The following is a 127,694-nucleotide window of genomic DNA, read 5'->3' on the forward strand; positions in this document are numbered from 1 at the left end:
GCATGAGGCTGCCTATGGCATCCACAGCAAGACTTGTATGTCTTGGCTCGATATTTTGGAATCCAGCACCAGAGAGGCTTAGTCATATGACAGGGTTATTTGCATCATTATGCCGCTGGATTCCCAGAGAAGTTTTCACAATGCGTCGTAAGAGGAAGGGTTTAAACAAGTAGAACTGAAGCAGAAACAAAGGACTGTACTGCCTCTTCATGTCCCTTGTCACCGCGTGCACGTGGTGCGCAGAGTGGGAGGAGGGTGGCAGGCAATACTGTACAGAACTTTAAATAAATAAAGCGTACTCACAAAAACTGCAACATCAGTACAAAATGGGCTATTTTGCAACACAAAAACAAGCCAAGACAGCTGAAATCCTGCATCACAGCTTAGTTAGAGGCCTGATGTTCCAGGCTGGTGATGTGCAAGGCAAGGCCAGCGCCGTATCGCCCCCGAGGATTTTACAGAACCCCTGGTTCGCGCTGGGCTAGGGAACAGCCACCTCGCCCTAGCCAGGCAGTGATTGACTGCCTGTGAATTCCTGCCTGCAGGCACTGTAAAACTGGGTGTTGGCACTCCACAAGTGACCGCTAGCGAGAAGAGCAGCTGTTCAGAAAGCAGTTCCAAACCAATCGAGGGAACAATACTGTGGTCGCAGAGCTTTTAAAGAAGATGACCTACTACCGCTCAAAATAAAGTCAGAGTATGGCCCAATGCCCCATTTCCAAAAGTCTATATAGAAAAATAAAGGCCTGACTTTTTGAATATATTCTAAGAGAAATTATTGAAGGCTCATATGGCCCAGGTGTTGCTCCCAACCAGACAAGGAGTATAACAAGGGAGGCAAGTTACAGAAAAAAATTCAAGAAAGCTTTTGGTATTTCTATGAAATCAAAGCTATTTTCACAGTAAAAATAGCCAAGGAATCTTAAATTCTATTTTGACAACCGTCCAAGGTTCAGGACTTGCCAGGTGCATGCTCCAGTGGGAATTTGTAATCTCTTTAAACCAAGAACACCAAATTCCACTGGAAGCGTACTGTCCCAGAGCAGAGTCCCCACATCTGGAAATAGGAAGTAAAAACACAGCAAGTGGATTTTCAAGCAAGGAGGCAAGGAGGTGATCACCAAATTACAGCTCTGGAAGGGATACTGAGAGGTCATGTAACTCCAGCCCTGTGAAAGCACCTCTGTCCCATCTGTTTTACCTCTTAAAGACCTCCCCAGTGCAGACATCACAGACTATCCAGGAAAGATGCTCTTTTCTCATGATTCACTCTTTTTGCCTTTAGAAAGTTTCCCCTAATAGTTAACCTTTTTACTAATGGATCTCTTTCTATGATAATTTACATGTACTTCTCATAGAGACAAAAAAAACCCCATTTGCTCCCCTCACTCCTGCAACAGCGTTTTAGATGCATGAAGATTTGTCAAGTCACTTACCACATTCCCCAGACCTAAAACTCCACTTCTTCTTGCCTGTCCTCCCAGTTTAGATTGAGTGAGGCTCTGTTGATTAATCCACGTCTTTCCTGAATTCCTCTGTGCAGGAACAGCATACAGCGTGTTCCCAGCTGAAGCTTTACCAGTGCAATGCAGAATGGAAGGAGCACTTGGTGCATTCTGCAATCATCCCTCCTGTTTACACATTTTAGTGTGACATTTGCTATGACAGAGGATTTTGTTGTTGTTGTTTTTTGCTTCAATTTGTAAAAGTCAAGGCCACAATATGAAACCAAACTGCCACTGAAGCCCCTGAGATGCTCTCCATTAACAGGAACTCTCTTCTCCTGTGTACAAGTGTTTCTGTTAAAAGTCACTGTATTTGAATTGCCATCTGCTGTAAGCAACTGAATTGGGATACTGATGAGTTATAGTCTTGTTTTCTCATGCTCACACTAACTTGGACAGCTAAACCCATTTTTTCAAATGTAAAAGTAATCTGTATGCAAATGAACAGCTAAGAGCTTCCAAAGAACAGTTTTCAGAAGAAACTGAAGGACTAGTCTAGTCCACAGAGGTTTTAAAATTTGCTGTTTTCTGTCCATTTGTTCTGAAGCACTGACTTCCTAAGCAAGAACATAAATGTACAATCTGTGGTTCAAATGCAAGGCAGAAGTCACCAAGCACCAATCAGGCATTCTCCTGATGCAAGTGATTATTCACTGCATAGGCATTTGAATAGCTGTAATATTTATGAAATGATGTATTCAACCCCCTGCACCACCTCTGAACACACATGCACACCCTAATCCAGACTGATTTAGTGTGCTGAGCTGGGACTTGAGTTTTAAATTAATTGCTGGTGGTGTTTGGTTGCAAAAAAGTCTAATTCACTTGAAAAAAAAAAACCTCTTTCAGCTCATTAAGTAGAAACTTCTGTAGATAAAAACTTCTGCAGTTAAAAAGTAAAATAAAAAGCCAGCCCATCGGAGCCAGAGAGTTTTGATCATGTAGACAAATGTTTCTAACCCTTCATGCTGAAAAAAATCAGTGTTCTGATAGGAACTAATAAAGAAGGTTTCTCTGGGGCCACATGCAAATCTGCTGAGTGTTCAGTATAGACTTTAGCATTTGGAACTATTTTAAGAATAAGAGAGGCTCTGGGTCTGTGCATGCACACTGCAAGCAATTTCACTGCTCACAGGTCTTGCCATGGAGTAAAATATAAAGTTGCAGCTGGGTTTGCTCTATGACTCAGGACCATGGGCATACAAGATGCTGTTGAGAAACACACAACTTTCCCTTCACTGTACTGTAAAATTTTAAGTAGAATTAACCCAAACCAATAGCTATACAAGTGCAGAAAACTTCTTCCCAAAATGATACATTATGTTAAGGGCTAGGAAGAGTAGCACAGCTGAGTTTCATTTCATACTTTAGGAAGAGCAGTTCGAGTGTGTAAAGAGGTAGGAGATCATCCAAAGCAGTAGACAAGTGCTTGTCAAGGAAGAAAACATAGATATGCAAGAACACCATACCCAGATGAAGTACTATTAAACTGCTGGCCTACAATTAATATATTAATCAAAAAAATCACAACTACAGCATTTCCTTGTACACAGACAGTCCCCGAGAAGGACCAAAAGGAATGGATTCAAATGTACCTTGGTGAAATGTAATGGCAATTCCTGCAATGTCATCATTGAGACACTTCATTGGTTCTTCATCTAATTTGGGCTATGCAAGTTCCCCACAAGAGCTGCCTGTAAAACTGAGATTGGTTTATTTCACGTAGCATGCATCAAAGTCTAAAAGGTATGTTTACTATTTGGAGTTTGGATTAAGGGAGAGCCTGAGCTATGTTTTCTATGCTTGCTCTTAAAGCAACAGCTTTTTACTCCTTTAAGGATGTGTACAGAGCAGGTCTCTTGTGATGTAGTCTAGGATAACTGACAGCTCCAACTTCCAGATTTGGAAGCTTCCTTCAAACTCTTAACCATGGTTAGGTTCTCTTTAGCAAAAGGCTGTGTTGTTCTATTATTATTGCTTTATTAGAACTACTGGAGATGTTCTTTGACAAGCAATACAAAAGACTATACCTATGTTCAATCAAAATTCATCACTGTTTAGAGAAGCATTAATAAAAAGGGAAAAGTAAATCAATGACTTCACTTAATTGATCTTGAGAACGTGGAACTACTATTAATAAAACATTTTGATGTTGTTTTATGGATAGGTCAAATTCCTGGTAAGGGTGTGTTTGTCATTCTAATTTTTGTGCAGTTTCATCAACAAAGTATTTGCTATTGCAGTGTTGTAGTTATTCATCTCCTGTTTTCCTCCCCCACAGCCAGAACATCTGCTAAACGTTTCTGAATCTGAGCTTGTTGGGATAGGGCCCGTTGCTTTTACATATTTATGAACTGTGTGGTACACTGGCACTCATTCAGCAGCCTGCTTCCCAAGGCTCATGCGCGAATGACATCAGCTGCTGTGGGTTTGTGTGCAGGAGATCCACATGTGCAGGGGTCACACAGGGGTCTGCAAACCCACTGGCCTCCAGAAGCACTCAAACCCCACTGCTGCCAAGGAACAGAACTATCGATGAATATTTGAGTGATACAGGGGTGAGGAAGAGGAACTAGAGATATTTATGGTGTCCCCTGAAATTGAAATTAAGAGTAATGGGCTAAAATTGTATTAAAAGTGTTGTGTCTGACTCCAGAAATACCAGAAATATCACCAAAATATGTTTTAGTTCAGTCAAAGAGGCCAACTAAACAAATGCTTGTGTATTTATGCAGGACAAAGCAGAACACAGGAGTGGCTCTGGGGATAGAGAAAGGAGCACATAATTAATTTCTGACTTCTGTTTTTGCTCTGTGGTAACCCAGCCTGTCATGCCAACACTTGCACAGGCACAGCTTTATGCTATTTACACACCAAGAGGAGTGTGCTGTGCCATTATTGTGCCCACACGTGACTCCCATCATACCAGCAGAAGCCGTGCTCACAAACTGCCCTTGTGTGGCTGGGCTGAGTGGACCTGTCTGTCCCTGTTTGCCTTCCCAGCTGCTTTGCAAACAGTGCCTTTCCAACACTGAGGATGTAGGATTTTCAAACAATGGACCCCCATCTCCTCTCAGCTCTGAGAGCTCTGAGGATCATTCATCTGCCCAAATGCATGCCAGAAACAGACCATAAGCACAGTCACAGTCTAATAGTCTTAATGAGATTAGAACTAGAGATGCCCCAGTGCTGCCGTCTGATTAAGGAACGGAAGAAGCACCAAATTCATCTGGAGAAAAAGAAATCTCCTTGGCTTTCATGTGAGCAGGACGCAGGTTGATCAGGATTTCAGATCTATGGTGTACAACCTTTGATTTATTTTCCCTCAGAATTCCTTGTAATTGTGGGGTGGTTTTTTTGTGGTTTTTTTTCTTTTTTTTTTGTTGTTGTGTTTTGTTTTTTGGGTTTTGTTGTTATTGTTGTTTTGGATTTTTGGGTTTTTTTTGCAGGGCATTACTTTCTTTACAAAGTGTATCCTTTTCACAGATGTCCAAGTTACATGAATATTTTTTCAGGACATGATTTAAACCTGATGATCACAGTGCTCAGTAACATGACTACATTTATAGATGCCTATTGTTAGACATGCTAGATTGATCTCACCCATGGTTACTGACTGTATGCTTGACTATGACACCCATGTGCTACAGGGAAACGTGGTGGATCTTTGCCAGTATAATAATTCCTTTTATCAGCAGTTTATCTGGAGCATCTGTTTGTCTCATCAGAATGCAACTGCTTGTAACTCTATCCTATATAAAGCAAATTCTCATTCTGCACCTGTTCAGGCACTTGATTTACTTACTGCTTAAATTCTTAATCTCGACCAAAACAAATAAGTCAGCTTGTACAACCATGGCTGGAATCATGAATTAAATGGAAAAGCTGATATAGGACCATATCAGCTGGCTAGAGCACAAAACCTGGTATTAAGGTAGGGATTGTGCAGTGCTCACTGCAAACTCCAGATCTCGTCGAGCTTCCTGCAAGAAACCTGCTGCTAATGGCAAGGAAGCTCCTTGCAGGAATTCCTGCAGGAATCCTTGCAGGATTCAGCTCCTGCAGGAATCCATGCCTAGAACAAAAAGCCAGTAGTAGTGCATTCACGGATTTTGCTTGAAGCCTAGAGCTAGCACAAAAGAAAATTCCTCCCCTTAGACACAAGAAGCCCCAGGATTTACTAGTCAATGACAAGCAATAAATAACATTTACGGCAGAAGGTAGAGAGGCTGGCTGGGTCAGTACTCACAGAGCGAGGCTGCGGGAATGACCTTCTTCTCACAGGGAGTTAATTCCTCCCTGACAGGTGCGCACAGCTCCAGGGGCAGACACCTCAGCTAGAGCCCCTCGCCACTCCCCGTGCCCTGCCTCCACGCGGCTTTCTCTTGGGAGGGCTCCTACCAGCGATTTTCTCTTTCTCTAAGCTTGCGAGGTAAATCCAAAAATTAAAAGAAATGGGATCTCAAATGCAAATCTCCTTGTGTAAGCCTTTGCCAGAGCATCTCGCAGAGTCTCGAGGAGGCTGTGTGATGATGGGTCTGGCTGCCAAGTCATCACTGTTGCCACAGTAACGGAGCAGTGGTCTCTTGTGGCTTGCTAGGGGAGCGGCAATGGGAGCACCGAATGGATGCATTGCCTCCTCCTTCGAGGATTCCTCTGACCCGATCCACCCATTTCTTTAAAAAGGCTGTTTTGTACAGAAGGTATTTCCCTCACACCCCACATACACCTCCCCTCTCACTTCAGTTACTCCACTCACGGAGCTCTACAGCACCTTAAATCTTGTTTTCGTGGCATATAAATGCTGACATAACCCTGAGAGAGCTGCTGGCTTCCCTGGAGAATACCATGGCTTGTGAAAAGAGGAGAAAAGAAGCCTTGTTTTGGTGAATATCTGAACATGAGCACACGCTCACCAGTGTTTCAAGAAGTGCTGGGGTGGTGCGATACAATCTTGTCTCTATGAGCAGGTGAATGAGCAGTTGAGACAGCAAGAGGGGATTTCTCTGCCAAATATTTCTCTGCCAACACGACTGAGCACAAGTGTATCTGTGAGGCCCTATTACAGCTACAGGGAAGCTCAGGGCTGGCAGAATTCCTTTGTTCCTGTCCCCTCAACTGAAAAGTCTTGGTGTTACCATTTATGAGCCTTAACATCGCTGTTTTCTACTTATTTTTATTATAACATTGATATAAACATTAGCAGTAATGTTAGGCAGGACAGCCCACCACAGTAGAGACCTACAGGCTCTGGGCTGTAGTCAGAAAAGCAGCCAAGGCTGCAGAATCAGGCGTTATTTGCTGGACAATGAACAATTCAGCCTTGTTTTGGAATGCAACTCCTTGGATAGTTAAATAATACCACTTGTTTATGAGACAGACTATCTCATCGTCTTTATAAAATGTTGCTAACAGTTCTTTGTTGCTTTCCTTATTATTGTCTCTTAAAGCCAAGTGTTTCTTTTAAGGTAATGGGTTTCCTCTCTCAGGATGCCAGTAACAAACACAGCTCTGTGTGCTTGTAGGTGATGTGGACAAAAACCCACATAAGTAAAACCCACACATTTGCTTTCTTAATTAACTTTCCTGTCCTCACTTTCAACCCAGGTTGCTTGGGCAACCTGTGGCAGTGGCTCATCCCAACTTACTAGGTAGGGATAGGCCTCCAGTTGCCAAAAATCCAGATGTTAAAGATCCCATCATGACAAGGAGTTAAATATCTTTTTGCTCCACTATAATCTGTAGCAGCAGAGATGGGACCAGTTAAGAACAGTATCAGCCAGAAGGGCTAGAAAGAATTGGACTAAGATTATAAAAGGTGTGAGCAGGCAAAAAAAAATTCTGATGTGTTAAAAGAAGTAAAAATTATAATCTTTTTATTTATCTTTGCCGCTGTCTTCAGACTGAGTTTTCCAGCTTTCCTCCAGCATACTGTAATGATTAGAATTTAAATTGACTTATAAAAAGACTTTGATTTCTCCCATGTTTACAGGGTTCTTAAATGTGCGACTTGGAGACCATCACCAAACACAGTGATGGCCATGACAACGCCACTAGGCTTGGCAGTGCTGAATATCTCTGCAAAGTAGGAAAGTCCATCTAGACCCAGCCTAAGGGAGTCTGGAGCCTTCTGATTACAGGTGCTGGATTTAACAGCATCACACCCCCACACATACATACACACAGACACCCTCCCTGCATGGTGCCTTAATGCACTGTTCAAAATCAGTTATTGGTACACCCAGACTTAGGAGCATCCAGTTCCACACAGGTGTGAGGTTACTAAACATATGAAGGCATCTTATAGAAATTCGAATTATCACGGGCATTTTATGCCTGTTTCTTCAGTAACTCTAAATGAGAGAGCTCTGATGAAAGATCAGAAACTGAGCTACACACTTGGTCTCACATAGGAAAATGCTGGTCGGTACATATAATTAAATAAATCTGTTTTGCTGACACTCCCTCCCCCACCGCTACCCTCAGCTATTTTTATGCTTGGCTTAGTGGAAAAGACTTGGTGCCTCTGGGTGTGAAGCATGAAGCCATTCAAAATGAAGTTGTCCCCTGAAGAAGACAATCCCAAGAAGGAATAATGCTGGGCTCTCAGGGAGCATGAAAGCAGCGGAGGAATGTAGGGGAGAGGAGGTGGCTGGGCTTAGCCTGCAGCACTGAGTCTTTTCCATTTGCAGCTTTCTCCTCCTTGCAGTCAGAGCTATTTAATGGGATCACGAGGTCTGCTGTGCCATTACTTAGGGAAGAGGGTATAAAAATGACAGCAGCTAATAAGCACCCATTTCTCAACAGTGCCTCATAAGGCTAATTGCACAAACAGAACATTTCGGAGGCTAACGGGCTGGAAATTACATTCTGTCTGCTGGATGCAGACCAGTACACAGAGACTGCATCCTTGTGCCTGGACACTTCAGGCCCAGCCACAAACAAAAAGAGGGCTATCCCTAAATGTTTGTGCACAGGAGGACACGGACTTTAGAAACTGAGCTGGAATGCTCAAGACACAGCACAGTCATTCTTCCTGATGATTAAGAGGCAACAGGAACAGAAACATTGAATGTTCCTTTGTCCATAAATGTCCAGACCACATTCCTGGTTCTGAAGTTCTCTCACAGAAAGGCTTTGTCTGAAGCTTACAACTGAGGACAGCAAGAAAGACTTTAAAAAAAAATTTTAAAAAATCAATCCAAGCTTGGTGGACCAGGATAGAAACACACCTTTAACTGAAGTCTCGGTTCAGAGGAGGCATTCATGCTTCCCAGAGAAGAGGCTAGCTGATGGGAAGGGCAGAAACTGGACAGAGCTGTGTGTGGTCTCAGAGCAGGATAAAGGCAGGGAGTGTGTGTTTATGTGTGTAGGAAGGGAGTTGTTGGTAGTGGGAGTGCAGTCCCTGCACGTGAATTATAGATGTCAAAGCTGAAAAAGTGCTTGTCAGCCTGTTCACCTTCCCTTCTTTTGGCTGCTGGAGATTTCAAAAGTTGAATCTTGCCCTCATTGCACCAAAGGATCTAATGCAGTGTCTGTGCTGTTTTTCCATTTTTAAAATATGGGCCCACATTTGATCAGTTTTTGCCTGAGATTCTCTAGTGCACTGCCGGTAAAATTAACTCACAACCAATTTTCAAGGCAATTGGAAAGTTATCACCACATTAGAATATATTCTGTGCTAAATGATTTGGGTATGCTAGGCTTTTTTCATGTTTCCACACCTGATTTGCATGGAAAACTATGCTCCTGTTTATTTATACTCCTATTAACTGCTGCTATGGTCATGCATGTTATTGATGGGCTTCTGAAAAGCTCAGCAACTCAGCAATTTTATAACTGCATTATAAATAATTCTACCAACTCTTCAGTCCCACATCTACTCTCATTTATTAATGCACTTTCTTTCTGGGCAGTATTTTCTTATCTCTCATCACCATCCCATGTATATATATATGTATATGTATATATATACATATACATACACACACCCCTGGGGGAGGAATGTAATTAGTTTTGTAGTCCTTGTGCCGAAACTTCCACTGACTTCAGTTAGAGATTTGCCTGAAGAATGCCTGATTATAGCCTGTAGGAGTTGGTTCTATTTCTGTGCACCAGGACCAGGCTGAAGTGAGTGTACACAGGTGGGCAGTGCAGTCCCATGGGCATTTGAACCCAGAGGCATTAGAAGAGAAGCATGAAAGCATGGGTTTGTTTATGTGTACAAGAAAAAGAAGGTAAAGCACATGGAGGGGAACCAGGCAAAATGGTTGAGGATTCTGTTATACAAGAGCAGGGAAAACTGAAGATTTTATATTATTAATTCATACTAAATTTTGTTTGTTTGTTTGTTTGTTTGTGGGTTTGTTTTGTTTTGTTTTAACTTTTCAAATAACAGAAGAGTGGGTTTTCTCTTTCCCCCCTTTTCTGTCATCAGGCAGCTGTGCAAATATTTTAGCATGTGATTGTGGAAGCACAACACTGCAAACTTTTGCATTGTGCCAAGAGAAAAGTACAGGAAAACAAAAGACAAAAGCCTGGGGTAGATCTAGCTGCCAGGATCATCTGTCCCCAGGGGAACCAGAGAGAGGAAAAGGCAGAGAAAAAAGGAGAACTGTGATAGCTTTCACTGCTGACAGCGACAGTATCCCAGGTCAGAAGGAAACAGACTGGAAGGAGGGTGGCAAAGGTATCAGAGCAATTAGCAGTCATAGAACCACGTCTTTCTTTTTTTGTTGTTGGCTTTATCTGCATCACCAACTGCTTGTATTGTACCTGCCCTAAGAGCCTGAGTTCTCGAGTTGCAGGTAAATTGAAAACCCAACTTACACAGTGCAGTAAATCAGTCTTTTAATTTAGGGAGTCAGACCTACATGCCTGATTTGTGGTTATACTGGCCTGTCATAAATCAGGACTTTTCCAGCAGCTTAAGGGGTTCTTCAGCAAAGCAGAGATTCAGGCCAGATGACTGAAAACCCATCTCTTCACAAGTTCCCTCAGGAGTTTATGCTACACAAGTGTGGGCAGTGGGTGATAACACAAACCTAAATATGCCACAGCCAGGAATCAAGCTGACTGATTCTCTGCCAAAGAATCCTATTTTGTTACTGTAGGGGAATGAATTAATCCATTAAAACGTCCATTAAAAAAGCTATCACTTGCAACATTCTCAGTGTTTTTTGCCACGCTCACTTCAGTGACTTCTCTACATCACATGATAGCACATCTTCATCTTTCACTGCTTAAGTGAAAACAATAGGTCACTGTGTAATGGTACTCCATATCCCAGTCCATCCTGCTCATGAGAAGTCAAAGGATCAAGACTCATTCCTGTAGATGGTCATCATTCTATGCCCTGAAACACAGAGCTGGGGATACTTCTTCTTTTTTTTTTTTTTTTTTTAGGCCCATGAAACAGCCAAAGTTACTCAAACAAACAAGAAACTCTTGGCTGTACTGCATGTAATCTCCCATCCCAGGGAATTAAACAGGTGGTTATTAAAACTGTAATAACACCCACACTGGGAGAACATTTAAACCCTAGAGGAAGAAACTCTTCCTGCATCAAAGAGACCAAAATCATTTAATGGTTTCAGGAAGCCTTCATACTCCAGCTTCCTCTAACCATTTGCATTCCACTTCCATTTAATTACCTGAATGATTAATTAACATATATCCACTAATGATTTGCACAGCACATCAAATAAGAAAAGCACCATAAAAATCCTTGGTAAGCATTGTTAATTAGGCTACTATTTATGTCACTGTTGTTGCCTTCTGGGCTCTTCCCATTCCTTTCCATATTCACTTTCATAGGCAGTGGTCAGTGCTACCTACCATGGCTGTTATTCCCAGCCCAAGTTATGGAGTCAGTACCACCATCCTCCCGGAGCAGTTTCAAGAATATGTAGTTTTTCTGGCATTGTCATGAATACTTTTATGGGACCTGAGTTCCCAGCACAGACCTTGCTCCCTGTTACCCACTTTAATAGCGTTTTTACCTCACAGGCCCAGACTTCAACCTCACAGCACCTCTCCTCTGCCCACAGAAGCACAGTGGTGAGGATGGAGGCTCCCTTCACTCAGCATGACAGCAGAAAACAAGGGTGGGTACAGCTCCTCCCTTCACGACACCAGTTTTCCAAACAAGCTCTGGAAATATCTGCAGTTCCATCCTTCCTTTAGGAAGCCTGAGCAGGGCTCTCCTGATGCCATAGGGGCTGAGCATGGATTCCAGCAGAATCATGGTCAATGTGGCCTCTGAGGGCAGAGCAGAGTCTGGATTTCTGGATTTCTATCTGTAACATAAATCCCACCCACCTCCACACGACTCTCCTGTGACTCTGGGTGAGCCATTTACAATTAGGTGTACAAGTGGTGAATTTGGGTGTCTCGAGTTGCAGTTGTCTTGAGAGACCAGAGACATGACTTTAAAAACCAGGACATATCCCTGTAGTTGGAACCAGTTGCCTCTGTAGTTATTGTCTCTGCAGATCCTCTGAAATAAGTACATAAAATATTGTATTCATTTTGTCTTCCTTTAACTGTCAGCCATACAAATTCTGCTTTATAATTGAGCATCAAGTCAAGTTCTTTCCTTCTTACTCATAAGTAACATTCAACAAGCCAAAGCAGGCCACAGGAATGCCAAAAATATAACCCTTTGGAACTCGGTAAACAATTTTGTTGATACTGCTGAAAATGGAGTAGAATCATTTTCTCTGCGTGCACTGGCTCTTCAGAGGTAATGAGAGCCCATTTCTTTGAGTCACTGAACTCAACCCTGAGTGCCAATGGGACAGGCTGAGCTGGTGAATCTCATGATCCTTCCCTTATGTCCCAGTTTATTTTAACTCCTTCTGGAGTCTCCAAAGGAAAAGACTCTTGTGCTCAAAGACACTGAAGCAGCAAAGGAAAAGTCCAGAAATAAAGTCCCTGTAAATGTTCTTTTCCTCCTTGCCTAGATCAGTGCTAGACAAGCATAGGACTTTCTAAGCAGAAAGGTCCATGGAGAGAAGGGAAAGAACCTCATAATCCCCTTTCCTTCTGTATCCTCACACTATATGCAGCTGTGGGTTTGCGGGGACTATGAAATCCTGCTTTCTTCTAATCTTTATTTTCTCCTAATAACTCTGGAAGTAGATTGCTAACAGCACAGATTTTCCATGTAAATCCCACAGTGATGTCCAAGGGTTTGCCCAGCACAAGTGCCAGTCATAATTTCTCCAGTGCTGAGAAATTACGGAATTTGCAGTAAATCAGCACTGGAGGAGAAAAGAGAGAACAAAATGGAGAAAGAAAAAATGGAAGGCAACAAATGGAGAGTGCAGAAAAAAGAAAGATACAGAAGACAAATCAGAACCACTTAACATGGGTTAATTCCTTCATAGCTGGCATCTTTAAATCCCAGAAGAGATAGTTCAAACACCAGAAAGGCAGCAAGCTTGCTCTGAGACCTGCATGCACATACAGATATGGAGACATTATACAGACAGTATGGAGAGTTCAGATGAAGGGGGTGAATCTTTCTGCTACAGTGTGCATGTGAATATTCCATGGTATGCAGCACCAACAGCTCTGGGAGTAGAAAATCACAAACCAGGCCTTACATTATAACACAATAGGCTGTGAGACCTCAAGATTTTGAGCTATAGATAAATAAATAAATAAATAAATAAATAGTTTAAAAACACAACAACAAAACAAAACCAAAAAAAAAAAAAAAAAACAAACAACAAAACCACAAACCCCACAAACAAACCAACAAAAAAACTCCAAACAAACAAAAAAACCCAAACCAGGGTAGTGTACACTCTTTCGCTGAAATCCAAAAGTAGCAGAAGAGGGTGAGGATGAACAGAAGTGTTTGTTGAAGTTTCTCTGCCACCCCTTGGTACCCATGCTGGAGAATGCACACAAACCTGCTGGAGTGTCCTGCACACTTTGGCAGCTTTGTGACCAAACTGTCCTGACAGAAGGCTTTCTCTGAGGGGTGTACACAAAGGACAAATCTGGAACAAACTGCAGCATAAGGCTGATTAATTACTCTCTGACTGACCCATAAAGAATGTAAGGAGCAGCCTTACGGAGAAGACTGGACCGGAGGAAGAGAGGGTGCAATAAGGGGGTTGATTTTTTTCCCACCGAATCAAGAGGGAAACAGTGTACGGGTCTTGCTTCTCTTTGGCTACAGTGACTCTGGGGAGAGCAGGGGGATTGGTTTCAGTGCTCATTACCCCAGGCTCCTGCTGTTTCTTGGAGATCAATGTATCATCTAATAGGGAGACGCTTTTCAGCTCTCTGAGATTTTATCGGCTGATGGCTTCCATGATATTTATAGACATATCTATCAGCATAAAAGCAGGAAGCAATTCTCTAGGGGTCAAATTGGGTGTATTTCCCCTATTTAGAGTGCATTATGGATGCAGCTTTCTGTATAGGATTAACCACTTAACTCACTGAATCCCGAACATTATCAGCTATTGTTCACAAAAACTGATGATCTCCACGGCTTAGTTGTGGGATGGTTGACTTGTTTTCAGCCTCAATTATCTTTTCAAATAATAAGGTCCTTTGTTAACCTCTGACTTTCTGAGCACTGTGTAGGCAGCCTATTAAGTACTTCACAGTCCTCTTTTAACCCTATGATTTGGGCAGCTCTAGAGATTTAGTCCCATGATTGTCCTATTTCTGAATAGGTCTGAATCTTAGATTGTTACATGAATAGCAACACCAGAGAACTTGCTTTGATCACAGCAAGCTTAGGAAAATAAACCACGGTGGCTTGGAAGATCAAGGCTTATTATACAAAGTGTTTTAATGCTTTCAGCCTAACTTTTGGTAATGATTTACAGAGCATGGTTCCCTGCTAAGACTATTTAGAGAGTCATCTCCTTTGGGGATTTAGGATGCAGTGATTCTATCTCATAAAATTTTTCGACTATCTTTCTAGTATTGAATTTCTCCTTGTGAGCACACGTTTTGGAATGAGACTGACTTGCAAGAGGAGCTCAGAATATTGTTCCAGCAGCTCAGAGTGCATTGGAAATGTGAACTCCTGTGAACTGTTGCTTGGTTTGACACAGAAAGATGGATGTGGAGTCCTGACATGGACAAGTGTTCTTGAATACAAATTTGAGTTATTTAAGGTTTTGTTTCCAGCCACCAGAGCTATCACCATTCATGTTTGCCGTCTGCCGATCCACTCTCCCTTTCAAATTCACCATGACCTCCTCATGGCCTTATTTCACTTAACCTTGCTGTGTTTACAGTGACCTCCATCCTCATGACTTGGTTGTACCCTGAGGGCCAGGCTGACACACCAGCATGCAGCTCTCTCACTCACAAAGACACCCCATGAGAAATGTAAGGGCAGCTTACATTTCTATCTATCTGTCTATCCCTGAGAGCAAAAATTAAGTTCCCAGTCCCTGGCAGAATCCACCCCATTTTCCATCCTTGAAGGTCTGGTCAGAGCTTATACATGAATCCCATTTCCATTACTTTGCTCTTGAGTGATTTTATTTTGCTGGTGTACACAGCTGCGGTGTACTCTTGATCCTTTGCTTTACCCTCATCCATTTATTTTCATTCAGATATATGAACACTCCATAAATACAACTGAAATTACAAATCAAATAAGCCTTCTGTCAGGTAGGAAAGACAATGATATTATGCTCTCTGTTCCCCTGGCTACATCTGCTGAAGGATAGTGGCAGTGGGAGACAGGAGAGCTACAGCCTAAAGTTTACTTTGATAAGCAAAAAATATTATAAATACAACTTGTCCCAGCTATGGTGTAGTTCCAAAATATATTAATTACAGCTTAGTAGCTTTTCTGCCATGATTCAAGCAAGTTCCTTCAGGCTGTCTACACTGAGTCATTTTTTGGAAATAAACTTTTTGGATCTAACATTAAATGAGAAATTATTTCAGATTTGGTAATACAGACTGGGTTTTCAACTTCCTCCTTGAACAGGCATCTGGAACAAAAACGTGTCTAGAAAATTTTGGCCTGCCTTTTGAGTCTGCCTTAGCTCAGGCTGCTCCCAAAGCTGAAAACTTCACTGAGAGTCAAGGGCTGGATTCCTCACAGGCTGCCCTTCCCCCAGTGCCAAGAAGTGACCACGTTTGTCTAAGGCTACATAAGCTAATTAGACATCTAATCCTACCCTTGTCTGCACCTGGTATTGCCAAGAAAGGTGAGAAGTAGCAGCAAGTACAGCAGGTACAGAGGGAAAGCAAACATCAGCTCGTGGAGGGCCAATACACTGCTTTAGACATTAATCCTACACACAGTGTAAGCACACCTCTCACACCAGTTAGACCCTGAAACATCACACAGATCTTCCAGAGGAGGGGAGAAATCCTCCCAAAAGAAAGATGCTGCACATTCATTGACAACATTAAAACAAAAACAAACAAACAAAAAACCCCCAAACAAACAAAAAATAAAACAAACAAAAAAAAAAAAAAAAAAAAAAAAAAAAAAAAAACCCAACTCACGTGCTGGTTGATAAAGAAGCAATTACCACTTCATTACTGTATCAAGTTCATGACCACAAACAGCAAGCAGGGGAGTTCAGCCCACTCACAGCCAGAGGGTCCCACGGGGGATGCTCTCCATGAAACACAAGACACAAAGGTTGCACCAGCACACAGCCCCCTTCCCAGGGGATTTCTCCCGAGGCTCAGGCACTTCTACCACACAGTTCTGCAGCATTGCTGGCTTTCCTAAAGAAACTTCACATCACAGCTTTGATGAGCACCACAAAACCTGGCCAGATAAGAGCCAGGACCAGCAGACAGAGATGCAAAAGAGTTTGTTAATTTCTGTAGTATATTCTGAAATTTCTAATTCAAGAGGCAGAAGATGTATTGCCTGTCTGTAGAGATAATTAACACAGATCACAGTAAATGTGCATTCAGAATGAGGGACAGATGACTGACAGACATTGTGAAAAGAAATACTGAGATGTCAGGAAGTTAGGTAAAAAATGGAAAAAACCATTTTCTCCAATCACCTTGTTTGCCTTGTGGTACAAATAGTTCTAGGATTCATACTGCCAAGCCTTTCTCCCAGTCACGAGAGCATGAGGCTCATTTTTGAAAAAAAGAGGAAAGGTGGAGACTAGTGGATGAGAGTTGATTTTGGCAAGTTGGGCCTTGAGAAGAGGAATTAACTGTTAGAGGGGTTGTGACTCTAAAGTGATGAGCAGAGACTCAGTGCTAGGCAAACAGGGTGTAATTGACCACAATGATGACAGGCTTCGGTATTTTCTCACAGATAATAACTAGCTGAAGAAAAGAAGGTGCCCTAGGCCTCTAACCAATTTGGTCACCTTACAGCTATGTAATGCCCCACCCAGCACTAATTATGACTATTGTAACAGTAACAATTAAATCAAAGTAAGTGCTGCTGTTCTTTGACAGCTGCCTTGCCATGGCGAGTATTTTGTTTGATTATGAAGCATAGAAAATCAACCTAAAATTGCCCTTTGTTTTGGAAAGATTTTGTTATTATCTGAGTAAAACTCAAGTTTTGACAAGTTGTAGACACAACCCTGTGTTTCCAGTTTCCCAATTTCCAGTGTTTACACCCCATGCAGTGTTCATGCATCTGTGATGAAGATTGAAACAGAGATTTGCTCTTGTAGTTTATGATACCCCCCAGATGGACTATGGCTGTGACTGCCCCTGCAGTTGTCTTTTCTGCCTTGCACCACCGTCACCTGTTGTTTACATAGGTTTGGATACAGCCAAAATCAGACACTAGTGTATTTAAATACACTGACTAGGAACATCAGCAGGTGGGCTAAAAATCAGGAGAGTCTCCTCTAACCAGTTCTATTTTTGACACAAAAAGCCAGGTTTGATGCTGTGCCACAATGCTCAGTGAGATAAGGAAGCAACACCACGGGCCATCTGTTCAAAGCACAGCCCGAGAGCGTTCACCTTCACCCAGCCCCAGGCTCTGCAGACCACCTGCCAGCAGCTAGGGAAGCCCTGAATCTGAGCTAATTGGAGGGATCTGCAGCTAGCCAGCTTCATATTTAATAGGGATTTACTGCTGATGGAAGTTACAAGTGAATTACGGATTGCAGCATGTCATGGTCTCGCCAGAGTCAAACAAAAGCGTGTAGTGGTAAGAAGAGAGCGCTGCACGCTGGGGCCTGAGGTCTCCATGGACCTCATTGCTTTATTAAAGTATTGTTGGTAAGCTGTGAGGTGCTACAGAGCTCCATATCCTTCCTAGAGACCATGCTTTCCTCAGTTGTGTTTATAATGCTGTTACAATTTCCAGCTCTTCTGTTTGTTTTTATACAACTTCAGGAGGGTTTCTTTCTCTTCAAATCAAATCATAGGGCCTCACCATTTCTAGCTCAAAGTCTCCCTAATGCTGCTAATCTGCTATTAACAGCCTACTGACACAGAAGAGACAACAGAAAAAGACTGATTGCCAGTCCTCTGGCCCTGTGACCGTGGGCTGGTCAGATGTGGATTAACACTTGAGGCGATTTACCTCAGGAGGCCTTGTCACAGGTGCCTGTAACTCTAAACTCTCCTGGAACTGCCTGGCAGGAGAGGGAGGAGGGGAGCCAGTAAATCCACAGGTGATGCACACACAAACAAGGCCCTGATGAAACTCATTTCTCTTCTCCTATACAAAATCAGGATGACTGCGAGGAAAAAAAAAAACTCCTTGACTTCATATAAAAGGCAACGAGCTGGGTGTGGACATCCCACCCAGGAGACAAAACCCTCTCCCTCATACTACCTGTCACTGACAGCAAGTTTGTTTAACTTCAGTTTTCTGGTTACTAGAAATCATTATTCAGGCAAACACACTGCTTTCCTCCAGCGCTTGTGTAGTAGAATAAATTGCCCTGCTAGTTCAAGTACAAGAGGGACCCTTCCTGCTTTAAGACAATTTAAGCTGCTCCCATTCAAGGAAAGATGGAAAAACAGCATCATTCTTATTTGGCAACAAGTATCCATGTGACAGTTGGGTTCAGCGGCCGAACAGTCTCAGGCTCCCCTCCCGGTCTGGACCGCACCTCCTACATTTGCAGTGCTGGGTGCGCTGCTCCATGACCCTACATAGCAGGAGGAGGGTGCTGGGATGACCAGCTGCACTTGACGTCAGCCAGCAGCAGAGTGAGCATCCACACACAGCATCTGAGCTGCACCAGGAGTCTGCCTGACTGCCAGGGAGAGAAACAGAGGCAGGAGCTGGTGCTGCCTCTGACCAGGTCAGCTGCCAAGGATTCACGTGTGCCAGACAATGGAACTCAAGCATCTCTCATCTCCACGAAGATGATTATATTTCAGAATTATTTCATTTTGCTTGTTAACAAATTGCTGGTAAAATAGGTAATTGTTCCTGGCCTAAAAGTTAAACAATCCTATCACTGAGTGTTATTTGCAGGTCAGTGAGCTGCAAGAGGGTTGGCCTTCAAGGCACTACACTGTCCCCTCTAGGAAGAGAAGCGAACTACAAAAATATTCTACCATGCCTAACGGAGAAATTAATTTAACCTGTAATTGTTGTCACTACAAGTAGCCAAGGCTACTTGTCCACCTTGGCTTCTTACACAACCACACATACAGAGCTGCTGTTCAGAGCAAATTCTACCTCTCCCTGACCCTCGAACATAACTGCATCAATGTTGCAGCTCACCGCCTTTCCATAGGTCTTTATTCACCGGGCGCATCTGCAGGGAAACAGTTCTGACCCACTCCGCAGCACAGCAGCTCCTACTGCTCACTCCCCCACCTAAAACGACAGCCCCGCTCCAAAAGCTGCCTCCGTGACCACGACACCTACTGCAAGCATCACCAGAGCAGCGCTGGGTTTCCCCTCTAAGGGACAGCACATTACTGGTGCTTCCCATGAAAGAAATCCTCAAACGGCATCTTTGCAGAACGCAAACTCACCTTGGTTTTGTGCTGTCTCGGTCCTTTTCTGAGTCTCAGTGAGGAGCATCCAGCCAGTGTGAGTCTTTTTCTAACTTGATTCCTTATCCATATTTGGGAATTTGTGCTGGGCACTGGCTGGTACGAGGCACGTTCTTCCCACAGTGCACTTTGGGACTTGTAGTTCCCAAAAAGGAATGTTGTTTTCTAAATTGCAAGCACCGAGCAACAGAAACAGAAGTCTGAAATGCCTTCACCTCTGCCTTTGCTTGCTGCTGGGCCCTTCCTTTCACATGTTTCTGTGCAGTGGTTTCACCTTAGCCAGCCTGAATCCTTCAGGAACCTCTTCCACAGTTAAGGGAGGTGTGCCTTCCAAGAGGTGTGCCAGCCTCTTGGATACACCACTGCGTAAAAGCTGCTACTGCAGAGTGCTTCTGCTGCTCCAAGAGGGGCAGGTGCATGGTCCTGCCTCCTGGAATCAACTACCTAGAAAAAGAGAGCTCTGATCAAGTTTTTAATCATATTCGCCACTTTGAAATGGCATAGGAAATCCCCTTGAAAAGATGTTTTCGCTCTTCAGCATGCTTTGTGTTAGCCTATTTGATTTCTAATTAAATAATTATAGTAGGGGGACAGATAACTGGGTCAGTTGTTTGAAAAGGTTACAAGATGAATCAATCCCGTCTCTCCTGTGGAGACCCATTTCTGAGAAGCGTTTGCAATGACTGCCGTAATTACCTTGTAACCAAGACACCCTGTTGTTTTTAAATAACAAGCGCAGGAGAACGCGAATCGTTGCCTGCCGAGTTACTGCTGGGGACGTTGTCATTACGCCTGAACTCCATTTACAGCGTGCTTAAAACTGCGGGCACGGGGTGCCTGAGGAGAGGTGCCCGGAGGAAGGATGGGAGCGGAGAGCATCTCTCACCCGGCCGGGCGGCGCTGCGGAGCGGCGGGGAGCGCTCCCCCGTTAGCACCGAACTGCCGGCTCCGGGCCGGAGTCAGGAGGGCTGGGGCATTCTAGGGGCTCGGCTGGGACATCTCGGGGCTCGGCTGGAACATTCTCGGCGCTGGGCTGACTCCCGGCGGCCGCAGGGAGAACAGACGAGGTGGGCAGCGCCGGCTCTGCCCCTTTCCCTCGGCAGCCCCACGAGAAGGAAAATGAAGGAAGAGCTTTTTGGTAGGGACAGGCACCGATCTCGGTCCCGCAGCCGCTCGGAGCGTCCCTCGAGACCCCGCTTTCCACCGCTGATCCCCGCAGAGTCACAGCAGGGGATGGACCACAGCAGTGGTCATCTGGTCCCACCTCCCTGCTCTAGCAGGGTCATTGCAGAGCACACAGCACAGGATTGCATCCAGGCGATTCTGGAACATCTCCATAAAGGGAGATTCCGCACCTTCTCTGGGAAATCTGTTTCAGTGCATGGTCACCGCACAGGTAAGTCCTTCCCCCTGTCCAGGTGGAACTTCTTGCGCATCAGCTTCTGCCCATTGCCTCTTGTCCTATTGCCTGGTACCACAGAGCCTGCCTTTATCTTCTTAGCACCTCTCTTCAGGTATCGATACACGTTAAAGATATTCCCTCTCTGTCGTTTCTTCCCACGGCTGAACTGACCCAGCTTCCTCAGCCTTTCCCCGTAAGAGACGCTGCAGCCCCCGAGCATGCCCTCGTCCCGCCCTGGCCGCCGTCGATGCCCTCCCGCAGCAGCGACTACACGTCCCGGCGGCCCGCGGGCCCGAGGGATGCTGGCCGGGGCGGCCCTTCCGCTGCCGGCCGGCTCCATCGCGGCTTTCCGGTGCCTGCCCGAGCGGAGCGGAGCGGAGCCGGGCCCCGGCGGGGGCGGTGGCGGCGCTGGAGCCGGAGCCGGAGGCCGAGGCGGAGCCCTGCGGGGCCGGGCAGAGCCCTCCCGGCGGTGCCATGCGGGGCGAGCCGCCCGCCTGGGCCCCGGGGCCGGCTCAGGCGGCCGCGCTGCTGGAGGAGGCGGCGGATCTGCTGGTGCTGCACCGCGACTTCGCCGCCGCCCTGGAGCGCTGCGAGGCGGGCTGCGACAGCCTGGGCCCCGGCCACGGCCACGGCCACGAGAGGTGCGGGCGGTGCCGGCGAGCGCAGGGGACGGGGTGCCGCTGGGAAGCTGCTCGGTGTCGCATCAGCGCCGGGCTGGCTTCGAATTTCAGGCCGTGCCTGCCCTGCTCTGGGGTGGAAAAACAGCAACAGTCTTACTGGGCAACAAGTATCCATGAGACACTTCGGTTCGGCAGCGCGAACAGTCGCAGGCCGGACCGCTGGACCGCTGGACCGCACCTCTTATATTTGCAGCGTCCTTCAGTGCCGGCTGTGCCGCTCCCTGGCCTTCGTAGCTGTAGGGTCTTATCCTTTCTTTTATCCTGTCGATATTAACATGTTTCATCTCTGCGTGTTTGAGGGAAATGGGGTGTGCCAGTAGCTTTCCCTTCGTTCCCAGTGGTACAGTCACAGTGCATATCCTCAGAGGTCGAATTAGCCTTTTTGTAGGGGACAAGTAGAGGGCAAGGAGGGAAAGCAGCTGCCAGAGACCTGTGGAGTACCTGGGCTGCACTGAAGCTCACTGGAAGGGATGCAAGAGGAAATGTTATTGTAAGAAGCACTTATTTAAGTGTCTGTTCCTTACCAGTTTTGCAGAAGTGAAATGCTCCCTTTGTGTTGTGGGGATTCAGGCTCTGGCTGAGATGAACCGGTGGAGAGAAGTTCTATCTTGGGTTCTACACTATTACAATGTCCCTGAACATCTCCCTCCAAAAGTTCTGGAGTTGTGGTGAGTTTCTCTCTGTTGCTGTCAGATATACACACAGGGCTTGCATTAGGTGTAACAGCACCCCAGGCTTGGGTATTACATGATATTTTTATTTTGCCTGGTGTGAGACAGGCATGTTCTTGACCTATGTGTGGTGGAGCATGCCTGCAAGATTGCTTCTTGGTGATCAAGTCCAAAAGGGGTGATGCTGAGAGAGTAACAGCAATAGCTGCACCTGTTGTCTGCCTCAGAATTCTCTCTGTGTTTTGATGTAGACCCTGATTCATACCTTGACCTAGCTGTCAGGGATGTCAGCTTCGACAAAGACTCGGGGTTTTCTCATATTTCTCTTTTACATTTCAGTATCCTGTTGTACAGCAAAGTGAGGGAGCCGCAGGTGATGCTGGAGGTGGGCAGCAGCTGGCTGAGAGCCCACGGCAACCAGAGCCTCCCTGAGTTCGGGTCTCTGCTGGAGCTGTACCTGGCACAGGTGCTGCTGCCGCTGGGGCGCTTCGAGGGCGCGGAGGAGCTGGTGCGGGGCTGTGCCGTGTTTGACAGCGAGCAGCAGCTGGAATTCCTCAGCACTATCCTGGAGAGTCGCTGTCGGTGGGCTCAGCAGGAACAGGCACGCTCAGCTGCTGAGGAACAGCAAGACCCAGCCACAGAAACTGTTCTGGGTGGGCTTTCCATCTGTTGTTTGTGCTCTTTTTTTTACAGTTTCATTTCAAGCTGGTCCCTTACTGGCAAAGGGTAGCAAGTATTAACTAAATATTAAGAATATTGCCATGATAAAGAGGCCATGAGAAAGTCCCGCTCTGTATCACAGCAGGAAATGAAAGACTTGATGGTACCTGTGCTGAGAATTGCAAAGCATATTTAATCTCTGCCAACATCAAGAGATGACAATTAATGTCCAGGATCAAAAGCACTGTGAGGGTTTAGGAGGGCTTTTTAAAGGTAAAAAAGGAAAACTAAGACTACTGGGCAATCTTTAAAGGGTACATTTTGTTGGGTCTGTGTGCAGTTTTCTTAATTTCCATTTACAGTTGAGTGCAAGGTAGAATAATGCCTGTGTAGCATTTAAAGTACTGCTTCTTCTCCAGAACTGTAAATCGTTTGATGTTTTCTCCCAGGACAGAAGCTGGCACTACTGTGGTGTAAGATCATATTGTAGTAAAGTAGATGCCTAAAAAAGAAGTATAATTAATTGTATTACAAAATCATACTGTTTCTGTGTTCCGTGTTATATAAAAAACCCAAACCCAACCCAACTCTCATGCAATCAGACTTCCAATATTTTAGTTCCTTTTTGTCTATATCTGTGTGATTACTTTTTAAACTTTACTTTGCCCTAACAGCCTTTCTGTTCTTGTTTTCCAGGAGTGCTGTCCCAAAAGCTCCTGACCATGCTGACATTGCTACGTAGAGCACTGAGGTCCATGTCAAACCACTTCTGTTTACTTCCTTACAAGAAGATGCTCTTGGCTACTTTTTTGCTGTACCTGGTGGTGGTGAGATTAGATCCAGGTATAGGATTAAGATTTACAATTTCTCAAATTCCGTTATGGTGAAGAAATGGGTTGCTCGTAATAAATTTGGTCTGTGTAAATGTCTCAGGGAGACACAAAATCTGGGTGACTAGGAACTTAGTGTGTCTGGTGTTTCCAGTTGCAGTCCATGTAGAAAGATGAAGCTCCACATATGCCAGTTTTTGTAAATTCATTCCAGCAGACAAGGAACAGGCTCTGAGAGGCAGGCAGAGCTAGACTAGACTCAGCCTTATCCTCATCAAAGGAAGGAAGAGAACTAGGTTTTTATTAACTCTGCCTGGGGCTAGTTCTTTCTTAATATGTTTAGTGCATGTTTGTTTCACCTTGCTGGTTTTACCTAGTAAGTTTTACCTTTTTGTTTTACTTTGCAGCTTCTCCCACGTCACTGCCATTCATTTACAAACTGGTCCAGCTCTTCCGACAAGCTTGGGCAGCTGTGCTTTCTCCAATCCACAGGCCTCCAATTCGAAACTAAGTGTCTTCCTCCACTGAAAGTGTCACCTTGTCTTGGGGATCTTACCAGGCTCTTCAGGGACTGTTGAAATCTGAGTTGACCACCTGTGGACTCCTGGAATTTCTTGAGAATGGTGGTGTATGAATTTTGAAGCCACAGCAAGTATTCCTGACATTTTGCTTGGTCTTGTCCAACACTAGGGTAAAGCCACTCCTTCCATATCTGAAAATGAGTAAGAATCCTCCTTTTCAAACACTTTGCTTTGGATGTGTCTCTTGAGTTAGGGTTGTGTAGCCAGTTATGAACTATGGAAGAAGTTTTCATCCTTGAAAATGCTGAGCAGTTCTCTGAACAAGTGCAATAGTGTTCTTGGAGCCATGACTGTAAAAGGCAACAGAGTACCAGTGATTAGGGGAATATTCTGGTTTGCCTGAAGATATCTGAAAAGTCCAGTTCCTGCAGCATGGAATTTAGGACAAGCACATGGAAGAGAAGCACTGGAGAAAGTAAAGCCTATTGCATTTTGAAAGCCATGGTTTCTCTTGTGACTGATGCCTCTTTGGACAGGCACACTGGATTTTAGTAATATTTAAGCCAGAAGGATGAGGTGGGTGGACCACAAAGATTGTTCTGCTGTATCTACTCTTCTTAAATGCAGATTTCAGCACTTAGTGCTTGCCTAGTCATTCTTAGAACCACTTGGTGGTGGTGGTAAGGAAATAGATTTCTTTTTTAAAATCACATTCTATGTTATTGTCCTCAGTTATTGTCCTCCAGCAACAGCTGGAGTTGTTGCTTTTTTTGCTCTTTCCCTACCTCTTGCTTTGTTTGTGTAGATGTCAAAAAGTCTCTCTCTGTATCTAGAATTGCTCCCCAAGTCCCCTTGTATCCAAAGTCCTGGGTTAGATGAGAGTCATTTAGCAATGCTCTGCCATTCAGAACAAAAGTTTATTTTTTATAGAAAGAGATAAACTTCTCTGATATCACAAGACCTTCCCCAGATCAGTGCCAAGAAAATTGTACATGTGCAGACCAGCTCCATTTCTGACCACTTGGGGCAGAAATTGGAGGTTTGGGGTAGAACAGTAATTTCTCCTCCATCCGTTCATCCATCTGTCATCAATTGACAAAGGGTAAATTCCAAGGAGGGAGCACTGACCTGACAAAACACTGCTTTCAAACTGTTGTGTGCTGGAGGGGACAAGTTAAAGACGAGAGGCTGCAGACAAACTGGCCTCTGTCATCCCATCACCTGTGTCAAAAGGCTGTAAACACACTGGTGTCAGCCCAAACAGCAAAGTGTTGTGTGGGACCACACCAAAAGAGAGAAGTAGCCAGTGCAGATCCCAATGTGGTGTCTCACAGCAGTAGTGCCCTTTGTCTCTAGCAATAACCATACTCCTGGGTGATAGCTGTTCTTGTTTTCTTCACACATATGGGTGTGTTGGTACCCTCAGACTGTGTGTGAGCTGATGCTTTGCTGCCTATTGGGACACTTTGCAAACAGTCAAATCTTCACAACTAAAAATAGTTGTCTGTTTCATCTTAAATTATCCCAGAAAGAGCAACACTCCAGCATTATTGTCAGACAAACTCAGGCAGGTTATTCATGAATACAGTAATGACCTTGCCTAGTTGTCTCAAGAGATTTTAAAGCTCAAACCAATCCCATATCCCTCCCCAAAATTTTTGTCTCTGCTAGGACTCTACACCAGGTTAAGTAGCACATAGTGCTTCTCCATATAAAAGAGTAATTTCTTATATACTCTGCACACACAGGGAAGAGCAGCCTTCCTAGGGCAACTACGAAATGGTTCCTGTAATCCAACTATAAGTGGAGTTACAATACTGAAACCAACACTTGATGTGAAATCAAGTGGAATGAAACACAGAAGCTCTGTCTGGAGTTGAGCTCTTCCAAGAAATGACCAGGATGAGTCTTCTGCCCCCCTGCTTTGCAAGGCCTCAGGTTAAGTCTTTTGTAAGCCAGTTAATGAAATGGCAAACTTCACTCTGAAGTCAGACCAAATTCTTATCAAAGGGACTGTTGGGTAATGAAAACTTTTTGCTGTAGTCTTCTGGCATAATTTTTAGTTGGATGGCAGAGATGATGTTTTGGAGGATGGTTTGGACCAGTGGTTTCAACAGGCCATGCATAGTTTTTAGAATGCTGTTAAGTGTCATTTACCAGGACTTTTAACATTCAACTTTATTTTAAGTGTAGGTTGGGAACCTTGACTTTATTGGAGTACAGCTGATTTAGAATTTATATTGTTTTTAATTCATCATGAGAAAACAAGAAGGCAGAAATAAGCTATCAGGTATTTTTTGCAATTAATACTAAAATTGCAGTATCTAATTTTTATAATAAAGTGACTACTGATTTACCTCTTTGTAGTGCTGCTTGTTTGTGCTGTGATTGAGTACATTAAAAAAAAAATGGTGTTAATTGATTCACTCACTACAAAGTATATGAAAGTTTTCCAGAATTGTTTCACACTGTTTCATAGTTTCAGCATATTTAAGTAGAGAATGTCACCTCAATGAATCTGACAAGATCTAATCCACTGGTGATGTTGGTAGGGTGTAAGTCTGCATTTTGGGATGGCCAAGACCAATACTACCAAGAATAAAGTACCTGGTATTCATCATTATTAGATAAATGTATCTTTAAATTAGAACTAACTATAGTTTTGACCTTACTGTATTAGGGGAGAAAACTCTACAAATAAAAAGTAAAAATATGTAACACAGTTCTTTGTTTCAGGGATATTGCCTGAAAACCAGTATTTTATCAAATGTAGCAGTGTTACACAAGTACTTAATTAGTAGACTCAGGAAGTTCAGAAATCCTGAAATGAGATTCAGATGGTTCTCCCAGCAGGTGGCAATAGATTAACAGGAAACAGTTATACAGGGAGCACAAGGAAAATGTTTAAATCCTCACTCACTTTCTGGGGAAGGTATTATGATGTATGGGAAATGAAAAGACTTACACATCCCAAATTAAAAAGTAAAGAGGATTTTGTGTGATCACCTCAGAACTTACTAAGAGTGCACTGCTTTGTAAAATGGCACAATAATGTTCTAAAATAACCCATGATTCTGATACTGTTGATGATTCATTTAACTAACCAATCTGTTAACTTACCTCCCATCAGAGAGGGAGTGATGGACTTCCAGTAGAGGAGAAAAAACATTTAACTGTCCTTCACTTGCATCTTGATGTATTTCAATATCCAGCATATTGCCCAGCATATGTGTGTGTGTATATATATGAATTGGGGGAAAAAGGAGAAAGGGGAAGACATTCAGAGTGATGGCGTTTGTCTTCCTGAGCCAATGATGGAGCCCTGCTGTCCTGGTTGTGGCTGAAAACTATGGGAAGTGTGAATCCACTCCTTGGTTTCCTTTGCTTGTGTGCACAACTTCTGCTTTGTGTGTTAAACTGTACCTCAACCCACAGGTTCTCTCTTACTCTTCTGATCAGTGCTCAGTTGCCAGCTGTGGTTAAAGCAGTGCAACAGTACTTCTGAGTTCTGGATTATTCAAAAATGCTATTTTCAGAGATGTGTCTAGCTCTTAATTAGAGAAAAAGGCTTTAAGTTTCGTATAGCATCTGACTGTCTGCCTACAGAGGTTGAATGCCAGCACTCACCAAGATGACTTACTTTCCAAGACTTCAGATCCATATCTGCCTCATGTCTCTATGGACTTCCACTGGCAGAGAAAATGCCACAAAGGATGAAGTTGCAAATAATTCAGTAATTCACAAACCTCTTTTAGAGCTCCTCACTGCTAGAGCTGATATGTTGTCTCAGAGTGTGCCTGAGAGGTTTCAGGTGGTGAACTGCTCAGAGTATTTGCTGTGAGACTTTTTCCTGATTCTCTGAAGCTGTGAGCATTAATATTTCAGATTATCCAGAGCACCAGAGCTTGTCTGGAATGTTACCACTTCCATTGGAAGAAAAACACTAGAGCAACCCATTCCTTAGTCTCAAAGCAATAATCTGAAGAACTCTGAGATTCATCTTAAACAAAGCAGCAGATGGAAATCATAATGGAAATTCTTTGTTAAAAAACAATTATGGCTCCAGAAATTATGGCTGTGTAGCTTTTCCCAGCCAAAAGAGTAATGATTTGCAGGTTTATGTAAAGAACAGCAAAATGAAGACTATACCAAAGTGAGTTTATAAAAAACAGTATTAACTATTTCTCACTGTTAAAATGTAGGTGTTAAAGAAGATGCTTCTATTCTGGTTGCCAAACAGTTGCAGAAAAATATATTAATATCATAATGTCAGAGTAGACTAACTTACATTTTAGGAATTGTCTATTTAATATCTGCTAATTAAACATCATCATAAACAGTACATTTTTAAACTCTGGGGATACATAATGCAGATTTAAGCAATTAAATGTGCCTTCCTCTTTGTTACCTAGGGGTTGCAAACATGAGGATTTCTCTACTGAGAGAAGCTGCTGCTTTCCAGTGGTGAATGAGCACAGAAGGAGTGAAGTGGTGGTGGTGGTGGCTGCACTTAATGGTGTGTGTGTTGCAGGTGATGAAAAATCCCAAGGTGTGAGAAGGCGCAGTGTTACATGGCCACACTCCAAATTAACAAGTGTGCCTAGCTGCACTGAGTTTGAAGCCTGGGGTGTCTCTGAGTGGGTGGATTTGCACAGGAGGGTGTTGGAGCAGCAGGGTGACCTCTTTCCCCTGCGCTGTGACACTGAAGTGCAGTGGCAGGTGCCGGGCCCTGGGTGCCTCCTGCCCTGCAGCCCAGAGCCAGGCTCCAGCACAGACCAGTGATCCCAAAGGAGGGAAACACCTCTGGAGACACCATGGTAAGGGGGATGTGGGAGCACCATGGTAAGGGGGACTGGGAGGGCTGTGGGTGAAGGGAGGCAGCGGGGTCTGCTCTTGTTATCAGTAGATTTTGCCACGGAGTCCTAATCTCACACACCACTTGCCACATAAGAAGATGGGAAAGCAGTGCATAAAATCTCACTGAAGCATTACGGCATTAAGTTTTCTTCAGAGAGTCCCTAATGAGTGGAATTATAAGATAAATTAGATGTGGAGTCTTAGCTGTTTGGTACTTTGTGTTGTGACCACATTTTCTCAACAGCAGTTAATTTTCATACGATATAATTTTTTTTTAGAAATAAACCGAAAAAAGTTATTTACCTTTGTGTCTGTTTTAAATTAACTTAGCCCCAATGGCTATACTGTCCATAGCTATACTGGGTATGCACGTGTGTTTCTGGAGTCCATGAATCCTTTTATATATACTTCTGCATTTAAGTGACAGAATGCCCTTTGTTTGTAAGCATTGGGGGATTGTTATAAATTTGTAGAAATCTCTCAAAACCTCTTAGAATGTGAAAAAATCTATTTCACCTTGTACCCCAGTATATCTCTAGCACTGAGTCTAATTTTGGTGCGGAGGAAGAACTTTCTGCCAGCTCATCTTGCAGGCAAAACACAGGCTTCCCAGACCCAGGGAAGTGAGCGTGTTTGTGGAACAGCTGGAAGACTAAAGTCTGCCTTTTCCAGTTAATCCTGGAGCCCAGTAATTATTTGGTTTTTTAAGAGTCAAAGCTGTCCCAGATTTAGTTTCACAAAGGATCTGGTCCTTTCTGCTGTTTCTTTGTTATACCAGTCCTGGTAGATTAAGGGTGGGATGTGAAACATGAGTTTGGAGGAGAGTCCAAGTTAAAATATCACATAAAGATCAGTTTACACTGACTGTGGCGCTGAAGAAGGCCCACTGTCTTCCCTGCTAAAGGTCTGGCATCTATTTTAATGCTGTTTATGCAAAATCAGAAACCCTATTTTCACTGTCTTTTCTCTTTGGCAGAATATTTCCAAATTACTGCTGGGGTAGGACAAGATGAAATGGCTCATAAAGCAGGGTTGAAGTATGGTTTCAAACTAGAGCAGCTGAAAACTCAGTCTGGAAAGTCTTCAACTACAGTCCTATATGAAGTTTTACAGTATTAACTTCTAAAGGCAGCATTGACTTGTTCTACCTGTGAAAAAAACAGACCAATTCCTCTACAGACCTGAAGAAGTGAGCAAAGCAACTCTTTAGGTTTAAAATATTGCTTGACTTGTAACTGTAGTTTTGCTTTAAAAGATACTCTTTTTAAAAGCCAGCTTGCCTCATTGCTGTGTTTGAAAAGAAAAGAAACCCTTATTTTTCTTGCTGCCTCACAGATTCACCCTGGGATTTGAAAGAAAAGGCAGGAGCCTGCCCTGTGGAAAGTCAGCATTAACTGAATTCTCTAAGCCCAAATATGCCTTTGGTGTCTCCTGAGTAATCCTCCAGATTGCAACACACTGATTTATGAAGCCCCATTGTCACTTAAATAACTCAGACACTTTTTGCAAAACTCAGTTGAGAAAAACTGGGTTGTGCAAGTACACTTAAGAGCACATGCATTTGCAGAGTCAGCAGCTTAGATATGAGTACTGAACAGAATTAATTTATTATTATTGAATGAGAGATTTAAATTGAGCTTTCATGTTCATTTGAACTTCTGGAGATAACTAGCTGGGGCAGTGATGCCTTTTGAAATTCTCATTGCTTCTGAAAAAATGTATTCGGTTACGTTTCTTAAACACAAATATGTGTCAATTTGTGAAGGAAACACTGCTCCAGAGATGATGCTGGTCACACAGTGTGACTGAAAATTTCGTTTTGGGGAGAATACATTTCATTCTCAGGACACAGAATTATTTTGCTGGGTAAGCAGTTACAGAATTTAATTTAAAAAAATTAACTGGTCAAATCTGATAGCGCCATTGGTTATCTCTAAATGCAATATTACAAAACAAGAATGAGTGAAAAGCATCCTCTGCCCTTAAAGCCAGGCCTCCTTCATAGCAGGGCATCTCAATTCTCCTCCCCTTTCCAAACCCTGGCAGTGGTCAGTGACTTGCTTGCTGGAAACCATTCTTGAAAACTGATTGTTTTCTCCATTGTGTCCGAGCATTGTCTGGAAAAATATGAACTGGCCTAAGCCACAACTGTGCCAGTTTTTTGAATTATCAATCAGCACAGGAGATCACAGTCAAGTGTTCAGTACTATAACCTGACTTTTTTTTTTTTTACTCCCTAGTAAAGACAGGTCTTTGGGTATCAGAAAATCAGAACTCAGGCAGCTTTAATTGCTCCAAAGAGGAAACCAAATCTGAAAAAATCCACATGCTTGAGACCACTCACTCATCAAAAAAATGCCTTTCACTACACCCAGTGTTGCAATTGTTGGGACTAACCCAAAGTATTTACTTTATAATTCTGTTTGTGATCTTATGAAATCCAGCACTAGGGCCTTCATGATCCTGTACTTCTAAGTGTACAGGATTTGAGAGCAACTGACAGCTGCCTACTTTAGTCTGGTGTTACAGAGTTTTCTCCTCCTGCTGCCACAGAAACAATGCTGAAAATCATGCAAATACACGATACTGCAATGGCACTGCCTGACAAGCAATGGACCTGTGATGTAAAATTAATGTCTGCTCAGGAGCTGGAAGGAACCTTTGTTTAGACCAAGAAAATCTGAAATAATTTCCTTAGATGAAAGCAGCTCTTCCAAGTTCCTACGTGTGCTGGTTTTGTATTAATTGGTACTTAGAAGAGGGCATTTATGGAAGTAAATATAGGAGAGGAAAGGAGGGGTGGTCTAAAAGATTTATTCTAAATTTATTATTCCTTTATGTTGTTAATAAAAGTTTTCTTTACACCCTTCAAGTTTAAAACCTACCTTACTTTTACTCCTAATCCTATCTCACAACAAAAAATAAGTATATTAAAATTAACTAATCTAAACCACTACACCACACTAGCCTGCTATCAGAGGGCAGAAGGATTAAAAGACATCACCAGCCTTGGGTTACATAAAGGTAAAGGATGCCACGTGGCTGTGTCAGGTTCCATCCAGGAGTAAAAATAAACTCAACTGGGATGTGCTCCTCAGCAGGGCCAATCCAGGAAGAAAGGTGGGGTTTGTGCAATTGAAATTTCTTCCTGACAGTTTTAATATACTTCTATAGTACAGCACACAGATCTAATTTTTTTAAAGAACTGTCTCAGTAATTTGGTATGTGCATGTGCGGTCTCATTATGAACAGCTGACAGTGACAACTCGCCAGTTTTTTGGCAAAGCAATACACTGGGAAAATGTAACCACCAGGAATAAAGAGAGCTAAGGTACACTGTTTTTTCTGACCCTTCCTCTCCACTCTCCCCTCAGCGTGAGTGCATCTCTGTTCATGTTGGCCAGGCTGGAGTGCAGATAGGAAATGCGTGCTGGGAGCTCTTCTGCCTGGAGCACGGCATTCAGCCCGATGGCACCTTCAAGGACCTGCCAGATAAACTCAGCTCTGATGACTCTTTCACCACATTTTTCAATGAAACAGCCACTGGGAAGCACGTGCCACGGGCTGTAATGGTGGACTTGGAGCCAACTGTGGTAGGTCAGTATAGAAATAAACCTGCAAAATGGAGATGAGATTGCTTTTCCTCATATCACCATCGAGTGCCACCAGTCTTCACTGGCACAAAACAGCCCTTTGTACCTTGGGCTACCACTAGGTAGCATAAAATTGATTTTCTTGTGACACAGGATGCCAGATTCTGTCACAGGTATTACAAACATAGGAACAGAAGGATCCCTAGCAGTTTAATAGCTGGTACATGTGGTGCATAACTTCTGTTTGGATAAATTTTTAACTTTTGGGTTTCTTTATCATGATATTTTTGCCATTCGAATTCTGCTTTTCTTCAGTTTGGATTCAAATTGGGAGCTTGACCGCTTCCCTCTAATAATATAAGAACACCTAAAAATTGGGACACCTGAATTTGTTTGCACTTTTTTTCCTGGGGACTTGTGGATGCAGGCTGTACTTGTCACTGACAAGCTCATGAGAAGATAACTGGCTGGACTGAAGATTCAGCACAAATCAATCAAATGCAACGACGACAAAATGCTCTGGAGACATTTCCCTTCTCCATCAGCATCTGTCTTTTGGCATCATGACCTCCCGTGACTGAGGGCATGCATTGATGCCAACAGCAACAACCAGAATTTGTTGGCACTGGAGCATATTCGTACAATTTCTCTTTCTTCTTCAGATGAAGTACGGGCTGGCACCTTCCGAGAACTTTTTCATCCAGAACAGCTGATCACTGGAAAAGAAGATGCAGCCAATAACTACGCCCGTGGGCACTACACCATTGGCAAGGAAAGCATTGATATGGTGCTGGATCGTGTCCGTAAGCTGGTAAGTCCCAGTAGTTTTGAAAAACAGCAGTTTGGACTCTGCAGAAGAAAGAAGGGCAGAACTAACAGCTTGTTAATTGCAAAAGCTACCAAGAAAAGAGATTGGAAGTCATACAGAGGATGTCTTGCATATGGTACAGAAGAGAGAAGCCCAGTAGTTCACTTCTCAGCTGCACGCCTCCAGGCACTTTTATAAAGTGGTTCTGAGTATGTAATTTTTAATTATCAGCACAGCCCTACAGCACCAGTACTGATACTGAAGGGTGGATTATGCAGTTGTACATTCAGCTAGAATAACAGAGCAGTGTGAAGTTCAGAGAGAGAGAGGCCTGGACAGGTCCCTATGTCATAAGCTGAGACAGTGAGGGAAGCAAAGGTTGGAATTATCACCAGCTCTTTCCCAGGAAAACTTGACATGAAATCTATGCTGCATACTCCCTATGACTGCTTACTCCTTCAGCTCAGGATAAGTTCACATAACAGTCTTTTCCACCTTTTTCAGCTGCTGATGTTTCACTTTCTCTTTTGCTTTCTAGACTGATGCCTGCTCTGGACTGCAAGGATTCCTGATCTTCCACAGCTTTGGTGGCGGTACTGGCTCTGGATTTACATCCTTGCTGATGGAACGCCTCTCTGTGGATTATGGAAAGAAGTCCAAACTGGAGTTTGCCATCTACCCAGCCCCTCAGGTCTCCACGGCCGTGGTGGAACCCTACAATTCCATCCTGACCACGCACACCACACTGGAGCACTCGGACTGTGCCTTCATGGTGGACAACGAGGCCATCTACGACATCTGCCGCCGGAACCTGGCCATCGAGCGCCCCACCTACACCAACCTGAACCGCCTCATCAGCCAGATCGTGTCCTCCATCACCGCCTCGCTGCGCTTCGACGGCGCCCTCAATGTGGACCTGACCGAGTTCCAGACCAACCTGGTGCCCTACCCACGCATCCACTTCCCCCTGGTGACCTACGCCCCCATCATCTCCTCCGACAGAGCCCACCACGAGCAGCTCTCCGTGGCTGAGATCACCAATGCCTGCTTTGAGCCCAACAACCAGATGGTGAAGTGTGACCCGAGGCACGGCAAGTACATGGCCTGCTGCATGCTCTACCGCGGTGATGTTGTCCCCAAGGACGTCAACGTGGCCATTGCTGCCATCAAGACCAAAAGAACTGTCCAGTTTGTCGACTGGTGTCCAACAGGCTTCAAGGTGAGTAGGGCTGGGCTGCCATGAGCTTCTCTTTAGTGTTTTAAGGGCAGGTTCACTCTAGTAGAAAGCTTGTCTGTTTCTCCTATTTTCCCCTGAACATGGGGGAATATAGATATTTCCCAGTGAACATAAGAAGGATGCATTTATATAAATGGTGTTTTTTCTCCTTTGGACATCCCAATGACATAGGCTCTTACATATTTATATAAGTGGAAATTCAAAGTGTGTATGGGTTTAAATTTAAAAAAGTTTTAATTTCAGACCTGACCTCTGGAACAGACAATAAGCTTTGCCTCTGAGGCAAAATCTAAAATTCAGGAAATACCAAAACTGATAAAATTAATTAAAGAAATGCTGATATTAGGGAATCTCTTAGTTAACCTGTAAATATTATACAGCCTTTCTCCACTGGCTACACAGCAGGGTTGGGAAACATATTTTCAACAATAAGATATTAACAGTGGAAAAATATTTGTCATACAAACAGCTCCTTCAACAATGAAAACTTTCAAGTGGGAACCAACTTTTTATATTAGTTTCTACCAAGTATCTTGATGAAACTCTATATAGAGTACTGAGTAGCTGTTAAGAAAGCTGCAAACCCATCATTAAATAGTAGAACAGTATAGATATTAAAGTGAGTGTGTATCACGCTCTTTGACACTTGTAATGGCATTTGCCATCTGGCACCACTTTTCCCCAGTGACCGTGAACTTCACTCACATTTCTTCAGCTCTTTGCCTCCTGCTCCTGCTCTTTTACAGCCTTCTCTCACATTCCCGTCTCCAGGTTGGGATCAACTACCAGCCTCCTACGGTTGTTCCTGGAGGAGACTTAGCCCAGGTCCAGCGAGCAGTCTGCATGCTGAGCAACACCACGGCCATCGCCGAGGCTTGGGCGAGGCTCGACCACAAGTTCGACCTGATGTACGCCAAGAGAGCTTTTGTGCACTGGTATGTGGGTGAAGGCATGGAGGAGGGAGAGTTTGCAGAGGCCCGAGAGGACCTGGCTGCCCTGGAAAAGGACTATGAAGAAGTGGGAACTGACTCATTTGAAGAAGAGAATGATGGGGAGTAATTTTAAAATACATTTTGCTTCTGGCAAACACAGAATTGTCTCTGTATCACTGCATTGCATGTGTCAACAATTAGGTCAGGTTTTCTGTGCAGTGTAAACATAAATTTAGGAGATGTCATACAGTGATATTTTTTATTCTATAAATGACAGGCAAATTATCCTGTAAAATATCATCAGCTGTAGTAATGTCCCACCACTCCCAGTAATGTAAAAAATACTTGCTCCCCTTGCACACTTAATGTGAGCCTTTTAAAGCTCTGTACATGATAAAATCACTACATTCCACATGGGTCATCCCAAAAAGCTGCAGAATCCTGCTTCCTGCTCCTATCAACAGGGACACCACAGACACCTGCTGTGATTCTACAGAATCCCTAATCAGCTAGGACACTCTCTAGGATATTTGAAAAGTCATGGCAATCAGCTGAAGTCCCAGGGGACTGGAATAAGGGAAACATTGTCCCCATAGTTAAAGAGGGTAGAAAGGAGGGTCCTGGTGACTGCCAACCTGTTTGCCTCACCTCTGTGTCAGGGAATATCATGGAAGTCCTGTCAGAAGCTATGCTAAGGCATATGGAGGGCAGATTTAATTGGATGCTCATGGATAAATTAACTGGGCACTTATGCATGAAGTACCTAGGTGCTCATGCAGATATTAATTGGGAATTTATTAACACCTTGGTGCAGCAAATGAGATGTCTTTCTTTTTGATTAGGTTCTCCTACATGCATTTGCGATCCTCCTTGGTCATTTCAGAATCTGGATTTTTTATGATGTTAATACAGAATTCCTTTCAAGAAGGACCTGCCTATAAAAAGTAAAGGCAATTCTTAGAAATACCCAAGTTGCCTTTCTTTCAAAACAGAATTTTCAGACCTGAAAACCTTCCTGGGACTGATTCTGCCAGATTTTCTCTCAAAAAGTAAGACAATATTTCTCCTTTTTTGCACGGGTATGTTCATAAATTCCCAGTTAATTAATGCACAAGTCTTAATTACCTCACATAACCCTCCCTTTCCCCCTGATATTTCTCATCCATTTTTCACCTCATGTTTCCTGCCATTTTTCTCTCATTTTCTGCCCTTTGACCCTATGTTTAAATAACTTGAGTGTTGGAAAAAGGAGAATTTTTCCTCAATTAAACCTTAAATAATGGAAAAGGGAAGTTTTCCTTTAATTGATACCCTTAAAGTTGCAGGTGAAGGGGCTCCCCTCCAATTTAAACACAGACAATAATGGAAAATGAAATGTCCCCTCAACTTAAACTGCTTTTCCCTCCAACTCCTCTCTTTTCTGGGGTCACTGGCAGGGTCTGGAGGCACTGGGGAGGGACTGGGAAGATGAAATAGAAAAGAGAAAGAAAAAGGATCTTCCCTGCACAAGCACGTGCTCTCCCACCTGCTCAGGTGCGCTGCTCCCCTCTCCTGTGCTGCCCTGTGGCACAGGGCCTGTCCCTTTGCACATCCTGAGCGATGCTCTGGGAGCATCCAGGTGTTTCCCCTGCAGATGCTGTCACTGCTGTCCTGTGAGAGATCCCTGGAGATTGGTACAGAAACAGAACAGGTACAGAAACCCCCTGAAGGCAGCCCCTAGCAGGACCCACCCCTCCTCATCCTCACTGACCACACTTGGGACTGCCTTCATCCTCATCATCCTCACTGACCACACCTGGAACAGCCTTCATCCTCCTCATCCTCACTGACCACACCTGGAACTGCCTTCATCCTCATCATCCTCACTGACCACACCTGGAACAGCCTTCATCCTCCTCATCCTCACTGACCACACCTGGAACTGCCTTCATCCTCCTCATCCTCACTGACCACACCTGGGACAGCCTTCATCCTCCTCATCCTCACTGACCACACCTGGGACTGCCCTGCACATTGATTTATGTAGGAATTTCCCTAAATTCTACTCTGAGTCTCACTCAACAAGCCGAGCAAGCCTTGCTGCTTTTCACATGGCTAAGATGAAGAGAAATAGAATCAATCAGGATTGCAGCAGGCAGTGCAGTGAAGTTACTGGGGTTGGGTGTGGCGTGGCATCAGGGAAACCCAGACGGGATATTTCCAGAATACATGGGAATGGGGGAAGCTGATGGGGTTTGATCCCAGTCTTTCCTACAGAGGTGTACAGGAGAAACTATGGTCCTAAACGAAGAAACCATGTTCCTAAACCAAGAAAACCAAACTGCTCCAGCAGTGTACGCTGCTCAAATGCTGGACCATCGCTGGAACCACGCAGGTGCTGCAAGAGCCTGCACTGCTGGTGCTTGTGGCTTGAACAACCCCTGGGTGCTCATCCAGTGATGCACGGAGGGGCCTCCCAGATGCAGAAGGATGTGCACAGCTGAGGCTTCAGACTGGGCTTCCCAGATAAAGGAAGAGGCTGATATGAGGCAAATCCTGGGAGGTGGGATAAATCCCTGTCATGCCTCCCTTACTAAACTGTGAAATTTTCTCTGCGAAGTACTGAGACATTCACCTCGGCTGATGGACCATGACACCGGATGTGGGTTCCTTAACTTTCTGAATGCTTTTTAGATCTCATCCTGACCATCAACGTTATGATTTATTTTGTTTACAAGGACACTGAGTAACCAGGAGCCCTGCTCTTGAAGCAGTCAATGCATTTTTGGAGCTGTTTGGACATCAGAAGTGCCGTGGCAATTATCAGGAGCTAGCAGCTCTTGTCCAAGGGACACTACACCATGACACTCCTCAGGCAGTGTGTTTGGACACCCAGATCCTGCACATTTCACTTTGAGCCACCCCTTCATCTGAGCCCATTTTCTGGGCTGACTTCTGCCTGCTACCTGCTGTGGAAGTGATGTGGCATGTCTGAGTTCTGCAGGGAAAGCTTAAACTATTCTTAAGACGTAACACTCCTCCTGAGTGCCCAGGCTCACCAAGGAGTCATTACCAAAAGCTGTTTCAGCTGCACGCCTGCTTCACCTGGCATATCTAGTTCCTGTTTAACCTCTGGTGTCCTTTTGCACTTTGCTCAGGCGGTTTCATTCTCTCCAGGCATTTTATGGCTTAGATGTTCTTCTCTCTTTCTTCTATTGGCAGTTGTCACACAAGCCAGTAATAGGAAGGGAATGTCAGGAAAGTTAATCCACAAGCACCAGAGGTTTATGTCCAAAAACCAGACAGAGGAGTCCTTTTTGCTTTATTCGAATAAAGGGAGAGGCAATGGGGCATTCTCCAATTTTTGAAGGATGCAGACTCCTCCCTTTTTATCCTAATTTCCCGGCCGCATTTCCCTCTCTCTTTCCACGTGGGCTGAGGTACTTGAGAGGTACGGAATTCCCGGAACGCCTAATACCTAAGATTCCCCTCTAATGTATAACCCTCCCTTTTAATTTTTAATTCTTATAGAATTCATAGTTTTTCCCCATTGCTTCTTTCATCTTTCAATACCCAATTTCAGCAAAACTACAGCTTGTTTGTAAAGGCAAATATATTTTTTTTCATTCCCCAATCAGTGGAATCCATCCCATTGTTTATTTTATCTCTCAGTGCTAGTCTTATCTACCAGCAGCCCCACAGCTTATTTGTAAAGACAAATCCGTCATTCCTCTCGGGAACATTTAAACTACTTTAATTTAATTTAAATTATTTAAATTTAAACTATTGCTGAGAGCCTCTGCCACAGCCAAGACGCTGAGTCATTCGTGCCCTTTTCTAAGAAGTCCCTACAGATATGCACACCCCCACCGTGACAGTGTTCCCTGTCCCTGCTACCTCGACTGAAGACCTGGGACCGCTAAAAACTGAGGAGACGTGCTGGCTCCGACAGAGCCAGGCAGTGCGAGCAGGTTCCCCATTACCTGTCCACAGGGCTCGCAACTGGGATCTCTCCACAAGAAGAGCTGCCAGTTGCAAACTGGGATCTCTTTCAGAGGGCTTTTCTGGAGCTCTGATGGGCTCCAGACAGCCCCTCCGAAAGCCTCCCGTGTGCTGTGTCCTTCCCAGGGCTCAGCACAGCCGGGCGGGCGCTGCACAGAGGTACCTGGCACAGGGCTGGCAGCGCCTGCTGTCCTCACCTGTGCTGGCACACGAGCTGAGCGTGGTCACTTCAGCCTCATCACGCTTCCCCCAGAAGGCACACGAGAAGCGATGGGACAAAGAACCGGCAGTAAAACTCTCCCGGCTCTTTCTCCCAGTCCCCTCCCTGCCGGGATGTGGCGGCGCGAAGGCGGCTCCTGGTTTCACTTTCTGTGCCTGCTGCCCGCCGAGCGAGAAATGAAACCTGCGGGGCCGCTCCGCCCCGCTCTTCCCCGCTCCGCCCGCTGCTCTCCCGGCTCCCGCTGTTCTCCTGCTGCCCTGGATGAGCGGCTCTCGCTGCTCTCCCGGCTCCCCTGTCCTGGAGGAGCGGCTCTCCTCTCCGGGCACACACGCTGTGCCAGCCCCCGCTGCCCCTTGGCAGCGTGACATCCAGCTCCAAGCGCTGCTGGTCCTGTTGGAAATGGTAAGAAGCCGTTTTGCTGGTTTGTGAGATTATCAGATCTCTCATAGAGGGGCAGGGTGTCAGGAAGGAAGGAAATAGAGAAATAATAACGGGGAGTAGTTTGGCAGCTAAATGGGACGTGTCCTTTTAGTCGCATTCCAGAGAAATGTGGAGCTGATGCGCTCTTGGGTGCTTCCTTCCCTTGTGCTGGAGCCCTTCGTGGAGCACCTCAGGGGAACCATAAAAACATAGAATAGCCAGGGTTGGAAGGGAGCTTGAAGACCATCTAGTTCCACCCCCCGTGCTGAGGACAGGGACACCTTCCACTGGAATAGATTGCTCAGAGCCCCATCCAACCTGGCCTCCCCACCTGCAGCCCGTGACCTGCCTCAGCATCATCTGCACCCCAAGATTCCCATGAAGGAAAAGGAGCAGGAACCCTCCTTGAGCACAGGGGTACGGAGAGTGAAGGGACAATTCAGGGTTTGTCACTAGAAGTCGGTGTCTTGGGAGGGCAGGTGGAGACTGCTGCAGGCCAGGGAGAAAGGGAGGATGCTGGGCTGGCTGAGGGAGAGGAGTGTGAGGGTAGATTATTATGGGATGGAGGGTATGAGGAGGACATCACTGGTCCCTGTCCTCTGCCCAGTGCTGGTGCAGTTGCTTGGCTTGACCAAGCCACACGTGCTGAGGTACCAAGTCCTACCCCTGACCTGCAAAGAAAACCGAGAAGCAACGCTGCTCCTCCAGTGAGAGAGGAGAAATGGGGAGCAGGAGGAGAGCCTGTTGCTCATTTCTTTGACTCACTCACCGGTTGTTTTATATCCTTGTGCAGGTAAAAGGAGGTCAAGTGCAAGTCTTAGGAAGGCTGTATTTCTGATAGCCAAAATGAGGTGGTTCCAAGGGCTGGGAAGTTCTACTCGTGTCCTTGCTCCCACAACAGGGTTCCTGATAGTGGTGACTGGGAGAGAGTTCCATGGAACCAGAGACACAAATCCTCTTGTATCCCCCTGCACCTTCCTGTCCTGAGATCTTTCTACTGTTTCCTCAAGTCACCCAAAGCCATTCAGTCCTGTGCTTGCTCTTTAATCCCGCTCTTAGTCCTCTCTTTCCCAGCAAAACCTGTGTCTTGCAGGTTTGTTTTATCCCCAGTACATCTCTAACTGTTGTTAACTACCTTTGTGCTGCCTGCCCCTCTCCTTTCTGTCTCTTTCGATATCCCCACTGCCTGGGAGCATCCCTTACCTTCTGGCTGATTCTACAGCAGCTAAACCCACCAGCCTGAGACAGGCTGTCACTCCAGCTTTCAGAAACCTGAATGTGTTGTTAAATCATCTCCAGGAGAACAGGCAGTCTGTGTTCAGGCTTTATTTTGGCAAGGGAGAAATTGGATGAAATTTATCTTTTCCTGTGTAGCTGTTCTAAACACTAGGTTTGTGTATAAAAAGTAATGTTCTTGCATCTGTCTTTCAGAGTTTTCTTTTTCCACCCCAAAAAACTTCTCAACAAATTTGACAATATTTGGTGAATCTTAGTGTGTGACACTTAGAGATCAAAAGTAATCTTCAAAAGTAAACAATCAAAAGTACAGTTGAAAATAAGGATACTTAAGCTTAAAGGTAATAATCAGGAAAAAAATCCATTTAATTTCTAGCTTCTCTGCCTGAATCTTCAGTAACTGTGATATTTGACACTATTAGGCATAGTTAACCCAAACCCACACTTTTAAAGCAAAGATTTTTATTTTTTTTAATGAAAAGCAGAACCAGGATTTTGCTTATTACCCTTTCTTAGTAGCTTTTCTTAATTCTTTAAGTGCTCGGCCTTAGGTAAATTTTACACGCTGTTTAATATTTGTAGATTAATAATTTCTGAGCTTTTTGGGAGGTCTCCACACCCCCTTTGCTGTGACTATCTGCTTTTTTTCTAATTCTATCTCCATGTTGGCAGTGGGCATTTAGAAAGTTTCCTTTTAGCTAGTTGCATTTGAACTTTTATCAGATTGTTTTGTTTGTGTACTTTTATTTTGTTTTAGTAGCTGAGTCACAGAAGACTGCCAGGGTAATGGTCTGTTGAATACTCCCTTAAAAATCTCAGCATTATAATGGTTCTCTTGCATGAACAGTTACTTTGCTTGTGATCACTTGAAGGAACAGAAAAATAAACTGTTGGTGCTTTAGTGTCTTTCATAATGAGAGTCCAAAGTATCACAGAAGTGCTGTGACTCAAGTGCTTAAAACCAGTGCAGGGAGTCCAGTACTGAAACCAACTGTGCTTATCTGGTCAGAAGAGAAGGTGAAACTTGACCTTTTCAATTCCTGGGCTTTTTTTTAATAAAAGATTGCTTTTTCTAAACAGTGGAGTTTTGCAACACCTGCTTTTGTGCAATTTTAATCATCTTATTTACCATATCTTTCCATACAGGGTTTTGTGGAGTTCCTTGGCTAGATGGAGCTATTTCTGTGGAACTGAAGGGTCATTTTTTTATTTGTTTAGCCACAAGAGGAAGACAGGATGAGAACTGTCATCAGACACCATTTCTGTTCCCTCAGCAGCAGCCTGCACACCTCAACACTCACGTTAATTCAAATATCCCACATGCTGTTGCAGTAATCTTACTGATTTTATTGATATTCCAGGCTGGACTTGATGGGGCCCTGAGAAACCTGACCTAGTGGGTTCCTAGACATCCCTGCCTGTGGCAGCGGTTTGAACCTAGATGATCTTTAAGGTTCCTTTCCAACCCAAATCATTCAATATATATATTTTTTTTTAATTTCACCTTTTTCATAATGAAAACGTCTCTGCAGTCCTTCTGTCCTTGAACAATATTCTTGATGGGACAAAGAAGTGGACGTCAAGAAGGAAGCAAGGAACCAGAGGTGGCACTAAGCGAGACCATGGAGGCAGAAATGGAAGTACAAAATAATGAAGAGGAAATTGAAGAGGTGAAGGCCAAAAACCAGAAGTTGACATCAGTCTTTGGTGTGGCAGACTTAAAAAATGGTAATAGCATTTTGCCTATTCTTCACTATCATATTTTCTGTTTCTCATGCCCGCTGTTCCGTTCTCTGTCCATAGGCTTAATTTTCTCCTATTCCTTACCTCTTCACTGAGGAATATACAGATTATTCTCATTTTTCCTTGCTAAATAACCATTTTGTGGGTTTTTTTAGAATGGAATTCATTAAGATCTCAGAGCTTTTTCCCTATTTGTGTCCTCAAATTGGCCACTGCAGCCAAAAAGGCCTAGTTGGTGGCTCTGTCTCTTTCCAAACACAGACAGCATTGCTGGATTTGCTAAACCATGGACTAGACCCTGGTTATTCCTCTCATACTGGTAGTCTTTTCCTCCTCTTGTTCTATTTTATGTTCAGGTGTGTTATGAGAGGACTGAAAACAGAGCAACCGGGAGAAATCTGAGCATCATTACCCAGGTCTACTTGGAGTTTTTCAGTCAGTTTCCAAACAAAACCAAATGTTATCTGCTTGAGCAACAGAAGAATAGACTGAACACTTTTTCAGGTCTGACCAAGATGCTGGGCTAATCAGTGAATGACTGAATACGTGCGAGAAGAGTTTGCCACTTTCAGATAATTTTTACTTTCTTTTCCTGTACCTATCCCCAGCCCTCACTTCCTCTTTTTCTCCCCTACAGAAGCTGTTGGACTGTACAACCTTGGACAGACCTGCTGTCTGAACTCTCTGCTCCAAGTGTTCCTCATGAATATACGTTTCACAAGGATACTCCGAAGGTACCTGCTTGAACTACCTGAGATATTTCCAGTGTTGCCCTGTTGTCTCCACTCCTTTTTTTGATATGGGATATGTATTTGAAGGCTTGGATCACCGAGGTGCTATTGGGATGCTTTTTTGGTCCCTCAGCAAGGTCTCTGCCTTGTCATGTCTGTTATACACTGGCAGGCCCTGCAAAGACAGAAGTTGCAGTGTTCAGACTTGTTAATCATCTCAGATTCATTTCCTGAACTGAGTTTTGCATCTCTCTTTTCCCTAACAGGATATAATTTTATTCCAGGTTTACTCACAGGCTGTTATAATAAAGGATGTGTCACGTGTAGGCATACCAACTATTAGTTTTGTCACTTGAAGCATGTAAATAGAAATATACCCTAATCTCTGACTGCCCTGGCTAGCCCCTGATAGAGAAGAGTGTGGTTGCAGATCATAAATACTTAGCATTATTTTGTTTGGCTTGACTGTTATCCCTGTGTGCTTTGAGGAGGATTTGGGCTTCTGTCTCCCTACCGACCACACTGATAACTGGCTTGATTTATTTATTTATTTTTAGTTTATTCACTTCACTGCAGATTTAATCATGTGGATTGTTGCACTCAGGTAGATAAATTATAAAAGAAAGGCCTCATAAAATCAGGCTTTGCTCTCTGCTAAATTAATAGCTAGCTTGTCACTTCTTCTGTGTGCAGCTAAATAACTTGCAAGTTCCCATGTGGAAACAATCTTAAGCATGAAAACACTAGACACAACAAGCTATTCCGGTGAGAGAACCATTTGCACCTGCAATGAACAAGAAATCTGTCTCATGAGAATCAGTGAACAAAATATGTAAACTAACCAAGAATAGAGAAATTTGATAGACAAGTAAAATACTTTTTACTAACCAATGGAGTAATTGGCAAGAAAACTACTAACCAATTAGAGTTGCACATGAGGTCTGTAAAAACTATATAAAATAAGTTGTGTGAATAAAGAATTGGCTTTTCCCACATGAAGAAAATGGAGTCTCAGCTAATTTATTACAAGAGTGGATCATTCCTATTCAGTCCTTTCTTACATGCTCACTATTGAGCAGAGGAAAAGACATATTACAGACATGCCGAAATTATAAGTGTCATAAATGGGAAAAGCTAAATAATGTAGCCTGCATGTTATCATGCTTATTTGAAGAAAGAAAAACCTGTGGGCTGCAGTAAATTTAGGGAGAATTAAGAGTTTTTGTTGGCATACAGTTGAAATACAAGTGTTATGATTCATGTACCCATGAAATTTTGAGGGCATGTTGAGAATGGGGAGGCAAAGTGTGGGAGACAATAAAGGTCTGAAATTGTCTGTAACTAAAGGTTTTTCTAGAGGCCAGAAAGCACTTAAGGTCCTTCTTGGCTTGTCTCTTATTCAGGGACAAGCCAGCTTAAAATTTTGGCCTTTTACTTGAGAACTGTCAGGCTGCATTGTGGGATGAGCTAGTGCAAGTGACTGCTTTCCCTTATTCCTTCTTTTGCTGAAAATGTAACTATTCTGGTTCCTCTTGAGCTGCTGTCTCTGCTACTGACCTGTTCTCCTTCAGGTGTGATGTCTGCATATTTCTCCATTGTGCCTCTTAATTACCATTGGTATTGCTTCTTGCCCTTTAAGGATCACAGTGCCATCATCTCCTACACAGAGGAGGAATAATGTCCCATACCAAATGCTCCTGCTGTTGGAGAAGATGCAGTGTGACAAGCGCAAAGCTGTTCATCCCACAGACCTGGCTTACTGTCTTTCAGAGCACAGAATGAAATGTAAGCAGCTCAGCCTCGTGCCCACCTCTGTCTGCATTTAACCCAGCACTTTCAAGCAGCACAGGCTCCAACATCTCCTTCAGGAATTCAGGAATGCCAGGAGTTAGGTGCAGAATGACACAGTGCTCTTTGTAGCTGAGTGCAATGCTGTGTCTGACTTGTGAAGAGAGGAGAAAAATACACTGGTGGATATATTTGCTGATATCCAAAGGGAGGGAAGAGAAACTATCAGACTGCTAGAAGATTCAGCTATGGATACTGGCAGGGCAGAGAGGACAGTTCATTGTTTGATTTGTCTTGCTGTACTGGCATCATGACAGTGAAATAGCTGCTGTTACTTATTAGAAGAAAGGGATAGCGTGGAAAGGAGAATGAGTTCACACAGATCCCCCTCCTGCCTCATCTTACAAGGGCACAGAGAATAATTTGCAGGCTGAATCTTCCAATTGGTAAAAGTTCTAAAAGAGAGGTTTTTAATGCATGACTGACCAGTGACAATGGGATGCTGAGAGTCTATCTATATGTACAAATACACAGGGTATAACCAAATGCCCTTATCTTTGTCATATGAAAGCCCAAACAGGAGATCACTGAAAGGGGAGGTGCCCTGACCTTTGTGAAAGAGGAACACAAGATAAACTCGGTATCCGTGTTTGCATAATTTTTCTCCTGACTCTGAGTGGCTTTGCAGTCAACCATCTCTCTTGCAGTTGAAGAGAGATAGGGATCAAGGGGTTTATACTGTCTGTTGTGTGAGACATATGGATGGGCCTTCCTGTCATTTTAATCTCAGCTCTCAGGAGTAGTTTCACCTTCATGGGGCATGAGGGGATGGGGGAAACAGGTTTGTGGAGTAATAAAGGTGAAAAAGAGAATAGAATCTTCCCTGCATTGTCTTTAAGGAGGAATCAAAGGGGACTGCTTACAAGGGAATGGTAGGACATGTGACATAGAAGTGATAGGAGAAGGGGTTAAGGCTTGAAACAGAGAGTTGGTTTAGATTAAACATTGGGAAGAAATTTTTTACTGTGGGAGTGGGGAGACACTGATGCCCAGAGAAGTTGTGGATGCTGCATCCCTGCAAGTGTTCAAGGCCAGATTGGAAGGTGTTGGAAGGTGGAGACTGGTTCTGAGGAGGGACAATAAATCTCCCTTTGCCATTTGTGGGAAATCTGTGCTCCATGCTGTTCATGATACTGATTGAGGTTGTGTTTTCTGTTTGTGTAGTGTTTGTGCAGTATGATGCTGCTCAGCTCTTTCTGACTCTCTGGAATTTGTTAAAGAAGCAGATGAAAAAGCCAGAGCTGGTAAGGATGGTGACTGAAATGAACCTTTGCCCCTTATGATATGCAGCTTCCTCTGCTCCTTGAATGACCCCATTCACTGGCAATTGTTCTAAGATAAATTTTAAAAATTATCTCCTCTTTCATTGCATCCTTCAAATGAGACAGAGAATCTTTGTTTCATAAGCTTTGACACTTTGAATCACAGTTAAGTTTTGCTCACCCTGCTTTCAGGGTATGCCAGTCGCCATTCTAATGGGAGAGCTGATTAATAACTAAACGATTGATCTTTTTTGCAGCATTGTATTTAGTTATATTTAATTTATATTTTCCCCCAAATTTCTGCAGGCATTTATTGGTGTATCTTGACACAGCTTTTCCAATCATAGAAGTCATCCACGTGCATTTCATTATAATCAGCCACTGCTAGTACATGACATATGTAACAGCTCCTCCCATGGGACTGGGAAGAGAAAAGTGACTCTTCCTTGACTGACTGTCACAGTTTTATTAATACAGAAGACAGGTTCCTGTTGTAGTTTCAAGCAAAACAGAAGAATTCTGTGTCAAAGCAGATATTTAACTCTGTGATCTTATAGGCTGTGTTTTTCCCCTCTGTCAGGGAATGAGGGGAAGGAGTTGTTCTCCTTTAAATTGTGAGAAGTACCCTGTCCACATAAGTTATTGTCACATCTTGGTTCCAATCTTAAAGCAATAACCTTGCTTGAAATGTGTGGCCACACAGGCTTTTCCACCCACAGAGAAACAGCTCAGCTGCCTTCTTCATAAACCTTGTTTTGGCCTCTTTTTTTCACCCCTCCAGGTTGAAGAACTGAGTGATTTGTACATGATTTGCATACAGGAGCATCTGGCCTGTCAGAAATGCTCTTTTCAAAAAAAGATCAACAGCACCATGTTAACCCTTCCACTCCCAGTGTTGGATGCCAATTCTCACAGGCTGAAGACTCTGGTAAGTGTAGCAGCAGCACTATTTCCTCAGGAGATGATTCCCCTCTGTTCATAGTGGATTTTTCAAATGCCAGTGGACCACTGAACCTTGTTGAATCTCTGACCACTTTATACTGTTTCAGCATAAAGGAACTGCTTTGAAAACCTCTGTGGCTTTGAAGTAGGTATAAAGGACATTTCTACATCAATACCTCCTCTGTGGAATATGTGTGCTCTTTTTTTCCCCCAACTATTGCAATCACAGCAGCAGCTAGGAGAAATAAGGTACCTTTTGTTTCAGGCTGCTAGGCAGTCTTTTGTCTCTTGAATAAAACATGCCTTCTGTAACTTTGCTGTTTGCTTGGACCCTCTGAAATAATGTAGAAATAAAAATGCGGCCTGAAAAAATTTAGTTGAAAGAAGTCTCTGTTTTCTTAGGAGGAGTGTCTGCAATACTTCTTCCTTCCAGAGGAGCTGACTGGCCAAAACATGTGTTTCTGTCAGCAGTGTGGAAGGAAAACACCTTTTCTGCAGGTAATTGGAGAATTCTTTTCCCATGTCTCATACCCAGAACTCCCTTGAGGACTGGAGAGGGTGGGGAAAGGACTCAACCATATCAGTTTAAAAGAGCAACAACTCAGATTTGTCAGCACAGCACCATCAGTGAGATACAAACCACAGGCATCTTTCCTTCTGTTGGGAAGGAGGTCCCTTGTCACAAGGAAGTTGATTTGCCTCTCCTCACCTTCCTAGTGCAACCAGCCTAGGGCTGGGAAAGCTCATGAGGAGTGAAGCAGCTCTTGAGACACCCAAAGCTGGGTGCTGATGACACTGAAGCTGAGAAACTTGGCTATCACAGCTCAGTTATGTGGATGTGCCTTGTGTGCAGATGGGGTACAAAGGTTTGGCATTTGCTGTCCTGTGGAACTGGCAAATATTCACTGGAGCACTGGCTGTTCACTGGGTGGCAGTGGTTGTTTCCACCCCACCTCCCCAGGGTTTGTTCCCCAGTTTTTAATTGCATTATTTATTGCTTTACAGAGCATGAAGCTTGTGCATCTGCCACAGACTCTGACCTTGCACCTAAAGCGCTTCTGCTTTGAAAGATCCTCTCACATGCACAAGCTGAGTCACTCCCTGCCATTCCCACAAGAACTTGATTTCAGGGAAGTCTTGACAGAAAATCAGTGGCAAGCAGATGACAGTGAAAAGGTGAGATACAGCTGTTCAAAAAGGGCAGGTTTTCTTCTCCTCTCTGCTCCATTCTCATGAAAATTTAAGAGATCACACCAATACTTGTCTCAGTGCTTGTCTTAAAAATTTTTGTCTGAAACTTTACCTGTGCCCAGTGCTGTCTCACATCCCATAGATTAACTGATTCAGTCATTATTCAACATTCTGTGCTCAGATTAAATCACCAAAGGCACCATAACTGGAGCTTCCTGCCTTAAGGACAAAAGCCAGGCTTTGCAGATCTCACCTGTCCAAGATAGGGGAACTCTATTCCTGGTATTTCCCATGCAGCACTGTTGGTATTGTTGGCTACAGAGTTTAGTACTGTTGGCCACAACAGCTTTGCCAGGTAGCTGAAATGGATCTGTCCCACTGTGGATCTGTTACTCTTTCTGGGAAATAACAAGGGGAAGTGTGGCAACAGCATAAGTCACCACTGCAGTGTTGGCTGTGGTGAACCTCTTTGGTGCTTCTTTGCTGTCCTGCTGCCTTTTTCACAATCCTCTGGTCTCAGGAAGGCTGCCAGTAGGATACTCAAAGCCAACCTGATCTTTTTTTCCTTACAAAATACACATCTTTGCTGCCCTGGCTGCTGCTTCTCTACAGTCTGTGGGAGATGAGAATTGCTGCACTGGAAGTTGCTCTTTGTGTCTCTTTGCAGGCTACGTGGCAGTATGAGCTTTTTGCTGTGGTTGCTCATTCAGGATCAACTAGTTGTGGCCATTACTGTGCCTACATTCGGAGCCTCACAGAGTGTAAATGGTATTGCTTCAATGATTCTGAGGTTTGCCAGGTGAGCAGATTGAGCCACGTTTCTTTTGTGCTTTCTTGGACACTCCTCCAGGTCTCATCCAGTCTGACTGGCTGCTGACTAAAGAGAACCAGGAAAGGAAACTGAGGCTGCAGAGCTTTGTCCCCCTCTGCTACAGGATGCTCTGGGCTGAAGGCAGAGTGACTCTCACTTCTGTACCAAAAAAGGCCTCAGGTTCTGTTTTTTGATTTGCAGAAGCAGAAATTTGCTGAATATCCTACTCAATGTAGGATGATCCTACATTCAGAACTGTTTTTCCTCAAAGAGTAAAATAAATAAACCAATTCATTGAAAGGTGTTTAGCTCCTTTTAAGTGCCACTTATACTACTCTTATGAGAACTCCTGGGATGGTATCAGAATGTCTCTGTGTCTTAAGAGTTTTTTACCAGTCTCCTCTTGTTTTTCTTCTCTAGGTGTCATGGGATGATGTTAAATGCACCTATGGACGTTCCAACCTCAACTGGTATGCAAATATGCCCCTGATTTCTCCTAATGCTGCTCTGGACTTTGGAATGAGGGTAGCAAAGAGAGGGAAGATGAATGGTTTGGACTGTATATTGCCTGGGGTGTAGTGGAGATGCAGGAGATGTGTCACTCAGCATTTCTCCAGGCGTTTTGTTTTGATGCATCATGAGAAAATGAGGTCGCAGGAGGGAGATAATATATAGCACTATAGCACTGCCAGGGAATCTTGGGAGCAGTGGAGAGGACCAGCTTAGTTGACCTAAATCTCAGAAAGCTGAGCAGGAGCAATTCTGGGATGTTACCTTCATCCTAGATCTTCAGACATACCTTGTGATTTGCTTTCTGTTTGCCTCCACAGGAGAGAAACAGCCTATCTCCTGTTTTACATGAAAAAGCACCCTCAGTAGCCCTGTCCAGGAGTATCAGAATGTCTCTGAAAGCTGTCCATTGTCCATGGAGCTCAGCACCTCTGTGCCAGTGTGGACATGTACAAATGTTTCACAAGAAAACATTCTGCACTCAGCAACTTCGGTCTTCACATTTATTTATGAAAAAAGTGCAGCAGACACAGCTAGAGAAAGGATCTAGAAACTGTTGTAACTAGAGAGCATTTATTTAATGTATTTTTTTATTTTTATGTGACTTCATATGTTCATTTCCTCTTTAAAAGATGGTGAAGTTAGTCCTTGTCTCTGCTGCTTTACCATTTTCCTTAATGCTGATGCCTGGATTCCAGTCCAGGGGAAGTGTTTGGCCTGAAAGCCTGTGTGATGTTCCAAGGAGGTGTGGTATGACTGGAGAGCTCTGGGAGCTGTACAGAGCCAGTAAGGTCTTGAGATTTACTCTGACCTTTTAGCACTGTGTTAGATGCTGGCAAGCTGGGCAGGAGACCTCAAAAATCACCTCAGAAACAGCTGGAGGAAAGATCAGAACCCTTATGACACTCCTTAAAACCTCCCTGCAAACGAATCTGCTGGGGGCTGAGATGTGTCAAGAGGTGTTTTTAATCAGGAGCCATTGGAGCAGTTCTGATTTACAAGTTGAGTTTGTATAAATTTGTGCAGGTGATTATTATTTCAGCAGGGCTATCAGGCTTTTAGATGCATTTTCTTTCCTGTAGAGGAAAATATTCAGAGCAGCAGAGATTCTAAAGCTGGTTAGTGATTTTGCACAATCCAGGCCATACATGCTGGTTAGGGAAGTGAGATGCCTTGATGTGCTTGAACTTCTCAGATCTTTGGTTGTGGGGCTTTTAAAGCACTCGTGGTGTTGACTCTTGCTGATCTTCTTGGATTGAGCATGCCAGCAGTTTGAGATCTGGAAGTAACTTCAACCTAATACACTCTATATCTTTACAAAGGTGCTGTTTTCATGGACTGAGCAATTATTAAATTATATTAAAATTATATAAATTATATAAAACTATAAAACTAACGTAGATTTACTGCCATCTATGTATAACCTAATTTTGTTGTGGTAATGATGGTGAAGTTCACAAATCATATTCATTTTCTGAAGGTAAACTGAGAAATCGTTGAGCATAGCTGTGAAATTACTCTTTCACTGTGCAGCAGGTATTTATTTCACTGTATTAGCAAGATCCATTATTCTGTTCAGCTCTGTATGTGTATTATTTATTCTGTGGTAAAAAAATCCTGGCGTATTATTTGCCACCAGGATGAGGAATTTTCAGGCTGTTCATTTTCAGGAATGCATTGCACTATTTCAAAAGCATCTTGCAATGGGTGAGTAAGAAGATCAAGTTTGTTTGCTTTTTCAACAGTGCCTCTGTGAAGGAGCTGAAAAAAGCTGCACTTTTGGGAACTGAGAAGTTAATAGGATGAGAGACTGACATTTCTGATTAGCTGTAACTTGAAATTTAAAAACTTCTGCATATGAAAAATGCCTTAAATGTGTCATAACCTTCCAGGGATGCCGCCCATCAAGGAAACAATTGCAGAGATACATTTAAGAATAGTTTCAGTGAAAAAAGCCACATTTATTTCCAAAGAAAAGTAATCAGTGGGTTTTTAAAATAAAATATTATGGGATACATTCCTTAGAAAATCAGTGTTGTGGTTTATTCTTGATCTATTCCTCCTAATGTTTATCTCCAAGAGCCAAGGAAAACCAGCTAAACCTGGACACTTCACCCTTGTGCTGGAGGCACAGTGAGTTTTGTTTTCAGGATTGCTGTCACGTGAAAGTTTAAATTGCTTCCACACAGAGCTGGGAGAGCAGGAGGGTGAGCGAACTGCAAATCAGTGTTTGACTTTGGTGGTATTATGTTGTTTTTGTGTGTGTATTATTTTGGTTTGGGGTTTTTTTTATTTAGGAGAGAGAATAAAGTGTTTGCAAGTTTTATTTTTGGTAGTGAAAGAGTTAATATTTTGCTTGCGTAGTAGAGGGTTTTGTGATTTTTTTTTTTTAGGTGGGGTGGTTGGAGATTTTATCATAAAGAATTTTTCAAGTTTATGTTGGGGGTTGGATTAGGATTGTAGGATTTAGTTAGAAAATTGGTGATGAGTTTTTTGTTTTATGTTTTGGGTTTTTTTTATTTGTTATATTTAATTTTAGTTATAGGTTGTTGGGTTTTTTAAATTTTGTTTATTAAAACTGCCTGACCTGGGCTGCTTCTGCAAAAAGTCACCTTGGTTGCCCCTGTGTCCACAGCAAAGCCCAGCCTAAGGAGTTGTTTTCATCCGAGGAAGTCCCTTTCAGCCCAGCACCTGGGATTCAGTGCTGGTGTGCTGCCATCAAGCAGCTCCTGGCATTTCTGCCAGAAACACATTTTTACTGAAAAACTGCTACAGAGGAGCTGGAATTATTTGTCCTGTGTTTGAGTCACTGTGCAAATGAAGCCCAGCACCAACAAGGGCTTGGAAAAGCCAGATAAAGCCAAGAGGATGTGTGTGGAAGAATAATTGCAGGTTCTGGTAACTCCTTGTTTCCGATTTTTGTTTGGTTTAGGATTACCATGCAGTAGCAAATTACACATTCTCTGCTTCATCTCTGCCAGACTCTTCCTCAGATTCAGATATTCTTCACCTTCAAGAAACACACAGAAAACCAGGAAAAAAGCAAGCAAATACATCTAATAAATCTCTCACAAAGTTATAATTTGTAAAATGTCTATATGTAATTTTAAAAATCACTGAAGGACAGGGAAATAATAATTGAGAGCGTCGTGGTCATCACATAATCCCTTTTTCTCACAAATAAGGAGAAAAACCACGTAGGGGAATGAAATCTCCATGGAGCAGCCCTGGGCACTACAATTTCTGGTTAAACCCTGCTTTTATGGCAGAATTCAGGCCAACAGGCCTGATCTTTTTGAGCTCAGAAATAAAAAGGGTTCTGAATGGAGTGACCACTCATCCTACAGTGGCTAAGAGCAAAAACTATGGGAAACCTTGAGATCAAATATATATAATATAATAAAAAATAATTTTAAAAACCATTAAAACATAGGTGCCTGGTACTGTGGGGATGAAGCCATATTGGGAATTAAAAAAAAATACTATTACTCCTGTGGACAGGCTAATCCTTCTGCAGCTCTCTGGCATCTTCTGGTGATGTGTTTAGGACAGGTGAGATGAGAAATGGTTTTGGGGCATGTGCCAACTCCCCAAATACCACTTTTTTTGCAGAAAAGCAGAGCCCATGGGGTGTACAAAAAACCTGCACCCTCAGCCAGTGCAAAATTGCCAAAATTGCCAAAATTGCCATGACAAGCTCACTCAATAAATTAATGAGGAGCCTACAATCAGTTTTTAAGTTCTTCGAAGGGTGAGATAAACCAAATTCCCTACCTCCTCTTATTATAGCACTTCTGCATGTATTTTCCTTGTCTGCAGCCAGTCAGCAGGCAGGAGGGAGGGGCAAAGATGATTTAAAAGGTTTTGCAACAGACCACAGCCTCTGCATTGCCCGTGGTGCTGGGAGGAGACTGCACATGGCCACTTACCTGGTGCTGCCCACTGGTGGGAGGATGCCCATCCTGGGACTGGGGACCTGGCAGGTACCTGCTGCAGCTGGGGACTTATGGTCAGGCAGGTGACACTAGAAGATTGCTGAAAATGACAGCAGATTTTTTTTTTCCAGCAGCAATATCTCAGGTAATGCAGGTATTTATTTGTATCTATTTGTGTTCCCGGCCTTCAGGAAACCTTTGGAGTGAGGTAGTCAAGTAGGTACCGGATTTTTCTTAGCTATGGGAAAAAAAAATCATGCTATAATGATGCAGTAAAAACTCCGCTCAGCTCGTTTTTCCTTGTTTTTTGTTTGTTTGTTTATTTGTTTGTTTTGGGTTTGTTTGTTGTTTTTTTCTTTTGGCATTGGATATAAATATCCCAGCATGTCATGTAGGTGTTATCTGTGATGAGTGTGTGTAGATACAGTAACTTAAGGGCAATAAGTAGATTTGGAAATGGGAATTCACAATAATTCCTTAGAGACTGAGCATAACTTATTTTTATTGGCAGCAGATGAGTATGCAGCATTTTGCAGGGATATAGTTTGTGTGGTTCTTTACCTGCAAATGTTACCTAATGGACTTTTAGTAAGAGAGAGTAGATATAAGAATATACTGAATTATAAACGTAAAAGGAATCTGGAAATGAGCTGAAAATTCTAAGAAACTTAACCTAAGAAAGGTAAAAAGATAAAAAAAAGTAGATTTCCTCCTGGATCTCAGACTGGAAACAAAATATGTCAAATCACAACTTCCCAGCTCCATGAAACACATTTCCAGTCACCATTAAAATGTCTTAAATTCTAGCCATATTTTTTGGGTCAGTTAATGCTAATCAGCATTTAACTTTATGTGCACAAATGGGAGTGAGTTTGTTTAACCCTTTCAGTCTTTATTTTTATGACAACAAAGGACACTAAAAAGCCTAAAGTAGACTTTAAAAACCAAAGTGTGTCTTGGGGGGCCTCTTAGGGCACAACGTTGTCCTGGGGGAGCTCACTGCAGAAACTTCTTAAGCTGCTAATAGAAACTGGCTAGGACTAAGTAGAAGGAAAATTTTGAGCACATGATCCCTGCCAGCACAAAATAATGTCATCTGTTATGTAATGAAGGCATGGCCCAAACCCACAGTGATTATTTCATTAAAGCTATTTGATTTCAAGGTTCCCACAGCAGCCTCAGAGTTTTGGTGCAGTGATGGGGCCTTCCCTTCACCCAGCAGCTCTGACTCAAAGCCTTGTAAAATGAAACAATTGATTATTTTCTCTGAAAAACATCTCACATGACAGAGTTTTGCGTAATGTCTTGTTGCCTTTGTTCTCTGCTGACTCCTCCTTCCTGCATGGCAGCTTTCCCATGCTCCAGCAGCACCCAGAGGTGAGGTGTTTCAAAATGCCAGCCTTTGGCAACTGTTAGCCTGCTTCCCCATGCCTGCTTCCTCATGCTGCCCTGAAAGGCTCACATGTGGGATGGGATGGGATGGGATGGGATGGGATGGGATGGGATGGGATGGGATGGGATGGGATGGGATGGGATGGGATGGGATGGGATGGGATGGGATGGGATGGGATGGGATGGGATGGGGAAAGGCACTGCAAAAAAGAAAAACCTGAAAAGTTTTCAACTGGCTCTTTTGTTGCGTGTAGCCTTGTGGGGAAAAAATATTGCTGCATTTTCTATGTTTCTGTTGTTATTAATTTAGGTGAACGAGATAAACACCCTTTGACTGGTAAACACTTGTAGAAGTGGTATTAAAAAAAAAAAAGCAGGTGATCACAGTTTTGAATCACGTTTCTGTTTGGAGTGCCATTTTCTGGATTCAGTCATCAAACAGCTCTTTAGTGTCTCCAAGCAAAGAATCTGAAGTGATTTATTTTGCTATTAAGTACCAAGTGTGAATTTTACCCAGGAGGTGGCACTGTCTCTAGCGTTTTGAGTCCCTTCGCCTCCCTGTCCTGTGTCAACAAGAGCTGGATTGTTTCCGTGCAGGACCAGAGCTGGATTGTTTTTGTGCGATTGGTTTCCTCATGTCACCAGTGTGTCACACTAAAGTTGCTTTTAATTTCTGGGGAAATTACAACATTTCAAGATAGCCTCATCTCTCAAAAAGAGCTTCCAAACTTTAGAATAAAGGGCAGATCAGCTCAGGTGATCATCAGTGGGTCTTCAGTGACACCCTTAGTTATTTGATTTCACAAAGTTAATGAAAGCCAGACACAGCCCGGAACTCATCTGGGGGCTTAAAAACGCCAGGTTTGCAGAACAGCAAACTTCTTCATCTGCTATTTGGCAAATCACTGGCTTCTGTTCTGGTTTCAGTCTCTGCAGGGAGCAGCAAGGGACGCAGTGAAGTTTGCCATCGATGTTGGGTACCGCCACTTTGATTGTGCCTACATGTACCAGAACGAGAGCGAGATTGGGGATGCCCTGCGACAAAAAATCGAGGAGGGCGTCGTGAGGCGAGAAGAGCTCTTTATTGTCGGCAAGGTGTGCCCTTGGACAATATTTCTCACATGGGGCCAAGCTCTAGGGAGGAAAGATAAAATCCTAACATGGAAAGTGCCACGGGATGAATTAACTAATGGGAATTAACTCCTGTCTGTCAGAGCAATGCAATTTGTGGATAGGGGGGTGAAGGAATAGGTCAACCCTTGAAAAACAAAAGGCTTGGTTTGAGAGGGGCTTTTTTGTAGTCCATATCCATTGTCAGCCATGGAGACAGGAACTGAGGCCGTGCTCTCTATGGCCTCTGGGATAGGAAGCAAGGCTATTGTTTTCATGGTCACTCCTGCTGTGCCACCAGCCTCAGCCTGTCAGCTCCTGTATGTTATGCTTTGTTTTGTTTTTTCCCTCAACAACAATGGTAGGAAAAATACAGTAACTTCTATCTGCTGGAAGCTGGCAGGTTGATTTTCACCAGGTTCACTTATTTTCTTTGTTTTAATAGTTGCAATAACTGATGGAATTTCAGAGTATCCCATTCTCATTTCACTTACTTAACTGTATCACAAATCATTTAATGCACCTCAAGTCGCAATTCCTCAGGATGAGATGTGCCACATCCTGAGCTGCCTCTGTGTCTGTGCCATGTTTCCCTGTCAGGGATGCTCTGCCACTGTGAGGGCAGGAGAGCAGCTCCCAGGCTTTGTGTTCCCCCACAGCTGTGGTCCACCTTCCATGAGAGATCCCTGGTGAAGGAGGCATGCCAGAAAACACTTGCTGCCCTCCAGCTGGATTATTTGGATCTCTACCTGATGCACTGTCCCATGGGATTCAAGGTATTGCAACTTTAAGTCCCGGGATCCATCTGTCAGGGCTCTGCCCCTTTTGCCTTCAGGACCAGACATGTCTTTAGTCCTCTCCAATGAGGAGTGTTGGTAAACCTCATTAGGACATAATGATAAATCTCTGCAGGGAGAGTCCAGAAAGAAAGGTAAGGCCATGGCTGCTTAAACTAGGTCTTGTAGTACAAAAACCATCTTATTTTCCCTGTGCAGCATTTTTAAGTCATGGATCAAATTACCATCCAGATCACATTCCTCTCAAGAGTGTGGGGTTTGGCTGCCATTTCCTTATCAAGAATCAAACATGAACTACTTAGTTCCGATTTTTCTCTTCTCTCTCTATGCCCAGGTTAAATAAACCCTGTTTTCCCCACTGTGTCACCTCCCAGCCTGAAGCTCACAGAAATGCCTGCTCTTCCTCTGCCTGCAGTAGAGAGTCTCAAGAGACAGATTTTCTTGAAGATTTCTCTGTTGGTACAGGCTACTCGTTTCAGCCATGTCTCACCACACCACCACAAACATAAGTCAGGATATCCAGCTCACTTTCTCCAGCTCCACTCGCCCAAATTTCTAAGTGATTTCTTTAAGTACTTATAATTCAGCTGACATTAATGTTGTTTTTCTTCTTGTGCTGATAGGCAGGAGAGGAGTTATTTCCTACAGATGGAAATGGCATGATCATTCCCAGCGATACAGATTTTCTGGATACGTGGGAGGTACATTCGTTTACAGGCCAAAAATATCTCGCTAGATTGAAATAACAGCCTGAAAACTCTAAGCTTTCCACTGTGGGAATTGTTCTGAGAGAATTTCTAACACAAAGTATTCGAGACTGTTGATTTCTCTGTGTCCTTGGTCTCCTTTTTGTGTCACTCTGCCAACATTTAGGTATTTTTATATCTACTGCTTACTAAACTGGCTGGTTTGGCATGACAAGAGGAAATCTTTGACTGTGTGTGTACCCTGCAGTGATTTGAGCTAACATGTGCTGTTGCTGTCATCCCTACCCTGCTCTCTGGACAATTTTTGGTGGCTGTAGTTGTAGCCATGCTCATCTCTAGTTGCACCTGAGTTGTTCAGACCCCAGGAAAACTAACATGCCCGTGCCAATAAACAGAGGACCCAAATTTCTTTCTTTAGAAGGTAATGGAACTTGGCCAAAGTCCTTTGCTGAGCTCTGTGTGCAGCACAGGCTGCATGGGAGGCCAGGCTCGGGTGTGAGTTCAAATTTCTGCCTGGCCTATGGTTTGGGCTTCCTTCCCCTTCCACTCCCACCGTGTGCTCAGCACAGCCAGGCCAAAAGCAGGTAAGAAACTCACTGGAGTCAGAAGAATTCACTGATGCTTCTTGCCTTCTGTCAGATGAAGAAAAGGCATGTTTTTGTTGTTAATTTGAAGGAAAATTGGACATTTCAGGCTACTGCTTATGACAGGAACTTCAAATGAAAATTATTTCTGCTTTGGAACAAGGTATCTCCTGCTCTAAAGGCTGGTAGTAGATTAATTTCCTGTTTCTTTTCTGATGGATGTGACAATGTGATTAGGGTTGTCTGGATGTTTTACTGCTCATTAGTGTGAAAGAAAATAGGCGATGGAGGGGTTACACAGTGCTGCTTATCCTATAATCCAATTGCTAAATGATACATCTCTCTTGGGAAATTAATCAGTGTTGATCACCAGCATCCATCTTGTTCCAGCTCGTAACAGCTCCTTGTTGAACTGCTCTGTTCCAAAGAATGTGCTTTTTATTATGGGATTATTATTTGGTTAGCTGAAGAATTACCCTGAAAGAATTTCTTTCATCTGTGTGGAGGTCTGCCTGGAGATAGTATTTCAAAATGGTCATATTTTACTAAAATAATAGTAGTTTAGGAATTGTGTGAATATTGCTGTTATTTTTCTGTATGGTGACACACAATGTGAGACCCTGACTCTGACCAGACCCCACTGTTCATGTACTGTTCTCATAGCACAGCACAAGAGGAGTCCAGCCAGGAAGATTTTTACCACTGAAGTTTTTGTGGGGGCATTTTTTCCATATAAAAATGAAAGAGCTGAATAGGAAGTGTGATTCTGTGGTGTTTCTAGGCTATGGAAGAGCTAGTGGACATGGGAATGGTGAAGGCTATTGGAGTCTCCAACTTCAACCAGAAACAGATTGATCGACTCCTGAGCAAACCAGGCTTAAGATACAAACCGGCAAATAATCAGGTAAATTGTCCTCCAGCTCCTCCATACTGACATCTCATCTGTTTGGTGTGTTGCATTGGTTGGAACATCTCTTAAATATCCCTTAAAAACCCCACACATGCAAAAAGAACCACCTTTTCAAAGCTGATGTGGCACGTGGTAGGTCATCACAGTGATGCTAAACCTTGAGAGGTGAAAAGTAATTTTTTTTTTTTTTTTTTTTTGAGATTGAGAGCCACCCCTATCTTCCTCAGGAAGAGCTGATTAAATTTTGCCAATCCAAAGGGATCTCTGTCACTGCATATTGTCCCCTTGGAGCACCCAACTGGCCAAGGTAAGAATGTGTTATGAGATTTCTTTCTTAGATGTAAATTGGAGTCAGTGCAGTAAACCAGTCTCAGGATGTGGATGAAACCTCAGAGTAAAAACTGCAATTAGAAAAAGATTTACTAATTCAATTAAAAAAAAAAATCACACCCATAGAAGCCTCACAACTATTGATAATCAGTCCACTACAGTTTCATAGGTTGAAGAAAAAGGATCAGTTGGTTGATGAATGCAGAGAATTCTTAACTGAGCTTTGGTGAGCTTATTAAACATGTAGGAGAATTTCTGAACTAAAAGAAACAAGGCAAAACAAACAAACAAAAAAAAACAAAGCAGCAGATGCTTACAAAAATAGCAACTTTGCAGTCCTACTGGGACAAAGGGATCCAGTTTTTAAATTGGTAAGTTGCAGAAATTTTGCTTTTACTCCCATCTTCATGGCTTTCTCTGACCTGGGACAAGGCATTTGCCAGAGCAGCTGTGCTTGTAAAGGACAAGATGAAATTCTTGGGATCTGGATCAAAGAAATTCCCAGCCTGATTTCAGGCTGGACAGAAATGCGTTATAGTGACCTATTTTTACTAGAAACTACAGGCCTCTTCTCATGTGTTCATGAGAAAGAATTCTTCCATTCATGGAAAGAATGAAGGCAGGAACTGAAGTAACAAGATGATAAAGCGTGCAAGATTATGTTTTTAATAATGTCAATAATATTCTTATGATACAGGGCTTGAGGGAAAAGACAATGGGTCATTCAACTACTGAAGCCTGGTTTTATTTTTTATTTTCACAGGTCCAAGCCTGACCATATTTCCCTTCTTGATGATCCTCAAATTAAGGAAATTGCACACAAGCATAACAAAACCCCAGCTCAGGTTAATACTGGTCAGAGTTATTTTCCTTTATTTTATTAAGGAACTGTTTACAGAGGTACTATGGAATAATAATATGGAATTCCAGCTGTGTTGTGGCTGCAGTTTAATGCTTTAGAAAAATATTGCCTCTTACTTTTAGTGATGGACAGAAAATTACCAGTGGCTTTGGGCTTTAACTAGCACACTGGCTGCCTCTCCACACAGCATCCCTGCCAGTCCTGAACGCTTGGTCAATGCACTTCCTTGTTGACATCTCTGCTTCAGAGATGGATAAGGATCAATTGAGCTCATGTGATAATTAGGAAGGGTATAGGTAGTGCTTCTCCTCTGTAAACCCTCTCAGATTACCACTAGAGCTGCTCTGTGTAACCATGCAGGCATCTTTGGTTTTCAGCTTTCCAAAGACAGTCAGCACTTCTCATCTCTAAATTCCCTATGTGCTCCTGTAGGTGCTTATTCGGCTCCAAATTCAAAGAAATTTGAGTGTAATTCCCAAATCTGTCACTCGACAGCGGATTGAAGAAAATTTTAAGGTAAGATGGTACCCTGCATAGGCATTAGTGGTATTAAAACTACACAGGAAAAAAAACCCACTCTGCCAATGGTACAAACCATCCCTCTCCAACTTCAAACCAGCAAAACCTTTGTCATATACCACATAGCTTATTACTTCTTTATGAAAGCAAAAAGTCGCTTTGAAAGTAAGGAGCCATGTCTTCAATTAGAATACATCAGGCAAGAGCCAAACCCTTCCTTCCATGTTGTAGCACAATTATGATGCAGGCAATAACCCCATACATAAGATACAAAGACCCCACCAGCACTGTAACCTTACACACTTATTCACTGCTCTCCCTGCACTAGGGTGCTCCTAGTGCTTCAGTTTGCTTTTGGTATTCTTTCTGCAAATAAACATCCTGTTCTCACTGCAAACTGAAGTAATTCAGCTGTCTGGGACCTTCATGCAGGTGTTTGACTTTGAAGTGGCTCAAGAGGAGATGGAGACCCTCCTCAGTTTCAAGAAGTGCTATCGCATCTGTGCATTAAGCGAGTGAGTACCTCCTCCTCCTCCAGGCATCAGCAGGACTACCTTACCACTGGAGATCCTCTTAACAGACACTAGTTGATAGCCCCACTTAAAAATTAAGAGAGGTAGTCTCAGCCAACACCTGGTCACATCTGCTGGAATCTCACACTTGGGCTTATTAGAGCACTGCCTATCCTGTACAGGTTGGGAACACTGGGATTTCTCCAGGCACAACATTCTTAAGAGATTCTGAACTGGATGCATACCAAACTGCTGCCTGAAAACCAAAATGAGCTGGAAATTCCAAAATAAATAAACAGCTATTCCCACCCTCCCTCCCTCCCCCCCACCATATTCTTTGTCTCCTTCATATAAGAGAGAGTCAGAGTAAATAAACTCCATTTTAAGAATGAGAGTTGTAAGGGTTTTTTTGAAGGGAAAAGCTGTGCCTGTGTACTCCTGCCAATGTTATTGAGGCAGGGCCCAGATAACAGAATGGTTACAGACTCAAGATCTGCATTTTATTCAGTTTTCCCAGGTTACCCACTTGTCTGACAGCTTCCTGGGGGATTTGGGAATTCCCAAGAGAGAGGTTTAATATCTCAGGGAACTTTGTCAATTTCAACTGCGCAAAAGACACCTTATCCTTTAAGAAGGAGGTCACAGATATATGCAAAGATTACAGAGGGTACCCTGCCCTGGGTACACTAAGCAGACACTCTCTCATGTTTTCCAAGTATTTCAGTTTTAGTTCTTTTACGGGGGGGGGGGGGGGGGGGGGGGGAAGCTTTTCCTTTAAACTATATCCTTGAAATGTTTTAATCATGCTCTCTTCTTCTAGATGCAGAAATCACAAAGACTATCCTTTTTTTGAAGGCTGACCTAGGCATCAGCTTCCGATCCTCCAGGAATCCAGACCATTTATTGTTATTTCAAGTAATTTGCAATACTTGGCATATTAATTCATGATAGAAGGGGAATATGTATTTAAAAATGGGAGAAGGTAACTCACTGGCATTCTGAAGATTCATCTTTGAACATGGATACATTTGCTTCCCTTTTTACCAAGCAGTTATATCAGTCCTTTATCTGTGCTTTCACACAATGTTCAGTTGCAGCAAAACATATATTCTCTATTAATTTAGCAATGATAATGAAGTTTAATAAACCCATATATTGGGTTTAGGCAACAGCAGCCTTTGTCATAACTATAAATCCTGACAGAGTTTAGACAATTTAAATTCTCTGATTAGTTATGTTTATGGACGAGAGGGCAATGAATACCCTATCTTTTAATAATCAGTACAAGACAACCTACTTAACAGCAGACCTTAATGACACGAGATGCCAAGTTCAGTAATTTCAGAGTAACAGACTGAAAGCTCTTTAGAGGACACTGCTGAATTATGATTCAGGAGATCTTCTCTTAATGATCTTTGCTATTTATGAACTGCTAAAAACTAATAAACTACAGGAGATTTGTATGTTTTGTTTCCAGTATCTGCAAGATTATATAAATACTGCCTTTATCAGTAGAATGGCTGCAGTTGAGACTGTGAATCTCTCCTAGAAAATCCAGTCTGATAAAGAATACACAGGAATTATTTTGTTTGGCAACTGTCATACTTAGCAAGCAGAAAAGCTGGGCAGCTTCACAGAAGCCAACAGTAGATTTTCACTCTCCTGTACTGCTCGCTTGTGTTCTGACTCAAAGGATGTCTCTGGTTAACAATAAAAAAAAAAAGTCAGTGCTGCTGCAGGCCACACAGCAGTTTTAATGAGATATCTCTAAATCAAGACTTGCTCTTAAGCTCTAACACTTCACTCAAAACTCCTGTACTTGCTTTAGGCTCTTGCAGCCCAGGATAAGAACAAGGCAGTTCAGCATTGTATGCAGAGGGAAAGAAAATTGTGTAATTAAGGGTCAGGACTAAGACACACCCTTCATGGATATTCTTTTCCAACTCATTTTCTTTGTAGTTGATAAAGGAAATGATGACATATCTTTGAGCTGCTTCAGACTTTCCCAAGATGTTTGAGTAACAGGTGCCCTAGAAATAACAGCAAATTCCCATCAAATTGAATTTCCTACAGCAACTCTTCTAAAGAAATGTCTGAAAAATCTATCAGGAATTGACACTGAACAGCTATAATGCAGTGATATGGACAGGAAGGTGCCTGTAATAGGCATTCTCTTTTTTCTCCTCCTGAACATGCTACATGTAAAAGGCCAGTTGCAGTATATAATCCTAGATGCAATTAGAAAGTGAAATCTGTGGAAGGTGCTCTGCTTCCAGGTATTCAGCCTGTGGGGTCACTTGTCAATCTACAGTAGCAGCAATACCCACTTAAGGCTGTAGCATACAGTCATCTTGAAATATTCTCTACTTAATAGGAATTTTCTAACCACATTCCAATTTAATCATAGCTATCAGATTTGAAGCTATTTACAGGATGTTTATAGACTGTGGTAGGCAGGAAGTCAGACAAGATGATCACAGTAGCCATATAATAGTAAGAAATTCAAAACAAGTTAGAAGCCAGAGATTGTGTGTTTGTTTCACAGACAATAGATCTTTTTCAGCTGCAGAAACTTTAGCAAAGGTAAAAGGAGAAGAATTTGGGTGGTGTCAGTTACTGGGAAATAAAGCCCCCCTGTTTTGCAGCAGAGCCACAGCCCTATTTACAATATGCCTTTCTAGAAGAGTTGCTGCCTCACAGCAAGCACAGCCCTGACCCTGCTGCCAGGAGCTGTATGGAAAGGTTTTTAGCATACCAAATTAATTTTCAGTTTCCATCAGCTGTGCAGCACTGCTCTCACACCAAACCCACACATACATGGTTCCTAGTCAGCAGCAACATTCTGTGCCAATGAACCCAGTAAAATGAAAACACCTTAGCTGAGCATTTGTCTTTGTATCACAGTGTGTTGTCTCATGAATTCAGCTTTTTATTGTGGAGTTCATCCATTCTGGTACAGTCAAACCTCATGAAAAGTTCCAAAGAGGCTGGGTGAAAAAAGTGAAGTGTTATGTCCATGTTTTGGAGGGAAATCTGGATAACACAGGTAATGAACAATAGGTAAAAATCAAAAATTCTTTCTTGGTCATGGCTGCTCAACTTTTCCACCTACTCTAATTCCAAGCTCTATCATATTGAGGTCCATATCATTCAAAAGCAAACTGAATGAGAAGCCAAAGACAATCAGGTACAAACCTATTTCATAAACTTTTTTGCAAGGCATCTTGCACAAGAAATACTGGTCCTTGCCTTCCTCTGAATCTTGAAAGAAGACTGATTAGGATAATTAATGGCCTAGGAATAATTTATACAGATGGTAATTGAGTAGAGTAAGACTTTCCTTAACCTGACACTAGTACAAGGAGCTGTGCCAGATGTTTATCAAACCTGGAGGAGCTCACAAAGTGTGACTGGAAATAGACCAGGTATTTCCTCCACTGTAAAAAAAACAGTAGAATCAAATGAATCTACCAGCAAATCAGCCCAAAACAAGTAAGAGATGGCAATTCTTCACAAACTGAATGTGAAGCATCATTCCCTTGGAACATAACAGATTCAGAAGGTAACTGAACAACAAAGAGTTTAACTCATGGCTGTTAAACATAAGAACAAACCGCTGTCAGAATATTTAAATAACACTGCTTCAATGCTCAACTTATTCATCTTCAGCAACTTATTTTGACCACAGCTGTAGGCAAGATGCACAAATATGTAGATACTCTGATTCAGTTCAGCTGCTCTTACAAGCAACTACCAGTTGACTTGTAATCAGGCCTGTTTCAGCTTAGAATAGCTTATTTTGCATTCAGCTTGCTCTTTTTTTTCTTAAGAGTTTGGAAAAAATATGGAGTCTTGCAGATGTTTGCACTAATGGTCCTGTACCATGCACTTTAACAAGTTAAAATGCAAGACCAATGAGGCCTATTTAATACTTTTAAGAGCTGCCTCACAGGTAAAATAAACAAGGTCCTGCCAGAGTAAGACAGCTCTGTATTGTAAAGAAACCAAGGACAAGGCAGAGGAAGGGATGACAAATAGTTATTGACAGTTTGTAGATGACACACCAGGGGAGTATTAAGTGACTGAAATGAAAATAATTTCTCCCAAGTTAACTCTTCTGTGCCCCAGTTAAGCAAAAGACTCCAGATTTCTAGTTGCATCTTCAACACAGTGAATACACATTAAAATCCAAAGACTGGATTTTCTTTTCCCATTTTGAATACTATAATTCCCTGTGCCTCAGTTTTCACAACTCCAAAACAAATGCATTCCATAGCATTTGTGCAGACTTGTGAGCTCAGCAAGAGGAGAGGTCCTGGCTCCTTTTTCCCTAAGGGAAACAAACATCAAGTTAGAGAGCATCATATGAAAACTGATTCCAGCCAGACAGGCCTGTGTATTTGTGTTCCAATACCTGAAGTAAAGCTATTTTCTCTCAAAGGAACATCAGCTGAAACCTGAAACAAACATGCTGTGTCTGTCAGACTGTCTGTGCTGTCCTACCTTCAACCAGCAAGACACCAGTTCCAAATACTTCTTGTATCCTCCACTACACAAGGAAACTTGCAGAAACAGTATCTTCCCTTCTCTAATGATACCGCCGCTGATTTTCTCTACCTGTTTTCCCCAATAAATCAGTTCACCATCATTCTTTGCTACCATGCAAATAGATCTGTCCTGTGAGAGCCATTTTCTTTTAAACATGAAATAAAGGCCTGCTAATCTGGTATCACTTAGAGCAGTGAATGGAGCTGGAAGTGAAACAAGTTCTGTGCAAGTACTGATTTTACCAGTTCCAACGACATGTTTTTTTTCCTGTTAGCTGCTCTTAATCTTTCCTGTAGGCTGGAAATCCTCTTCCCAGGGTGTGCTACAGTATCACACTACCTCAGCTGCTGCAGCAGAGTCCCTAGAACGTCTAGGAAGAGGTTGACAAGGTGGAGCTGAACTACAAGTTCTTAATTTAAGAACACAAAACAAAACACAACCAACTTTTCATTGGAAAAGCTACAAGACTGTATTTGTCCTTAAAAATGTCTTTGATCAGAAACCCAGAGATCTGTCAAATCACAATACAAAAACAAATGCTGTGAACAGTTTCAGCAGGAAGAGCTCAGTTAGCAGGAATGCTGAGCTCCGGATACAGAGCTCTTTGATCTTTCCACTTTACCTTTTATGAGACAAAAGGAAATCTCTGCTCTTGTAGGTAGAGTATGGCACAAGCATGAGGGTACAACAGACTGCATTTTACTGTAACAATTCCTAGATCAAACTAGACTAAAGGAAGACTCTTCCTCTATCTCAGCCTTAATTATATCTACCCTTGGAGAAGCAATCCAAGACCATTAAGGGTAACAGGGTTTTCTATCACTCCCTTCCCATGCTTTGACAGCAGCATGCTTTCTGTTTAAGCTTGTGCATCATTACCCCTGCACTCAGGTGCTTCTCTGTTTACCCTCAATTCTCACTCTGATACTTCACCAAGATCCAAGCCCTCTGCCGGCTAAGTGCTGCACTGTGTCCCAGAACGACCTTTTCCAAATTCCTTCCCACCAAGTCATTCAGTGAAATACAGAGAGAGCCTGTTACAGTGCCACTCCACCCCGAGTGCTCCCTGCTCTCCCTTCTGCCGTGCAGCAGTCTGTCTCCAAGTTGTCTCCAGTAAAATTCCTACTTCCAGAATGGAAAATTTCAGGCACTAACTTCCATAAAGTTGCAGTGAAAAGAAAACAGAGGAAGCTAACAGAACCTGATGCACTATTTTGGAAGCCTTGACCCTCAATGTAACTTCTTGCCAGAGCACACTTGTCACAAAAATGCTATTTGCAAGCAAGTCAACATTGCCCCAAACAGTTTTCTGTCACAGCTCAGACTAAGCAAAGAACATCACCACTTCTGGCTTTTTCAGATGCCTTAGAGCTTTTGTTTATCACATTAAAGATTCCCAAAACCACAAGCAGAGCTGAAGCTTTCTGTAAGTGCCTTTAAGCCCAGAATGTAAAGTGATTTATAATCAATTTATATTAGAAGAATAGGCATTAGAGAAGAATATTGCTTCAAGTCAGACACTGATTTTTCTTCTCCTTGTATCTGAGGTTAATTCAATCTTGTCTATTTAGCCTATTGTCAATTATTGTGACCAAAAACATGTTGCATGCTAATTCTGTTCTCAGCATTACTGGAAAAATGTTTAAAAATACTTTAAAAAATTTTCTTTCTAATAAACACTAACCATTACATTGGAAGAGCATATTTTTTGTAATTTTCAATTAGTATGACTCCTTACTCAGACTCCTTTTGATCAGAACCAGGAAACAAACCACCTATTTCACAAATGCTTTGATATCAACTTGCCTTCATGTTACATTTTAACCAGGCCAAATTCACTTTAAGGTTGGCTATGCAGTTATGGAATCACAATCCTACATTTACCATTTAGATTGGTTTTGCCCTGGTGTCTCCCTTCTTCCATCTGTTCACAGAGAACCCCCTTTCTGCCAGGCCACAACCTCCTCAGAGGTACCACTCACATCCCAGATCTACTCAGACACCTAAAAAACTCACAGGAATATGCAAGAAAGCCACTCAACCTTAGCCACTTCTCTTACCAGTGCCCAAAAGCATTTTGTGAATAGTCTTGAGCAGCTCTCAGGTGGCAAGAGCTTTAAAACCACTATGTGCCAGTACTGTAAAAACCACAAAAGGACAAACACACTTCAAATCAGAAGTTCAGTATCAGCCTATTTTCTGTGCTCCCTGAACAAAGACTTAAGCTTCTGATCTGCAAGCTCAATGACAGGATTTTCTTGGAAACCCATTTTTACTATAATTGCCAACAGTATCCTGTACAAGCACAGAATTCATTCCTGCATCATGTACTCCTCTGCTGGAGAAGGCAATTTTTCTACTGCTTATTAAAGCAATCCCATAGGATGCTGTATAGTCTTCAAGTATTCAGTGGAGTAAGTTTTCTACTAGCAAAAGTATACTATCACCTCAGTAAAATAAAAAACTGAATTAAACATGACTGTATTTGGTTATCAGAACCAAAACAGTTCTGTTTAAAGAGAGACACAAACAGAGTCATTAGCCACAATTTCAACCATGAGAAGAGCAGGCAGCTCCCAGGGCACACGTAAGAAGTCAACATCAACAGATGATTTGGTGGGGGATGGTAATTTTCCTTGCTTTTGTGTAATCTCTAGAGACAGCTGATAATATACAGCTGCTCCAGCATTACTACCATTAGAGCATTGCTGAAATAACCATCTCATTACACACAGTAATGAAACTGTATTTTATTATAAGCAAAACAGCTTTTATATCACAAAGAAACCAGGATCTATACACTTTTCAAAGAGCTACCCATGTAGAAAACACTTAGAAATCAACTTATACTTCCAATTAGAGGGGAAAAAGGCTTGGAGTGTTACAAACAAAACCAGCCCCAAAAGTAATCAGAAATAAAAAACAGACCTCATTATGCAACATCTGCCAATATCCTGGTCCTTCCAGACAACAATAGTCACTAGCTCCAAATCACAGTATTCCAAAATAAAGTGACTGCTTGTTCAAACTTGCTCAAACTTTCTGCTTACCAATTCAAGACTTGCTGTTTGGCAAGGAAAATTTACTAGTCCACACAGTGTGCTCTTCAGAACCATTTTAGCATTTCCTTCTTCCAAAAAAGAAAACAGCACAAAGTCAGAGTACATATACTGCATCTTTGTAGGGAAAAAAAAAAAGGAACAAAATGGGGGCATGGAGAGGTGTTTGATGCAGTGAAAAAGCTACACAGAGCTCATAGGCAACAGCAGAAGCATATCTGGGAAGCCTGGAGAAAGGCAGGAAACCATCTTCAGTATTCTGCATTGAAAGGGTAGCCCTTGTGAGTTTTGCACCTGAAGGAAATCAAAAAAGCAAAGATTATCTCACCTCCCAAAGATATGTGCAGGTGTAACCACCTCAAAGAACCACCAAGGGAAGAGATTAACTGCATAATGGCAAAGTCTGTTTCTCTTTTCCTTGATGACATGCTGCATTTCCAAACAAGAAGATTTTTAATACCCTCTGTTGTTTGGGTGATGGGACCTAGATGCGCTTTGTAGACAACTAAGTCAAGGTTCTGCTGTTGACTGACAGAAGACCTTTTTTGCAGCCTTCCAAAAAGGATCTCATATCTGGATCTATGCTTCCAAGTTGCAAATCCTCACATCATATTTTGAATGTTTATCTAACTTCCCAACAACTCCTGAACTCAGAACACTGATTTTGTAATATACATAAGAGTGATGAGGAAGACAAAACACCACAAGCAAAGCTAGTCAAGATTTTAAGTGTGCATCATGCTCATTCCTCCAATATGAACAAAAAAATTATGACTAAGCCACCTCCTGTTGTAATTCCAGCTACAAAGAGCTTCTTGGGGACTCAGCTGACAATGAAGTTTGCTCAATGCTCATCATGTTTTGGTTCATAAAATGAACATCCAAAAAATCTTATTCTGGAAAGTTATTTTTAAGATCACCCCTTTGAAAATTGAGTTTAAATATCCTGAATTTCAGTCAAGACTACTATCTGTAACTTCATGAACTGAACTATGTGATAACTTAATAGCTTAAAGAAAAGGAAGTGCAACTTACATGGTCATTTCACAGGCTCTCCAGTTTCTATTAAAGCTGAGAATAGTTGCCATCTCCTCTTTAGTCAATTCAAAGTCAAACACCTAACAGGAGAAAAAGAGAAATCACCTCTTTGGAAAGAAAAAAAAATAAATCAGCCCTTGTAAGCAAAAAAGGAAAAAAAAAATCAACTGCATGAAGGGAAAGGGAAAAGACACTACTCTGGATTTCTGAGCTTCTTCTAGATGGAATGGGAAAGGGCGGTGAGCAGGGTGAGGCTGGAATTATACAAATCTCAGGCTGCAGTTACACATGCCAGTTGTATTAAGAAGTTTGGGGAGCACTGTGTGCCACAATGACTCCATCTGCCATTTGTGAAGGATGCATCTTTCTGAGCTATGCCAAAGCAGGGGCTGCAATACATCTATATTCCACCTAAAGCTACTGAGTGTTTGGAAGCAAAATCCTAATAACTGGGTCCAAGACCCATTGAATCAAGAGCAGCAACATGGTTTATGGACACCAGGACTATTTCCTTAAAAGTAAAACTTCTATAGAAGTTTTTTGGGGTATGCTACTGCAGGGTCCAAATAAGATGTCAAAGGACTCGTTCACATGACACAGAACAGGAAGAATCATAATGTGACTACTCAGATTATAAGGGTATAGTGTTCCCCAAAGCTTTGGTCACTTCTGCTCTCCCACTGTCATCTTAAGTTCAGCCCTCAGGAGACTGTAGGTAAACACATGGGAAAAAGCCCAGTTCTCTTTGTCAGAAGAGCACCTGGGAAGGGTGAGAAAGGATCACTGCTTGCCATGCAGGGAGAAGCCAAGCCATCCCTGGACACGTCATGCACCCAGCTCACTCTTGTGACTCACCTTGAAGTTCTCCACAATGCGCTGTGGTGTGATGGATTTGGGAATCACAATCACATTTCTCTGGATGTGGAACCGAATGAGAACCTGCAAGAGGCACATCACTGCATCAGAGAGGGGATTGCTCTTGCTCAATGGCAAGCAGAGCCTGTTTAGCAGTTAGTTACTATAAATGGTACAACTCAGCAGAATCATCCCACTCTTTGGAGCTGCTTGCTAATGACACCTTAATTCTAAACAGCACTTCCTGACGTGCATGTAGAGGAGTGGTGGAATGCCACAAGGCTTCCTTTCTCCTCTCCCCTGCAATTTAGGGACACTCAACTCCTTTCCTTATCACCCAGATTTTGAGTGGGCTATTCAAATGTACCCTTCTTTGCAACAGCACTTGAGATGGGAAGACAAACATGGCAGCATCTGAAGATGGGTCAAGAAAATGTTTCTTGTGACGATCAGAGCACCCTGACAAGCATGCATGGAAGGCCACATAAGGAACAAACCTGCATTGCTACCCTAACACCACAGGTAATAGGGAATGAAGAGCAAGCCTGTCTTCTACATTGTCACTTGCTGTCCTTCATATTTTGCTATAGGAAAGGGTACTCTGGCACCTACCCACCTGTGCTGGGGTTTTGTTGTGCTTGGCTGCAATCTCCTTGATCTTGGGGTCATCCAGAAGAGAAGGATCCTCCGGCTTAGCCCTGTACAGCAGAAAAGATCAGTGGTAAGAAACCTCAAGAGATCCAACCTAGTAAAGATCTGTATCTGATGGAAAATTAATGCTGCACATGTACTCTCAGTGCTTCCAGAATAGTCCATACTCGCTCCCTGGCAAACCAATTTTACCATGGTCTGTCAGGAGAGCCAAGGGGGCTGTATGCTGTCACAGAAATCCCTTTGGATTGACAGTACTTGATCAGCTTCTCCTGGGTAAGGTATGGATGACACTCCACCTGCCAACATAAAAGAATAGAGACTGACAGTGACTTAACTGTTTTAACATGTTCCAGGGATTAGTTTTTAAATCAGAGGTTGATTTTTGTGCTAACTCAGTCTAAGCAGTACCATACAGTCCTTATTTCCTCTATGCTCCACCCCCCTTTCTACTATTTATAGTAGCTCTCCTTGCAGTGAAGGGGCCAAGGACTATGACAAAACTCCTTAAAACTTTGCTGATCCAGATCATCTCCAGTATATGGGTGACCAACTGTACAATTGCCTTAATGGGACAATAAAATGCACACCCAGGAAAGCTGTAAAATCCAAGCAATAGGATTGCAGACCAGGCAAGTAGAAAGTTCTTTTCACCTCTACTTAAACATTACTTTTTTTGCAGCTACCATATTAAATTCAAGGTCAGCATTGTTTCATTAATCTTTATTTGATTTGTGTCAATACTCCCAACCCAACACCTCTAGTCTGAAAGTGTTGAGAATGGTTGCCTGCTACACTGCCCATTACAGACCTTTTACAAACAGGTGTACTCAGTGTGAACTTCTATAAAAACAGCTATATAATGGAATACAGACTCCTTCACAGCAGATCTGTGTTCTGGCAGGCAAATGCACAGATAAGGAATATGGAACAGGAACTGCTCACTCACAGGAGGCAGTGAACAAGCATGAATATTTGATATTTTGCACAGAAAGACTTCCAGTATAGTTGCACACCAGGAAGCACTACTTTTCTTTCAGCAGGCAACAGCAAGAACCATTTGGATTATGCTGCCATTTGAGCCTCCTGCAGCTGCACTCTGAGGGCAGTCCCTAGAAACTTGTGTGGCTGACAGGTGGAGCAAAGGAGAGCGAAACATGGAATCAGTTTACAGCCTCAAGCATTTTATTTGTGGTTCTAGCTGCCTGCTGTTATCAGAGGCCTGCATGCCTGTTTCCCCTCTGAGACATGTTGGAATATTAAACAGAACAGAGCTCCATTTTTAGGACATATTATACATATTTATTTTGCTTCAGCAGTTGCAGGAAGACAGCTATTTAAAAGTAATAGAGCATCTAGTTTTCTCAACTATTCAATAGGTAGAATCTTGAAGGTGATGTCAAACTAGGGAACAACCAACCAACACACTCAAGGGTATGACTGCTGCTTCAGAGGGACCCATTCAGGCAGAAACAACAGGCAAACAAAAACCTGAAGGAATTTAAGGCTGCACACAAAGCCACACACCTAGGAAGGAAAAGCCCCGGCAATAGCACAGGCTGGAACCTGACTACCTGTTAAGCAGCTGTGCTAGAAAGGACTTGGGGGGGGGGGGGGGGTCATAACAGACTGAGCTGGACATGAGCCAGCAGCAAGCCTTGGCAGCAGGAACACAGCCAGTAAATTGTGAGAAATGATCATTTGCCTCTACTCATCCTTGCTAAACCACCTTCATAATACTGTGTTCCGTTTTTCTCTTCCCAGCTCCCCTCAGTAGCAGAAATATTGACAGACTGCCATCAGTTCAGCAGAGAAACTCCAGGATAGGTAGGGGCTGGAGAACCTGCTGTACAGGGAAGGGCTGAGGGAGCTGAGCTTGTTGTGCCTGGGGAAGGTAAGGCTTCAGGCCTCCCAGGAGCAGCTTTTCAGTAACTAGAAGATCATTCAAAGACAAGCCAAGCTCTTTAAGTGGTACGTGCAGGAAGGCAACAGCTGCAAGCTGAGAACAAGAGAGGTTGAGACTATGTCAGAACTTCCTCTCTCTCATACACTCAAGGGGGTCAGGGAGCACTGACCTAGGGGCTGCCTAGGGAAGCTGTGCAGTCTCCATTTTCACAGGTTTTCAAGATAGAAAAAGCCCTGGACAACCTGGTCTGATGCTCCTCTGAGCAGATCATCTCCCAAGGTCTCCTGTCACCTGAATTCTCCTAAGATTTCATTTCACTGCTGTCTATACAGCTTCTACTCTTTTGCCGACCCTGCAACTCCATTTCCTCTCTCCTCCTAACCCTCATTGTCTTAATTCCATAAAGCATGCTCCTGATCAATTCCTTCAGTCATCACCAACAGGAACTAGCTTCTCCACAGAAGTATCATGGAAAGGTCATCCAACTCTCTACCTGCACCAAGTCTTGCTCTACTACAAGGAAGTTTTCAGAGATCATCTGAGTTCCCCCTCCTTTCCTCCTACAAGGAGGGATTCTGGAGCTGCTCATTGCCAGATTTCCAAGCAGTAGCACAGGTTCATAAAAACCAGCACCTTGGCTGGAGGGTGAAATTGAAGAATATGTAGTGCCTATTCCAATCTCTCTTTCTATAACCCTATTTCAAAGCAAGATCTTTGTCATTTTCTTAAAAAACCCCACAACAAATAACCACACAAAAAAGAACACCAAACATTCACCTCTGCCACTTTGCAGCTTACCTGATTATTTGCAGGTTTGTACTTGAGTCCTGGCTTGTTCAAAATTCTTTCAATCTGCTCATGGTTGAAGTTGGAGATTCCAATGGCTTTTACCAGTCCAGCATCCACCAGCTCTTCCATGGCCTGGAAGAAAGAAGCACAAAGTCAGTGCCTAATATACAAAGACATGGCCTGAAAAATACATGCTTCCTAACATGCCTTGTTTCCTTCGTAAGAAGCCAAAAGTAAGTGTTTCGATTTTCAGAGTTCAAGTTTGCGGAAAAAAAAAATACCTTAGCACTGGTGTATATGCACCATGCCTCCCATGCTCAAAGGACTCATTCTCTGAGATTATTGAAGTTCACAGCAAGTTAGAAGTGGAAAATGAATTGATATATGACAATTTGCTACTGTACCAGTGAGTCTTTCCAAGTAATTCTAAGTACATGAGATTCTCTTCTGTTCTCAGCCGTCTCTGATGCTCTCATTACCTTCATCAATCTAAACTTTCTCCTGCTGTGGCTGAACTCACCTCCCATGTCTGTAGAATATCTGTGTTGCTGGGGATAGCCATGCCTTTGTCATCTACAGGGAACAGCTCCTCTCCTGCCTGTTAGTGAGAAAGAAATTGCTTGAAACACACATTTTTTGGGAGGTTGGGTTAACACCAGCTGAAGATCATGATCCCATAAACTCTTACTACAGGACAAACTAATCCTTACTGTTATACTAATTATCTACATATGTATTAGACACTAATACTCATTATCTGTAGTCCTCAGCCTTTTACTTTGTTTTCAAATGGTATTATGGCATTTTTTTTTTGCCTACATACTTCTGACAGACACTGTGTTCCCTTACTCATCAAAACTCATATGCCAAACCTTAAGTCTCCACTTCAAATACAGCAAGTAGAATTATAGCCAGTTTACAAAAATACACAGTTGTTAGCTGCTCATAATGAAGTGCTTTAGTGAAATGCATAGTAAGCACCTACTTAGGACTTCGAATATGTTCACCTTCTACTGGAACAGATTTCCTGACAGGTCTTTCATGGGCAGTCTCCCTGTTTAAGTTGCTGGCATAGGGAAGGTTAGAACACCCCGAGTTAGGACTATCTGCCAAGTATCAATTTCATTCAAAACCAGTTATTTTCTACTCATTTGCTATTTACACCACAACACTCACTTTGATACTTTTGTCCGTGTGAAACTAAATTTAAAAATACAGATATCATAGAGAACAGTTCATCTTGGTAGCAAGAGGTAGAGAAAATTTGAATCAAGCTCTGACTGAAAGACTAAGCTTGGACACAGTCAAACCGAGACATCCATTCCTTTGCATGCAGTCAGAAGAGCCAGGAACTAAAAAGTTTAATTCTAGAGCCTGTGAAATGCTAATGCTCCTATAGCAAAGGTCAGTTCAGGCTGGATTGTATGTAAGGTATCAGTGATTAAAGACAGAAATTAAAGACAAGCAATCTTCTATTTTATGGTTCTGTAACATGCAGCAGAAAGAACTCCTGTCAGACAGCAAAGCACAGCCCTCTTTCCACAAAGAAAGAGCCACACTGAGCATAACTTTGGACCTGTAGAAGGCAACACATGCAATAATCAAAAGGAAAGAGCTATAACTTCTGCTTCCAGCAGGGAAACCCATCCCTAGAGTTCAAGGTCAGCCTCTTCCATGACCAGAAGGGCAGTAGATGCCATGCAAGCAGGAATCTCAGAGATAAAAATCAGCAGCCTGGCTCACATGGCCACAGTACAGCTGAGCACCAGAGCAGTGCTGTTACACAAAACACACAGGATGATCTATGCAACTGAAGCAAACACCAGGCTATAAAGCCATATAGCTCTTCATAATTGCCACTCACAGACAAAGCCAAGGGCACTGCTGTTACTGTACCTTGAAACCAAGAGGCCAATGGATGAGGTACAGATCCAGGTAATCCAGTTTCAGGGCAGCAAGAGTCTTCTGGCAGGCTCCCTTCACCAGAGGCTTCTCATGAAACGTGCACCACAGCTGGAGACAAAAAGCCAAGGCACATTGTGAGCTCTTGTAACTCTTTTGTACTGTTCAGCAGGGTGCCCAGTCCATTGGGAAATTCATGTGAAACCAGCTTATCCTACAGCTGTTCAAGTGGGGCTTGTTCTGTGAGCAGGACTGGCCTGTGGCACTGGGCAATGTGCGCAGTAGCAGAACACATGTCTGCACAGTGTCCTGGCAGACAGCAGAAGTAGCCATGTTTCACTTATTAAGACTTAAATTGAAAGCACCACCCAATTTTGTCATATGGACCCTGCATAATTCTCAATATAGGATGAGGTAAAGTAGGAATCTCAGGAATGTCTTAAGTGATGCAGCTTCCATGCTGCACAACAGAGTAGATAAATAAAGAACTGGGGGGTTACTTTAAAATAAAAGGGTATCCCCTGGCATACCCTATGTCACCAGACCCATACCTTACTGACGACAAACAGGTCCTCTCGTTTCACAACGCCTTCCTTGATTTTCTGCTGGATCCCTTCCCCGACTTCGTTCTCATTCTGGTACACATAGGCACAGTCGAAGTGGCGGTACCCAGCATCAATAGCAGCCATCACCGCAGCTGTCACCTTCCCTGGCTGGGACTGAAAAAGCGATGGAAAAAAAAAAAAAAAAAAAAAAAAAGAAAAGAAAAAGCTCTCACCAACACAGCACTGAAGACTTTTCTCATGGCAAGATAAAGCAAACAAACCCACCACATCCAAAGCAAACCCCAACTAAAATAAAGCTAGATCCCAGCAGCGGCCTGGCCGGGTGTCGGCAGCGCCGACAGCGCTCGCAAGGCCCCAGCCGCGCTCCTTCCTTCCCCTGTCCCCATCGCCCTCACGCCGTCAGCCCAAGGGAGCGCGCCCCGGTACCTTCCAAGTGCCCAGCCCCAGGATGGGCATCCTGGCCCCGGTGTTCAGCTGGACGTAGCTCGCCATGGCCGCACACCGCGGCTGCGGCCGAACACCCGCCTTTAATAGCGAGCGGGGCCGGGCCCGCCCCGCACGGCGCGGAGCTGTGGGGGCGGCGCCGAGCCCGGGGCCGGGGCCGGGGGTGCGGAGCAGGCCGCGGGTTTGGCTGCGCGCTGGGCTCCCAGCCCCTGAGCTGTGTGGGACGGGCCTGGCCCCCGGGACCCTCCCGCAGCGCCTCGGTCCCTGAAGCCTCATCCCCTGGATGGGGATGGAAGAGGAAACATGAGACGGAGCTGTGTCCCCGCGCACCAGGAGCTGTTGGCGCTCTGTGTGCTCCAGGGCGTGGAAGCGCTGAGCCCACAGGGGTGGTGGCCCGGGCTGGTCCCTCTTGCCGGAGTTTAGTGGCTCTGTGTGCTGATGCAGCGATAGGAGAGCAGACGCCTCGGTGTGCCTGTCTCCTGGGAACCAGGAGAAGCTGTTCCTGCACCAAGCGGGATAAACGCAATTTCCACTGCGAGCTGTGGCTTAGGAATAATTTAGGATAGAGTGAATCTGAAAAAAACCCCAGCTTTATTTTGAATTGTAGAAGGGGTTTTTTGAAGGTGTTTTGGAAGTCTCAGAAGGGGAGGAGTGACTTTTTAATGAGTGACATAACGATCATGTTGTCCCTGGGTCTTTAGGGAAGTGCTGAGGATATGGCAGAATAAAATGCACAATTGTAATCATGCGTGGTGGTGGCAGCCAGTAGTCTCACACCAGAATCTGGCTTTCATGCTTTTGCAGACAAGCGTTTGCTGTTCTGCTGAAGACGTCACAGTGCAATGGAAAAACCCAGACTTGCCTTGGGCGGCTTTGCTGCTGATTCATGTGTGGAGAGTTTCTTCAGGTGTGAGTGTTTTTCTCTGCAGCTTCATATTTTTTGCTCCATTTAGCTAAGGGTGGCAAGGTAATTAGTTTTCCTCTTTAACGTTCCTCCTGTTTTGTGTCAGCACCATCAGGCATCCCTGGCAGGATGCAATGTGCTTTCACTTGGATCACAAAACCTTTACATAACTTGGTGCTCTTACCACTTGGGTTGAATTTTCCCTCATGGTTTCAAGTCAGAGAGATGCTTCCATCCTTCCATTCCATCCACAAGAGGCTCCAGGCAGAAGTTCTGTATTTTGTTTGTGTTGTTAGCTCTTGCAAGTTGGAGCCTTTGCCCTCAAATTTGTAAGGCCAGTCAGCTTTCCACTGTTTGCGTCTCCCGAAGGTCTGGTGGGGGCCTTGGGGGAGAGGAAGAAGTACTGCATGTGTCACCCTGTGACAGCCAGCCTTCTAAATCTTGTGCCTTGTGTCCTTGGTCATGTCTTTACAGAGAGTGCTGACAAATGAGGAACTGTGAGGGGGAAGGGGTTCTTGCATGCTATTTTTTTTCCCCCTTGATCCACATGCACTGAAACAGGGGGTGTAATATCATGAGTTTTCAGTTTGTTTTGCTGACTTTGCATTTAGTAACTGTAATTTCACCACAAGTTGTGGCTTTCATGATCAGCACATTTAGAATCTTAGAACAGGGCTCAAAATAATGGGGGTGGGTATGTCCTTATGGACAGTGTTTACCTGAGACATCCAGCGGCCTGCTGAACAAAACATGAAGGCAAAGCAGGGAGGTGACCATGTTGCAAGGTGAGATCATCTCTACAACTAAGGCGAAGATCTGCAGGGGTCTGCAGCTTCAGAACTACCAACACACACAGGCACAGCTTAAAACAGGGTTTGGAGGTGAGGGCATGCAGGTTTCAAGCTTGAATGGCTGGGAAGCACAGCAGGAATTTCTGCTTGGCTTGGGACTTGCTCAGTGGGGGTTTGAGTTCACCCCCTGGATGCCAGGAGGCAGATATGAGGGGTTTGGCCAGCCCTGACTGTAGAAGATCTTGGCCTCTTTGTCACTCTGAGCTCAAATCAGCCCAGGAGCATATCTTGGTGGATCTCCCATATTCTCAGAGCTAATGATGCTTTTTGTCTTCATGCTTTTGTCCTTTAATTGCACCTGCTGAAATAACAAGCTCTGGGCACAGCCAAGGATGAGGCAGTGATCCCACCATCCCTCTCTGGTGATTATTGTGTGTGGGAAGGGCTGGTTTAATGCAGCAGGGGAAGCCTGGGCAGGGGGAAATGGTGAACTGCCCCAGGCTGGTCAGGACTGATTCTGGCCAGCTCTGAAACTGGTGCTGTGCCTGGGGTGACTGAGTTCTGGCAGATGGGAAGCACCTTTGTGTCCCCCACACTCACCCCGGCTGCAGCACCTCACTCCAAAGGGGGGGTCCTGTGGGCTGGGCCACCCCTGCTGGACAGGACAGCAACAGCCCTGGGGACAGTGGCAGTCCTGGGGACAGCAGACTGCCCACCCAGGAGCCCTAAGACACAGTAAGCAGGACAGAGTGGTGAAAGGAGGCATCAGGCACCCAGCATCACTCTCTGAGCCATCCTTGGTTCCAGGGAGGGACTGGGATGGCCTGGCTGTAAACTGTGGTGACAAAGGGGAGCTGAAGAGGAGGAAAAGGAGTGGATTGGTATTTGATTTAAACAGAGGCTGGGGAAGGGGGAGAAAAGCATTTACTGATTGGTTCTTCTGTGTTCTTTTTTCTCAGTTACATGAGTCCCAGCCAAGAAGTGGAGTAGTGAGAGCTCCGGAAAGAGCAATTATCCTGACCTTGGGAATACGCAATAGTGGAAGTGGAGCAGTCATTGCATGTCCAGGAGGGAGTACTCACAGTGTGCAATTGCCTGAAGAGAGGAGGCATCTGGGCAGACCAGTGCTGGGAAGAAAGATTACTTTGAAGAGAGAAACACATGCTTTCTGAAAGCTGATGGTAAAGTGAAAACAAAGCCTCTTCAGGCAGCCTGAGTTGCAAGGTTAGGTAGGCCTGTGGAGGTGGGGGTGCTGCTCCACAGAATGTGAGTGTTCTCTTGATAGTCCTTTGCTCAGAATGAAATTGCAGAAATACTGAACACTTGCAGCAGCTGTCCCTGCAGTGGCTGTGTCAGTTTTGGGAAACTGAAGCAAATGGGATACAGGTTTTTGCCTTGTAAGAGCAGAGTTCTGGGAATTTTGGACTACTGGGTTGTGTTTACAGGCAAGGGGGAAGAGACCCTGAAAAAGTGATCACTGATGCTGTGTCCTGAAAACTCCAAGGTCTGAGCACAGTTACTACTGGTATCATTTGATAAGCTGTTGGGACATCAAGGAGTAACTTACACATGCTGTACTGGATGGTGCATGCCAGAAAATGGGCAGATTAGTGGCACAACCAAGGATAGAGCTGGGAGTTAAGCTTGGAAAGCATTTTAGAAGCAGTTGGAAAATGTGTTGACTGTTGCTGTGTTGATCCTGATAATTTTGTCTGTGGGAGAAGGGGTGGGTTTGGGATATGTGTCATATGTTCACACTGGTGAGGTGTTAACTACACTGGTCTGCAGGGCCAAGGGGTGGGGTTTAAAATAAATATGCAGTAAGATGATGATTGTGTTAAAGATGGAGTTTGAATAAGGGTGAAACAATTCTTAATGTATCTTTCCATTAAGTGTAGGGTGGAATGTGAAGAACATAAATTGCAGATGGTATCAAGGGATGGCAGTGGTGACCTGTGTGGAGACCACTGAAACAGGTGTAAACACCCTGTCCCATGCCAGAATTTAAGCTCACAGTACTGTGACTCAGGAATACTTCTGGACACCTAGGTGCACCTTTTGAAGGAAATCCATGCTGAAAGGACTTAATTCCAAGGGGATGACAGCTGGTGGATGAGTTATGCTTGAACAAGGAAACCCCTGAAGGCTCTATGGCAACTGGGTAGCATTCACTAAAAAGACAGTGCCCCAAACTTTTGCATCATAGTAACATTGTACCTTTATTGTTCAATAAATATGTGTGTTTGATCTCAGCAGAGCTAAGTTTCACCTCAGCCTGGGGATTACTGAAGGTTTTATGGGTTGCTTCCTTTAGGAAGCTGCAAAGCAAACATTCCTGGATTACATTTTCATGAACTGACAGTGGAAATTTTGGAAAGAAGTCCATAAGGTGCTTGTTTTCTTGGACAAAGGTTTTGCTCTTTTGCCTTGAGACCCAGTGTGCAACTTCATAATTGTTTTTGGTCTCTTGTCCAGGTGCTGGGAGCAGAAAGGTGACACAGCCCTAAAAGCAAACACCTCCTGATCGCCCCTGGGGCTGTGGGGCCAAGGGCAGTGGCCGATGGGTGGCTGGGCTGAAGAGGGAGATGGATGGAAATAGAGGGGCTGGAGCTGCGGCCAGACTTTGGCCCTGAGGCTGACAGGTCCAGAGGGGATGCTGGCACTTTGGCGGCCGATCTTCCCGTGCCAGCAGCCAGATCCCCGGGCAGCGCGACATCAGGGATGTCCCTGCACTGCCGGGACACCGCGGGTTGGTGAGGGATGGCCGCCCTCTGCTGCCCGCAGGGAAATGGGGAATGGGCTGGAATTTTCCCAAGGAAAATCCAGACGCTCAGGAAGAAACGTGGCTGAAAATACTGCCGACCACGCATCTGTGTGTTTTCTGCTTCTGGAGTTGTTTGTTTGTTTGTTTTTTCCTAAGGGAAAGCTTTTCCTTAGTAGGAAAAAAACTGCTTTCTCAGTTACTTCTGGAATGATAAAACTGCTGGCCTTTAGTTCACATTTCTCAGATTTTCCTCCCATAACTGCCAACTGTCCTCCTGAGCCTGTTGTGTTGAAACACGAAAAATTAAAAATGTGAACGTGTAGTTCAAAGTCTCTCCATCACTCAATGTGGATGGATTATTCCATCCACATTTTGACGGAAAACTATTACAGCCCCCATTTTATTCTTTTGGAACAATTTTACTGTTTTCAGAAAGAATAAACAAAATATGATCACTGAATACATATGCTGTGACTTCACTGGCTTCAGGAAGAGAAATGCAATAAGAAAGGCAGATCAATTGAAAGGAGGAATATCAGACCAAGCTCTGAAGGAGGGCAGGAAATGAGCATCTTCAGTATTCTGCATTGAATGGGTAGTCCTTGTGAGTTTTGCCCCTGTAGTGAATAGAAGACTCTGTTTTAGTCATAATTTTCCTTTCTAGTCTTGCTTAAAGAGGGCACTAAGGTGAGATTTGAATTCTAATTGAAGGATGGGTTCATTCCAGATTTGTTTTCCTCTATAGGATGTGTTTTTTGTACACATGGACCATCCCAATTACTTCATCATTTAGGCTGTTGGCATTCTAAGCAGTATTTAGATGTAAAACCTCTGTGTATGTAGTATTCATAACTTATGGGTTTGGAGAAAAAATACAGAATGCTACCACTTACATCCTCATTGTATAGGCTCTCCAGTTTCTGTTAAAGCTGAAAATAGTTGCCATCTCCTCTTTAGTCAATTTGAAGTCAAACACCTAAAAAAGAGAAACAGCTGGGAATCACCCCTTTGAAAAAAACAGAGGCTGTAAGCAAAATCCACAAAATTAAAGAACAAGTCTGCAAGGGAGGGTAGCTGGGTAGAAGACATGACTGCTTCATGAAAAGGGCATCTTTCTGTATCACCAAGAATGCATTGGCAGAGGGAATAGAAAAATTAATCCAAAGCTGCAATTACACATGCCAGCTGTTGCAGAACATTTGGCAGGCTCTTGTATCTGACACTTGTGAGAGAGTCATCTTTCTGTCCTGTTCCACAGGCACATCTACAAGATTTCCATATTTCACTTAATCTCTCTAGGCTTTTTGAAATCCCAATGACCAGTTGCAGTCAAAGACCACTGAATTAACAACAGAGCAAAATGGTTTATGAACACCACAACTGTTTTCTTAACACTGCTTGCTCTACATAAGCCTTTTGTGGTGTGCTGCTGCACTCAAGTGCCAGTGAAAAACCATGTGGCAATTCAGTCTGCAGAATACAAGACACCATGTAAAGTGACTGCTAGAATTATCAGTATATTAAAAGAAGACTTGGATCATTGCTGCTCTCCAACTATAACGTTAAGTTTAGCCCTTAGCACAGTGTAAAAAGGCAAAAAGCCTGGTGTTTTTGCCTGAGCAGGAGCTGGGAAGAATGGTAAAGGATCTTCTCCCTTGCTGCACAGGGAGAAGCCAAGCCATCCCTGAAGGGCAGCACCCAGCTCACTCCTGATCCCTCACCTTGAAGTTCTCCACAATGCGCTGTGGGGAGGCAGATTTGGGAATCACAATCACATTTCTCTGGATCTGGAAGCGAAGGAGAACCTGCAAGAGCAGACAACTGAATCCTTCCTCTTGCTCTGTAAGAAGCACATCCTGTTTCAACAGCTGCTATTCCTGTTTCAAATCATTCCAGTCCCTGCAGGCCTGGTTGCCCTGCCTGAAGAGCAATGAGGGAAGTGGTGGAGCTTCACATGAAGGCCTCCTTTCCCATCCAGTTTTGGGCCAGTCAAGTCTTCCTGCTCACCAAGACCTCTATAGAGATTTCATTCTCTGCAGGAGGACTTGAGACAATGACCAAAACATTCCAGCATTTGAAGACGGGTCAAGAAAATGTTCCATTATGACATTCAGAGCACACTTGAGAGTGTGCATTGCAAGCCAAGCAAAAAACAGACCCTGCACTGCTACCTCTCACTGCAGGTGACTGGGAACAAAGAGCCAGCCTGTTCTCTACATTTTCATTAGCTGTCCTGTGTTACAGGAAGGGGTACCTACAGTCTGGCATCCATGTACCTGGGCTGGGGATTTGTTGTACTTGGCTGCAATCTCCTTGATCTTGGGGTCATCCAGAACAGAAGGATCCTCTGGCTTAGCCCTACACAGAGGAGAGATAACACCAGAAATCTGTTTTGAGATCTGTTTTTGTCTAACAAGACACTTACTGTCTCAGTGCTCCAAGTGTTATCCATGCCAGCTCCCTCACAAATTGCGAAGCAGTCTTACCATGACCTGTCAGGAGAGCCAAGGGGGCTGTATGCTGTCACAGCAATCCCTCTGGATTGGCAGTAGTTCACCAGCTTCTCCTGGGTGAGGTATGGATTGCATTCAATCTGCCAGCAGAAGAGTACAGAGGTTGATAGAATACAGCTGTGACTCACTGCGGGATTATCTCCCAGTGCCCTTAAAGGCTGCTATTTGTCCTCGTGTGCCAGTCTTTACAAAGTATTATTCCGCTGCAGGACCTGCTTCTACTGTGAGATTTCTTGTACCTCTGGGTCTCTGCTCTGGGGAAAGAGCATTTCATAAAGCTCACCTCTGGGTTCTTTGGCCCTGGTTCTTTGGCATGTTCTGAGGTCCTTCTCAGATTTCTAAGCAGTAGCTTAGCAAATATTGAAAACCCCAATGCCTCATCTATTCAGCAATAATGTGGAGTGGGATGAGAAGAACATGCTGTGTCTGCTCTGTTCTCCTGTGCCCCATTTGTTCTAGACATAAATGCTCCCTTTCTCATGAATTGGTGCCCCTTTCTCATGTGCTATAGTTTTGGACAAAGATACATTTTTTTTCCTTTCAGCATGCTCTTTTTCTTTTTGTAACTACATGCAGAGGAAGGACTGGCAGGCTCTGGGAACTTGGTACTCTTAGTGAATATGCAAGGAGTACTGAATTCAGAACTGTAAGAGATGTCTGAGTCTGTCCAAGACCCGTTGAAGGGATAAACTTCTGCAGCTCCTTCATCCAAAAGGGCAGTGGCTGCTGTATGCAGACAAAGCCTAGGTGATTTTTATATATATATTTGTGTATAAAATTACTTTCTTTTTTATTTTACATTAATCAGGGTAGATACCAGGAAGTCACTAGTGTCTAAGTGAATGCTCTGCTTCTGTCTAGAAGTTAAAACTAGCCTCCCTTTTCCACTGGGTAACTGAATTGTGGATCCCTGCATGAGAAAAAACATGTTGTGTGAACAATTATCTACTATTAATAACAGATTGATGCCATTACTAATAACAGAACAAGTATTTTAAGAAGTTCCTGTTGTAATTTGTGTACCACAGCTTCATTACCTATCAGGACACATTTACAACATCTTTACGTGTACTCAGAAATAATCACAGGATGTAATTGTGCTGTGTCTACTTTGTTCTTCCTTTTTGCATCTCCTCATTCAACTGTAATTGGATCTTTATAATCCCACAAAACCAGTCACCTGCAGTCACTTTGCAGATTACCTGATTATTTGCAGGCTTGTGCTTCAGTCCTGGCTTGTTCAAGATTCTTTCAATCTGTTCATGGTTGAAGTTGGAGACACCAATGGCTTTTACCAGGCCAGCATCCACCAGCTCTTCCATGGCCTGGCAGAAAGAGTAGCAGTCAGCACCAGTATACAAACAGGCCCTGGAGGAATTATTCCTTGTGTGGCTTCATTCCCCTTCATGGGCAAGGGGAGACAACTGTCTGGAGCTGCAAAGATTGTCCCTGGGGGGAAAGTGCACATTGGTGTATTTGTGCCATGTCTTCCATCTCACCCTAACATGAGGGCTCCTTTCTTGAGCTGGCAGAAATTCACTCAGTTATTTTCACATGGGAAATAAGGATAATCAATGACATGTTCTTGAGCCAGCACCAGAGGGCGGTAGTGCAGGCTGTGGATATGATCACAACCTAATTTATTTCAGCAGAGTGCATTTGAGCAGTTTAAGAACAGTGGTGAGGAGAGTTCTGTTTCTGTTATGGTCAAGCAGTCTGACTTGCAGCTTCACTAAAGACTATCAGCTTGCCTGAGCATGTATGTTTTGAAAAGCTGCATTGTATATGGTACAATAAATACATAAGAACTTTGGGGCTGCTGAAAGTAATGACAGCATGGAAAAGACTTCCAGTAATAGCTAACATGATTTCCCACCATGGCTGAACTTACTTCCCATGTATCTAGAAAATCTGTGTTGCTCGGTATAGCCATGCCTTTGTCATCTGCAGGAAAGAGCTCCTCTCCTGCCTGTCAGTGAAAAAAAAAAAAAGAAAAGAGATTGAATCACTCTTTTTATTAGCAAGTTAATACCAAGACAACTGAAGACCATGATGACACAAGCTACTAGTACAGAAAATACTAATATTTGTCTACATTGTTACTGGCAATTTTGCCAGCAATCATTCTAAGTAGGAGTGATCAGGAATCATTCCTACTAGGAATGTCAGGTGTATCTCCTAGACCAAGCAAAGTGGTGACTCACTAAAACACATACAGACAAACAAGTCACACCACTTGTGGAACAAACAAGATTCCTGTAGTCCTCTATTATTCCTCTAAGAGAGAACTGTGGGTGTTTGTTTGGGTTTTTTTTTTTTTGTTTGTTTTGTTTTTAAGGACCTGTTAAAGTCTCAGGAACATTTAAGTCAGTTTTAGGCTAAGCCACATCTGCTGAACAAGGTATTATGTAAACACACAGGTGAGGGGAGCCTCAGTTTAAGTTGGTGGCAAATCAGGACACTCTAGGTGTACAAACTCAGAAATAAAATCCCACATCTCCACACTGCTCCACATCCAGTATGCAGATGTCAGGGTATTATGCCATGACACTTTTACTCAAGCCCTCTGTTCACATAAAACTAACCATGACAGCTTTGCGAGTGTGACAAACAGTTGACAATCTCAAAAGCAACAGATAGGATGGAGGTCTTAGCCTGTCTGCAGCAGAAAGAAAAAGCCAAGACTAGACACAGACTGAGCCATCAGCTCCTTTGGAGTACATGAAGAATGAGATGTATTTCATATACTTCTGACATGGATGTCAGAAAGTCTTACCTTTCAAAATCCAAGGTCTGTGGAACAACTTTAAGGCTCCTACAGCAAAGCTCAGCTCAATCTGTACTGTATTAAGGACTCAGTGATTACAGAAAGAAATGGAAGACAGAAACATTCTCTTGTTCTGTGATTCTGTAATACGCAAAGGAAAGAATTTCTATCAGGCAGCAAAGTATGGCCTTCCTTCCCTCAAAGCAGAAAAGGATAATTTAGCCCAAAGTTAAGCAGCATGAGTCAATCCTGCAGCCAGAGGCATGACCTTGGTGTTAGGTCTGCCTCCCCATTATCAGGAGGGCAGAGTACGCTGTGCAGGCAGCGGTGTTGGGGCACAGATCAGGGGCAGAGCAGGGCAGGATGGGCAGCTCCAGAACATTGCTGGCACAGTAGACACAGGCTCCTTCTGGAGCAGTAGTGGTGCTACAAGTGTTCCTGGCACTCCTGAGGAGCTTTCCCAGGAGAGAAAACCAAAGGCACTGCTTTTACTGTACCTTGAACCCCATAGGCCAGTGCATGAGGTAGAGATCCAGGTAATCCAGTTTCAGATTGGCAAGAGTCTTCTGGCAGGCTCCCTTCACCAGAGACTTCTCATGAAAAGTGGACCACAGCTAGAGAAAAATACAAGGCAAATTGTAACCTCCTGGGTTAAAGCTCTTTCCTGAAGAAGGAAAAAAAAGTTAGCATATTTTCTGGGACCATTTCTGCTTAACATGTATTTTGAACAGTCCCATGAGAATGAAGAATGTGGAACACATCTTAAATAATGCTCTAGAAAATATAGTGACAAAACAGTTTCTACCAGTATGGGTCTGAACTATTCTCCGAATTACTCCACATTCTAGCACACAGCCTTTCCCCACTGCTCTGAATTTCCCTCTGTGGGTATGTTGGCACACAGCTTTCCTCTGGATCCTAGGTCACCTTACCTTGCTGACAATGAAGAGGTCTTCTCTTTTCACAGCACCTTCCTTGATTTTATGCTGGATCCCTTCCCCAATCTCATTCTCATTGTGGTACACATAGGCACAGTCGAAGTGGCGGTACCCGGCATCGATGGCAGCCATCACTGCAGCTTTTGCTTGCCCAGCTTCAGACTGGAAAAAGAAGATTAAGATCCCAAATCAAAGCATACAGGCCATTTTCTAGTTACCTAGCAACTAAAGAAACACATACAATGGGGTTTTAAGTAGAGTTTTTCCATGCCATATTCTTAAAGCTCTCTTCATCTTACAAATGCAGGCTGCTGGGTCTGAAGCCAGCCTCCAGCCATTTATCCATAGCCCCAGTCCCAAGCAGGCTCAGCCAACAGCCAGGTAGAGCAAAGCCCCCAACACTGCCAGAGATGTACCAGGGGGAACCGAGTTTTGTGTCAGGGAGCTCTGCAGTGCCTCTTGCTCAACACTCCTTGCTTCCCAGTGCTGTGTCTAAGAAGAGAAACAGTCAAATGCCCCAGCTGGGAGAATTCTAGTTCTATGGGGAGGGCACCTTAGTCATCCACATTACTTTGGAGTGTTGTACTGTGATCTAGGCAAGCTTGTCCTGGGGCACATCCCACCTGTAATCTAACTTTATGTCAGCTGCTTCCTTCAGAGACAGAGGAGGTGTGCAAGTCTGTGTGTTCCTGTACCCTGAAAGGGCTCGCAAGAGCTGTGCACAAAGAAATGTTGGCATATCTCGTTCACAAAAATCCAGCAATGTTCGTTTCTAGACGTTGTATAGATCAGTGGTTTCGTAGTCGTAACAACAACGCAAACCTCTTTGTCAGAACTTGCTCGAAAAGCATGGATTGTCTTCTAAAGCCACGCCTTGTGACCAGATGATTCCCGGGGACCTCGCCCAGGTTACAGGTGCTCAGCAGGGAAGCAGCAGTGAAGTGCTCAGGGCAGTGAAGTGAGGGAAGGGCAGGGAGAGGGGACCGGTGCACCGCGGGAGCCTGGTCAGGATAGCAGGGCATGGATGGGATCCGCATCCCTGGCGGGTACGGGAGGGACGGAGCGGCCCCTCTCACAGGCTGAGGACACCCAAGGGTCACCTGTGCTCCGCGACAGGAGGGGCACGGCAGGGACGGAGGGCACAGCAGGGAAAGCGGCTTCAAAAGCAGCGCCGGGGCTCTTGCCCGCACAGACCACCGGAGGAACTGGGCGTCCGCGGCGGCATCACGGGGGGGGATGGCGGGGGGAACGTGTCACCGAGCCCAGCCGCCCCCGCTCCCTGCCCACCCCCGAGCGCTCCGGACCCAGCCCCTCTGAGAGCGAGCACCCGCTGTCCCCGTTACCTTCCATGTGCCCAGCCCCATGACGGGCATGCCAGCCCCGGTGTAGAGCTGCACGCAGGTGGCCATGGCTGCAGCCGGGAGTGCTGCCCGGGAGTACCGCCCGCCGAGCCCTTTAAGGACGGCAGAGCCGTGCCCGCCCCGTCCCGTCCCGGGACGGCCACAGCGCCGCAGCCCTGGGGAGAGGAATGTCGGATTTGTCTTTACAAATAAGATGTGGGGCTGCTGGTAGATAAGACTAGCACTGAGAAATAAAAGAAACAGTGGGATGGATTCCACTCATTGATGAATGGAAAAAAGATATTTGCCTTTACAAACAAACTGTAGGCTTGCTGATAAATGAAATTGGATATTGAAAGATAAAAGAAGTAATGGGGAAAAACTATTAATTCTATAAGAATTAAAAATTAAAAGAGAGGGTTATGCATTACAGGGGAATCTTAGGTATTAGGCGTTCCGGGAATTCCGTACCTCTCAAGTACCTCAGCCCACGGGGAAAGAGAGAGGGAAATGCGGCCGGGAAATTAGGATAAAAAGGGAGGAGTTTGCATCCTCCAAAAATTGGAGAGACCCAGGGGAGTGCCCCATGGCCTCTCCCTTTATTCGAATAAAGCAAAACAGACTTCTCTGTCTCCTTTTTGGACATAAACCTCTGGTGCTTGTGGATTAATTTCCCTGACACTGGGGACAGCGGGCTGGACCGGGCTAGCGCTGCTTTTCTCCGAGCCCCCGCAGCTGCAGCTCCCTCCGAAGGTGGGATGATGCTCGTGATAACATGAAAGGAAAAGTTTACATTTACCCTTTGTAGGGGTAAATGAGAAAGGAGTTATTTTAAAGGAGAATGTTATTTTTAGTGTTGGAAGAGGCTTCTTTCAATGTTTTTTGAATGCTGCTGAAGAGTAATAGTTGTTATGTTGAAACTTCGCTGCATGGTCGCGCTTGGAGAATTTATTCAGGTGTGAACATCAGCTGCCAACACAATAGTGCATTTTTCTCTGTGTGCCTTTCCCACAGCAGATGCCCAGCTGCTTTGTAGCTCTTTTTTTTTTTTTTTTTTTTTTTTTTTGCCCGGCTTACCTGAGGGCAGACAACAGTTGGTCTCTGTAAGCCTCCTGCTTTTTGTCAGTACCATCAGCCATTCTCCGCAGGACTTGACGTTTCAGTTAACATCACAAAAAAGTTACGCAACAGTGTTTGCCTTTTACCTTTCCCCCCCTCCCGGACTCCTTATCTGTAAGTCTATTCTGGGCATGCTCAGACTCCTGCGGTTTGGTTTGAGGGACAGTGAAGTCAATGGAAAGATTGTGGTATTACGAGTACAGTATTAAAGCCAAGTTGTTTGCATGCAAGACCTGCTGCCATCCTAATTTGGGGGTTTTCCCCCAATGGTTTCTTGACTAAGATATGTCTCTGTCTTTTAGAAAGGATTTTGGGCAGAAGGTTTGCATTTGCTGTAGTGTATCCGAGGTCCATTGTCCTGTCTCTCATAACCTAAATGTTCAAGCCAAAAGCACAAGTTTTGTTCACACCTAATTTGAGAACAAAAGCTTCTTTCTTTTTAATCACATACAGAGGCTAAGTTGTTTTTGCATCTGTCATGGGGTAAGGGAACACCAGATAATGCGATAGTGCTAAGCTGGATTCACCAAGTGCATCAATGAAGGAAAAGCCTAGCAGAGAGAATGTGACATGTGCTTTGAAGGAATCTTGGTACATATGAGCCACGGATGATAAAGTGACAGGAGAATGATGCCTGGAAATATTCACAATGTATAGCAATGTGTGCCCTTCATATAATACTCCAGTGAGTCAGTGTGGCCTCAGCTGGGGGACTCTGACCTGTGACAGGCTCTGGGCAATGGCTCAGCACTAACACAAGCTCTTACACCTCATATCCTCATAATTTTGGATATCTGCATGGGTGTAGTCATTTTCCCACATAGTCTGTTTTATTGAGGGCTTGTAAAGCTAGATCGATGTCAGCACAGCCTGGCAGCCAGAGCAGTCCACACTTCCACCACAGAGCTTTCCAGCACTTCCAGTTGTTGTTCTCCTGGCACTTTCATATCATATGTACCAAGATTCCTCCCACAGTTCTCATCTGCACCAACTGGTTAGTCATGGTTCATTATATCCAGTTATTTTAACTCCTAATCATGACAAGTTCTTGATGCTCCTGTGACATGCACTCTCTCAGCTTTTGTCAAGCACCTTCCATCTTAGCACTCAAACCTACAACCAAATGATGCCCAATGCAAGCAGCTCAAGCTTGTCTAAGTGTATTCACCCCCTGCATGCTGAGTTAAATAGTAGTACAGCACAAGCACTGAGTCACTCAGCATTGGGCCCTAATACTATTAACCTTCACAAATGCTGATTTTTGTTAATCATCTTCTTTTCAAGGAAGTCTCTTGACTACTCAGTTGCTCAAGACAGCTCAAACCTCACAAGCATTTGTCAGAACCCACAGCTTGGTCTGGTGTGGATGTTATGGATCAGAATGCAGCAGATGTTCTGCAGGTGCCCTGTGCCTACCAGCCCATGGCACACAGGGACACATGGACACCCAAACTGCCACACTATTACACCTCCCAGCTATCCTAGCACTGCCCAGCCAGGCTTACCTGCATCCTCCAGCAGGAGGGAGAGGCTTTGTCAGGGGAAACCTTTACTCATTCACAGGGTTACAGTGAGCAGAGGAGACCTGTCCCAGTGAAGCAGCACAGCCTGAAGGGAAGGTAACACTTGCTCCAGAGTCAGGCTCTGTATTAACTCTCAGCACTTCTGTATTAACACGTACCAGTTCCACCATGCCCCTTCTGCTTCTGTGCTGTACCAGACACCTGCTTAACACTGCTTATCTCACCTTTCCTCCCAATCTCTGTTACTCTGGGCTTTTAACAGCCAGATACCAACACTGGCCACTAACCAAATCAGTCCACAGTGATACCAATGCAAAGTTTTCCAGCAGTTTCAGGTGCTGATCTCCTGTTGCTTGTTGACCCACAGTCCATACTAAGGCCTGTCCTCCTCAATTGTTCTTTTCAAGCATTGTTGTGTCAATGCTTGTTATACCAAATTATTCAACTTTTGATCAAGACAAGATCTCTTTTGAGATAATTTAAAATGAACAGGGATAATTATTTCCAGTTACTTTGTTAATGCAAGATTCTTGGTTTGTTAATTTTAACATTAGAACAGAACTTCCAAACCAGCCATAATCCAAATATTTTTATTTTGGTTGAGAAAGAAATTAAACATTAATCTCTGTTCAGTTTCAGCCTAAAAAAAAAAAGTTACTAAAATAAGGCCCAGTATGAGCTGGTATTCATCTATAGGTCCAGAACACTTCTCCCATTTATTTTTCTTTCCTTTAAAGCTTTGGCCTGTGTTCTAGAAGTTAATTTTGTCTTTTACCTTCAGGTAGTGATTATGTGATTACTCAGGATGGGTTTTCCTCCTGCACTTACATATCCTTAACCCTGCAGCCTTAAGTGGTGCTGATGCAAGACAGTAGATAAAATCAGTTCCTGCTTCTCTCTGTGTTCTCCTTTGCTATTTCAGCCATGCAGAGACACTCATTTGATGAGAATTACCGTAGCCCACATTTTGTTCTTCAGAACAATTGTACAGTTTCCTTCCATCAAAGAAGAAAAACCAAAGTCACAGAACACATACCCTGTGCCTTTGCAGGCAAGAGTGATGAAGTGTGTAAGTTACATAGTGCACAGTGTGAGGCAATGGTAGAAACTCATTAGACTCATTAAACCCTGGAGGCAGACCCTGAGAGAGGGCAGAAAAAAATCATCTTCAGTATTCTGCATTGAAAGGGTATTCCTTGTGAATTTTACACCTGGAGGAAATGAAAGAAGAAAGATTACTCCAAGCTAAAATAATTGGTATATAGAACAACAGTGGGTGTACAGAGGAGTAAGCCTTCAAAGGAGGCTCTGAACTGAGTTAACTGCAGAGTGAACTTAAGAGACTTGATAGCATAGAAACAGCCTACAGGACCAACAAGTTCCAGCCTTTTTCTATTATTCAGGCACTCAGCAGTGGTGGAACCAAGTCACTTTCTAGATACAGAGTTAAAATTCACACTGCTTACAGAGACAGCAGCAGTTTCTATGGCCTTGCAGCCAACACTTCCTGTCTTGGCTTTCAAGGTGCATATCTGCAAGCAGCTGTGCTTTTTACTGCACAACAGATTCCCCACCACAACCACCTGTGTAAGAGCTGACATCAATTCATAATACCCCACAGAAAAAAAATTACCCTAAGTTTAAAACTGCCTAATGCTCATTTCTCCAATGCAGATGCAGCCAAAGTTATCAATTAAAATCTCATTTTGGAATTCCAGGCATATGAAGTTTCCTGGAGAATGGATTTACAATGAATTCAAAGCATGAATTATACTCACCCTTCAGTCAATAAAGTGGAAGTATAACAACAGATGCTTCATCCCCAAAGTAATTTCATATTTCAAAATATACCAAATTTGAACAGATATACCAGTTCCTGATATAGAATAGAATGCTATAGAAGATCAGAATAAAGATCACAGAAAATGTAGGAGTTTGAAGGACACAAACTGTCATTTATGTGACCATTTCACAGATCCTCCAGCTTCTTTTGAAGGTCAGAATAGTTGCCATCTCCTCTTTAGTCAGTTGAAAGTCGAACACCTAAAAAGAGAAAACCAACTGGATTTAACTTCTTTGAACAAATCAGATCAGAAGCAAGATTCACAAGATGAAAGAACAAGTTCATATGAGAAAGGATGCTGGTTATAAGTGATGAATTCATGAAACATGGAAAGAAAAAGAAATATCTTTGGATTTTCCAGGCTCTACTGGCGGAGGGAAGAAAGAAAAGAACAGGAGACACCTTGTAAAGTGCCTGACAAGATTATCAGCATACTGTTTCCATGAACTCTGTCTATTCTTCACTGTAATTTTCACTGTAGCCCTGATTTCCAGACAGACAGAAAGAGCCCAGCCCTCTTGCTGCAAAAGGCCATGGCAAGGGTGATAAAGGATCACTGCCAAGCCATCCCTGAGAGGCAGCACCCAGCTCACTCCTGATCTCTCACCTGGAAGTTCTCCACAATGCACTGTGGGGTGACAGATTTGGGAATCACAATCACATTTCTCTGGATCTGGAAGCGAAGGAGAACCTGCAAGAACAGACAACCTAATCCTTCCTCCTGTTCCAGCAGCTGTTTTCCTTATCTATACCCACTTCTGCAGAGCTGCATTTCAAATCATCCCCATCCCTGCAGTCCAGGTTGCACAGCCTGAAAAGCAAAGAGGGAAGTGGTAGAAGCCCCCATGGAAGGTCTCCTTTCCATTCTGGTTTTGGGCCAGTCAATTCGTTTTCTTAGCATGCAGAAGTTTTGCACTATATACAAGGTTTTCATTTCTGCAAGAGGATTTGAGAAGGGAAGTGATGACTGAAGATGAGTCAGGAATATTTTCTTGACTGATGGCCAGAGTTAGCAGTAGCACATCTTGCAGGCCACAGAATGGACAACCTGCATAGCTTATTAACAAGACAAAAAAGCAGCATTGTTCACAGGCAACACCACAGAGACTCTTCCCTCTCCTCAGACATAATTTCCTAAATTGCTGTGTTACAGGAAGGGGTATCCACTGTCTGGCACCTACTCACCTGTGCTGGGGTTTTGTTGTGCTTGGCTGCAATCTCCTTGATCCTGGAGTCATCCAGAAGGGAAGGTGCCTTTGGCTTAGAATGAGACAAAGTGGGGGAGGAAAGGATGAAATAAAAAATAATCACTTCAGAAAGATTCTATCTAGCCTCATTAATTAAAAAAATTAAATATATATATATACACATCTGCACTATTAATTAGTCTGAATGCTTCACACTTAAATCACATGAACCCACTTGGAAATTACCCATCAGGACGTCCAAGGGGACAGTATGCTGTCACAGTGATCCCTTTGGAGTGGCAGTAGTCAATCAGCTTCTCCTGGGGAAGGTATGGATGACACTCAATCTGCCAACACAGAAGCAGAGAGTGAGAGCTGTAAAACTACAGTAGTTTTCCCTTGCTCCAGTGGTTTTTCTGAATCCTAATTTCCTAATTACAGGTTGCCTTCACCCATCCCTTCAGGTGGCCTGTGTGACAATACAAGACTGCAATTCTATAAGGCACCAACTTTTACACTAAGTCTTCAGCTGCTTTTTGAATATTTTTTCTGAGAGGCTTTGTAAGAGTTAATCATTATGTCAAAATGATTGCTCACATCTTCTTCATGCCTCCAGAGAGAATGGTTCCTAGGAAAATACTCCAAAGTTAGTGGTTCAACAAGATGAGACAAAAAGGAAATATTGTGGGTCTGTTTGTATGAAGAAATATTCAGAGAGAGGGATTTAAAGTACATGCTGTGTCTACTTTGTTCTCTGTTTTTCCACCTCCTTATTTAACTGTAATCAGAACTTTAAAATCCCTGAAAAGTATTCCCCTGCAGCCACTTTGCAGATTACCTGATTATTTACAGGCTTATGCTTCAGTCCTGGCTTGTTCTAGATTCTCCCAATCTACTCATGGTTGAAGTTGGAGACACCAATGGCTTTTACCAGGCCAGCATCCATCAGCTCTTCCATGGCCTGGCAGAAAGAAGAGCACAGTCGGCATGCAGTGGGTAAGACATGACTGAACACCCTCTTCTTGCCATGCTCTGTTTTTCTTCAAGGGAAGCACATTTTTGAAAGCTACCATGTACTTCTGCAAATTCTTTCCAACTAATTCTGCATACATGGATGAACATTTTGCAACTGCTGAAGCCAATACCACTGCTGAGGACAGAAGATATGAATCTTCCACTCGGGATGAACTCACCTCCCATGTCTGTAGAATATCTGTGTTGCTGGGGATAGCCATGCCTTTGTTATCCACAGGGAACAGGTCCTCCCCTGCCTGTCAGTGATGAAGAAAATGCTTGAAAATCTCTTGACAAGTCCACTTGAGTGCTCCCTACCACAGTATCTTACATTTCTAGTGCAAGAGTGTTAATTCTTGTCTACATTCAGTCATTCCATCTTGAGAAGCAGAAAGAATTTAAGGCAGGTTTGCCAGTGACCATTACCTGTAAGAATAGTTTTTTCTGCTGGACCCCTGGCAGTGATTGCTCACCCAAACACCTACAGGGAAACAAACCAGTCAGAGCTACAGCCTCCAGTCTCACATCTGCTCCCTTCAGGTGCTGTTCTTCAGTTCCCACTTAGCAGGAACTGTTTTGTTCTTTTTCCAGGGGGGCATCAACACTTTGGTCTATACAACATCAGATCTACTGAAAAAAGGTATTGTGTGTACTGACAGTTCTTTCATGACAACACCCAGTGTAAAGCCACCAACACTAGGAAAGTTAGAAGAGCCTTTGTGTATGGAAAGATGCCAAGACTGAACTGTGTTTAGCAGCTGTTTGCTGCTGTCACCATGAGTTTGTTTCATTTCCATGGCTCTGTTAATATAAAGTTAAATTAAAGCATGAAAAAAAGATGAGCATCACAAAGGCAACAGGTGGAATGGGGAGGGATCAGGCTGCAGGAGGATAGAAAGGCTGTGACTAGAAACATTCAAACTGAGAACATCAACTGCTTCACTGATCTTGGGGGACCTAAACTCTTTCACAGAAGTTTCACCTTTTAAATTCCTGTCTCAGTGGAACAACACTAAGGCAAGCAAGGTCAGCTCAATCTGTACTGCGCTAAGGATTCTGGTGATTAAAGAGAGAAATTGGAAACAGAACTGCTTTCTTTTGCTCTCTGATTCTGTAGCACACAAAGGAAAATTGCAGAAAAGCAGCAAAATGCAACCCTCCTTCCCACAAGGGGTGATTTTGAGATGAACACACATTGGATTTGCAAGAAAAAAGGAAAGCAGCATGTCTTATGCTTGGAGCTGGGAGAACTGCCTGTAGTTTCTCTAGTTTTCAGTCCATCCTTCCCAGGATCAAAGGGAAAATAACTGCCTTTGGGGCAGAGACCAAGAGCCCGAGTCACATGGCAACAGTAAAGCTGAGCATGAGAGCAGTGCTGGCACAGGTAACAGGCATATAACTGTCTTGTCAGCCAGAACAATTGTTGGGCTGTTAAGCCAGCCACAAGAAACAAAGTTATAGGCATTGCTGCTACTGTACCTTGAAACCAAAAGGCCAGTGGACAAGGTAGAGATCCAGGTAATCCAGCTTCAGGTCTGCAAGAGTCTTCTGGCAGGCTCCCTTCACCAGAGGCTTCTCATGGAAGGTGCACCACAGCTGGAGACAGAAACAGGGCAGATTGTGACCTCTTGGGTTAAAGCTCTCGGGTGCTCTCCTGCACAGCACAGGAATGCTCCCTGCTCTTTGGAATGAGATGTGGAATGAGGCCAGTGCAGTGCTCTTCACATGCAGTGAGATTTGGGCTGTGTGGCAGCACAGGAAACAAAAAAATAGTCTGAGGAATTAATTCATTTACATTGCAAACTTCTCCAGTGCTCCAGTTATATGTTAGATGTTCCTACTGTAAAAGCAGCACATGTAAAACCAGTATGTCCATAATCCATGTCCATCTGATCCATACCTCACTGACCACGAAAAGGTCCTTTCGCTTCACAGCACCTTCCTTGATTTTATGCTGGATCCTTTCCCCGACTTCCTTCTCATTCTGGTACACATAGGCACAGTCGAAGTGGCGGTACCCGGCATCGATGGCAGCCATCACCGCAGCTGTCACCTTACCTGGGGGGGACTAAAGGGCAAAAGGGCAGAACAGATCTGGGTGAGGGATTCTCAGGTACTCCCCCGTCCCACAGCGCCGTGCCCGCCTCACCTTCCATGTGCCCAGCCCCACGAAGGGCGCGCTGGCAGCAGCCCCGATCCGCACGTGCCCCACCATGGCAGCCCCGCGCCCGCAGCCGCGCCCGATCAGCGCCCACGCCCCGCGCGAGCCCGCCGCGCCAACCAATCAGCGCCCCCCGCTCCGCTCGAGCCCGCCGCGCCAACCAATCAGCAGCAGAGCCGGCAGCCGGCGGAGCGCAGCGGGCGGCCTTGGGGGATGTAGTGAGGGCAGTGCGTGAGGGAGCGGGTTCGGGCGCGCTCCGAACGCTCCCCCGGGACAAGGGTGAAGTTCCTTAGCGAAAGATAAGGGCTGAGCGCAGCTGTGTCCCGGGCCGGCTGGAGTTCCGGCAAGGGTCAGCTCCTGCAGCGCCCTGTCCCTGTGGCACGGGCTATCCGTGCGTATCTGGCTTGTGTCATGACCCCGGGTGTTCGGACACCCCCTCGGTTCCCTGACAGAGACGCAAACGTGGGACAAACAGTTTCACCTTGGCATGAGTTTGCGAGTGATTTCGGATGCTATCAGTACAAATAATTTTAAATGCTGAGGGAAAGCGTGTTTTAGTGTGTTTTCAAAACTACTGAAGAACGCTGAGTTTTCAGCGAATATCACGATGATCGCGTTGTCCCTCTGCCTTTAGGGAGGTGCAGACCGCATTTCAGAAGGAAACACACAAGTGTAGAAATAAATGGTTTAATTTCACGTTAGAAACTGACTTTGCAACTTTGGAGAAGCAAAATATGCTGCACGGATGAGGTGTTGAAAGTGGAATGAAAAATAAATTAATTTATCAACAGGATTCTTCGAGTGCTCCATAATAGCTTTTTAGGGCTGCTTGGGAGCCTTTGCTGTTTGTACTTGGAGAATTCATTCAGGTACAAACATAAATCTGAAATATTTACAGTGGTGCATTTTTCTCTAGGTGCCTCTTTCACGTGTTCCAGCATCTGTTTTTCTTATCTATACCCATTTCTGCAGAGCTGCATTTCAAATCATCCCCATCCCTGCAGCCTTGGCTGCGGTGCTTGGAGTGCAAAGAGGGGAATGATGAAGCCTCACAGGAAACCTCCCTTCCCATTCAGGTTTTGGGCCAGTCAATTCCACCTGGGATTTTAGGAGTCTGTGCAAAGCTTACATTCCCTGCAAAAGAACTTGAGATAGGAAGTGACATCTGGAGGTGGTCAAGAATCTTTTTGATGGTCAAGAAGTTAATAGGATGTCTTGGAGGTAATATAATAAAAAAAAAATCTGCATTGATAGGGAAAAAACAAAGGAGTGCCACAATGCATGGGGAAGGGGTAGAGGTTCTACCCTTTCCTGAGGTCTGTTTTCCTACTTTGGGAAGGAGTACCCACCTGTGTTGGAGTTTTGTTGTGCTTGGCTGCAATCTCTTTGATCTTGGGGTCATCCAGAAGCGTAGTGGGTTTGGTGCTGGCCAAACACCAGTGCGCCCACTAGAAATTATTTACTCTGCAGCTCTAACCTTCCAGGTGCCAGCCCCACAAGGAGCATTTTGGCAGTGGTGTTTAGCTGCACGTAGGTAGCCATAGTCCTGCGCTCCCTCCTGGTTGCCTCACCACAGCTGCCTCTTGCCTGTCTGGTTTAAAAGTGGTCACTGACCAGAGCAGGAGACAATGCTGGGGCTTTACTGGTGCTCTGGGTCCTCCCATATCCAGCAAACAAGGCTGTGGCTTTTCCTCTGTACATTCAACTGACAAAGGTTAATATGAAAGCTGAAATCAATTAAAAATTGATGAGGTAAGTAATCACTTAGGACGTGGCAGTGGTGCTTCCTGCAGACCTTTCCCTTATCAAAAGATAAGGGTTGAGGGCCGGTGTGTCCTGGTCTGGCTGGTGTTTCTGCCAGGATCAGCTCCTGCAGTGCTCTGTCCATGTACCAGGGACTGTCCATGTACCCAGGTGTTCTGACACTGTTGCAGTACTCTCCCCATAGATTTCTTGAGAGAGAAGGTTTCATTCAAGGGCACTTTGGCCCAGGATTGTCACTGGTAAAGTCTGGGGGTGTCCTGAAAAGTGTCTATAAACGAGTCTGGGGGTCAGATGTGATGCAAAGGCCCCTCACTCCAAGAAAGGCAGAGAAGTCATAAACTACAGAGAATATCGGAGAAAAGTCTTTCCCCCAAAAGAATTTATATTCTTATTTAAGTGTAATTTTTAAATCCTAAATCTTAGGATATTTTCAGTTATGAAGACTATGGACTAAATATGTTCTAAGCTATTCTGTTCTAAGCTGTTCTAAAAATAAGAAGAAAAACAACATATTAGGTATTGTGTTGACAGTAACAATCAATTACACAGCATTCCTGCTGCACTGGAGTTAAGCTTCAAAATCTCTGAATGAGAGACAGACATAAAGTGACAGCTTCAGGACCAAAAGGAGTTAGAGAAGCAGTACAGGCACATGTTATCAGAAAGAGAAGCAGAGGAAAGGAATTTCTCATCAACCTCCCTAATCTTACTTCCCTTGTTTGCTTTCCCATTATCATAGGAAAAAAGAGGAGAGGAATGTTGGAAGAAGCACTAAGCAGAAAAGAAAGGGAAAAATGTGGTTTTAGTTCCTTCCTATCTTTGACAGGCAATACCACAGGAAGAATAATTAAAACAGCAGGTGCAAAGGATAAAAATGGTCTAGAAGGATCAAGAGGGAGGTGCCATGTGGATATGGGAATCACCAGATCCCTTATTATTCATGGGCCTTAAGAAACTCCATAGCAACCCAGTCTGTGAATGAACATAGGCTCATCTAGGACAATAACACTAGCTTCACCACTTCTGCTTACTCAGGGAATCCTAAAAGCATTATCTTGTTGTTGGCTTGGGGTTGGACTTTTTAATACATAACTAGGAGTATTTTTCCCACAGTGAATTAACTTGTGGTTTTCTCAACTTGCTATGTGGCTGTGATCAGAGAAGAATGTCTTACATGATTTGGGTAAAATCCTCTACAGTGAAAAATAAAACCTGATATTTTCTTTTAGCAGTTATACCTGCTTCTGTTATGGATATAAATTAGCCCATTTAACTGATAAGGGCTTGAAGTAGTCAGAGCTCATTTAGAGTCCAGAGGTCTGATTTACCAAAGTAAATCTGCATGGCCTCCTTGTATACGCTCTTTTCCCTCATCCTCACTCCAACTCACTGTCATTGCTGGATAGGTTGAAGGCGTTTGCCATGTCCCATGCAGAGACAATAATTCCTTCCACCATGTCACACCCATTTCTTAAGATCAATAATTTAAAATAGCATAACTGAGCTATGTAATCACAGCTGGATCAGAAGGAACCAAGAGGATCTGATGAACTATTGCTCTGATTCTAAATAGCACTGTTCACAAGCTCTGAACCACCAGGGTTTTGGTCTGAGGACTCCTTGCTTTTAACTATCACATCAAATAACCAAGGACCTCTTGTCCCAGATTATAGCATATACCTACAAAACAAGATTAAAATGGAAACATCTGTCCTACACTATTTACATCTGACACCTAGCAAAGGCTTCATAGACCACTTACTCTCTACTATCTAGCTACAACTATGCTATGCTACTGTACAGGTTATGTGCTTTGAGAGGCAAAATGCACAGCAAGCAAAAGATAATGAAATGGTCACATTAAATTTAATAACAGAAGCACCTCCTAATTAGAAAGCAATGGCCCTTATCTTCAACACAATTTTATCTCTATTAAAAATAACTATCAGTCTGCGTAATCAGTATATGAGTAGTGCTGCAGATGAAGTTACACAAAGAGCTAGTTTTTCTGTATCTTAACTAATTTGTTTTGCCAACAACTAATATTTCTAGTGTATTAACTTGCCAACATCTGTGGGTTTGTCATCTAAAGAAATTCATGCTACACTAGTAACCTCACCAGGGAAAACAAAGCAGATAGAAATTGAGGGAAAAACGTCAAGGAAAATGTGATGAGAAAGAGTAATGGTATTGGTAGAAATCACAAAAATTTGAGAATGATTTTCCTTAGAAAGCAGGTGAATAAGAGACTATAGGATTAAAATACATAAAGAACAAGACATAGATTAATTTTCTCTGCGTCAAACCACAGAAGTAGGGATATTCAATCAATATACATTATCATCTCATGTGATATTTATCCAAATTCTAGAACTGCATGCCCAGATGTCACAAGCATCAGGGACAGCCGCATGCTTAAAAAGATTACAGATTCAGAGGTAGCAGCTGAAAATATGGAACATAGCTAACAGCATTTCTGAGGAGATTAATCTTCATATTTCAGGGTGTAGTGATAAAATAACTTTTCTGATGTTTCTGAGCGGACCACTTTCATTGTGAGACTGAGTGTCTGATAGGACCACCAACTACCTCCCAGACTAGTCTTCACCTACAGAGTGGAAATGTAGAGACTGAGCTTAATTGTCATTTTTTTCCCGTAAAAATCGAGGCATAACGTAAAAGTGCATTCATTTTTCCACCCCAGTGTAGTATCTGTCCTCCATCTATACAGTGAAAGATTGCTTTTGACAGATAAAAATCACATGTGTGCACATACAGGAGGAAGACACCTACCATCACCTTCTGAAATTGGACTTCTTTTGTATTAATAACTGCTGTAGGAATCCAAAGAGAGCCATATATGCAAGATACAGGACATAAAATGCAGTGCTGTTCATCTTAGATCCGTTTAGCCGGCGTAAACCAGCTATGTCTCACAAAGAGTTGGAGGGACATCTAGTGGACTTGTTGACAAGCAGGAAAGCCTTTGTGCTGTCATTTTACTGCACTGCTGCTTCACGTGAGAGGTGTTAATGTTGCTCTTCCCACTGAATAAGTATATGAAATACCAGAACTAAAATCCCTGCCATGCAAAACAGGCAGCCAGCTATAAAACATACTGTCATCATCTCTAGGTGTAGCCCGATTCTCATATCCAAACTAAGACACAATTCAAGGCAAATCTACAGTTTGCTGATACTGTAAGATCAGACCCTTGTTTACAATACAGATGTGAGGCATTTTAACTATAAATATGTAAAGTGTATATTGCACCAGCCTTCAAAAGGTGTACATGGTTTAACACCTACAAAAATTCCTTTACAGCCTGCAAGGAAGCGATCATTCTATCTTTTTTATCTTCTAAAAAAGTAAGAGAAAGTTATCTTCCAGTTTTACCCCAATCCTATCGGCTTCAAGAGGAATAATATACTTTGGAAAGCAGAATGAAACATTCAGCAACATGTATTTTATGGAAACTTTATTCTCACCTAAGGTATGAATATTTACTTCCACTGGCCTTGTTCAGTAATAAATCCAAATACTTCCAAGCTTCTTGGGAATGGAGTTACAAGTGTACTTACACATTCAGAGAAGAGGTAAGAGCAGAGCTGTGGAATGTTCTGATTCTAGAGAATAATCCTACTAATTTCAAGTATTTTTGAAAAAATCCAAGAGATACTGTATTGGAGAACTGAAACATTTTTAGTGCCCGAGTCCAACAGATGTATTCCAAAACAGTACACCAGCCTAAAATCTGTATGTTTAAGAATATCCTTAATTAGTTTTAAATTTTAATTTGAGCTTCTTGACGTGCAAATGTTGTCAACTTTGTTTCAGACATGGGCAATCAACTTTATGTTTAAACAAACTCTTAAAGTGTTTTAGTCTAAGAAGCAACTTAGGGAGATTCAGGCAAAAGCCATTTCCATCTTCTTTCCAGCCAAGGGAAAAGCTAAGTCTCAGCTTGTCTCTTGTCAGTTTTCCCTCTGTAGTTCTGTATGGACGAAGATGCAGGAAAATTCTCCAAACAGAATTTCAGTAACATTTTCAGCTTTTCAAATTTAAATGTTATTTCATTCTATGGTTTGTTTTAATTAATGTGAAATGGGCCAGCTTCAGGTGGGCTTTCACTTTCCTCATTGATTTCCTACACACCCAAGACAGTGTTTTGTTCCTTCAAGGTTTGGAGGAATAACCTGACCTTCCTGCTACTTGTTCTATGTTCCTTTATTATGTTTTTTAGTTAGGAGACCTCATCTACTTCTTCCCGTCTGTAGCAGACACTCACTCTAACACATGTTGGTTGCCCACTAACCCAAGCTCATAAGCAATCAGCTGGGTCATCATGCAAAGTTCATCTTCACGTACAAGAAGAAATCAAAATCTTCGGAAGACTTATGAAACACAAGCGTGCACAACCCAGAAAAGAAGCATATGCTTCCTGTTGCATCGACATGGAAAGTCTGCAACTTCTGCTGCCATGTTGCCTAATATGAACCCACATTTTACAGACTGCAAGAGTATAGAAAATATGGTTTCATAAGTAGACAGTATTAGTCTGTAGAGGAGATGAATTCCTCTGCAGATACCCCTGTGAGGCCCCCTTGGCATTTTCTCTGAGATAAGAAAAACTACTTACTTAGAATGACTCATGCTAGAAAAAATGTAAGCTCTTCCTCTTATCTTTTTAGAATATTATTGATTAGGTTTAATTCTTTATAATTGGTTGTCCCAAACAAAGAAAGATGATGTAGTTGGTTAAAATGTGTTAACCCTGTTTTCTATTGGTTTACTTGTGATCCCCCCAAACCCTATAAAATTACATGTATTATCTCCCCTTTTTTGGAGTTTGTTGCCGGACACCCTTCATGTAGAAATAAAGCCTGTGGAAAAAGTCTGAGCTGCTCTCCCGGTCTTTTTATGCCAGCTGGAAAAAAGGCCCATGTAAGCAACAGAAAGCAAATTGCCTGAAAGGCCAGCGCTTACATACCTTGTAACTTTCCCCTGCCTGAGAACACCTGGAGTAAGGAGACAAGAAAAAGTTACATTAGTCCACAGCAAGCTCTGAGACACAAAGACAGATAGATTATTGAGCATGACACTTTCTTTCACTGACATTTTCACTAAGGAATAGGGATTAACACCAAGACATATCCAATGCATTTCCTAATTAGATCATATTATAAATAGATCATATATACATGTTTCAGGACATTTCCTAAAAGACAAACATGATGAAAAGTCAGGCCTGTGTATTTGCTAGCTACACGGTTTTTACAGAAAAGCTACGAAGAAGATTAATGTTACCCAAAGCCTGAAGCTGAGATTTTCCTTGAGTAAAGATCTTACACTGTGTAGTTTAACAAAGAGAGGCTGATTGCTATGTTCCATTTAACCTCAGGGAGCATCCAATTGGACACTGGGCTGCAGAAGCAAATGACTGCACTCTGTATTGCTAGATGTTCTAAATCCATGTTCATACTTACAGCTTGAAACTTAATTTTAATTTCTGTGGTACTCAAAATATACAGTTAAAATGAATTTTTAAAAGGATGCCGTGAACAAGTCCATACATACCACTTCAATAGTGAAAGTGGCTTATACTTGCCTGAAGATGACAAATAAACCTATTGCTAATCTCCCTGCTGACAAAGGCAGCCAGCCAGCCAAAACACAAGGTTACTCCAAATGGATTTACAGGCCTGAAAAAAAATCCCCCTCTCAGGTTCGCCATCCTTTTGACTGAGTAATAATAGAAATATTCTGTTTACCAGTGCCCTTCCCAACCTTATTCATGTTTTCACCTAACTCAATTCAACAGCAAAAGAGAAAAAAAACAAACAAAAAAACCCACAAAAAAACTCTTATCTGTTTCAGTCTTTAGCATACAGAGAGCAAGAGAAAAACACTCTCCTCTCCTACTGCCTTTTTCTTCCTTACATTTCTTTTAAAAAGACGACACTTGAGAGGCTGGCAGGGACCTTCGGAGATCATGTAGTGCAATCTCTCTGCTCAAAGCTCACTCACCTACAGTAGGTTCTTGCAGATTATGTCCAGCCATGTTTCAAGCACCTACAAGGACAGAAACTTCGCAGGGTCTCTCAGCAACATGTGCCTGTGTTTGGCACCCTCACAGTTCAAAAGTTTTCCTTACATTCAAGCAGGATTTCTCATATTTCAGTTTGTGACAATTCTCTCTTCTTCTTTCACTGAACTCACTTAGCAGGCTCTGTCTCATTTAGTGTCCCTGCTCAGATATTTGCACATATTGATAGTAGCACCTTGAATTTTCTCTTCTGTAGTCTAAACAGTCCCACCTCTCTCAGTTTATCATTACACATCAGGATTGGATCTAATCCCCTAACGATCTCAGTGATCCTCGTCAAGACTTACCCCAGTATGTCAATGTCCTTCCTGTCCTGGAGAGCCCTGGCCTGAACAGAACACTGCGAATGCAGTCTTGCCAGGGCTGAGCCGAGGTGGGAGAAGTAACATCTCCCTCAGTCTGCTGCAGTGGAGCAATCCCTGCCAAGCGGAGCCCAGGGTGCTGCTGGCCACAGCCGTAAAAGGATGCATTTCTGGACAATAACTTTTATTGTATCCCAGGACCTGCTGGCAGTGCTGTCACCCAGTCAGTCAGTCCCAGCTGCCCAGGTGCAGGGGGACCCACCTGGCCCACAGCACGGACAGTAATCCCACAACCAGCGCAAGGCCTCGCTAGTGCTGACATTGCTAATCGATGGTGTGTAACCCGCCGGGGCCGGCACACGCTCCGGCAGGGGGAGCGCGGAGGCCGCGGCTCGGCGGGGCCGGGCCTGAGGAGGCTCCGAGGCGGCTCCCTGCGCCGCGCCCGCAAGCAGCGCCCTTCCTTTCCCTTTCCCTTTCCCTTTCCCTTTCCCTTTCCCCTTCCCTTTCCCTTTCCCCTTCCCTTTCCCTTTCCCTTTCCCTTTCCCTTCCCTTCCCTTCCCTTCCCTTCCCTTCCCTTCCCTTCCCTTCCCTTCCCTTCCCTTCCCTTCCCTTCCCTTCCCTTCCCTTCCCTTCCCTTCCCTTCCCTTCCCTTCCCTTCCCTTCCCTTCCCTTCCCTTCCCTTCCCTTCCCTTCCCTTCCCTTCCCTTCCCTTCCCTTCCCGGCTGCTTCGGGCTCCGTAGTGGGGAGGCGCTGCCGAGAGGAGCCGGTGCTGCCGAGCCAGAGCCACGTGCTTTCTACAGAAAGCGGGCCGCTGGCGCGGGGAGGCGAGCAGGGCTGCGAGCCTCCTCGATACCGGGATCTGGTGTTCCTTTTCCTAGGCAAAAACAGCCGGGATTCCAGGAATGCCGTTTCAGACCGTTCCCAGATGGTACTGAGCAAGTCGTAATGTGTTGCAGGAGTCGAGGGTCGTCTCAGGGACGAAACTCCGCACGAACTTGTGCGTTCCGGCGTTCCTGTGTTTGGAGGCGCGGGAATGGGTCTGGGGAAGCAGCTGCTCAGGAAGAGGGCATTCCACCCAAGGCATGATGATCTCCAGGAGCGTCCCGGGTCCCACAGCTGCACGAATCATCATTTGCGTGAGGGCTTGATTGTTGGGGTTTTTAATTCCTCGGTGTACAAGCAAGAAGTGAATAACAATTTGGTGTCATTTGTACACGCGGTAACAGGCAAAAGACCTGAGTGTCCCTTTCTAGGTCATAAACTAAGTAATGGCCAGAATTCTGAATCTAGCCCACCTTCCTGCCCAACACCGAACACTAGTACTGTACTTCCGCAGAGATTCACACCCTTTCACATCATCACCCTGTTTGATGCTTCTCACTGTACTACTTTATCACAGCTTAAATCTCATAGCAAGTCTGGCAAGATATCAATCCTGAAATGTGCTTTGCGTTAGTGGAAAAGAGCTATTATCAGCTTGGGATACTAATTTTTATGTGCAATCTTAACAAATTTCCACAAAAAGAGTAAGAGTTCAAATAAAGCACAATAGAGCGCAGTTCCAAAAAAGCTGATTCCTGCCATTTATTTTGGCTGCTGCAGGACCATGTCCGCAGTTCATGGACAAGTCACAAGAACAGTCCTCCCATTCACAGGTGCTATTTCTGCAGTTCTGCTTGTAAAAGATGGACATCATGTGACATCATCTGATTGTGTCTTCACCTAGTTATTATCCTATTAAAATTATTATGCCATCATTTTGAGAAGCAAGAATTTTTTCTTATACCTTCATAAAGGTACAAATAAAGATTTCCTGCTTCCTAGAGTGGACACAAATAAGCATTTATTTCATTAGGATCACGTCTTGGTTTTATTAACTGTCCTTTGTATTGCAGTTATAATTTCCATATTCTTGGCAATGTAGGCTCAGATGTGTAAATTTTTCAGACGGGTTCTTGGAATAAACAACACAACTTTCTGAAACAGCCAAAAATGGCTGTTCTGAGCAGAGCCTTGGAATATGTACGAGAGGCTGGGAGAAGTGGGGTTGACAGTGGGGGAGAAATTTGGGATTTCCAAATCATATGAGCACCTTGTGATGCATAACACATTACAAAACCTCCCCTCTGCAGGAAGGTACAGAAAGAAATTGACACTGAAATGCAAAGAAGAAACTCACAAGTTTGCCTTCTTTCTGGGTAGGTTATGAAGTTGGCCAGGTAATTTCTAGTCACCATGTAAGATGGAAACTTAAAAAGGGAGTTCCATTGCCACTAAAATTCCTGTACGTGCGCTAAGACTGCCACAGTCGAAGTTTATCCTCAGTTCCTGGGAGCCCAGAGAAGACAGCCTATTCTATATTGGACAGACAACAGAGCAATACTGCAAAGCCTTTACCATGAAAAAATTACTGGTCAATAGCTTCTGTGAAGGGGATTATCTTTTGTCATTCAAAATGGTAAAAGTTGAGAAGCTGTTTCATGCATCAAATGTATCTCTTTGCTATTCTTGTTGCATTATTTTCTTTCAAACTTTTTGTCATATAAAATACCAACAATTTAATAAAGTGGCTTGCCCTCCATTCAGATGTTGTATCACAGGTGAGAATGGCTTTACTTATCCACTGGCAACTGGCTTAGAGAAAAGAATTTCAAAGAGTTATTCAAGAAAATCCAGATCTTCATTTTCAGACACGATCTCCAAAATATGCTTCAAGAGCACAAGCAAACAGGGTGATGCCTGTTGTGGTTGTCTGAGGTGAGTCACTGTTGTGCTTCCACCCCAACAGGGGAGAAACTTGGATTTATCCTCACACTGGTATGTTCTGGGGTGGTAAATTGCCTTTGGGGATATTCCTGACGTATTTTGTTTCTCCCCTCCCATGTTCCCTTTTTTTCACACCCATTGGTGCTGTGCATTCCTTATGACTGAGGAAAAACCTTTTCTTCAAAGCCTAGAGACTTTGGTTTATTGTACTCAATTTAATTTAATTTTTTGACCATTCTGCATGGAAGTGCCAAACAGTGTGTACCTGTGCTTATTTAAGAGGGTCCCCCAGGTCTGAGCTTGGACCAGTGATTGAGTCATGCCTTTCTGCCAGTCAGTCCCTAGCAGAAAACTTGCATGAGTGATGATGCCAGAGCTACCATCACACTGGGCTGTAAGACAGCAATGAGATTGTGAGAGGAAAGCAGGTTTAGAAGTGAGAAGTCATTTTAACTGTGTGTGGAACTGTGCAAGAGCTCTTGGCATATGCATGGCACTCATACCTGGCCTCGACAACAGAGTGACTATTTAACTATCAATGCCTGTCTGTATCAACTCGCAGAGGTCATGCACTCTGTGGGGGTTCATCCTGCATGATGGGGGTACAAAGGATACCCTGTTCCTGCAACATCTCAGTTCCCTTGCAGAAGAAAAAAACTTCTTACAAGAGTAGGCAGCGCAGTCTGAAAACCACCAGCTACTGTAACAGAAGTTACCTTAATCTCAAAAGGGAAGCCCTTTGAGGGATTTTCTCTTGCGGGCAACACCAAACTCATAATATGCAGAAGTGAAGGAGAGCAGTAAGTATGGGAGTGTTTTGCAACTGTTAAATTCAGACGCTTTTCTAAATTAAAGCGTCATCAGAGATTTTTCTTTTTCAAATGTCTTTTTTTCACTGATACTGCTGCAACATCTATGATGCTCTGTTTTTTGCATACAAAGAAAAAGTGTAAATACGGTAAAATCAACAGAAAATGTTCCACTAAAAATGCAAAAAATAGATTTACAACTAGATTTACAACTTAGATTTATGACTATGTTCATCTTGGCCATCTTGTTAGAGTTCTTTATGCAACCTAAGATCCCTTTGGAGTGTTCCTAAATAATTTGAGATTAGCATTGGAGCTTGTCATGCCCTCTTGCCTTCATCATGGCCAATAGCAATGCCCACAAAGAAAGCCAAAACATAGAACTCAAAAGTCAAAACATGAGATAAATCTGATGCCACTATTCCTATATGGGAAAAATAGTTCTGTGGAAAAACCTATTTTTATTTATTTTATATTTTTTTAGGTTTTCCAAGATTCTCCATTATCTTTCAAAGCATCATAGCATGACGCAATTTAGCAGCAGGCTGCTTCAGTACTTCTTACATCTCTAGACAGTAGTCAGAGAGTTGCAATATGTCACAAAGTATTAGATAATGTCTTTCAGAGATAAAAAGCTCTTTTTAAAGCTGGTTAGTTTTGCCTATCAAGGTTTTGCTGATGATAGCTAAGGTAGCAAAGGTTAGTAGAGAAGGGATTTTCATTTATCACAGCAATAATCTAGCTTTAGGCTGATGGGTGATGGTGTGCTCTTCCTCCCACCATCATTCTGGGACAACAGAATAGGGTACAGAAAGTTTGGGTTGGTTGGAGTGATGGGCTTATCCTCTGATTTTTCACTGTAGCAATCAGGAACTGAGAGCAAGCTTATGGAGATTCCTTCATCGTCCAGGAGACAATGGCAAGGCATTCCTAACTCTGAGGTCTTCAGATATGAAAACAATTACATTTCTTCTTGGTGAGTCCTGCAGACAAGTCAAATCTAGAGCAAGTACAAAGAAAATCTTTGCTGTCCAGAATCTATGACTATTCACTTGTGGTGTTTAAAGATGTGCCTGATTAAGTTATCCACCAGACTGTTGTAATAACTGCAGCACAGAGTGATCTGATGCCATAAGCATGAGTTCAAAAACTTCATTACCTCCTGGCATTCAGAAAAGCTCTTTCTGTTTTTCACTTTATTGTCATTGTCTATCATTAGGGACACTGATTAACTTGAGAGATGCCACAGAGATCATTGACAGGCTTTCTGGGCTGCTTCAGGCTCCGGTGCTGGAGAAGTTTGCAAAGAATGGCTGTGTCTTGGCAAATAAGGGCAGTAAATTTACCCAAAATATAAAATGCAAATTAAATATGTTTTGTGCGTGCCTCTGGGTCATTTTCTGTCTCAATCTGAAGTTAATATTGGCAAAGGATTTCACTCCAAAAGGCCTGCTTCTACTCATTAAAATTACCTAGAATTACCTAAAATTACATACCATTAGCTCAGTCTGTGTGGTTAAGTTACATTCAGAAACTGAACCTTGTTCACTTTCCAAACAGTGCCTGTTTCTTTCCAGTGACTCTAATAAGAGAGCAGACAACCAGCTCAGCAGATGTCCATACCTGATCAGATGGAACTCATAATCAACAAAATTGTTGCCCCAGCTGCTAGATTAGAGGCTTCTCAATCCTTACATTTTGCATTGAGAATACATGTTTTCTTTTGAGAACTCTGCATAGTTAAACTACTTCATTGTGCTGGGTGTATGATGGGAGGTGAAGATCTGAAAATTAATCATTTGAGCTCACTTCAGTAACCCAAGGTAGATTTTTTTTTTATTGTGGTCTATAACATTTCATCTGGATTTTAAAAATAGCAGGAAAACGTTGAGATTTTTAATTAAACTTTTGAGGGAACATCTTGTTTTCTTGGAGAACTACATGCTCATGTTTTTTCTTCATGTATAATAAAAACAATATTGAAATGTTGGAGCTTTTCTTGGGATTGAAACTGGGCTCTGTTTAGCAGCACTAAAATCATACTGAATTCAGCCAATTAGGTCACCAAGTTACAAAAAGACATTATAGCAGAGGAGAGCCTACCATATTTAAACAGCTTTGTTGTGTTTTCCTTTCACATTTGTGTAGCAAACCATGATGTTGATTACAATGAAGTACTGCCCACAGCTGGATGACTGGGGTATGTTTTCTGACCATGAAAATGAATGGGATGGCCTGGCTTGCTTACAGCAGCACAGCTGGATCCTTTCCACAGCATGGTCTTCACCGTACCTTGTATTGCAGCCAGTCTCTGACCTCGTGTAATCTCTCCTGGCCACCTTCTGAAGCAGTGCTGGTTAAAAGGTCGTGTGGCAAGAGTGGGGCAGGTAGGGGGTTAGCAAACACCCAACAGTACAACTGATAGATGTTACTTCTCAAGCCAATGCCTTGGCACTGTTTAGCTTGCTTGCAGTTTGCTTTTAGTTCACTATGGCTGAGTAAAAGCCTCTAAGAGGTGTAGACTGACTTGTGGCCACACCAGTAAAGGTTAGCTCCCTTCGGAGCAGATATCCATGGTGCCTCTAAAATGCTACTACTGCATGATTTGCTGCTTTCAGCTGGAAGTGTTCAAAATAAGGTAAAGGGGCATTTTTCACCCATCAGTGTTCTGACAGCAACAGATGTAGTGTGTGTATTACATGCCCAGGTGAGTGTAGGGTGCAGCAGTGAGTGTAAGGCAAAAGTGCTGATGTACTATGGAATCACTGTAGAGGGGAAGAGAGACAGGATAGTTCCATATATTTTAGGGAAAAGAGCCTGGAGGGAACTGTTCCCAGAGCTGTGCCTGGGCTGTATCCTTGCCAAAGAAGATAGGAGAGAGACAAACCAGAGCCATGCAGTGAAGCTACAGCTAAACAGACTGAATGATCAAAGTCTCTCTCCCTTGCCTTTGTGCACTTAGTGGCAGTTATAACTTCAGATTGTAATAAAATATTTAACAATGGTCCATCACAAGCTTTGAAAACTCCCTGTAGATTAGAGAACTGGAATCTAGTCAAACCATGCTTAGCTCCTAAGTTCTCTAAAACCAAAACCTTCCAATATCAAAATTTCACTTTTAATTTTAGGACAACTGGCCTTAAAAGGAATGTACAGTTTCCACACAAAGAATAACACAAACATTTGCCTGATCCAAACTGTAGCATTTTTGTGTACGGTTTGTGGCCAGGCTTTGAAGCAGCACTCTGTTGCATGGTAAAAGTCAAAGTGACACTATAATCTGTTTAGCAGAGATACAATTTTATTACAGTAGTGCCCAGTGAAGAGTCCTCTTTAATAAAAGGGTCATAAGTATGTATTTTCAAAAGGCCTTATCTGAACTATAAAATTTATCTTCAGGCATGAGCTATAAAATAAGACTGTGGCACTCAAGCATGATTTTATCTTTTGGCAACACTGTTGATAGCATGTTTGAATTTGAATTGGTTTGCCCTGATTCAGTCCTTTTTGGTAACTTAAGGGATGCCACAAATTATAACACATTTTTATATTGCTAGATTTTTAAACAAATTTCATAAAAATCCAAAGGCTGGTTTTATGCCTATAATTTTTATGGACCAATAAATCTGTGAGAAGAAGTGGTTTTTCACAGCCAAATTCCAGCTCTGTGCAAGCACATAGTTTTTATTGTCTTTGTAAAAATATTAATTACTATAACTAAGATTCTGTATAAAAATCTTGTAGATACAGTTTTGTTATACTGGAAGATACCCTGAGGCATCATAGTGGGGTTTTTTTACATTTTTATGTTTAAAGACTGACCAGGGACTCCTTGCAGAGAACTGTGGTTCAGAGCAATAGCAATAAACAATGTAATAAATGTGAAATCATTTCAGATCTGTGTGGTAGCATCTTATGTCAATTAAGCCAATTTTATGTCCAGAAAGCCAACTGTATCCTGGGCTACATTTAAAGCAGCATGGCCAGCAAGTTGAGGGAGGAGATTCTACCCCTCTGGTCCACTTTGGTGAGATCCCATGTGCAATGCTGCATCCAGCTCTGGAGAGACATTGACCTGTTGGAGTGAGTCCAGAGGAGGCAGCCACAATGGTTAGATGGCTAGAGCACCTCTCTTATGAGGAAAGCTTGGTAGAACTGGGGTTGTTCAGCCTGGAGAAGAGAAAGTTTCAGTGACCTAACCATGTCTTTCCAGTAACTGAACGGAGCCTATAAAAAAGCTGGAGAGGGACTTTTTACAAGAGCATGTAGTGACAAGACAAGGGGGAATGGCCTCAAACTGAAAGAGGGTAGGCTGTGATTAGATACCGGGAAGAAATTCTTCACTATGAAGGTGGTGAGGCACTGGAACAGGTTGCACAGAGAAATTGTGGATGCCCCATCCCTGAAAGTGTTCAAGACCAGATTAGACGGAGTGGTAAGCAACCTGGTCTAGTGAAATGTGTCCTGTCCAAACTAGATGACATGTAGGGTCTCTTCCAACTCAAACCATTTTATGATTCTATGCTTCTGTGATTCTATGAAGAAAAAAGGCTTAAAAAATTTAAAAGGACAGTTTGTTGATATTGCCAGATGGCAAAAATTTACCATCTTCCATAGAATCAAAGAATCATTAGTATTGCAAAAAACCTGTAAAATCACCACATCCAACTGCTAACCCAGCACTGCCATATTGCCACTGAACCATGTCTGTGGAAAGGAAGGGCATAAAAGAAAACAAGTGGAGATATTAGGCTTCTGAGAGAGAAGGAGGAATTTCTATGAATAACTGTGTCACTTAGTGAGAAAATGCCAGCTGCAGGAGGCAGCTCCTTGCTGGATTTGGCTACAGAGAGAGAGGAACACAGCCTACATTCAGCATGCCGAAAAAGCGAGCAGCTGCCTGAGGATGCCCCTTAGAAAGCTTTTGGACAGCACGTGCCTGGTGTTGCCAGAAGGGAATGTTCATAGGGTGACAGATTGGTGATACCTACACCCCCAATTCCCAGACCTGCTCCTGAAGTAAAATCCCATGTGCTTCACTGTCACTTCTATCTATACCACAAAACCAGCAGGTTGTGCTTAGGTGTTAAAAATCCTGGTAACTTTAATGAATTTTCCTTATCCTCTGTTTTTACTTCACAGTCCCTGAGAACTTTTGACTGCCTGCATCTGCACAGAAATTTTTAAGTTTCTTCTGCTGCTTAGCTGTGTTTTCTCCTGCTTGAAAAAAGAAGGTCATAATAAATTTAATCTTTCCTACTTAACTCTCTTTAAGAAATTACATTAAGGGACACAGTCCTTTATGAAAGTACCTACTAGCAATCACTGTGTCTCAGAGGACTCTTGACCAGAACAACCGATCAAAAATGCACCCCAAATGAGTTTTTAAAGAGGGAAAATATCAATTTTTCCCATTGTATACTGTATTTGAATTGTATGTTACAACTGTGATCAACACTATTATAATTCAAAAGCTGGAAAAAACCTACTGTCCTTTCCGGTTTAGCATAAATTTGTCACTGCTGTTTCAGATAGATCTAATCAGAATGATGTATTCAGAAATAATTATTTTTCCAGAAAGTCATTACACAGTACATTAGCCAAGGAACAACATTTTAATAACTGGGACTGCATAATTAATTCAACCTATACATGAAAGCTGAGAAGCTCACCCAAAAGAAGTAGACATTTCTTATCACCCTTGACTAGCTTACATCCCCATGGCTTACTGCATATCAGCAATAAATTTCTGCTAAGTATTTCTAAAGTTCAGACTGATGTGTCATCATCCAAAAATCTGACAGGACCTGGCCTGCAGAAGGACAAACATCCACAACAAATGGAGCAGATCTGCCTGTAATCAATCGCTCTCTCAACTTGCATACTTAATATGCCTCATTAAAAGTGAAAATTGTGGTTCATTCCCGCAACACCCAGTGGAGAGGAGCATTTATAAACCACACAGCTTGCAGTTCATCATGAGTGTCCACAGATGCCCAGATCCTTGAGACAGCTTGAGGTCTGTAGAAAATTGAACTATTATAGCATCTTCTGACTGCTGCAGCTTAAGAGAAGGAACTCCATGTCTGATACTCTGGCAAACCCCAAACATCCACTTCAAAATCCCAGCAGTGTAAAATGTGAGTGGAAAACCATCAACTGAACCAGTGCAAAGCCTTCCACCTATCTTCTACAGAAAGCACCCAACTGGAAGGGGTAGTTTCCAACAGCAAGGTACAGGCTAGATGATGCTGCAATTAAAGCCTCCTCTTCTCCTTGCAGATGTTCCAAATACCCAGGGAGTTGGTATACCATATTGCCTTTTCTCCTCTGAAGGATCCTTGTCTTGCTCCCTTCATGGGATAGCATTAAGAAAAATAAAATCTGTAGGGGTCTTTAATGTTTGGGTGTTTTTTAATTTTGTGTCATTCATCTTGCGATATGAGTAGCTGGTAACTGGCTAAGACCTAGATGGATTAGCATGGCAAAAATAAACAGTGACCTTCCAGACTGACCTTTGCCCTCTGTAGGACAAGTGACTTCAGTTCTACAACAAACCAGTAAAGATCATTCAGATGAGCATATCCTGAGCAATGCAGTCCATTGTGGAGCCCAGAAAGATCCCAGCCTGCAAAGGCCAGAATTTGGTGTTATCTATGCAAATTTAAAGGGGTTTTCCCATATGAAATAACCCATAACCAGCAAAGAAGAGGAAGTCATGCTTCCTCACATGAAAGGATGATTGACAGTAATGGCATTTGCTGCACTGTGGTAGTTTCTCCCTTTGTCACCGTGTTGCTCTGTAGTTGTGTCATCAGTTCCCAGTCCTGCCTGGCTTGGTTTTATCATGGCAGCCTTACTGGAAACTGTTGTTCCCACTGTAATTCTTCACAGAATTAATCTTTTTTTTTTATTTCACCAGTTATTATTGCACCAAGAAGTGCTCGTCAAGTGGAAATTCCCAACTTTGAACAAATTTACACAGATTACAGTCTATATTATATTTACCGAGTTTCCTTATAGGAAACTGGGAACAGGTTGCGCTTTTACAATTACTTGGTTTACTTTCCCTGAGTTACTATCCCCTGAAAGTGGAAAGAAGCTGTGTTGTAACTGAAAGGATAACCAGTTTTATAATGGGTTGTTTGTCATCTGATAACCTTGTTTATTGCTGTTTTTGTACTGAGGATTAGCTCTCTGACATTGTGTGCACCCATCAGAGCCAAAAAAGTAACATCATTATGTGGACACTGCAATCAGTTGACCCCTGCAATGGCACAGCCACCCTGGCACAGGCACTGATTCCATGAATTTTCCCACTGAATTCTCTGGCATAATTCTGTTGTTCATATTATCTGTTTAAAAGAGTACCTGGAATTCACCTTCAAGCTTTCTCTTCTAAAATCAGCTAAAGCTAAAAAACAAAACAAAACAAAACAAAACACAAAAACAACAAAACAAAGCAAAAAACTGGAATGAGAATTTACATTGAAATGGTTGCCGTTGATGGTGAAGATCCAGTTAAAAATCAGTCCATGAATTCAGCCTGAAGACAAAAAATATAAGAACTGGAAAAATTTTCAGGGAGGTCTAGAAAAAAAATAAATTAGGAAAGACATAATGGAAGAGATAAGAAAAGATTATTGATTACAGCTTTTAGATTCTTACCTAAAAGGGAAACAATTCAGACAAGTCAATAAATTAAAATTCACTTGAAAGACAAATACTGATACTATATACATTTTCCTACCCAATGACAGATTATGTCTTCCCAGATAAACAGTTGGAGTATGCAAATTACTAAAGTAAATCAGATAACAAATTACTAAAGTAAAATGGCTGAGATAAGAAGAAAACACAAAACCTATATCTGAAGTCATTTTTTAGCACAAAGAACACGTAGGGCAAAATAAATATTTTTATATCTCTGGGAAAACAGAATAGGCAAGAGAGTGTATCATGACAATGCAATAAAAAAAATATGTATGTGGGCTTTCTTGTTTGGTTGGTTTTTTTTGTTTTTTTTTTAACTAAATGAAAACTAAGAGAAAAGAAGGGTTAGTGAGAATGCAGAGCTGGAGCCAAGCTTGGATCTGCATGGCTGGATCCAGGATGCTATAAACAGACAGAGGTAATTCTTTATGCAATAATGGGAGACATATTAATATAAACTAATAAGTAATACTTCTGTAATATAAGAAGTCAGGCTTCACAATCAAGGAATTTCCTCTCCTTAGAAACTATGTCTTACTGTGTGCATGTGTGGCCCCTAATGACTTGGCTCTGCAATTCATATCTCAGTCATAATCTCACGAGAAGGAATAATTTGACAGCAGATAAATCCTTTATATATTGTTTCAAAAGGTACTACATTAGTCATATGTTGCACATTCCTCTTATGCACATTCCTCTCATATATGTCCTTTCAACCTTCTTTTTTTCCCTTTGCATCTAAGTGGAATTGAGATTTTTATAGGGAAAAAAATTTGCAAACTTGCATTTGCTTCCTGTGCTTGCCTTTGCAAAGTGAAAGGACCTCCTGCATCCTCTCTTGTTGCTACATTAGCAAATAAAGTTAGTCAGAAATCAAGAGTGAGAGATCTGTGAGGTAAAAAAATGGCAGCACTTGCTGTTTTGACTGCGGTTAAGTGTTCAGTTTGAAAAAATGTTGTTAGAGCCCTGAAGCTGAAACAGAAGCATCATGAAAAGGAAACTGCTGTGGAAAGATAGAGGTGGGTGGGAAATGGGTGTCTGAAGAGATGTGAGAAACAAAAGGGATGTGAAAAAGTTGCTTAGCTGCCTTGTCGGGGAAAAAAAAATAAAAATAAGGAACTGTAGATTTCAAGCTTTGCAAAAACCTCTGTGACAATTCACAGCCCTGTGCCCATTTTTCCTCTGAAAGCTGAACATGGAGTAACACTCGGGAAATCAGAAAAGCCAAATCTATGGGAAGTGCCACAAAGCCCCCCAGCCATCATGAGAAAGCCACCACTGCTTTCCATGAGGACAATAATTCTGAGGAACAAATACCATGAAACAATAGAATATAACCGATTAATCTGTAATTGGCTTTCATTTTCCTTTATGAACCCACGTTTCTTTTCCTGTGAAACAGCAGGGAAGTCACTCCCAGAATAATCCTTCCACCTCAGGATGAGCAGCTCTCCTCTGGAATGAGCAGCAGCCAAGACAAAGGCACACCTGGGCCTGCCCCCTGTACCTCATCTGTTAACCAACGGTGTATGTGCATGTGTTTTATGAAATGCATGTTAGAACAGGAAGGCAGAGCTTTTCATCTACCTATTATATATATCTTTTGCAAATAAATGCTTCAGAGATGTTTTCCTGGCACCCAGATGGTTCTCTCAATCTACAGTCTGGCTCAGAGTCCAGGTTTTGAAGTCTATTTCCAGCACACAGTGTTGCATTCCCCACTTGCCCCAGAGTCACTGCCACAGAGCTGCAGTGCTGCCTTTGCAAATATCCCAACACAGCCATGTGCTCCAGGGCCAGTTCCTGGGCTCTGACCAAGGAATCCTGCTCCTTCCCATGAGTTACTCAGACACCAGCCAAAGGCAGCTCAAAGACACATCAGTCTTGGGGTGTTGATCATCACACGTTTGCACTAAAGTTCAGTCTCACCAGTCCCCAGAGGGAGATTCCAACCTTGTTAGTTCTCCTCACTGTACCTCAAGGCCCTGCTTTGCATTTATTATCTCACTGTTGGATGGGAGTCCATCTTGCCTCTCCTCTTTTCTCTTAGACCCATTAGGTAATGCATAATTCCCAAATTGTGGAGCAAGAGCAGTATAAAAAGTCCATACCAGAGCTCAGACACATGTTGGCATTGGCAATCACCTGGCTTCACCTCCTACTGACTAAGCTTCTGGATAAGGTAACTTCCAAACCATCACATCGTAGCCTTCAGTTATCCACCAATAGAGGGAAGGCCTCCATTTCTTCTTTGCTTTGTCACTTTTAAGAGAAAGAGAAGCTGAATTGCTGCTGAGGAGCCTTGTTGGGCTTTGAAAACATACAGAGCAACGGCATCCAGAAGGTTTTCCAAATGGGGTGATTTGTAAATTTTCTGATTACAGAAAAATCAGAGATTTGTCAAGAATGCCAAGGAATGAATAATCAAATTAAAGAATAAACAAACAAGCAGATAACTAAGTGTCCTGGATCCTGTGTGGAGAATTTTGTGATGCAGTTTCAGAGGAACCATGCAATTGTGGAAGTACTTTTCAACACAGGTTGAAATTTCCCCATTAGACTCTCAAATTCAGCAAGACTTGAGCCTAGGCCAAATGGATAGTCTATTCTTTCCTTGCCAGTCATTATGGTTTAAAAGCTGTGTTCAGTTTTTCACAATTGATCAAATTAATCTAAATCTATGCAGCTGTTAAGAAACACTTGATAAAAATCACAGCTGAGAAGGTGAAGGAGAAAGAATAAGCCAAAGCAAACACTACTTTGCATAAATTAAGAGATTAATACAGTGAGATGTATCACTCATTGCAGTACACTTCCCTTTGGAGCACTTCCCTTTGGAGCACTCCATGACTAAGTGCAAGTAAGTGCAATGTCATTCCACAGTTTTCACTTTTGTTCCTAGCTGTGCTATTAACAATCTATCTGAAGACAATGATGTCTCTAGAGAGAAAAATATGAGGATGAGATAGAGGGTGTGGAAAAGGTATCTGGCAATTAAAGAAGAAATATTGATGTGCATTTTTACTCTGCACAGAAAGCACATGTTTGTTTCTCAACTGTTCACCATGCTTCTAAAATATCCAGCTAATAGTATAAAACATTTGCCAGTATTCAAGCTGAACATGAAAAATTACAAATGGGATTTGCAACAGTGAGCAGCTGATGATAAAATGGTAGGTGGTTCTCAGTGCTGATAAATAAAGTGATGTGTGTGGGGAAAAAAAAACCTAACGCTGCAGCTACAGAAAACACCATTGACACTACCACAACCATCACTGCTCCTACCATGAACCTTAACTAATGCAGAATGTGTCCTGTGCTGGCTCACAGTGCCTTGGTAGACTCATGAAAAAAAACACCTACCATAATGAGTAAGTTGCAAAACTTTCCTAAAGCTGCCTGTCTTGCAGAAAATTTTATTGTCTATATCTGATACTGTCAGATCCAGCCTGCTGCTCTAGACAGACTTGGACTAGAGGATCAGGATTGTTTTCCCTTCAAACCCAGCTACATAGAGACTGCATGGCCACACCATATATACCATAAGTAGCAACCTACTTACTGTACAAACATCCCAGTAAAGAGTGAGCATCCTGTGGTTGGGTCTTCCCTGCAGATTGGCACAGGGCATATTAACTTCCATGGAAGTGTTACCAGAAACTGTCTAATGCAAGGGAAGTGTGAGCAGTTGTCTATTTTTCCATATGAATTTGCTTAGTTGAAGGAATATTAATAAAGCATCTGTCTTTTCTGTCCAGTCTAAAAGAAGCAGGGTCTGAAGAAAGTATAATGTTGGGGGTTTTTTTGTTGTTTTTGGTTTTGTGTTTGTTTTTTGTTTTTTTTTTTGTAATATGGTGCTATATTCTGATTTAGCCATAGGCACTAAGGATTGAGATCTTGAATTACTAAGAGTTCCATGTTGTCAGCAGTTCAGTACTTAGAATTACTTGTTAAAACCAGGCAGGTACTTGTCAGTATTATTAGATAGGGAAGAGAGAAGAGGATGGAACATCTCTATGCTTCTGTATAAAATCATAAGTTTTCATAGTTTGAATACTGTATACAGTTCAAGTGGCTGCCGTATAAAGAATGACTAAATAGACCTAAATTCTTCAAACTGACAAAAAGGTCAAGAGAAGATAACATGGAAGTGGATAAAGAATAAGGAACATGGGAAAATAAGTACTGAGAAACAGTTTGTTGTTCTTTTTGACATAAACTAGGGGACATTAGAGCTGAGTGAATGTCATAGTGGCTGGTGACAGGTTTAAAGCATGGACAAATGCTTCACACATCACCTGCTTAAACTGTGGAGTTTAACAAAATAAGGAATAGAAAATACAAGATTTACAAGTGTTCAGAAAACATTTAGGTAAATTTGTATAAGAAAAACCCTTCCAGATGTACTAAACACACAAATCAATAATGAACACATGAATAATTCATTCATTAAGTTCTTAAGATGAACCTGTTGAAGACAGAGTACAAACTAGATGAACATTTGATTTGACACAGGACAAACTCTCATATGTCCTTAACACAAAGTTAGGGGAGCCCAAGGTGACTGGATAGATATGTGGAAAAGATAATGAATGGTTCAGAGAAGCTCTGCTCCTGGCTGGGAATGCTCTGCAACATATAGGGAAGGATGGGATTTACAGAGGAAAAGATTTAACTGTCTGTGATTTTCTACTTTCCCCAGACAGTACTTTTTGTTTCTTGCAGCTCCTTACCCTCAGTTTTCCTAGATATCAACGATCTCTCATGAACAGGAGAGAAAATATCTTGTTGTATGGCAAAATGGGAATGTGTGCCTCTAGCTCCAGCCTCACAATTCTCACTCAGGATGGACTTGATTTGGAGATGGCATAAAGGGAAGTATCTTGTCTCATCATGACATACAACATTGTTGAATGAGGAGCATCTTTGTCACGGGACATGATGAAAAGGTAGCTAACCCTACAAAATATCCAAACAGCATCTTGCCGTGACTAGTATAGATGGAGACATAAATTTTAGCCTTTAGAGGAACTAGCAAGGATGACAGCAAAAGCACGGAAGCTTATAATGTCCTGATCCAAAGCCAATTAAAATTTGCCTAATGAGAAATAGATTTGATTCCTCATGCATATGATTTGTTCTCTCTGAAATAAACCTATAATTACCCAGATTTCAAAAGCTGTTTCATGTTCCTCATAGTTTAAAAACTTGGTTTCCATTTACCTGGAAATGAATCACTGGACTTAATAGAAGAATTAAGAGATTTTGTGCTTCTGGGAAATGAAACTCAGTAGTGCCAAGCAAAAAGTAATACAAAAGAAAAATGGAATCCATATTTGACTGGGATCTACTACTAATTACTGCAGATGACTTACAGATCCGAGGCATACTTTCCTAGAGCAGGACAATATCTGTTTTCTTCGTGACAGTACTAAGTGGACAGGGAGCAAACAATATTGTTTCTGGCAGGCATAGAAATTATTGCTGTCAGGCAGTGGTTCACAGGGCAGATAATACACAAGAGAAAGTTTCTTGCCATGTTTTTTCTTTGTCTCCCTTTGTCTCAAGCTTCACACACATGAACAGCTCACGCCTGTCGCAAAAATTCACGACTATCATATTAGACATAGGGAATTGTGGTTATGAATTATACTACAATGAACATTCTCTTAGTGACACTCCCCCTTTACTGTAGTTTTTCAGAATTCCATAAAATTGCCTATTTCATTTAAAAGCCATTTCTTTGCAAACCTTAAGAAATTGATAAGGGAATGCTGCTACCCTGTATGCTGAGTCATACACAAATGATCTCTATTAAACACTTGGTGCAATGGTTCTTCATTTCTGTGAGCTGGAAAGAATATATTGGAGTATTTTCTGAAGAAAGAGAATGGAACCTTGTGAGAATCCAAAATAAATTAACTTGTAGTGTTTGGGTCTTTTAAAATACCAGAAACACACATGATGCATTCTTCAAACACAGTCTCTACTTTTCACTTGTATTGGAAAGAGAGCATTAGTAAGCTCTGAAAATGACAGCAGAGCATCCATTCAGGAATCACAGAATCCTCTTTCATCTGAGGCAGTAACACAGCAGCAGCAATTTTTGTACAGCTATTTCCTGTGATATCCAGTGTCTCTGCACCAAGCAGTAATAAAGAGCCTTCACAAGTGCATTTATATAAATCTTAGTCTGCTTCTGCAGCCTAGGTTGTATATATGCTGCAGCACAGCAACAACTGATTGTTTGGTGAGTATTCCCCTGGCCGTAGGAGCAGATAAAAGTCTGATCGCCTTGGTGCTTACAAATAAATGTAATCTGTAGCATAGCCTTGAAGAGCTAGAAGTGGGCCTCTAGAAAGAAACTTGATGGTCACAAAACACTGCAGAAGTGGGCTGCCTGGAAATGTGGCAAAGGATTTGAGTCAGGTTTGATATTTATGACAGTTTTCCAGTCATCATTAACGCACGGCCTCAGCTTGAATTTCTGAAGGAGGGGACCCCGAACGAGGTAGCTCATTTGGCTCAGCTCAGTCTCATACCTTAAGTAAGCCAAGACAAAAAGCATGAATTTGGGAAACGCATCTCAAGTAACACTACAGAACATATATCCAAAGAAAAAGGCTGGCATTTTGTATATATAATAAAATGAGGATAGATTCCAGATTGCTGTCTGTGCTCTGACTTGGCCAGAGCAAGTTGTCCTCAGTCTGGAAATGACATTAATGCTGATAAATCATCTATCCTGACTTCCAGTACATCTTTTCAGATTAGCCACATTCACACAGAAATGCAGTTAAGTGACTTCCTACTCAGCTACACACACAGCCATCTTAGAACAAAGACAGAAAATACTTGTTCAGTCTAGAAACTTTCAGACAATCATGGTTCATTAGTGTAAACTGGATAGGGCACAGATAAGGAACTGGGCAGACAAAGGAACACATCAAGGGAACAAGCAGAACATTCAAGGGTTATTATGATATTGGTATCTGCAGACATACAGAGAACCATGCCTTTCCAGAATGAATTGGCAACAGTCCCATGTGAAGCCTCTGAGCTGGCCAGGGTCTTGCAGAAAAATATCAGTGGGTGAAAACTACAAACGTAGAAAGATTCTGGATTTCACAAGGAATGTGAACAGAAAACAGAAGAGAAAGAGCCACCTGAAAGGAAGCTGGCTGCCACAAAATCCAGTGCTGTAAGATTCATTATAATATTAAGTAAGGAAAGAAAGTGAAAATTTACTTCTAAAAAATAAAGGGAAACTGATGTAATGGAAAAGAAAGGAAAAAAAGAAAAAGCACTGTAAAGTTTCATTAGTTTTAAGTGGGGAAAATGGTCATGAAGGAATTATCAAGGGTGTGTGGCTGTTGTGCACCTTGGTGTTTCTCCACTTGTTTGAACCACCTTTGCTTTCTTTCACCACCAGCAGGATGGTTATTACTGAAGAAAGGAATAAAAATGACAGGCTGTTTCCACAGGCTGTTGTAAGTTGACTTGTTGAAGATCCAACAAACTGTGAAGCCCCATGGGTAAGAGGCCCATGGACTCACTGCAGAGGACTCCCTGTTATACAGGGAGGTTCTGGGGTCAGTTTGCCTCCAAATCATCCTGGTGTTGTGCCCCATGAAGAAGAGGACCAGATAGTGTATAACAGGGATTAAGGTGAGAAGCAACCAGGTAAGGAAAATGTATTTTTGGGTGCACATCTGTGGTTGCTCTCCACTCATTTTCCCATTTCACCTGGAGGTTCTGAGTAAGGAGTAGCTGTGAGTCAGGAATGTGAACCACACCCAGGCTGGACAGCTTCACTTCCCCCTTCCCTCTCCTGCTTCAGTCTTTGTGTCCTCCAGTCCATCTCCCTAGCCCCACGTCCAGTCACCCCTGCCTCGATTTCTGCATGTCTGAATCATTCTTCATCCTTTATGGGCTTTCTTCTGCAGGTTCCATTTCTTCTGCAGCATTTCCTTCTGAGTGCATCTCCCTACCTGTGCCCATAGATGACTCTAAGTACATTCTCCCCATCTTTAATCTAGTCATCCTTTCTCTGGGCATTCTTTTTGCTTTTCATCCTTTCTACTTCCAAAAACATCTTTTCAGGGAACCTCTCATGACAAAACTGTTCATCAAGCAGAAATCCAGCTTCTGAATGCATATTAATAGCAATGTAAGCAAAGCTTAGAAATCTCTGCAGTATGTGGTCAGACACTAGAACCTGTGAAATATATGGGAGTAGTGGCTATCAACTCAAAGACAAGAGTTTTTTTATTCTATTGGCTATGATATGAAAAGGTCAGCACTCGTGGAGACAGCAATGGGGAGCTCAATCCTATCCCCAGCTGGTTTTGAGAACTGACTTTTAGAAGTTCAAATGGGAACTTATATAGCTTTAAAAGAGGATGGTTTAGGTGTAATTCTTTAGAATGTAGTCAATGACAGAAAATATATCTGACAAATGTAATGTATTAAAAAAAGCCTATAGAAATTATCATTTGTTTCTCAGTAGATAAAATATCCTGATTTTACTGTATCAGCTCTTCTAGAGTGCATGTAAATCAAATGCCAGAACTGCCATGTTCATTTAGTTCACATTTTTAAAAAATGGCACTTAGTGCCACATGAAAGGGCTTATTCCTGCAAAATATGGGTCAGTGATACTGGCAGTGGCTTGAAATGGTAGAAAACCAGCAGGGGGATGGGAGGAATAGCTCCCATCATTGCTACTGGACTTGTTCACTGAACACAGCAGCCTTACATGTTTGCACTAAATGGCTGTCTGGATAAGAAGGAGAATTTTTTTTTTCTTAATCCAGGAAAGATATTTCTGTGTACAATAAAGAAACTTACAGGGGATAGGAGATATAAGATAAAGTCACCATTTTTTGGGCCAGCTGTTACAGGATATGAGTAAGGGAAACTTTTCACACTAAATTGAAGCAAGTACATTTCCTTCTGTTTGTTAAGCACAGGTGTGTTAGACTTCATGTTGAAGTCTGTTGTTAGGTATGACAATTCAGTCAGTTTGCCAGCTAAGAACCTAATGAGCAGAACTGTTTGCACTCCCCTAGAGCTGGGCTGCTTCCCTTCTGTGGCTTACATTTTGTAGTGCCTGATTTTGAAGTCCGGGAAGTGAAATCAGCAGTAAAATAACCCTACGAAAGTAGTTATAATTTCTCTTCCCATTTATTTCCTTGAAGTAATTTATCAGAAGTCCAAAAAAGAGACAGGTCAGGAACACAGCCTGCAGAGCAGGACTAGTTCTGCTGTGGCTGCTGTTACAGCTTAGGGAATACACAGCCACTCTAATGAGGGATGTGGCAATTCAAGCACGACTCTCAACTGTACCTTGCTGATATCAAGGAAATATATGCATTACAGCAAATAAAGAATACTGCAGCAGCA

The 127,694-nt window shown here is 43.0% G+C and overlaps 7 protein-coding genes across 8 annotated transcripts; 4 read left to right on the forward strand and 3 right to left on the reverse strand.

Moving 5' to 3' along the window:
- Positions 1 to 21,339: 21,339 nt before the first annotated feature.
- PEX26 (peroxisomal biogenesis factor 26) lies at positions 21,340 to 24,217 on the forward strand. The gene is made up of 5 exons (XM_062491007.1): positions 21,340 to 21,506; positions 22,073 to 22,213; positions 22,556 to 22,869; positions 23,573 to 23,719; positions 24,114 to 24,217. The coding sequence occupies exons 1-5, from the start codon at positions 21,340 to 21,342 to the stop codon at positions 24,215 to 24,217; spliced, it is 873 nt and encodes a 290-aa protein (XP_062346991.1).
- Positions 24,218 to 24,503: 286 nt separating this feature from the next.
- Positions 24,504 to 35,781, forward strand: TUBA8 (tubulin alpha 8). 2 transcript variants are annotated; one of them, XM_062491008.1, is made up of 5 exons: positions 24,504 to 24,538; positions 32,587 to 32,681; positions 33,340 to 33,488; positions 34,024 to 34,704; positions 35,494 to 35,781. In XM_062491008.1, the coding sequence occupies exons 1-5, from the start codon at positions 24,504 to 24,506 to the stop codon at positions 35,779 to 35,781; spliced, it is 1,248 nt and encodes a 415-aa protein (XP_062346992.1). The 2 variants fall into 2 exon arrangements, with proteins under 2 accessions (XP_062346992.1, XP_062346994.1); XM_062491010.1 differs by lacking the exon at positions 24,504 to 24,538 and having other exon boundaries at positions 32,462 to 32,681.
- A 7,289-nt stretch (positions 35,782 to 43,070) lies between these two features.
- Positions 43,071 to 51,293, forward strand: USP18 (ubiquitin specific peptidase 18). Its single transcript, XM_062491011.1, has 10 exons — positions 43,071 to 43,239; positions 43,892 to 43,988; positions 45,625 to 45,770; positions 46,998 to 47,077; positions 47,877 to 48,023; positions 48,440 to 48,535; positions 49,043 to 49,213; positions 49,896 to 50,027; positions 50,460 to 50,509; positions 50,870 to 51,293. Exons 1-10 carry the CDS (start codon positions 43,071 to 43,073, stop codon positions 50,916 to 50,918), a joined length of 1,137 nt encoding a protein of 378 aa, XP_062346995.1. The 3' UTR covers positions 50,919 to 51,293.
- Positions 51,294 to 54,466: 3,173 nt separating this feature from the next.
- LOC134043763 (aldo-keto reductase family 1 member B1-like) lies at positions 54,467 to 63,067 on the forward strand. The gene is made up of 10 exons (XM_062492496.1): positions 54,467 to 54,532; positions 56,804 to 56,971; positions 57,646 to 57,762; positions 58,407 to 58,484; positions 59,856 to 59,978; positions 60,185 to 60,291; positions 61,078 to 61,159; positions 61,609 to 61,692; positions 62,128 to 62,210; positions 63,028 to 63,067. Exons 1-10 carry the CDS (start codon positions 54,467 to 54,469, stop codon positions 63,065 to 63,067), a joined length of 948 nt encoding a protein of 315 aa, XP_062348480.1.
- A 6,534-nt stretch (positions 63,068 to 69,601) lies between these two features.
- Positions 69,602 to 78,039, reverse strand: LOC134043024 (aldo-keto reductase family 1 member B1-like). The gene is made up of 10 exons (XM_062491012.1): positions 77,948 to 78,039; positions 77,507 to 77,674; positions 76,950 to 77,066; positions 75,574 to 75,651; positions 75,063 to 75,185; positions 72,551 to 72,657; positions 72,324 to 72,405; positions 71,708 to 71,791; positions 70,850 to 70,932; positions 69,602 to 70,108 (listed from the first exon to the last, which is right to left on the reverse strand). The coding sequence occupies exons 1-10, from the start codon at positions 78,011 to 78,013 to the stop codon at positions 70,066 to 70,068; spliced, it is 951 nt and encodes a 316-aa protein (XP_062346996.1). The 5' UTR covers positions 78,014 to 78,039; the 3' UTR covers positions 69,602 to 70,065.
- Positions 78,040 to 82,998: 4,959 nt separating this feature from the next.
- LOC134043025 (aldo-keto reductase family 1 member B7-like) lies at positions 82,999 to 90,060 on the reverse strand. Its single transcript, XM_062491013.1, has 10 exons — positions 89,986 to 90,060; positions 88,637 to 88,804; positions 88,202 to 88,318; positions 86,829 to 86,906; positions 86,140 to 86,262; positions 84,911 to 85,017; positions 84,701 to 84,782; positions 84,146 to 84,229; positions 83,318 to 83,400; positions 82,999 to 83,041 (listed from the first exon to the last, which is right to left on the reverse strand). The coding sequence occupies exons 1-10, from the start codon at positions 90,049 to 90,051 to the stop codon at positions 82,999 to 83,001; spliced, it is 951 nt and encodes a 316-aa protein (XP_062346997.1). The 5' UTR covers positions 90,052 to 90,060.
- A 3,732-nt stretch (positions 90,061 to 93,792) lies between these two features.
- LOC134043027 (aldo-keto reductase family 1 member B1-like) lies at positions 93,793 to 100,371 on the reverse strand. Its single transcript, XM_062491014.1, is given in 11 exon segments — positions 93,793 to 93,835; positions 94,585 to 94,667; positions 95,075 to 95,158; positions 95,653 to 95,735; positions 95,896 to 96,001; positions 96,493 to 96,615; positions 96,848 to 96,925; positions 98,148 to 98,264; positions 98,569 to 98,736; positions 98,818 to 98,845; positions 100,334 to 100,371. Coding segments are annotated over 11 exon segments (951 nt in total).
- Between the last annotated feature and the right edge of the window lie 27,323 nt (positions 100,372 to 127,694).

Source organism: Cinclus cinclus, chromosome 4, assembly GCF_963662255.1.
Source record: "Cinclus cinclus chromosome 4, bCinCin1.1, whole genome shotgun sequence".
NCBI classification, from domain to species: domain Eukaryota; kingdom Metazoa; phylum Chordata; class Aves; order Passeriformes; family Cinclidae; genus Cinclus; species Cinclus cinclus.

Bases quoted from the DNA above. Each gene is read 5' to 3' on its own strand.
- PEX26 (XM_062491007.1), top strand. From the start codon at position 21,340: ATGCGGGGCGAGCCGCCCGCCTGGGCCCCGGGGCCGGCTCAGGCGGCC. The intron at 21,507-22,072 runs GTGCGGGCGGTG...GTTCCTTACCAG, and splicing joins CACGGCCACGGCCACGAGAG to TTTTGCAGAAGTGAAATGCT. The intron at 22,870-23,572 runs GTGGGCTTTCCA...CTTGTTTTCCAG, and splicing joins AGCCACAGAAACTGTTCTGG to GAGTGCTGTCCCAAAAGCTC.
- TUBA8 (XM_062491008.1), top strand. From the start codon at position 24,504: ATGGAAGAAGTTTTCATCCTTGAAAATGCTGAGCA. The intron at 24,539-32,586 runs GTTCTCTGAACA...AGATAAACTCAG, and splicing joins ATCCTTGAAAATGCTGAGCA to CTCTGATGACTCTTTCACCA. The intron at 33,489-34,023 runs GTAAGTCCCAGT...TTTGCTTTCTAG, and splicing joins TGGATCGTGTCCGTAAGCTG to ACTGATGCCTGCTCTGGACT.
- USP18 (XM_062491011.1), top strand. From the start codon at position 43,071: ATGGGACAAAGAAGTGGACGTCAAGAAGGAAGCAAGGAACCAGAGGTG. The intron at 48,024-48,439 runs GTAAGTGTAGCA...CTGTTTTCTTAG, and splicing joins CTCACAGGCTGAAGACTCTG to GAGGAGTGTCTGCAATACTT. The intron at 50,510-50,869 runs GTATGCAAATAT...TTGCCTCCACAG, and splicing joins GGACGTTCCAACCTCAACTG to GAGAGAAACAGCCTATCTCC.
- LOC134043763 (XM_062492496.1), top strand. From the start codon at position 54,467: ATGGCCACTTACCTGGTGCTGCCCACTGGTGGGAGGATGCCCATCCTG. The intron at 54,533-56,803 runs GTACCTGCTGCA...TTCTGGTTTCAG, and splicing joins TGGGACTGGGGACCTGGCAG to TCTCTGCAGGGAGCAGCAAG. The intron at 56,972-57,645 runs GTGTGCCCTTGG...GTTCCCCCACAG, and splicing joins AGCTCTTTATTGTCGGCAAG to CTGTGGTCCACCTTCCATGA.
- LOC134043024 (XM_062491012.1), bottom strand. From the start codon at position 78,013: ATGGCGAGCTACGTCCAGCTGAACACCGGGGCCAGGATGCCCATCCTG. The intron at 71,792-72,323 runs GTGGGTAGGTGC...TGCCTCTTGCAG, and splicing joins ACAACAAAACCCCAGCACAG to GTTCTCATTCGGTTCCACAT. The intron at 70,109-70,849 runs GTAAGTTGCACT...GATTTCCTTCAG, and splicing joins AGAGCCTGTGAAATGACCAT to GTGCAAAACTCACAAGGGCT.
- LOC134043025 (XM_062491013.1), bottom strand. From the start codon at position 90,051: ATGGCCACCTGCGTGCAGCTCTACACCGGGGCTGGCATGCCCGTCATG. The intron at 86,907-88,201 runs GTACAGTAAAAG...TTTCACTGACAG, and splicing joins ACTGGCCTATGGGGTTCAAG to GCAGGAGAGGAGCTCTTTCC. The intron at 84,783-84,910 runs GTAAGACTGCTT...TCCTCTGTGTAG, and splicing joins GGCTCTCCTGACAGGTCATG to GGCTAAGCCAGAGGATCCTT.